General features: G+C 42.6%; 2 protein-coding genes, 1 long non-coding RNA gene and 1 pseudogene across 3 annotated transcripts; 1 reads left to right on the top strand and 3 right to left on the bottom strand.

Annotated features, from left to right (window-relative positions):
* Positions 1 to 15,758: 15,758 nt before the first annotated feature.
* On the bottom strand, positions 15,759 to 41,777 carry LOC139043191 (dehydrogenase/reductase SDR family member 6-like; annotated as a pseudogene).
* A 6,783-nt stretch (positions 41,778 to 48,560) lies between these two features.
* Positions 48,561 to 84,608, bottom strand: LOC139039779 (centromere-associated protein E-like). Its single transcript, XM_070503449.1, has 15 exons — positions 84,570 to 84,608; positions 82,773 to 83,238; positions 78,324 to 78,400; positions 73,792 to 73,899; positions 70,434 to 70,652; positions 68,317 to 68,514; positions 67,210 to 67,413; positions 66,861 to 66,896; positions 65,123 to 65,341; positions 62,013 to 62,198; positions 55,439 to 55,551; positions 53,735 to 53,832; positions 51,936 to 52,119; positions 49,961 to 50,247; positions 48,561 to 48,916 (listed from the first exon to the last, which is right to left on the bottom strand). The coding sequence occupies exons 1-15, from the start codon at positions 84,606 to 84,608 to the stop codon at positions 48,822 to 48,824; spliced, it is 2,529 nt and encodes an 842-aa protein (XP_070359550.1). The 3' UTR covers positions 48,561 to 48,821.
* A 3,246-nt stretch (positions 84,609 to 87,854) lies between these two features.
* Positions 87,855 to 143,883, bottom strand: LOC139039769 (serine/threonine-protein phosphatase 2A regulatory subunit B'' subunit beta-like). Its single transcript, XM_070503478.1, has 3 exons — positions 143,378 to 143,883; positions 129,794 to 129,976; positions 87,855 to 88,701 (listed from the first exon to the last, which is right to left on the bottom strand). The coding sequence occupies exons 1-3, from the start codon at positions 143,723 to 143,725 to the stop codon at positions 88,645 to 88,647; spliced, it is 588 nt and encodes a 195-aa protein (XP_070359579.1). The 5' UTR covers positions 143,726 to 143,883; the 3' UTR covers positions 87,855 to 88,644.
* Positions 100,773 to 106,162, top strand: LOC139043196 (uncharacterized). Its single transcript, XR_011500262.1, has 3 exons — positions 100,773 to 100,911; positions 102,710 to 102,945; positions 105,990 to 106,162. It is a non-coding gene; the product is annotated as an uncharacterized lncRNA (long non-coding RNA).
* Positions 143,884 to 144,179: the final 296 nt, after the last annotated feature.

The raw sequence follows: 144,179 nt of genomic DNA, 5'->3' as shown, positions 1-144,179 counted from the left end.
TGTCTTAAGGGCATAGAAGCATGAAAGCCAGTGGGGTGTGAGGGAAACTTTGCTGCTCCCACTTTGCATGTAGGAAGAGGCTGAGAGTAACGGGGGAGGAGGGTAGAGATTTGGAATATCACGTCCAAAACCATGGGGCTTGGCCTTTACCCTCTGTAGAGAATGACCCTTCATCTCAGAGTAAGTGACCAGGTCTGCTGGCTCTGGAGTTGGACAAACCTGGGTCTGAAGTTCAGCTCCATCATATACCAAATCGCTTAGCCTCTTTCTAACTAATTCCTTATCTACAAAATGGAGACGAGTAGTTCCAACCATGCACACGATAAGCATCCAACAGTGTTGGTTATAAGCCACTCATATTCCTTCTCTCTAATTATCATAAATCTCTAAGAATCCTTCTGCTTTTCCTATTAACCTTGAAGAATTTATTACTTAAGCCCATTGATTTTCTTTGACCATATTTTTTACTTCTTTCTGTCAAGGCCAGCTTCTTGATTAGGTGGATGTAACACTCACCACTGTCATTTCTTCACCTTTTTCTTTAGTAGAATTACATAGAAACTCTTGGGCAGCGCCACTAGAACTACCTCCACCAAATTCTCAAAATCAGCCAATTATGCTACTTACGAAGAGTATTTTTAAACAGCCAACAAGTACAACTGATTATTTCTAGTAGAGATAAACTATTGACTAAAATGAAGCCTTTGAGAATTTATTTTATTAATGTTATTCTGGTCCTTTTTAACATAAATGATCAAAACTTGGTGTGTTGCACAGTATATGATATTTGTGGAAATACATAGTTTTGTGTTTCAAAAAAATTTCCCTATTCTCCCCTAAACTCCACCATGAATGCTAAACTACTTATCTGCAATCAGAGCAGTATTACAAAGAGGAAAGGTAAAATAAAATGCCAGTCTTTTAGTAAGTCCAGTAAAGCAACTTACAGCTGCTCAGCTTTGTTTATTCTCTGCTGTTTTCATTTCCAAAAGAACACGTAAGCTATCGTCAGAAACCCACTTAAATTTAGAAAAATCACAAAAATGTAACTTTTACTTAAAGCAACCGTGTTCATGGCATTTACTGTTCATAGTCATTGGATCTTAAAATTACAATAGTATATCACCTATTAAGAAAGCAGTTTTGGCAAAGAAATCAGAAAATATGCAGAAATGACTTTTTTTTAAAGACTGGCACCTGAGCTACCAACTGTTGCCAATCTTTTTTTTTTTTTCTGCTTTTTAACTCCCCAGATTCCCCCCAGTATACAGTTGTATATTTTAGTTGTGGGTCCTTCTAGTTGCAGCATGTGGGACGCTGCCTCAGCGTGGCCTGATGAGCGGTGCCATGTCTGCACCCAGGATCTGAACCAGCGAAACCCTGGGCCGCCGAAGCAGAGCGTGTGAACTTAACCACTCGGCCACAGGGCTGGCCCCCAGAAATGACTTTTGAAGGGCCAAAAGAAATGTGATGAAATCCATTAAAAAGTAGAAAGTTTATACCCCTTACTCAGAGAGAGGCTCTCCAGTCCTCATTCAGAGCCCATTAACTCTTATTTTGAAAACAACTCTAATGACTCTGCTCATCTGGTTTCCAAACCCTCAGAAGATAAGACGTTATAAATTAAAACAAACGAATGAAGAGATTGTAAAGAAGCAAACTGACAACAGCACGAGTGACAGCTGACAGTGAAAGAGATGGAAAAGAGCAATCTAGGTGTACAAAACGTGGGGATAAATGTCTTTTCCACAGGAGTATTTACAGTTTTGTCCTGCCAAGTGTCTCTTCCCCTCCTTTTTTGGCAACAGCACACTAATTTTCTCTTGTGGAATCCACAGCTCCCCTAGTCTCCATCCATGGTTCATGTGAGGCTCACGTCATCCTCACCTCCCCAACCCCCTACTGCACCAATGTTCCAGAGAGGGGGACAGGCCTAGACAATGAGGAGCTCCTTCCCTGGTCACACTGACTGTTCTAGGCATGAGCAAGTGACTCATACCTGGCTAATGAGAGTCAGCTTTATGGTGTTTCCTGGAATCACTGGGAAAGAGCTTGCTTTCTTTTAGAGTTGCTAAGCCCAGACTTGCTGTTGACAATCTTTGTGACATATAAGAAAAGCCTTCCAAAGAATGATCATAGAGCAAAGCAGATTCTGAATATGCAAAGAGAGAGAGAGAGAGAGAGCTCCAGATTAATACTCATATTGTTGGTACACCTAGAAGCAGCTCCTTTCAGTTAGGTGAGCCAATTAATTCCTCACCAGTTCGAGCTGGGTTCCTGTCACTTGCCACCAAATGCATCCTTCATAAGAACCTTCATACCTGAACTGCCCTGAAAGATCCCCAGTATTATAAGAGATGTTTAGAAAGGTGATTCTACATCTCCAAGAAAAAGAAAAGAAAAGAAAAGAAAATGATGTGGAGATATTTTCTGTTATTAAAGGCATTAAAATATATAATACAATTTAGAGATTTTCTTTAAAGAGAATGTTAAAATAAGCAAAAATCTGGTATTCAATAAAATAGGTGTCAGTTATCCAAAAAATAAATTTAAGTGAAATGCTCTTTCTTTAAACAATGTTGGTTAAATAAAATACTCTAGTTAATGGACCTTAATTATTTTTTCATTGTGTTCACGGAAGACTTTTGAAGTCCTCAGTCCCAGGGAAGTTTTAAGAGCTGTTAAGCATCTGAGATGCTGAGTATCTGGGATGGAAAAATGAAAAAGTGGGGAAATTCAGAGAAACTAGGTGGTTTCCAAGAAATTAAGAATCACAGGGTAATGGTATAAAAAAAGTTGGAAAGGTCTTTAGAAATATCCTAGTCTAATCTCTTTAACATTCAAATGAGAAAACTACTGCCTAGAGAAGCTAAGTAACTTTTTCAACTAATAGCCAATGTCAGCCAAGCCTCACAGTAAAACCGTGTAAAAACTTGTGAAATGAGTTGGTTCTTTAATCTGTATCATTGACTTCATGCATCTCTACCAAATCACTATATTATATTTTTACATTTTTGCTATAATATTTTATTTAAAATCCCACTCATATATACTCATAGTTAATTCTAAGTTTGAAAACACATTCCACAAGAAGTTTGAAAACATCTTCTACAAGCAAATACAAATATTTTTATTTTCTACCTTGTATTATGTTCAGCTTTACTCTTTCCCATTGTTAGAAATGTTAATAGAGTTTATTATGAATAAAAAATTGTACTAACCTAAATGGTTGTACAACATTGGTGACAAAATGAATGGAACAAGAACTTTTGTCCTATTCTCATGACAAATATTATTTACATATTCTCAATTAATAGTTAACTGGCTGACACCTTGCCACTTAACCATGTCTTAAGATTCTAAGAATTAAGGAGGTTTTCTTTTAAAAAAATCCAGTTAAGCTGAGAGGCTTTGAGAGATTTTTATCAGAAAATTACACTGAGAACTCGGAAGATATTTTAGATAAAAGCGCCTATACACAGAAACAAGTTTTTTTCTGCTTCTCCATCAAGGTAGTGCCTTATTCAGACTGATATCACAACCTGTACACTATATTAGGAAAAAAAACCTATCCTGCGTCAAATGGTGAAATTTTATAGATTTCATAAATTCAGTAAATAACATGAATTTAATCAAATTCTGTGACTCAAATACAGATTTCAATAGAAGAAGGAGGTTTGACCTGAGCCCAGGGACGTGGCTGCTAAGACCATCTGCCTGTCCACTTGCATGTAGGTCAGTAGGTCAGGTGTCACCTGCATACACACGCCAACGGCTGCTGACTCTCTAGCATTCTTAATATACAGAATTTCCTACAGGACTGACCCAAACACTTAGAAACAATCTTGGCTCAATTTGAGCTTTGCTTTCCAGTATTATGGATATATGCCACCAAAATCATAGAGCTGTGGACCTGAACAGTTTCCTTAGTCTTTCCTCAAAACCTGAGAGAAAACTGCACATCAAGAAGATGAGCAGTTCTGTATATGAGTATGGATGTAAATAGAGAAAAAAGGTCTGTTAATAGTAGTTGCCTTTGGGGTGGAAAATGGAATTGAAGAGGTTGAAATTTCATTTTCATTCTCTATATTTCTGTACTGTTAGGATTTTTACAAGAAGACTTTCTTACGCAATTTAAAATACATTGAAAAAATTTATGCAATTCTTAAAGCTTTAGAGAAAAGGAATACAGCTTTCCTTGGTAACACTATTTTTCAGAGATAGAATCTCGTCATTTGACTTTAGGTAACTTAATCCCACCCGCTACAATTTAAGGTCATTTTTGTTTTTGTGGTTAAGAAAATGGAGAACTGCCTAGAATCTTCTACAGCCGTTTTCAAATATTTCTTAAGCCAAAAATCTTTCACCAAATGAAACCTTTTCCTGAAACCCAACAAATGGGACAGAGAAAAGGTGGAGCTGAAGGAGCCTATCACTTGCCCTGCTCCTTCTGCCAAGTGAAGCACAATTAAAACCCTTTTGTAAACACGCTTTCACATAGAGGAGATGTTTGTTAAATCAGCCTTCTCTTTTTCAGGTTATCTTATTAATCTAAATGTTTAAAGGTGCTTTCTGCGGGCTGGCCTGGTGGCACAGTGGTTAAGTTCACACGTTCCACTTCGGTGGCCTAAAGTTCCCCAGTTCGGATCCCAGGTGCGGACCGACATGCCACTTGTCAAGCCATGCTGTGGCAGGCGTCCCACATATAAAGTAGAGGAAGATGGGCATGGATGTTAGCTCAGGGCCAGCCTTCCTCAGCAAAAAGAGGAGGACTGGAGGCAGATGTTAGCTCAGGGCTGATCTTCCTTAAAAAAAAAAAAAGTGCTTTCAGTAATATTTCAGAGGAAATAAAAGAACTATGATTTGCAAATGTCCAAAGGCTTACTGCTATCGACTGAATTACTGCTAAAAGATCATTACATGGATAAAGGCTGATTATTCCTGTTGTTTGTTGTCTGTGATATGGACTGTCCAACATTTACTGGGATGTTCTTATTGAGAATTTACATATATTGCTGGAGTACAATATGTGCTGTATTCGTACATTTGAAGGAGCATCTCCAGGACTGTTCATGAAGCCTTCTATAATGATTACAATGATAAACATCACCTACCTTCGGGGTTTATCCATTCACGTGTTGAAAGGGGGGGTTCTCAGTCTCACGCAGTACTTCTATATAGAACATACAGAAACCTTCCAGTTCCTGGGTCCTGCTAACCAACTCTGATCTAAGGCTCATTTTCCAAAAGGAGCACTGCCCAGCCGTGACGAATTCAGATCAAGTGAAGAGTAGGGCTTAAAATGTCCTTGATAAATAAGTACTGAAACGACTGAGAATGTTTCCCTGAACAAGAACGACCTCATCTGAAAGTGTTAGCGTGCCAACCACATGGGACCAAGTTATCAGAGAAAAACAACTGCTCTGCTGTTTGGTTAACTGATACAGACACGTAAAGTAAAACACTGTATAATGAGATATGAATGAAAGGAAATTATCCCTAGGTAAGAAAGGACCCAGTACTTGCTTTTCTCCTTTGTAATCTCTCTCCTCACCTAGGAAAAAAGCATTTAATTGAAAGTTTAAAATATTATTTCTAGGCCTACTACAATCAGAATCTCCAGAGACTGAACCCCCCAAGTGTGGCAGACAGGACTTACTAACTACCTAAAACCACTGCTCAGGCATGCCGGTGGGGCCCTCCTCCACCCCAAGGGGTAAATCACGACTGGGCTAAATCAATCTCTCTAACACCATTCCTCTCTGCCGGCTGGTGGTTCAGAGCTGAGTGTAATTCACTCTGTCCAATGAAGTTTGTGAGCAAGGCTATTGGAGGCCACTGGGTAAGACTCCTAATAAAAAGACAGGGAAGCAAGAGAACCCTCTCCTCTTTGTGCCTTTAAATTGTGTGTGTGTGTGTGTGTGTGTGTGTGTGTGTGTGTGGAAATGGAGCTGTGGAGGGGCACTATGTTTCTTGGAACTCTAGCAGCCATCATTCACCCATGAAGAAAAAGGCAAGATTGGCTCATAGAAAGTGACCTAGAGCCTGATATCACTGGGGACCGAACAAACCCTGGACGCGCTTACCTTCAGACATCTTGTTGTGTGGGAAAAATTAAACCTGTATTTTTGAAAGTAATTTTGGCCAAATATCCTGTTACTTGCAGCCAAAAGCACCCTAACCAATCCAACAGGTGATTCTGACGCAGAGCCAGCTCTGAGAAGTTCTGATGAGGAGCAGTGATGAGGGACCTTTGGCTCACACATATCTATCTCCCTAGCTTCTTGACATGGTGCAAAATCTTCAGAGGACACACAAACAGAACACTGCCTTTGTATTGATATATCTCAACAAATAAACCAAAAATAACAATTTTAGTAGCTAAAGACCAATACCAAGGTTTTTAGGACCACCCTTTTAGTCAATAGAGATCATATACATTGTAAAGTTGTATATTTTCCCTCCCCATCCCTGAAGTTCATTTGTAATATTTGAATATCGAATTAAAAAAAATTGGGCTTATAAACATGTGATTGTTTTCTAAATTTCTACCCATGAAACAAACAAAACAGTAACACAACACCACTACCATCCCTGCCTGCACTTCCTTTTTGCTCTCTCTACTTGGTAAAATTCTATCAGTCATTCAACATTTAACTTACAAGTCACCTTCTCAATTAGTATTTCCTAACTCCACATAGACTAGCTCTGTCCCTCTTTCTTCTCTCTGAGGACTCACTCACTTATTTGACAAACATCTATTAAGCTCTTGCTATGTTCTAGTCCTTGTGCTGGGGATTCAAAAGTAAACAGTCTGACATAGTTCCTCTACTCAGAGGTTAAAACCTAATCAGAGAATGACAGATCATTCCTTAAGCAACCATAATAGAATGTAGTAAGTTTCAATTTGGGGCACATAAGACAGCAACCCCATCACTTCAAAATCAGTGACGTTCATCAGACTTTCACTGGATAAGATACCAAGATGACAGAGATGCAGTCTCTATTCTTTAAGGGAGGCACAGAGACTGATATGTGTTCATCAAACCAGTTTCCCCTGCTGCCTGCGCACACAGGTATTTGACATTTCCTAGCCTCTCTTGCAAGTCAGTGTGGCATGTTACTGAGCTCTGGCCACAGGACGTGGGCATGAACAATGTCTGCTACTTCTACTCTTCACTTGTAAGAAACCTCTCATGCAGTCTTCCACATACCCTCTCTTTTCCTGTCCATTGCCTGGAAACTAAGGACTCGACGGTCTTAGGGGATGGCACAGCCATAATATAAAAAGAGTGTGGGTTCCTGAATCACTGAGTAGAAGGCCACTAGCTGAACACCTGATTGAACTTTCCATGAGGGAGAAATAAGCTGCCTCTGTGTTGTTACTGAGATTTTGAGTTTATCTGTTATAGCAGCTAGTGTTACCTCAAGGTAATTTAATTGTGATGTGAGAAGTACAGTCACATAGTTAAACGGAGAAAGGAGGTATTGCCTACTTGGCTGGGGTCAAGCCTTGAAAGAGGACCCACTCTTGTGAAGAAAATAAAGACCAGTACAGGCAGAGAAACCACAGGATTAAAGGATGAGAGGTGAAAGAGAATGTGTCTGTAGGGAACTCTGTGTATATCTGCATCAACTACACCATAAACGGCAAGATGCGGAGTGGTTAGAGGACAATGGGATTAATCCTTACTGTAAATCCTGTGTCACTGCCTCCTAGTTGGGCCATTTGGGGCAAGTTACTTAACCAGTACAGATAAGTTTCTTCATCAGTAAAATGGTGAAAATGCCTATGTCACAGAAAATCTTAAAAAAGTACTAAGTACATCATGCAGTCCCAAAATAGTCCCCTCAATGCTTTCTCCTCCTTTTATAGGATTTTCCCTGAGAAGAAAGCATACATGTGCTGAAGGGACACTGGTAAATTCAAACCTTTCAGTCCTTCATGTAAACCACAGAAAAATAAAGGAATGGATTTCGAAAAAGGCAAAGAGCTTTTATGATATCAACAAGATATCTTTAATAACTTTATAAAGCTGTTAAAAACTCTTTAGAACTTATCATAATTGTGCTTTCTTTAACATGCAGGATACATGACTCTAAAAACACTGAGAACACCACCGCCTCACACAAGTGCATATACAGGCAGCTCCATTCCCCACATACTGTGTTCCTAGGCTTTGTGTGCAAAAGATGTAAACCCTTTCCCCTAGAGGAAACATCTGTTCTATCATTGGGGTCTGTGAGCAGCCTATCAATTATCAATAGGACTAGGAAACAGTTGGGCATGAACCAGATACTCAACAATTTCTTGTTACAGAATACATTCTGTAAATGTTTTAAATGAAGAAGGCATTTACATTATATTTGTACAGCAAGAGATGTCAGAGATAATCTAGTCTATGCGTAACAAACTCAAATACCTTCAGGGATAAACTCAATGTGGGGTCTGCAGCACCCGGTGAGGGCACAGCCCAGCTGAAGGCATCAGATCACTGCAGGCCCCTGGGCCTCATCTCATGTCTTCACTTCCCATCAAAAGAAACTGAAGAGATTAGGTTTAGATGACTCTTGGAGGCTACAGAGCAAACATATTAATGAGTCAGCGCAGAAAATAGAAACCACTCCAGGTATTTTAAGCAGAAAGAGATTCTACAGGGAATTGAGTGAACTGTTCAAAGGGCTAGAGAGCAGGGTCTACGCTGGGCCTCCAGGAAGGACTTCTAGAACACTAGTAACTGAACCACTGGGGAATGTACTATTTTTGCCTCAATCAGGAGACCCCACAGGGACTACAGCGTTCAAGAACAACACTGTAGCTGAGACCCAGAGAGGCTGGGATCTGGAAGCTGCCTGGACAGAGAACACAGAAGATGTTTCCCACCTCCCTCAACCACCTCCGGACAGCCAGAGAGCTGGTGCTTCAACACGACAACGCTGACCTGGCTGTCCCTGCTGCTGTAAGGCCCTCCCAACACCCACAGTTCTGGAGACTGGACACTCGCATCTCCTGCACCGTCCTTGTCAACAGAAATTCGCCAAAAATAGCAGGGAGATGCCTCTGCCTCATCCCTGCCTTCGAAATCTCAGGCAAGTCATCTACTTGCCAGATGCTAATTTTACATCCAGAACTCTACCTGCGAGGGAGTCTAGGAAATACTTTAGCTTTCCAGTTTCGCCTGTACAAAGAGGCATACAAGAAGCAAGCAGGAATGGATGTGAGGGCCAAACTTCCACATCCAGGATAGCAACTTTTGGTGTAGGCCCCAGGGCTCAGACCTACATCATCGACCTTTTCCCACTTATTCTACAATGCCTTCTAGGGAAATCCTAAAAAAAGGAAAAAATTAAAAAATAAAAATACAGGCAAAATATGCTGGAAAATATATTATGCGATTCAGTCACTTTGCTCACATCATTAGCATACCATGAATCCACTACCTAATTTTTTGTTAGGTATATTCTGATCCATTGGATTTTGAGTTACTGAATGGCAGAAACTTTATTTAATTCATATTTGTATCTCCTGTCCCCATGCCTGCGTGGCCCAGAGAAGACACACGGGTACTTGCTGAATTGAAACGTTACATTCTTGACTTGGAGAGAAACAGTAAACTAGAATTTCACGAGAGCACTTTGTAGCAGCAATAACTTCAGGCGGAGGCCCCATTAGAGAGATGGAGTGGGGTTGAAAAGGGCTTTTAGTCTTTCAGTGGAAACAGAGGTTGACTTGTCTCAGTAGGGTATCTGCCTCTCTCTATCCACTCATGTTATCCATTTCTTGACCGGAGGCTAAAGGAAATGCGGCTTCCTGCTGTTAATCTTCTAGGGCAACAAGTACACCAGCTTCTAGGGTGAGATAACAGGCTGCTGCCTGGGAAGTACAGTCACTTGACATGTTGATAGTTCTGAGAAATGCGTTCTCGGGCAATTTTGTTGTGCAAGCATCAGAGTGTACTGAAGCGGAACAAAATGTGTGACCCCAAAATGTGTTCTTTCAACATGAACATTATTTTAGGATTATTTGTAAGAAAAAAAAGACTCAGAGGTTTTTCTTGTTACCTTCACTTTAAGCGCCTAAAAGTGATACAAAAACCTGTCTCAGGAAGCGAGCTATGTCACCTTGGTGTGACAAGAACGAGGCAGTAGAGCGGGAGGAGCCTAGAAAAGCCTGTTTGCTGGGCTCCCCTCTGTCTTCTGTTTCTGCGTGGCCAAACACTTGTTTTCCAAATGTTTGCTCCTTTTCTCCTACCTGTGAACTGCCTTCCTACCCTCTGAAGCCCCTGGCTCTCCCCACCCCCAACATCTTTTGTCTTCAGCTGAGGATGGCATTTAAGGCGAGGGCCTCGGCCATTTTGGCAAGTTACTTGTTTTCCTGGGTTTCTCTCGTGTACACACGCTATTAGGCTTTCCTTCTCCCGTTAGAGTCTCTCGTGGCGATCTGATCATAGAGCGGCCAGAAGAGCCGGAAGGCAGAGGAGCATCTCTCCGCGCCCCGCAGCGCGCACGCAGCCCCGGCGGCAGAGCCCGCACCGCCACCTGCAGGGCCGCTGACGCCCCCGCGGGAGGCCCGGGCAGCACGGCCGCCCCCAACTCGACAGTGGTGCCGGCTCCAGCGGCGGCGTCTGGGCGCAGCGGCACCTCGGCCCACAGGAGCCACACCCTCCGGTTGTTTTAAGAACTAAAATAAACGAGAGAAACCCACGGCAGCAACAACTAACAAGTGAGCGCGCACACAGCCACGCACCCCAGGGCCGCGCCCGCCTCCGCGCCCCCGGCCCGCAAGCCCTGAGGCCCCGCCGGTTCCGCTTACCCTGGTGTCTCGGGGGCCCAGCTCGCGGCCCGCGGGGGGCCCGGCTGCGCCGCGGCTCAGGGACGGGCGGGCCCGCGGGGGACCCGGCTGCGCCGCGGCCCAGGGACGGCCGGGCGGGCGCCCGCACGCATCGCCCCAGGCGGCGCCCCGCCCTCTCGGCGCGGGAGACCCGGGCGGGCCCGCGGCCTCCACGGGTCCGGGGCTCGGCGGCGCGGCGCTGGCGGCCTTAGGCGCTGTGCGGGCGGGGAGCCGGCGGGAAGGGTCGGGCGAGGCCGCGCGGGGAGGGCGGGCCGGCAGCCCGCGGCGGGGAGCCCGGTTCCCGGGCCGTGCCGTCGCGCGCTCCGGGCGCACCGCGGCGCGTCTTCTCCGAGGCGCCGCGAGAACAGGACCCTTGCAGCGAGCGGCGTGGCGGGCGGCTCGTCCCCTCGGCCGCGTGTTGGCTCGAGCCTCCCGCTGGCCCGCGTGGATGCTGCGGTGCCGGCGGCAGCCCGCGTCCCTCCCCTCCCCTCCCCTCCCTTCCGCTTCGGGTCTGCCTTCCCTGATTGACCCCGCCACCCGAGTGTGAGCCTGGGCGCGCGCCCCTTCCGGGGCATTTCCATGTCCTTCAGAAATAAAGAATTTCTTACCTGTTTTTTACTCCTTTAAGCAACTGCCAGTTTTAATCACCGCTGTTCAGGCGAGACAGACAGTGTCCAGGACCATCCCCAGCAGACAGGAGCCGCTCCTCCTCGTCTCTCAGGTGCTCCTTTGTGGACAGGATGGAGGAACCCAAGTCCCGTCCCATGACCTGGCTCAGGCCGTCTACAATGGTTATTTTCCTACACTGACTCTTCCTCCCTAAAGCTTGAAAGGCTTCTGGTGACATCCAGCTTCCTCTTACCACAGGAGTGAAATGTATTTTTCCTTTTCTTTCAGTCATATGCTCCTCATTGATCCATCAACCTGATTAATTAACCTTACTTTAGAGAACATGAACTTTTGGGCTCCAGTTTACTTTTATTGTTGACACTGTTTTATAGTTCACAGTTAGCTCTGAGAGAACTGACCCTGAGGGTCATGAGTTAATGTTAGAATCCACTGCAATTATTATAACAAAATGTTATCCTTTCATTGTCCATTAAAAATTTCCTTGTTAATATTAATTAACATTCTAAGAGAAAAGACTGCTCATTTATTATCTATATGTGCATCATACCATTTGGTCTTTTGAGGTAGCTACAAATAAAAAACAAACACAAAACGCTAAAACTAAAAGAACAAGAAAAAACTTCCTAGTACTCTCTCATACATGAATTTACTTGAACTTTTTCTTGGAACTTTTATTTTCTTTAGTTTTGTTTCCTGTTATATGATTCATTTATATTTATTTATCCAGAGACTATTTCTAAGTTTTATATCCTCCTGTCTGTTATCCTGGAATTTGGTGAAGAAATCTATACTTAATCTAAAAAATATCCCTCAAACTGATGATACTGCTGATGCAGATCAAGGCTGCCCGCTGGAGAGAAGCCCAAGGCGTCCTGGCCTACATACCGATCTACATCATCCTCCGGGAAGCACAGGACATCCTGACCTCATTGATCTGATTCTTACCCAAAGTTCTAGGACCACCCAATAACCAGACGCCACCTGCAAAGACACCATTTTAACATTTTTTTCATGATCTTTCCTTTGTCTTGTAAAGAAATAACTCACATACCTATGCCTTATAAATTTAGCCCTACCCTCAACCCATTGCAGCCCTTCACCGCCCCTGGGTCCTGTCCCCATGCTGCAGCTCTTCACCGCCCCTGGGTCCTGTCCCCATGCCTGCAGCTCTTCACTGTCCATGGGTCCTGTCCCCATGCTACTCCATGCTATTCTCTTAATAAAAGAGCACTTCTGCCAGACCTCGAGAGTCCAAGAAATCTTTCTTTTGACTCCTCGGCTCGCCAAGCCTGCATCACTGCGTTAGTTAACTATTATGTTTCTTAGGCTCATGTCAAATGTCATTGTTTATTTTAATAAAGATCTTTTAGTTAGACTAAGAAAATAGTACTTAATTACAAGTGATAACATCCATTAAGTATAAACACCTGATGATTATTTTTATTTTATATAACAGACCAACATATAGTTCTGAATAGTCTATAGTTCTTTTAACATAAGTTAGTGAAGCCAAACTCCTTCCTACCTTTGCTGTTCATTTATAACGGTGTAAAAATTTTAAATTAGTATCCACATACAGACCAATGCAGACCTGAACAAAAACATCTGAATATTGGGAAATAGAAATGAATACACTTTTCTTTTAAAAAACTTACTTTTTTCCTTCATATTTTAATTTTATATGCTTACAAATTGAGGCTTATTTTAAAAACTATTCTTTTGCAGTGATGTTATTAAGCTACAATGATTTCAAAAGAGATTAATATATTTAAAGAATCTAATTCTTGTGAACAATGACATCCTTAAAAAGGGCTTGTTTTCATTAATATTCCATTAATAGGAAAGAGATGATGAGTGAGTTTTCTTCATAGCCGGGTTTACAGTGTATAGGAAGGGCCTGCCTTCCCAGCAAGGAGATCCTGAATCACAAGCTCCAGCCTCCATCAATGATGACAGGATTACCTGTGATGTAGGCAGACTGTAGTGATAAACACAAGGAGACCCAACAATTAGCCAGGTTTAACACAGGTTGTGTTTCTTCAATTTTTGTATGACTGAGATAACTAAACAATTTACTCTCCTGGTAACAGGAAACTTCACTTAACAAACAGAATTTAGGAAAATTAGAATTAAGTTTCGGGTGATTTAAAACTTCTGAGTGTTCTTGTGATCCAGAGCTAAGTGGCCTCTAGCTGGTGTTTGAGCATGTATCACATTCTACGCAGGGGCTATTAGGTATTTGGTCTCAGAATCAGAAAATTAAGCAGTTTGGTGATATATACCCATTCTCCAAATTAGGATAAAGTCGAGGCTAAAATAGTACACTTTAATTTTGAGACTCAGAACTATTCTAAACTAGCTGAGTTTTATGCCACTAATAAACTTTTGAACATAATCAAGTGTGTCAGTCATAAAGTGGTGGTGTCAATTTACAAATAGAATTGTTTTAAAAGATGGTGTATATTTAGTTGGTCAACATACACAGGTAATTCCACGAACTGGAGCATGCTAAATGTGTTTTTAAAATTTATGTGAATACTAATAATTATCTATTGAACTACAAAAAAATATTCTATACTAACTTCAGACATCTAAATCTGTGTAAAACTAAAGGAGTTAAAAATATTACTGTTTTTTCCCCACAGAATTTTTCATTTTCTAAAGAATTCAAGGTGAAGTGATCCTTGTGGTAGAGGTTTAACAGTCTTTTAACTTAAACATGGATAATAAAGACTCAAATTTGTGTTCTTAGTTTTAAACTCATCTAAAGCCTGAGACAATGGAAGAGGCAAGAAGGAAAGACATCATAATAGAAGAACAGAAATTTTTTTTTTTTAGGAAGAGTAGCCCTATGCTAAGATCTACTGCCAATCGTCCTCTTTTTTTTTTTTTTTTTTTGCTGAGGAAGACTGGCCCTGAGCTAACATCCATGCCCATCTTCTTCTACTTTATATGTGGGATGCCTGCCATAGCATGGCTTGACAAGCGGTGCATAGGTCCACACCTGGGATCCAAACCAGTGAACCCCTAGCCACCAAAGTGCAGACTGCAAACTTAACTGCTGCGCCACCAGGCTGGCCCCAAGTTCAATATATGAAAACGGATCATATAAAGCAGATAAATCAGTTTATCAAGAAACAACCCCAATTCCCTCAAGTTTTTTTAAAAAGGCAAGTTCTCTGTTTTATATATGGACTCCTCTGGTCTCCTCTAAAAGGCCAATGGTCCTTTTGTTGCACATTTCAAGCCAGAACATTTCTAAATATTTGGTAACTTAAGTTCTGGCTAAACAAGGACAATTTAGCTTATCAGCAGTACCTCAAAATCAAGTGAGCTCTTCTGAAGATATAGATTCAGAGAAATCACAAAAGCCAATGTATGCTCCATTAATCAAATGCCTAGCAATTTCCCCAGCTATTAATTAACAGCTGTTGTAATAGTTCTGACAAGTAGTAACTGCTCTGTCACTAAAACATTTCAACCCTTCTATCTGCCACATTCATCAACCACCTCATGTGCACCAAATCACTGTAAAGAGGAGCTAAGTGGCCAGTGACACACCTCTCTCCTGCCTGCTCCCTTTTCCTTCTTTCTGCTCACACGTTAGTTTCCAGGGCATGTAACATTTCAAGACATAACATAGGGGGATATTCTTGTGCTCTATTCCTTATAAATGTAGTTTCTGCCTTCACAGTTGTAAGCCATTTAAAAATATACAATAGCCATTAAGGAAGAAACTGGGGGGCTGGCCCGGTGGCGCAGTGGTTAAGTTCGCACATTCCGCTTCTCAGTGGCCCGGGATTCGCTGGTTTGAATCCTGGGTGTGGACATGGTACCGCTTGGCATGCCATGCTGTGGCAGGTGTCCCACATATATAAAGTAGAGGAAGATGGGCACGGATGTTAGCTCAGGGCCAGGCTTCCTCAGCAAAAAACAGAAGGACTGGCAGTAGTTAGCTCAGGGCTAATCTTCCTCAAAAAAAAAAAAAAAAAGGAAGAAACTGGTTACTAAATAGATGCAAAGTGGAAAGAGACAGAATTAGGAATTTCCATATATGATGACAAACAGTAAAAATTCATAGGAAAAGAGTCAGTGGGATTCTTCTAAATAAGTTTCCAGTAAAACTAAGAACACCAGATGCCAATTCTGTGTCTCCTGGACACAATTATATCTGGTTAACTCTCTCCCCATTTCACCTGAAGCTCTCATGATTTTGGAGGTTCGTTTGATTTACACTTAATCAAGGCTTCCCCAACTGTAATTTTTGAAAGTAACTGTTTCTCATAAAATTGAGTGATTTAATTTTTTTCCATCCTCCATTTTATTTGCTACAAGATTTGGTGACATATAAACTTGAATGAGGAAGAGTTAGTGGCTCAGATCAAAGTGGTCTTTCTTTGAGCAAATTAAATCAGAACTTATCCCTACCTCGTAAATGCAGCAACTTAACGATCATATGCTGTAACTCTGTAAAATGACATTACTTGATGAGCAAAAATAGCGGGCCAATGTGATTGAGAATAATGACCTCCCTGGGAAGAATAGCGCTTACTTCATCAGAAGCCAGGTACACGCAGAGCAGGGCTATTTCTTCTGCGGTTGCAAATCTTCCCGTCCTCTGTCTCTTCAGGAAGTCGCTCCGTGCCTGTGACCAGACACCACACCAGACATCAGTGGTGTGAGCTAAAGTATGAACTCACTGGCAGCTCCTTCAGGAGGCAAAGCAAGAGAGATCTACAGAGGCCACTGGCCTGCTGCCTCGATTATTCACGCATGATACATGAGAGTATCATTAATATTATTAACTGTGGGCCACGCAGGACTATGGTGACTCCTACGCTGCTCAAACTATTTGTGTTATACTAAAACCTACAGACACTGTGACAGATCAGGAAGTTAATCTTAAAGTAGAGGGTTTTTAAATTTTTCTGAAAATGTGGTGAAATATACATAATATAAAATTTATCATCTTAACCATTTTTAAGTGTACAGTTCAGTAGCATGAAGTGCATTCACACTGTTGTGCAACCAATCTCCAGAAGTCTCTTCATCTTGCAAAGCTGAAACTCTATGCCTACTAAACACTAACTCCCCAGGCCCCTCCCCCAGGCCCGGCTACTACCCTTCTACTTTCTGTCTCTATGCATTTGTCTACTCTGCGTAAGGAAGAGGGCATTTTTTTTAACTAAAAGATTTAAACACATTTAAAATAGGAGACATACCTCTTCAGGGTTTGGTCTGGCTTGTATTCTTTCTTGCAGAGATGGGGTATCAACGGTTCCTAAATCAAAGGGTGACATTCAGCTTGGTTACTTACTTAGACTGAAAAAGAAATTGGCAACTCAACTTTAAACTTCCTTTCCGTAGGATACAGGTACCAGAGAAATCCTGTCCATAACTTGGAACAGCAATTTCACCTCTTCTGCCTGCCCTTTTATTTCATAGGCTTATAACTTCTTTAACAGCATTTCCATGATTTTTAAAAGCACAGACTACAATTCACTATGACACTAGGCAGGGACTCTGAGTGAAACACCAGCATTTTAGTCGCATTACACTGACATGATACTTTATGGACTGTATGCAGTTTTACAGGTATTATCTCAGTAATCCTCACAACAACCCTGAGGGCTAGGTAATATCACACAATTCTTTACCAGTACAAGGACCCACATTGTCTCAATGATCTCAAAACCATTCTTTGCTGTCACGTTCACTCTGAATCCTCAGGGACAGCTCCATGCTTGTCACAGTCCTTGGTTCTAAATTTTCCTCATTATCTTGCCAGTTTTCATTGGCTTCAAATTCCTATTTTAACATTGTTTCATGTTTTTCATTGAAAAATATAATTTACAATATTTTACTTAAAAAAAGAAAAATAAGAATGACACTAAAATTTTTACAACCCCACTTAGTTCACCTTCCTACAGAGCAAGTTCCCCAGACTTTTTTTGTTAACGTATGTAACCTGTAAATTCTCAGGAAGCCTCTTTCTGACTGACAGTACTCCAGGAGGCCACACGGTCTTCCTACAGTCACGGAAAATGATCTGCAGTCATCCTTCAGGTCCATCTTTAGAGCGGGCTCCTCACAGCACTGCAGATTTGAGGTCTGCTCAGAAATAATTCCTTAATTTTATGACCATTTGCCATTTCTCTGGAGAGGCTGGGAAGCTTCAAAATTTGCACTTTCTGACACTTTTCTGTCTAAGAACCCTTTCTTTAGCTTCTTTCTCCTCTCACATTTTACTCGGAGGGGCGGCACTCTCCCCACTCTGGGAGGAAATTGCCTTCGCTACATTGCCTGGTTCATTAGAAACATTTTATACCTTCCATGTCACTGCAGCCAATAGTGCTGATAAAATTTCTGAAACCACATAACAAAGACCCCCTTGTATCCAGTTTCAGACAACATTTTTTTTTTTTAAAGATTTTATTTTTTTCCTTTTTCTCCCCAAAGCCCCCCGGTACATAGTTGTATATTCTTCGTTGTGGGTCCTTCTAGTTGTGGTATGTGGGACGCTGCCTCAGCGTGGTCTGATGAGCAGTGCCATGTCCGTGCCCAGGATTCGAACCAACGAAACACTGGGCCGCCTGCAGCGGAGCTCGCGAACTTAACCACTCGGCCACGGGGCCAGCCCCTCAGACAACATTTTGCTTACTTCTCTCATCAACAGCCTCCTTAAAGTCCAAAATTTCACCAGCAGTGTGCTCAAGATGCCTTGAGCTTCTCTAACACTCTCCTCAAAATCCTTACAGCTTCTACAGCTTCCTCCCACTGAGGAAAATGAGCGTCACATCTTACATGTGGCCAGTATGAACGGCCATTAAATGAGAGCTGTGGATCAAGCCTATGCCTTCTGCTTCATTCCACTGTCACCTGACTCTGCTGTGTCCATGGTACAGGCTGACACACCATGCTACTGTCTACCCAAGTCGTGCTGACCAGCTGTGACTCTACAGCCATCAGCACCATCCCACACACACTCATTCCCCATCATGTTTCCTTCTGGGACTGGCTCAGTGAGTCACAGCTAGTTCCTTGTCCCAGAGAATTTGATAACATATTTTCCAATCTTCTGAAAAGGCTAGCTGCTAAAACAATCACATTTTCCAAATCATTTTGCCATTTATTCCACCGGGTAAATGGTACCAAGAACAGCTAGGCTCAGGTATCACCAGTTTGTATGTTAAAACCAAGTGAAACTGTCTCTTCTGTATCCTCCTGTTTCTTAGTGTTACCGATGTTTACCTTTTTAGTCCAAGAAAAATTATACACAACACCTCCATAAGGGGAATGCTGTAGCTTGAAAGTGACAAGAAATTTTCACATATTGAGGTATATGGGGTAGCTATTTTGGTTTAAAACTGATTTGGCTTGAACTAAAGACACCTGACTTATAGCCTATCAAACATCTGCCTTAACCATTAAAGAGGGCATTATGCATTATCTCAAAGTAAAAGAAGGCACTCTTTGAAGATAAGGATGCACACTTCCCCTCCTGTGCCCACCAGTATCAGAACTCTTTAAAGATAAGTTCCCCTTCCTGACATCAGGGTCATGTTGACCTGCTTGCTAATTTGCAACTGAGTATCTCTCTGAAACTTTGATGAATATGTATCCTGGGTGTGTTTTATGGATGTTCTGTGTTCTAAAAAGGTATAAAACTGTACTGAAAACCATGCCTCTCTGGAACGCTTTCTTCCTTTGTAGAGACTGCCTGATTCAAGTAAAACGCACCTTATCTTTCTTATCTATAAAATGGTTATTGGTTATTCTGTGTCAACAAAAGGTATATAGTCATCTTCCCTCTTTAATAAATCAGTGGTTTTCAACCTGAGGGGAGACCAGGCTGGATTACATCAGAATCTCCTGTGGGGCTGTCCAGCCTATTCCCCGTCAACTCCCCCCCAGATCCTAGCATACCCTCCAGGTCGTGAAAGGTCCCACAGGGAACTGCAATGCTTCCCCTCCTCAATCCCCACACCAGCTGTGAACTACTGAGAAAAACCTGGATCCTGGATGTTCATTTCATTTCTTTCCAGAGAGGAAGTTAGTAATTCTTCTTAGGTAGCCTATATTCATTTTGGTCAGTGGAACCAGGTGAAAGGGCATATCTAATTAATAGACACACCTACAGATATTAAGAAAATGAGAAGTCATTCCTAAGAAATAGGTTATTGAATGCTTTAGTTTGGACACATTGAATGTCCTTGCTACTAATAAGTTCTGCTTTTCTCCTTTCTTTTATGAGCGGTCAGCACATTTGGGTGAAGAGCCAAACAGTAAATATTCTTGGTGTTAAGAACCATTTGTTTTCAACTCTGCTGTTGTAGGATGAAAGCAGTCATTGCCAATACAAGAAGCAAACTGGGTGTGGATGTGTTCCAATAAAACTATATTTACAAAATAGGCGGTGGGCTGGATTTGGCCTGCAGGCCATAGTTTGCTGACTCACTTTGTATAGCATCAAGGAAGGTATTAATCCCTCCTTTTTATCCCTGGGCCAACCCAGGTGATTTCCACGGCAGAGCCCCTGTGTTCTGGGAGGCTCCTCTTACTTTCTTCCGCTGTCCTGTGAGCATGGGCTACTTTTCATCTTCCCCCCGACACAGTCATCCCTGGTCTGCTTCCAAAACAGTAAGCCCTGGTGACTCATGTCTCTTAACCCAGTGGTTTAGAATTGCCGCCACGTGCATGAGCAGCATGTAAACTGTTTGCCTCAGTGGCTTATTCCTGATGACTTAGGATCTCTCTCCCAACTGACTGTTAGACTGTTACCTTAACAGGATGGGACTCTTTCCCTTTTGAACTTGTCCCAATGACAGGCCACAGTAACAGGTAGTAAACAAGCTTATGGAGATCTCTCTCACAGTGGCAAGTGGGATGTCACAAAGGACAATTTCATAGCCCTGTGGAGCCTAACTCACCTGGACACACACAGTTGCACCTGATCCCCTGCTGGATGAAGTCTGCAGCCACGGACTTTGTGAGGCCAATCACGGCTGCCTTGGTTGTGCTGTAGACACATCTGTTCACAACTCCTGAGGATGAAGAGAAGGTTCGACAAGTGAAGGAATGAAAAACACAGTCTCCTCTAGAAAGGGAACACAAATTAGTGTCCCCAGTAACCAGTGTCATGCTTCCTCTCACCCCACTGTTTTTTAAAAATTGATATCAGGTTTTCTCCCTTAATAGGGTGAGTTTCTGAATTTAGGAAAATAGTATCATTATCGGCACAACTCAACTGAGACTCAGGTGTTGAGATGCTGCACTTAAATGACAAGTGGTTTTAGTTTTTCATCATCAGCTGGGAGAAACCTTAGGCAGATTCCAAAAGAAAATTAGGAGTGACATCGGCATCATGGTGGAGTGAGCTGTTCCCTTTGTCTCTCCCTCTTCGAACTACAACTAAATGGTCATTCATTGATCAGCAGAAGATACCCACACAGCACCTCAGGATGCCTGAGAGACCTGCGCAGCTATACATTTGAAGGGGGATGGACTACCCCTGGAGAGGTGGTGGAGATAGGTGAGTACTCTTCTGGTCCCCCAGCAGACCTGTACACGCATGCAGCTGCTCTCCCAGCTGGAGGCCCATAGTACTGCTGCAGCCCCAAGGGTGGGAGCGTGCCTCGGCGTGACCACAGGAACAGGTGATGGCAGCCCTGAGCCCCCGCACGATCGCTTTCTCGTCTGGTGGGAGAGCCCAGAGCCACTGCAGTCCCAGGGAATGGCTAGGCTCAGACCCAGTGGGGAGGCCCTGCCCACAAAGCACTAATGGCTGGTGTGACCTAGGAGCAGATGGCAGTGGAGCTGTGCACCCAGGCAAACAAATTCCCAGCTGCCTTGAATGCCCATAGTACCACTGCAGCCCCAAGGGGTGGACTGCAACTCAGTGGGACTGTGGGAGCAGGCAGCAGCCCTGAGCTCCTGCATAATCGCTTTCTTGTCTGGTGGGAGAGCCCACAGGGCCTCTGCAGTCCCAACAAGTGGCCCAGGCTCGGACAAGCAGGGCTGACAGGGATCACGGTGGGCTCAGATTACACAGGTGCTGCCCCCTCTCCAGTGGTGGCAGGTGGAATGTATGACCAGATACTATCAGTATGCAAATGCACAAATCCACCCCATTGAATGGTATGAAGTATATTAATACTCCTGACCAGAAGGAAAAAGACAAATACTCAGAAAGCAATCCTGAAGGCACAGAAGTCTACAATCTAAATGACAGAGAATTCAAAATGGCCATCATAAAAAACTCAATAAGTTATGAGAACTCAGAAAGACCGTTCAATGAAATCAGGAACAAAATTAATGAACGGAGAGAATTCTTCACAAAAGAGATTGAAACTATAAAGAAAAAAACGATCAGAAATGTTGGAGATGAAAACACAATAAATGAGATAAAGAAAAATTTGGAGACCTTGAATGACAGAGCTGATATTACGGAGGATAAAATTAGCAATTTAGTGAACAGAAATACAGGTATTCCAGAGGGAGAAGAGAAGGAGAATGGAGCACAAAACTTGTTCAAAGAAATAATAGCTGAAAACTTCCCAACCCTGGGGAAAGAGCTGGAATTAGAAGTAAAAGAAGCTAAGAGAACTCCTAATTGCATCAATGTAAAAAGACTTTCTCCAAGGCATGGATTAGTAAAACTGGCAAAACTTAATGGCACGGAAAAAATACTAAGGACAGTAAAGCAGAAGAAAATCACCTACAAAGGAAACCCCACCAGGCTTTAATTGGATTTCTCAGCAGAAACCTTACAGGCTAGGAGAGACTGGAATGATATATTAAAAATTCTGAAAGACAAAAACTCTAAGCCAAGAATACTCTATCCAGCAAACATATCCTTCAGATATCATGGAGAAATAAAATCTTTCCCAGATAAACAAAAGCTCAGGGAGTTCATTGCCACAAGGCCCCCTACAAGATTTGATCAAGAAGGCCTTCATACCTGAAAAGAAGAAGAAAGGGTTTACACAGCCTTCAGCAAGGAGATAAACAGGCAGACAAAATCAGAAAACTGCAACTCTTTATCAGAACAGATTAGCATAACATTAAAGATGAAGGGAAGGAAAATATCAAGAATAAATATAGTCTCATCATTTTAACCACAAACTCACAATACAAAATGGAACAAGTTGTGACAACAATAATGCAGAAGGCGAAGGGGAAAGGGATGGAAACTGCTTAGTCAAAAGAGATAAGAGTCTATCAGAAATGGACTATCTCATCTATGAGATCTTGTACACAAAGTGCAGGTTAACCACTAAAAAAATCACAACTGAGACACAAATGATAAATAAGCAGAAAACGGAGAAAACCATCATAGAGAGCCAACAAACTGAATCATCCGTCTGAAATACACGGGATAAGAAAAAGGGAAATACAGAACAACTGGGAAACAAGTGATAAAATGGCAGCATTAAGCCCTCATATATCAGTAATCACTCTAAATGCAAATGGATTAAATTCCCCAATCAAAAGACATAGAATAGCTGGATGAATTAGAAAACAAGACCCAACAATATGCTGCCTCCAGGAAACACGTCTCAGTTCTAAAGACAAACAAGCTTAGAGTAAAAGGATGGAAGACAATACTCCAAACCAATGGCAAACAAAAGAAAGCAGGTGTTGCCATATTTACAGCAGACAAAGTAGACTTCAAGATAAAAAAGACAATGAGATGGGGCCAGCCTGGTAATGTAGTGGTTAAGTTCACGTGCTCTGATTTGGAGGCCTAGGGTTCATGGGTTCAGATCTTGGGCGTGGACCTACACATTGCCCATCAAGCCATGATGTGGTGGCATCCCATATACAAAAGAGGAAGACTGGCATGGACATTAGCTCAGGGCCAATCTTCCTCACCCAAAAAAAAAAAAAAAGGCAATGGGAGACAAAGAAGGGCAGTATATAACAACAAAAGGGACACTCCACCAAAAGGATTTAACACATATGTGTATGTAACCCAGGAGCACCAAAGTACATAAAGCACCTATTAACTGACCTAAAAGGAGACATTAACAGCAACACAGTAATAGCAGGTGATGTTAACACCCCACTTTCATCAATGGATAGACCATCCAGAGAGAAGCTCAACAAGGAAATAGTGGAACTAAATGAATTACAGACCAGACAGACTTAATAGATATATATAGAACACTCCACCCAAAAGCCAGCAGAATACACATTCTTCTCAGGTGCACGTGGAACATTCTCAAAGAAGGACCACATGTTGGGAAATAAGGCAAGCCTCAATAAATTTAAGAAGATCGAAATCATATCAAGCATCTTTTCCAACCATAATACTATAAAACTAGAAATCAACTACAAGAAAAAAGCTGGGAAAGAGATAAACATGCAGAGACTAAACAACAACCTACTGAGCAACCAATGGATCACTGAAGAAATTAAAGGAGAAATCAAAAAACAACTGGAGACAAATAAAAATGAAAATACACGATACCAACTCACATGGAATGCAGCAAAAGTGGTCCTGAGAGGGAAATTCATGGCAATATAGGCCCACCTTAACCAATAAGAAAAATCTCAAATAAGCAATCAAATTACGCCTAACAGAATTAGAAAAAGAAGAACAAAAAAGGCCCAAAGTCAGCAAAAGGAGGGAAATAATAAAAATTAGAGCAGAAATAAATGAATTGAAACCAAAAAAACAGTAGACAGGATCAATGAAACTAAGACCTAGTTCTTTGAGAAGAAAAACAAAATTGACAAACCCTTGGCCAGACTCACTAATTTAAAAAAAAAGAGAGAAGGCTCAAATAAAATTAGAAGTGAAAGAGGAGAAATTACAATGGATACCACAGAAATACAAAGAATTATAAGAGAATACTATGAAAAACCATATGCCAACAAATTGGACAATCTGGAAGAAATGGATAAATTCTTAGACTCATACAACCTCCCAAACTGAACCAAGAAGAAACAGAGAATCTGAATATACCAATCACAAGTAAAGAGATTGAAACAGTAATCAAAAGTCTTCCAAAAAATAAAAGTCCAGGACCAGATGGCTTCTCTGGAGAATTCTACCAAACACTCAAAGAAGATTTAATACCTATCCTTCTCAAACTATTCCAAAAAATTGAAGATGATGAAATACTTCCTAACACATTTTATGAGGCCAATATCACCCTGATCCCAAAGCCAGACAAAGACAACACAAAGAAGGAAAATTACAGGCCAATATTGCTGATGAACATAGACGAAGAATCCTCAACAAAACATTGGTAAACCAAATACAGCATCACATTAAAAGGATAATACAACATGATCAAGTGGGATTTATTCCAGGGATGCAGGGATGGTTCAACACCTGCAAATCAATCAATATGATACACATTAACAAAATGAGGAATAAAAACCACATGATCATCTCAAGAGATGCAGAGAAAGCATTTAACTAGAGCCAACATCCATTTATGATAAAAACTCTCAATAAAATGGGTAGTGAAGGAAAGTACCTCAACATAATAAAGGCCATATATGACAAACCCACAGCCAACATCATACTCAATGGGGAAAAACTGAAAGACATTCCTCTGAGAACAGGAACGAGACAATGGTGCCCACTCTCACCACTCTTATTCCACGTAGTCCTGGAGGTTTTGGCCAGAGCAATTAGGCAAGAGAAAGAAAGAAAAGGAATCCAAATTGGCAAGGAAGAAGTCAAACTCTTGCTGTTTTCAGATGATATGATTTTATATATATAAAACCCTAAAGAATCCATAGGAAAACTATTAGAAACAAGCAACAACTACAGCAAAGTTGCAGGGTACAAAGTCAGCTTACAAAAGTCAGTTGCATTTCTATACTCTAATAACAAACTAACAGAAAGAGAACTTAAGAATACAATCCCATATACAATCCCAACAAAAAGAATAAAATATCTAGGAATAAATTTAACCAAGGAGGTGAAAGACTTACACAATGAAAACTTTAAGACGTTAAATGAAAGAAATTGATGATGACATAAAGAAATGGAAAGATATTCCAGGCTCATGGACTGGAAGAATAAACATAGTTAAAACTTGCATACTACGTAAAGCAACCTACAGATTCAATGCAATCCCAATCAGAATCCCAATGATGTGGAAATAGAACAAAGAATCCTAAAATTTACATGGGGCAACAAAAGGCCCCAAATAGCCAAAACAATCTTGAGAAAAAAGAATGAAGCTGGACACATCACAATCCCTGACTTCAAAATATACTACAAAGCTGTAGTAATCAAAACAACATGGTACTGGTACAAGAACAAGCACACAGATCAATGGAACAGCACTGAAAGCCCAGAAATAAACCCACACATCTACGGACAGTTAATCTTCGACAAAGGAGGCAAGAACATACAATGGAGAACGGAAAGTCTCTTCAATAAATGGTGCTGGGAAAACTGGACAGAAATATGCAAAAGAATGAAGTTAGACCATTATCTTTTGCCACACACAAAAATTAACTCAAAACAGATTAAAGACTTGAAGCTAAGATGTGAAACCATAAAACTCCCAGAAGAAAATATAAGCAGTACACTCTTGGATATCAGTCTTAGCAGTATCTTTTCGAATACCATTTTTACTTGGACAAGGGAAACAAAAGAAAAAAATAAACAAATGGGACTTCATTGGACTAAAGAGCTTCTGCAAGGCAAAGGAAACCAGGAACAAAACAAAAAGACAACCCACCAACTGAGAGAAAATATTTGCAAATCATAAATCCAACAAGGTGTTAATTTCCAAAATAGACAAAGAACTCATACATCTCAACAACAAACAAGCTGATCCAAAAATGGGCAGAGGACACGAACAGACATTTTTCCAAAGAAGATATATAGATGGCCAACAGGCACATGAAAAGATGTTCAACATCACTAATTATTAGGGAAATGCAAATCAAAAATACAATGAGATATCACCTTTTACCTGTTAAAATGGCTATAATTACCAAGAGAAAAACCAAAAAATGTTGCAGAGGATGTGGAGAAAAGGGAAGCCTCATCCACTGCTGGTGGGAATGCAAACTGGTGTAGCCACCATGGAAAACAGTATGGAGATTCCTCAGAAAGTTAAAAATAGAAATAACCATACCACCCACCTATTCCACTACTGAGTATTTATCCAAAGATCATGAAAACATGAATGTGTAAAGATATATGCACCCCTATGTTCACTGCAGCATTATTCACAATAGCCAAGATGTGGAAGCAACCCAAGAGTCCACCGACTGATGAATGGATAAAGATGTGGTATATATACAACGGAATACTACTCAGCCATAAAAAAGACAAAATTGTCCCATTCACCACAACATGGATGGACCTGGAGGGTAATATGCTAAGCAAAATAGGCCAGATAGAGAAAGACAAACACCATATGATTTCACTCATATGTGGAAGAAAAACTAACACATGGACAAAGAAAACAGTTTAGTGGTTACCAGGGGGAAGGGGGTTAGGGTGTGGGCACAAGGGGTGAAGAGGCACCATTTATAAGGTGCACAGAGTTCATTGATCTCCCCACCTTCCAAGGATACTGGGCCTGGGCCCTACACAAAGGAATGTGTCTGGGCTCAGGGCCACTTCGGCCCTGACTCTAAGGCACAAGTTACAAAGAATGAGTCCTGTGTCATGTTCCTTGTCTGGGCTGGCCACCCTGACGGGCACCTGACAGGACTTTAGAAACATCCTATCCATGGGAACGAAAAAGATAGAAGCACCCCATCTGTGGGAACAAGAAGAAATAACTCAAAATATCCAAATGTCTAAAACCCTGAGTCAGAACCCAGAGAAACCTTAGGGTAAAAGGGAGTCACAGGCATAGAACAATTGGGAGTCTCACTGAGGAAAGGACACCTTGCCTCAGACCCGGACAATCGGCACTCCCACCCGCCGTACAAACTATTGGGACTTCCCCAGCTGATTGTGGTGTGGATGTTGTAAGTACCGATTTGTTGTTCTCCCTTATGCCCACTCCTTGTTCTGTTTCCCTTTATCCAAAACCTTTGATTGCTGAAACAACCAAATAGCCTTGGCGGTGCCTGTCATTCCTTGCCCTTTGCGGCTGCGGGCAACATATGGTGACTGAAAAATAATAATGCACAACTGAAACTTCACAGTGTTATAAACTATTATGACCTCAATAAAATAAAAAAGATAAAAAAAGAAAACTGGCGCAGTGGTTAAGTTTGCACGTTCTGCTTTGGCAGCCTGGGGTTCGCCGGTTTGGATCCCGGGTGCGGACACAGCACCGCTTATCAAGCCATGCTGTGGCAGGTGTCCCACATATAAAATAGAGGAAGATGGACATGGATGTTAGCTCAGGGCCAGCTTTCCTCAGCAAAAAGAGGAGGATTGGCGGCAGATGTTAGCTGAGGGCTAATCTTCCTCAAAAAAAAAGAAAAGAAAAGAAAAGAAAATTAGGGTAAAGCAAAGCAAAACAAAAGACCAAGAAGCTTAGGCATTTCTTTGCATTTCTCTCTCATGCAGGCTTAATGTGTGTATCCTCGCAAAGAGAAGGAATGTTCTCTCAGCAGTGGCTATTTCTTTTTTTGTTTTTTTTTTGTAACAGAGCTTTGTATGAAGTGCTGTGACAATACGGGAAGTAACTCTGCCTGTGGGCTTGGGGGGGTGCTTCACAAAGACAGTTGATCTGGGCCCTAAACGAGAAGTCAAGTTGAAGGGCCAGGATTGCAGTGCAAGATGGAGATAAGGGCACAGTCTGGCACACATGGATTTTCAAGTTTAAAATGAAATAGCTGGGGCCAGCCTGGTGGCTCAGTGGTTAAGTGCGCGTGTTCCGCTTTAGTGGAACTATCACATGGTGGAAGACGTGTGTTTGCCTGAGCCTCTCCCCTCTCCCCGTTTTGGACTGTGAACTCTCTGGGGGCAGGGGCACACAGTAGGTGTTCAATACATTTTTGATTAATCAAATGAATAAATGTTTCCTTCTCCCACTTTGATCTCCACTGCCATATCCATTAGAAGAACTAAACGGGAGAGCACAAAAAACAAACTTTCATTTAATGTCACTGGATCACATGTAAGGTGAAAGGACTGGTAGACAAGGAACTTAATACTAATTTTAAAAGAGCAGTTTTGAAGTTATGGGTAAGTTTTATCATATCTGCTATGCTTGTTTCCAAAACCCTTAGCTTGTGAAGATTATGAGTATGTTCATCACAACCCCCAGAGGAAAACAGACTTACCTTTGATGCTGGAAGCCACAGAGGACATGTTGATAATATTGCCAGATTTGTGAGCATCTGCCAAAATAAAACAAATAATAAAAAAAAAATGCCACTCTGCAGGCTAAAAATACTACCTCTTTAAAAGATCTGCATTTACTCTGGGTTTGCAGAACCATCTTATTAGCTGTTAACATGAAGTACTATTAAGCAGTCTTAACAACCTCCTCATCACTGCTGGGAACTGATGGCAGAGTACACTCTCACTGGCAAGAACATCTCCCAGGGGGACTACCACCTTCCCTGTCACAAGAGTATCAGCAAGACCGAGGATGAACTCTAAGCCAGTGCAAATGAATGTTCATATTTACTGTGTTCCTGATGTTAGAAAACTCTTACTCCAGTGAACACATTATTTGATGAATACCTACAGTGGCTGGGTATTGTGTAGGTCCAGGAGATTCAAAGATAAGTGACACAGTCCCTGCCTATGGAGAGCTGCCAGTCTGACTGGGTGGCTGACATAATCAGCATCCAGAGACAGCATGGGCCTTCACAGAGAACAGGTGGTGGGTGGTAGGAAGGGGCCAATCCACTGTTGGACACTCAGAGGAGGGCTCCTAGGAGGAAATATGTGGGTCGATTTTTGAAAACTAGAGTATTAGTGTAACCGTGGGCCCTCCAGGACCAGTTCAACTGACCCCGTCTTACCAACAGAGTAATAAGAGTGGGTTTTCAGGAACTGAGAGTCCCCCCTTGTCCAGTTCAGGCCAGGTAAGACCACCATTCCATCAAGTGGGCCTGCGCAAATGCCTGTTAAGTAATCTTTTTGACATCAAAGGGCTGAAAACTCCACCCTCAGATCATGCCAACATCACCATTCTGTGAATATGCGTCCTATGAAGAGCCATGGAGCTGACTGCACTTGCACAGATCATCACTCACCTCATTTCTCACCTCCAAGTATCCGTCTCCACCCTTCAGACCACCCTGCCCTTCATCCCATAAATTTTGCCCCAAGTCCTTGATCAGGGAGACAGATCTGAGAGAATACGCCTCCTGTCTCTTTGCAGATCAAGCTAGCAATAAAGCTTTTTTCTTTCCCCAAATCTGATGCTGTAATTAATTGTTTTTTTTCTACGTGCATTGGGTAGGAGAACCCCATTTTTGTGGAGTAACAGTCAGAAAAACAAAAGAGAAGTGTGTTTTAAGGAATGAGAACCATAGGTATAAAGGTTCTATTATGGAACTGGGGGGAAGGGATGGGTCTGGCTGGAAGGCAGGCCCTGGGAGGAAAGAGGCCTTAGAGGCCAACAGGGACTAAATTTAGGAATTTGGGATTTCCCCTGAAGATAAGGCAGGCCTTAGTGCAGAGGAGGAGCGGTATGTCTAGATCCGGGGATTACAGGTTCCTCTGGCAGCCTATGCTGGAGACGACTGGAAGCTGCAGTAGTGGTTCGGGAAAGGAGTGGTAAAAGCAGACACAGCAGGCAGAGCTCAGTCCATGGCCACATGCACTGATGGCAGCCTCCTGTCAAGGGCAGTGTTTCCTAAAAATACGTCCTGCAGGATTTCCCCACTCAATTGTGAACTTTGAGAGAGGAGGGTCTGGGGCTGTGTTGTCCTCCTAGACAAGGGGCACAGTAGGCGGTCAATACGTTTTGATGAATTAAGATCTCCTGAGGTGCTAGTTTAAAGTGCAGATTACTGGGCCCTGCCCCAGACCTAAAAGAATATATAATGAAACAGGCTGCTATGACTTAAAAAATGTTTTGTTTTCAATGAACTTACACTTTATTAATTATAACATATACGTATGTTTTCAAGATAATATTATGTACATGCAAGGGCATGGGTACTCATAAACGTTTTGGAGGAAGAAGCAAGAGGTTGAGAGAATGGGCCTAATGGGCACTAACTTTTCATGGAAGTCAGAGGCTGGGAGGATGACTATAGAGAACAAGGGGAGATGGTGGCCACGAGAAAGTGGGGAAGAGTTCAAATAACTGCCAGGAGGAAAAGGGAGAATATCAACTAGAGAACAGAGGAAGGAAAACCAGGATATACTCTATCATGAAAATCAAGTGAAGTTTCTAAAAGAGCAGAGTCTTGAGAGGCAGTGTAAAGGGTCTAGAGAAAAAAGTCACTTCCGTTGGGGTGAGTTTCTCCAGTAGCTTTCAGACAGAGGCAGGAATGGAGACGGTGAATGATCGAATGGATCAGGGATGAGGCTGCCAAGATTATACATCTCTTTATGGTCATCTTCCTACTTTCCGTTTTGATACTTAGCTACCAATCATACTAAAAGCAGAGAGTCTGAAACCAGCCTATGGCATGGTGCTGGAGACAGCGAAGGACACCGGGAGAGGCTGAGGTGACCCACCAAGTCAAGGAAGATGGAGGGGAGAATATATTTAACTCAACTTGTGTGTCTATAAAATAAAGAGAATCATAATGAAATGGGGTCCTCATAAAAAACACTAGGAAAATTAGTAGAGTAGAATGGTGTTGAAAACTAAGCCTTAAAATTATTCTTTCTTATCCATTTTAGCAAATAACCCATTTTACTTTATTGTTCCAGTTTTATTGAAATATAATTAACATACATAATCCATTTTTAATACATACAGCCCAACTTAATATATAAAAATGGGCTATTAAGTGAGTTCAGTCTCCAATCTTCTGAAATGCAATAATCTCTCAGGCAAACTAGAATTTCACGCCTAGAGATGCTACTGCTGCCCCAACACTGGTACCATACATTCGGCTGGGCCTGTCTGCTGATTCTCCAGCCCAAAGTCCTTGCCTCCCTCCATGCTGCCTTCCTACCCCCAGCTCAGAACCTGCTGTAGCGTGTGATGCTCCCTCTGCCTGCCAAGCAGCAGCCCTCTGTGGCCCATAAAGTGGAGTGTCTGTACATAGTAAGGCCACATAGGACTGATCTTCCAGAAGCTCAGGCAGGGCTACAAAGGTCTCTAAAGATCTCCTCTAGCTGTATCTAGTCAGTCCCACTCTGACTCAGCTCTTCTGTCCCCATCAACCAGAACTCAGCTCCTAAACTTGGCAGACCTTGGCTCCTTGGGTCTTCAGTGATTCCATGCCTGACCCCAACCTGGACTGATAACCTAGATTCACTTACTCATTCAACCAACATTTGCTAAGCACTTCCGTGTGCTAGGGACTCTTCTACAATACAGCAAAGGAGGAAAAATCCCCAAACATCCAAGCCCTCCCCAGATCCTTGTCGTAATGGATCTTCTTTTCTAGTGGACCTTGGATTCTGCACTGACCTCTTACAGAATCTTCAATTTGTCCTCTGCCTTTTGACCGATCTTTCAGTCTTGGAATGTCTATCCATGAACAGAAATTTCCTACAAGTGTTCCTATATTTTGACCACCTGACCTTGCAGATCTGCTTGGACTCCAAATCCTGGCTTCCTCTGGAAAGTTCTAACTGGGTATATGTGTGTCATGGTTAACGAACACAAGAGGATCCTAGACAATTACTGCTGGAAGGGATTGTGTAATCTATCACCCTCATTTTAAACAGAAGAAACATGGGGCTGGCCCTGCGGTTGAGTGGTTAAGTTTGCGTACTCCGCTTCGGTGGCCCAGGCTTTTGCTGGTTTGAATCCTGGGTGTGGACATGGCACTGCTCATCAAGTCACACTGAGGTGGCATCCCACATGCCACAACTAGAAGGACCCACAACTAAAAGTACACAACTATGTACCAGGGGGCTTTGAGGAGAAAAAGTAAAAATAAAATCTTAGAAAAAAAAAAGTAAATAAATAAATAGAAGAAACAGATGCTGAGAGAGCCTAAGTACCATCTCCTAGGGCACCTGGCGAATTAGGGGCAGAGCTCAGGCTGTGCCGAAGGTTTTTTGACACCAGAGTCTGACCTTGGGGTCATGTTGGTTAGGGTCACCTTAACAAGTGGCACTGACTCCTTTTGATTCCCCATCCCACTGGTTAATATTTTGGGGGATTTTTTTCTTTTCGTTTTTTACAAACGAGTGTCATTGTTTCATATGGATTATTGTTAAGGTGCTTTAAATCACAGGCAAACTCACTAATTTGCAAGTTATTGTTCGATATTTTAAAAGTTAACACTTACAAGTGTAAATTTCAGCTCCACTGTGCCTCACACCTACGTTCCTCACTGATACTCGTGAAGCACTGCAGACACGAACAAGCTCATTTTACAAATGAGTCTCACACGTCTCACCAGCTGTGACGGACGCTCTCCCCTTTTACCACAGCCTCTGCTTCTCCCCAAATCCTGTGTTAAGGACCAGCCTTCAAAAAATGCATCCAAGTTCCAAATAACAGATTTTCATCACCTCCAGATAGGTAAAAAAGGCAATTTATATTTTTAAAAAATTTGCTAGTTCAACAATCTGTGGGCCCACCCAAAGATCCCTTCTAGGCACTAAACAAATAGATTAAAAACAAATTCCTTTGTTACTAAGTCAATTTCTCTAACTTTCCTTTTAGCATTCATCTGCATCCTTCTTGACGTTAGGTTGAATGTTCAGAGCAAAGTATCAGTCCTGCTGCGCCATTAAAAAGCTCTTCTCCTGTCCCGCACAGGGCAGCATTCAGTACTCCAGTCATCTCATCCAGCAGGGATGGATGGAAAGAATGGCTCTTCTGCATTTCACTAGGATTTAATTTACAACCTTGAACTGAGCTGGTTCTGTACACAGTCAACCCGTCCATTGTCTGAGCCCGTGCTGTCTGCTACTGCTGGCTTACAAGCTCATTTGAAGTCAACATTTTTCATATTTACACCTGTCTCCCCTAGAGCACCTGGTGTGGTGCTTTGTATCAAAAGGTACTTAAAGCTTATTTGTATAACAAAATGAAAAACATTGATGAGCTGTGTGAAGGCTGGAGAATTCAAGGGTGGCAGACTCAGGAGGAATACTCTCTCTTCAGCACATGCTGTCTCTCACCTCTCTGGAACTTCAGTGGCTCAGCTAAAGACAGGAGAGTAAGGAGGGTACTCAAGGTACAGAAAAGCAGTGGGGTACATCCATCCTGAGAGCGTGTGCCTAATCTTAGCTCTAACCACTTGCTAGTTATGTGATTTGGGCAAGTTACTTAACCTCCTAGTTTCTTTCTCTGTACAGTGAATGGGACAAAGTAGTACCTACCTCATCGGATTGTTCTGGTCCCACAGGCCTCCTGCTGTCCCTCTCCCTGGAAGCTTCTCCCCAAACACCTGAATGGTTAGCTCCGTTGCTCCATTCAGCCTCTATGAAAATCTCACCTTATCAGTGAGGCCCTCTGGGACCTCTCTAATAACTGAGCTTTTTTTCTCTTCATAGTACTTATAACTACCTCACATGTTATATGTTTATTTGATTACATATTATCCTGTCTCACCTCTCCAAAATGGAAGTTCCCTGACAGAAGGGACTTTGTTTAGTTCTCTGATTTGTCTTCTGCACCTAGAATGGAGCCTGGCATGTAGAAAGTGCTTAATAAATATTCTTTGAATGGATGAACTGGAAGGTCAGACGAATTAATTTATACTAAATGCCTTGGTATTTATGTTCACTACATGTTAGTCATTACGTTAACTACCATTACTCTTCAGCACATGTGAGGATTCTTTCTGGATGCCCAGGATGGAGACCTGGAGACTAACGTGGTGGTCATCCTGGTGGTGGTCACCTTACTTTAGGAAGAAAGGCCTTGATCATCAGGTACATGCTGCGGACGTTAAGATTCATTGAGAAGTCCCAGTCTTTCTCCTCACAGTCCAGGATGGTTCCATGATGAACAAAACTGGAAGAGTAATTAAACAATGGGGAAAAGTTATCATTAAAAACGATTTCTATTCCACTTCCTTTTCATTTTTATTTTCATTTATTGACTTAGACCATTGTCCCTTCCCTAACCAAGACTTTTAACAATTCAAACATAGTATCACTTGGTACATTAGGTAAGTAAGTGTCTCAACAACTTAAGGTAAAAAATTTGTTATTTGAAAACAAGATCCTTCTTTTAAAAGAAGGCGGCAAGTGTCTGGAGCCCCCAAACATAAGAAGCTCTATACCAAATGCACAGGAAATATCAACGCCATTACAAACAACTGAGGACACTTGCCCCAGTGGACTCTGATTTCAAGAGCAGCAGTGCCCTCAGGTGGCAAGAACTTATCATTCTCAAGGGAAATCAAAGTTGCAGGGAAAACAAGTATCTCACCATCTCAGGGCAGCAAAGTAATATCGCTACTGTACAGTTCTGACATACTGAGTAAACAAAGCAGAACAAAATAAAACCCTCAAAATAGCCTTTGCTATTTTCCAAGTCACATTTCCTCAAGGAAGCTTTATAACAATGGGGTCCTAATTGATTTCACTGTCCCCTGGACCAAAATTATGTAATTACTTATAAAATATTGTCAGTTGTGATTCCCATGTACCACTGTACTTCCAGTTCAATCAAATGACAGCAAGAACCACATGCTATATTTCTATATCCCTTACTTTGCTGAAAATTTAATAGATGCTCAAAAAATAATTTTGCTAGTTGATTTTTTCATGGTTCTGAATATATTCTTCTATGAAAGATGAGCAGATTATTTATAAAATAGATAATCATAAATTGTTGCTTTAATTTCCATACATTGTAACACATGATAAACTATGAATAGACAGACTTTTTTCATACTGAAACATGATTAGGAAGAATCATAAAAATACATAAGAAGGCTCTAGGATTTTTCTATCAATGCCACAGTATAAACGTTAACACCACACAAGAAAAGTGGAACATCAGACTCTATCTACTTAGTCCTGCGTAAGCCTCAACTGTCCTCATCTCTACTGTCATGCCTGAAAAGGGAGAGTGAGCACAAGCACTAGCTGCTCCACATGGGGCTGCTCCAGCTCCAGTCTCTCATCCTTCAAGCATGGTTCAGCAAGTTTGGTACTACTCTATCAAGTTCAATTAAGCCATTCTCTTTGTGCTGTATATAAAGCAACAGAGTGAAACTTCTTTTGCTGGGATTAATTGTCCTAATAAGAAATGCTGCGCTTGGGAGGTAGAAAGAACTTGCCAGAATGTTGTGCCAACAAATGGGGAACATTCGCATTTCAATAAACTGAGTACTCAGTTTTTGGCAGATATACTTTGCCTTAAAGACACTCCTGGAAAACAGTTTTTGATTTTATTTTATAAGTCTTAGTGGAACATCAGTGACAAGTCCACTGGTGTGAGCCTGTCCCCAGCCTTAGGTAGATCAACAGCGTTGGATTGGTAGCAGTTGTCTTGAGTATCCTTAAGTGCCTTTAGGCCCCAAGCACATGTCAACTTCTATGGCTGTTTTACTTGCTGAATCTTACTTGTAACAAAAATTCTGTCCAAAATCCAGCTTTATTTCCTAAGGAATATATTAGGGTTCACAAAGAATAATTTGGCCATATTATCAAATTTCTTTTAATAAAAGACATAGAAAACTTTCTGTGAGGAGAATGAAATTAAAAAGTTATGAATTACCCAGCAACATTAAAGAGAATGTCAACTCTCTCAATTTCATTGGCAAACTCATCAATTTGGTTTTTTTTTTGTGACATCCAGGACTCGAGTCTGAATACCTGAAACATAAAACAAGGGAAATTATTTACTTATACCCATAAAAAATGTTTAGTCTTGTAGATGTAGCTGCTTTGAAGTACAAAGATTACAGTATCTGTCCATTTTGCCTTCATAGGATTGTTGACCATTGGTAGGGTCTTAAGAATCTTAAGAATCTCATTAATAAAAATCTTAAAATCCTCCCCATCCTGAACTCCCAATAACACACCTCTCTTTCCCTCCCTTTCTCTTCACTCTCTAAATTGAATACTAAAGGCCTTTTCTGAGAAAAGACTTTACAGTGAAGTATGATCTATATTAGATGCTTCTCAGTGAGCCAGCAGTAATAACAGAGCGCAGGCTTGCTCTTTCCCCAGAGGTGAGTCACTGCCCCAGGAACACTGAATCCTATCTGAGTGAGGGGTAGGGAAGGGCAGGGCAGTGAGACAGGAGACTGCTTCCATTTGTGCACTTTACCTTCATGTCAATTCCATTATTTATTGGAAACAACTTTGTCAGTCAAGGGTATAATCACTTATTTCTGCACTAAATTGCAAGGAGAAGAAATGAGGGGCCAGGAGAAGGGATGAAACACTTGAAAGCTAGACATGAGAGATCCAGCATTGGATCTCAGAGACACACTGTAATAGTTACTAAAAAACCCCAAACATTCTCTAATAAAAGAAAGTCACTATTTTAATGTTTTTTAAAAAAATATGGTTTATTATTCTTTTATAGATATAGAAAGAAAAGATTATAAACATAGAAAAGGAGAGAAAGGGGAGAAAGTTTTGGGAGGACTTTCTTCCCTTAGTACTTTTTCAGTACAACAGCGTTTTTCTGACTTGGAGTTAAAATTCCCTATTATTAAAATTAAATAATTTTCCAATAATAAATAAACAATCCAATAATTAAAATAGCATAGTCTAATTCCGTTCATGAATTCAATGTGCTAATTTGCATTTGATTATATAACCTGTTCTATTTTGCTGGAAGAATTAACTTTCAAATGAGCTGTCTGTTCTGATTTCTTTCAGAGGAACTCTAGTTGAAGTCCTTTGATGCTGGAGTTGAGTTCAGTGTGGTGCAGTAAGGGGTGATACACAGCGAAATAATTTGCATAATCTCTTAGGGTTTCTGATCATATGTGACTTTAGGGCTGAGCTGTCTCCAATATGGTAGCCACCAGGCACATGTGGCTACTAAGCACTTGAAATGCAGCTAGTCAGAACTGAAATGCGCTGTAAGTGTACAACACACGTGAATTTAAAAGATTTAGTATGAAAAAAGAATGTAAAATATTCCATAAATTTTTTTTATATTGAGTATGTTAAAATGGTATTTTAGATATATTTAGTTAAATAAAATACATTACTAAAATTAATTTTCATCTGTTTCTTTTTACTTTTTAAATGTAGCCACAGGAAATTTAAATCACACACGTGGTTCACATCATTTTCCTACTGGACAGCACTGTGCTGAGTAGGGCACAGAAGTGAAAGTTGTCATTAAAAGTTAACGCAACAACTGTTAAATTTCACATACAACTTTGTAATTAGGTACTGAATCCTTCAACATGCTGGATAAAAAAAATTTTAAGTATACAACTTTTATATATTTAAGTATACAGATTTTTGTCTGTAGGTTCACAGAATATAGATTTGATATCAAAGAATCAGGCTCTAAGAAGAAGGCCGGTGGAGCTGACCAGCCAAGTAATTTTCTTTCAGCAGACGAGTACTGTTTTTTATAATACCTTATGGACTCTGAATCCCAAGTTCAAGCTGCTGAGTTGCTTACCCGGGTACTTTTCCAGTTCTTGAAGTTTGGACTCATTGATATCTGTGGCTATGACTTGGGCACCTTCTCTTGCAAAAGCCTGGAAGACAACACACAAATGAATCCTTTGTTTACTTGGTTAAGCTGCTCTCATGAATAGAAAATCCTTTAGCCTTTTCTCCCTTTATCTTATTTTCATTGTTTTCCTTATACATGGGTGGAATTTCAAACTATCTAGTCTCACTTAGCCCTTCCCATTGTTATTTTTATCATTAATTAGTACAACATGACATACATTGTGCTTGTCATCTGACTTTGTCCCTTTTAGTAACATCAAATACAATAGTGTTTTTAAAAAACTAGGATTCTGTTATTAACACCTCTCAAAATACTACTATTCTGTGATTTGACAGCCTTTATTCCATTTCTGAGCAGGTGACTAAACCCAAAATAATGAGAAAAATGGGTTATTTCAACACTTTTCCTCCTAAGAGTATACTAGTGTATTTACAAATATCAAACTAATCCTACCGTTACAGTTAAGCTGCATTATTAGCTCAAGTGAGGACTATAATGTGCAAGAAGCTGCTATAAATTACAAGGTAAAGGTAACCTGATAGTCTTAGAACTCTGGAGTCCTATGTCTGAACTGAGGTGATTTCAGAGGGCTATGTACTCCTTTAGGCCCGCTGTAACAAATTTATTACAGTGCAGAGAAACTGAGGCAAAGAAATAAGTTCTCAGCGTCAAAAGTTATGAGACGTCACATAATAAATATGTGAGGTAAGCCTTGCTTCATCTGCCTGGGATCAAGAGTAGCAACTTTTATTTTTGTAACTTAAGACAACAGAAGCACAAAAGCCAATAAAAAAAAGAAGTAGAGCAGAATTAAACAGCCATGGGATCTGTCCACGTGATTCAACACCTCCAAAGGCAGGAAGCAAACAGAGATAGTAACTTACTATGGCAGTGGCCCGGCCGATCCCCTGAGCAGCAGCTGTCAGGACGATGACCTTCCCATCAAGTCGACCCATAACGGAACCTGCGGTTTAATCTACAGACACGTGTATTTAATGGCATGCACTGTAGACATGGTCCTATGCAGTAACATCTAGAATGAATGGTTCAATGTACTCCTTTAAGAACCTGAAGATGGCACCTCAGCACAAATATTCCCACCATGAGAATTCTCCAAGAGCGCCCACTCTAGATACCTAGCTTTGTACATCAAAACCATTTGGCACAGCCCACTCAACTGATACTCAGTAAGAGACAGACATTGGACTTGACCCACCTTTCGGTTTTTTGAGAACCCAATGCTGATCCAGAAGGGGTGGAGTCCTCCCGTCCCCATCCTCCCCGCTGTGCCCGCACGCACTGCTATGCCACTGGGCATGTCCTTCCTGCTTTCTGTCCTGTAAACTTCCGTTGGGTTTGCACCATCAATCATTTCTAGTTTGTTTATTTATATTCTTATTTTTGCAGGGGAAGATTCGCCCTAAGCTAACATTGAACCAGGAGGCTGAAGTGGAGTGCACCAAACTTTAACCACTAAGCCATCAGGGCTGGCTCTCATCTGTGGTTTTTCCTTGTCCCTTGGAAAGATTTCACCATCGGCCTCAGAAAGTCACTGAACAAAAGAACCGGAAAATCAAATCATGTCCAATACCCCCATTTTACAGATGAGGAAACTGATGTGGCCTGGTCCAGGTGAGAGAGACAGACGAAACGCAGGCCTCCCCATAACGCTGCCGATTCTCTTCTCAAGCTTAAGCCGGCGGGAGTTAACGCTTTAACAGCCACAGTCAGTCACTTCTGACAGGCAGGACTGAGACACTGTGACCGGGGGAAAGGTGGCGTGCATCAGGTCTGATCAGTGCCGACTGCAGGGCGCGCGGAACGGCTAGTGCTGAGGTCGGGGTGGCGAGGAGTCAAACGATGATCAAATGAGGTGGTCTTCAAGGAGCCAGGCTCTCTCCCCCATCCTGCTGTTCTCAACGTGTGCCTCTGACCTCGCGCCAAGTCACAACATGGCTGCTATGTCCCAAGGCACCATATCCGCATCCGCGTCAAAAAACACCAAGGGAAGGAGCAAAAGCCAAAGGTCTTTCTACCCAAGAAGGAAGGCCTGCTCAGAACCCCGGCCCACGTTTCACCCGCCAGCCCTAGCAGCCGCGGGGGCCGGCGTGTGGGGGCGCCGTCTTCCCCCCTCAGGATGGGAAAGGCAGGGAAGCGAGCTGGGAGGGCGTTGAGCGAACGCACTCAAGCAGCACGCGCGCACACACACCGCGCCCGAGAAGGCGCAGGCGGCTTCTCCGGCCTGGGCCCCGAAGCCCTTTCCTCCCGAGCCCCACTCCGTCCTCCTCAGCCACGCGCGGCTCCGCCCGCCGGGGGCGCTCACGCGGGCAGGCGTCAGGCAAGCGGGGGCGGGAGGGCCGGGGGCGGGGGGGGGGCGTCAGGAAGGCGTCGGCGGACGCGCCGGGGGGGGGGGTGTCAGGCAGGCGGGGGCGGGCGCGCCAGTGGGGCGGGGCGGGGGGCGTCAGGCAGGCGGGGGCGGGCGCGCCGGGGGAGGCGGGGCGCGGGGCGAAGGCCCGAGGTGCGGCCAGGTCCCGCGCGCTCCTTCCCGCGTCCCAGCCGGCGTCGCACCCGGGCCTCCCACCAGCCGGCCCAGCTGGCCTCGTGTCGCCTGGACGCCTGCCGTCCAGCCCTCGGCCGCCCGGGGCCCGCGGCGTCCACGCGCGGACAGGCGGCGGGCGTTCCAGGGGGTGCCCCGCCGTCCCCGCCCCTGCCCGGGCGCTCGCTCCCTCTGCTCCCAGCGCTGCCCCGAGCTGCCGGCGCCCGACTCCGGGACCAGCTCGCCGCTGCCAGAGGCGCTCCGACCGCGGCCGCCCTCGCCAGCCACCAAGAAGCCCAGCCACTCTGAGGCAACGAAATTTTCACTGGTTTTCCCCCTTCTTACACGAGAGGTTCATACTCACTTTAAACTTGGGGAGAGTTGAGATATTTTCAGTATGTACTTTAGGAATGAGAGACTCCAGGAACCTTTACCCACCCCCAGTCCTGAGCGTGCGGATCAAACGCTGTGACTTGAGACCGTGCGCCCCGCGGCTCTGGGCGCCGGGCTCCGGGCGGCCTCCCCGCCTTTCTGGGCCCGGAGTTTGGAGCCGAAGGTTTACTGTTAGGTCAACTGCACTGCCACGCTAAAACAGAGTTTTTGGGAAAATGAGTTGCAAACATAGACTGAAATGGTAAAATCCAATATGAAAAGCAAACTTGATGGCTTTCTTACTGTAAACACTGGAATCAAAGTGTTAATTTTTCATTATCAGAGACAGAGCATTTTCAGGAATTCTGTCTTCGTGAGCCCGGAAGAAAAATGTTCACTTAAAACACTGAAAAATCCTCTCTTCTTTGGTTATTTTGAAAAACTTAAGATACCAGACTTCCAAATGCATCCTTATCCTGATCTAACTGCTAAGATTTCCTGAAATAAGTAACGTGCAGAGCAAAGCAACATCTAAAAATTAAACATCTCCTTTTCCCAGTCCATTTAAAGTTTCATTGAAAAAATACCAGGAAATCTTACTTTAGAGTAGCAGCAGGTGGATGGCGTCCTCCAGGTCACTGCGCGAGCGGCAAACGGAGACCGACCTTCGTGCAGACAAGTCAGGCGCTTAATGATGAATGCTGGGATGTGTAGTTCAGGTTTCTTCCGAGTTTGCTGGTTCTGTTTCCTTGAGTTTTTAAGGATTCGCACATCGGTATACTCAATGTGTGTACGTGCTGCCGTCTAGTGGAGCTCAGGTCGAACTGCTAACTCCGAGTAAACGGTGAAAAGCGGAAAAAGCCCCCGCAGCATGCTCAGGACTGGAAACCACTCCCTTGGCTTTGACCCCTCTCAGTCCCTGTCGTTTGTGTCTACTACGTGCTGTTCTGCGGTATTCAAGATGGAATGAGGCAGAAGTCGCACGTGGAAGACGGCAGAGCCGCGAAACAGAAGGAGCCCAGGTCACTGAAGATACTAGAGCCTTCTCTCCTGGCCCTTGACATGATTGCTGAGAGGGCAGCACACGTTCTCTCGCGTTGAAGGTATGGTTGTGGTTCTCTTGTGACGCGCCGTCTCTTCTAACACTAATACACGCTTAGTGGCGGAATGCAGGCGTCCTGACTGCACTGGCGGTGGCGTCAGGGAGCAGGTTGAGCCTCAGTGGGAGTGTGGAGGCTTCAAGGAAAGAACATGCTGGGTAAGAGCAAAAAGCCAAGTCTGGCTGAAGAGAACAGAGACACAAGAAGGAAAAGAAAGGACTGGGTCACGTGAGCCCTCTACACTAGGCTTCGTAACTCCAACTTTCTCAGGCAGGTAACTGAGCAGAGTGAGTGTGTAGGTTGTTTGTGCACGTGCTGTTTAAGTGGCTTCACTCAGCACCCACCCAACTCACTTTCACCTGCCTCCTACACTGTAAGGGTGATAAATAAATGACAAGCAGTAGGCTATATTGGAGGATATGAGGAAGCCATTTGGTTTGAAACTAATTTGACCTGACCTTGTTTTTCCAGAAAGGTCTGTTGAGCATGCATTGTACATCTGCTTTAAACGCTTACAATGTCCCAAAGATAAGAACAATGCCCTTAAAGATAAGGAGGTAGCTTCCCCCCACATCGGCATTTCCTTTAATATGCATCTGTCCCTAAACTAAGGATTAATTATGGACCTGCTGTGCTCACCGTGTGACCACCCACCTTGTGACCACTGACCTCTGACCTGCTGGGCCAGCAAAGCATCTCGCGATAATTGTAAAAGGGATATTCCTGCCATATATGATGGATGCTATTTGTTCCAAGACTGTGTATAACCACTCGGTACACCCCACTTCTTTGGTGCCCTTCCTTCCTTGGGGGAGGAAGGCCCCAGGCTAGTCCTCAGACCTGACTCATAATAAATTCACCCCAATTTTGATTTGTAGATTGATGTGGATTATTTGTGTCAAGGGGCTGAAAACAAAACTCTGAAATTGCCAGCTTCCTTTGCTGCTAGGGTTGGCCAATGAAATGTGGGCTGGAGTTTCTGAGGAGGCCTTTCTTCTTGGATAGAAAGGCCTTTGGCTTTTGCTCCTTCCTTTTTTGGGGGGGGCGGCGGTCCTGGAACGTGGATATGATGCCTTGGGACCTAGCAGCCATTTTGTGACTTGGTCTGAGGTCAGAGGCACACACTAAGGACAATAGGGAAGAAAAGGAACCTAGTTCCTTGAAGACAGGCTTAAGACAAAATCCCTAAACTAACTCCTCTGGACTTCTTATGTGAGAAAAATAAACTTTAGTCACTTTTCAGGTTTTTCGTTCTTGGAGCTAAGTGTATCCGTAACAGTCACAGTGGTTAAGAACAGACTGTGGAGTCAGAAAGATGCAGGTAAGTCCCACATCTTTCCCTCACCAGCTAAGTGAATAAGTTACACAGCTGACCAAACCTGTTTCACGTCTGTAAAATGAAGGTAGGCATAGCACCTACCTCAGGGATGTTGTGAGGAGGAAGGACTTGGCATGTACAATATTTGTTACATTTGTACTTAAAAATGTGAATGATTATTAGAAATTCAATTATAATGGATGGTAAAAATTACCCTTAAAGATTTTTTAAAACCCTGCCCTAGTTTCTGCTTGTGTTCACATAAGGTCTTTGGTAAAACTGTCTCTCATTGCCCCACTGTAGCTTCTAACACTGGGTCTAATGACTGTAATCACACGCAGCTGTGCTCCTTGTGTTCCTAACAACATCTTTCCTTTCTTTTTTTTTATGCTTTTTTTTTGGTGAGGAAGACTGGCCCTGAGTTAACATGTTACCAATCTTCCTCTTTTTTTTTTTCTCCCCAAAGCTCCAGTACATAGGTGTATAGCTTAGTTGTAGGTCATTCTAGCTCTTCTATGTGAGACACTGCTACAGCATGGCTTGATGAGCGGTGGTAGGTCCACGCTCAGGATCTGAACCAGTGAACCCCACGCCACCAAAGCAGAACATGCGAACTTAACCACTTGGCCATGGGGCCAGCGCCAATACCTTTCCTTTGACTTTTGAGGATTTTGGAATAGACTTTTTATGAATATGAGAGTTCCCTAATCAAGGCCAACTCAGGTACCTCTTTCTCGATGCAGCTGTCTTCAGCCTCCCTTTATTCACAGATCTTCAACAATTATGCTTACTCTACGACCGCCTAAGTCACATGGTATTGCAGATATTTGCTTACCCCTCTGTATAGTCAGTGGACTAAATTTGTTTAAGGTTAGGGACCATATCTTTTTCACCCTTACATTGTGATCAGCTCATATTAAAAGTATGAGTTATTTGTTTTCCAGCTACAACATGAGTCCCACAAAGGCAGTGCCTTTCGGTGCCTAGACCAGTGATCAGCACACAGTAGAAGGTAGTTAAATATTTGAGTATGAATGGCAGGCTCTCAATAAGTTTCCTGAACATGATTCTGCTAGGCTCTCAAGAAAATGTTTCCTATGAACAATACTGTATTTTGTCTTCTCTGGTCCTGACTTGACTTTTCAGATTTTAGTGTTGTCTGACCATCTTATTGCTTTTTAACATTCTCGCAAGTTTCCATTGCTAACTTTCATCATTGTTCCTTCACAATCTTTCATCATGACACTGAAACTCAGGTCATAAGAGTTAAGCAACATTCTGAGGGAGACATCAGCAAGATGGAGGAATACAAAGTCCCGGCTCTTTTTCCCTGACAGAGACACTGTCGTAACAGCAATACATGGACCAAAGTATCTTTGTGAGAACTTCAGAAGCCAGGTAAGAAGTTGCAGTCCCCTGGGTAAGGGCAAAGCTAACAACTTCCACCCTGAAACTAGGCAGAAGAGCCCTTTCATTTTCCCTGCGACCACCTCTCCCCCAAGCCAGCACAGCTCACCCCTGCTTACAGCTCCTCCATCGTGAGGAGCAGGGGAAAGAAAAGAGAGGAAAATTCAGTCACAGTTCCGTCTTTTTGGAGAGCTGCCTGAAGGACTGGTTTCTGTCTCACTTGACCCGAACTGCTGATGGAACTGGCATGGTCTGGCACCAGACAGAGCCTAGCGTGGCTCAGCACCATCAGGAGTAGGTGCCCAACTCGAAGCTTCATCCTCGGGAGGGAGGGAGGGAGGAGAGCAGAGCGTGTGTCTTATGTGCCAGCGTTTTGGAGGGCTGCCATTGGGACTGGTTTCTATCTCACCTGATTTGGGGTGCTGATGGGAGCTGACGTAATTTGGATGCCTGGGGGCCAATGAGAACAAAGGAGAGTGGGGTGGCTTCCTGCTGCAGCACCAAAGAAGCTGCAGTACTACAGACAGATATTAGAGGGAGCAAGAGATTATGAGCTCCTGAAAAAGAAACTGGCAAACCTCTCTAATTGGCAAATCACATACACAAGCCTAGAGAGTCACATCTGCCCAAAAGCTTTCAGAGGGCCCACAGTCTATAACTGGGCTGACTGATGAAGGTCTTCCCCTGTATGAAGCAGCCCACAAAGACTGGAAGAGGTGGCTATTTTTCAAATGCATAAAAGTCAGCAAAAAAATCAAAAGGCACACAAAGAAACAGAGAAACACGATGCAATCAAAGAAACAAACTAAATCTCCAGAAACCAACTCCAAAGAAATGGTGACCTATGAACAAATACCTGACAAACACTTGAAAATAATAGTTTTAAGGAAGCTCAATGATCTACAAGAGAACACCAATAGACAGCTAAATGAAATCAGGAAAATGATGCACAAACAAAATGAGAATATTAAAGAGATGGAAACTATAAAAAAGGACCAAACAGAAATTCTGGAGCTGAAGAATACAAATAACTAAAATGAAAAATTCACAGAGGGGTTCAATAGCAGACTTGATCAAGCAGAAGAATCAATAAGTTGAAACCAGGTCATATGAAATTACTCAGTTAGAGAAGAAAAAAGAAAAAAGAATAAAGAAAAGTGAAGAGAGCCTAAGGTACTTATGGGACATCAGCAAGTGGACCAATATATGCATCATGGAACTTCCAGAAGGAAAGAGAAAGGGACAAAAGATTTATTTGAGGAAATAATGGCCAAAAACTTCCCAAATCTGAGGAATGAAAGATATCCAAATTCAAGAGTTAAGCAACATTCTACTAGACTGGATATCTGAAGACTGATCTTATATATATATATAATTTCTATTGAGTTCATAAGAGTTGACATCATTGTGAAATTTCAGTTGTACATTGTTTCTTGTCTGTCACCACGTAAGTGTTCTCCTTCACCCCCTATGCCCACCCCTCACCCCCCTTCCCCTGGTAACCACTGAACTGTTTTCTTTGTCCATGTGTTTGTTTATATTCCACATGTGAGTGAAATCATCTGGTGTTTGTCTTTTTCAGTCTTACTTCCCTTAGCATAATTCCCTCCAGGTCCTTCCATGTTGTTGCAAATGGGATGGATCCGTCTTCTTTTAATGGCTGAGTAGTATTCCATTGTATATATACCGCATCATCTTTATCCAATCATTGGTCAATGGGCACTTGGGTTGCTTCCAGGTCTTGGCTATTGTGGATAGTGCTGCTATCAACACAGGGGTGCATATGTTCTTTGGATTATTGATTGCAAGTTGTTTAGGTAGATACCCAGTAATGGAATAACTGGATATGGTATTTCTATTTTTAGTTTTCTGAGGAACCTCCATCTTGTTTTCCATAGTGGCTATACCAGTTTGCAGTCCCACCAGCAGTGTATGAGGGTTCCCTTTTCTCCACACCCTCTCCAACTTTTGTTATTTTTAGTCTTAGTGATTATAGCCATTTAAACAGGTGTAAGGTGGTATCTTAGTGTAGTTTTGATTTGCATTTCCCTGATGATTAGTGATGTTGAACATCTTTTCATGTGTTTCTTGGCCATCTGTATATCTTCTTTGGAAAAATGTTCATATCCCCTGCTCATTTTTTGATTGTGCTGTCTTTTTGTTGTTCAGTTGTGTGAATTCCTTATATATTATGGAGATTAACTCCTTGTCAGATATATGATTTGCAAATATTTTCTCCCACTTGGTGGGCTGTCTTTTTGTTTTGATCCTAGTTTCTTTTGCCTTGCAGAAGCTCTTTAGTCTGATGAAGTCCCACTTATTTTTTTCTTCTGTTTCCCTTGTCTGAGAAGACCTGGTATTCAAAAAGATCCTTTTAAGTTTGATGTCAGTGAGTCTACTACCTATATTTTCTTCTAGGAGTTTTATGGTTTCAGGACTTATCTTCAAGTCTTTGATCCATTTTATTTTTGTGTATGGCATGAGATAATGGTCTACTTTCATTCTTTTGCATGTGGCTGTCCAGTTTTCCCAACACCATTTGTTGAAAATACTTTCCTTTCTCCATTGTATGTTCCCAGCTCCTTTGTCAAAGATTAGCTGTCCATAGATGTGTGGTTTTCCTTCTGGGCTTTCAGTTCTGTTCCACTGATCTGTGTGTCTGTTTTTGTACCAGTACCATGTCATTTTGATCACTATGGCTTTGTAGTACACTTTGAAGTCAGGGATGGTGGTACCTCCAGCTTTGTTCTTTTTTCTCAGGATTGCTTTAGCAATTTGGCGTCTTTGGTTGCCCCATATGAATTTTAGGATTCTCTGTTCTGTTTCCATGAAGAATGTCATTGGGATTCTGATTGGGATTGCATTACATCTGTAGATTGCTTTGGGTAGTATGGACATTTTAACCGTGTTTATTCTTCCAATCCATGTGCGTGGAATCTCTTTCCATCTCTTTATGTCATCATCTATTTTTAAGACTGATTATATTTTTAATGGCCTTAAAGTCGTTTTATTACCCAGGTGAACATACCTACTACTTTGCAATACTCTTATTCAGTGGAGGAGTGAACATCGTAGAGAATCAACCTGCAGCTCTGTAATCATGTCTGGTTTGGGTGCAGAGGAGAAACCAAACTCCCAAGGGACAGGCCTGAGGGACAGCGTTATAGGAAGGCACAGTTTCACTTCACCCTAGTGAACCTGTGACAGTGTGTTAAGGTAAGGGAAATAACCAATTCATAGACTTTAACAGTGATGGCTATGATACAATTAATAATCTCTCCCTTTGAATAAGTCTTCTTACCAAAGAGCCAAGAATGCCTTGAAATCACTAACTCTGTTCTAAACCTTATGCAACTTGCTGTTTTATATGGTTTTTCAAAGTCATATGATATAAAAGTACTATCAGATACTCTCTAAAACCACAGTTCTTAACCTCTTATAGAGTAACAGACCTCTCAGAGAGTATGTTATAAGAAAGTAGGGACCCTAGTATCCTAGAAAACTGAATCCACACACAAAAGATAAAATTTCAGAGGTTTTACAGATTGTGTGAAGCCCATCCATAGATGCTTTATGTGTTGCGGGGAGCCCAGGTTTAGGAATTTTGTTAATTAAATGATGCTTTAATTTATGTATTATCTAAGTCACATGTGGATAACGAGATTAATGAAAATGTATACATTTTATGTATACACGGAAAGACTGGAAATTTCCTTCAATAACTTTATTCTTCACAAAATATATAAATAAATAAAACAATTCAACTTCTAAAGTATTACCACATTCAGGAAGAAGGCAGTCTATCACCATTCTAAATGACTGGAATGCCTCAATTTCTAATGGCAAAGTGCAAACTGAATTGAAATTAAGTTGGACTGTGACATCATTGCCAGGGATAGAAAAATAAAGTAACAAATACAGTCATTTCTAAATAAGGAACACTAGGCCCCTAGAAAAGTGACAGCAGAGTTTACTGAGTCTTGCACTCGGGCACAGCTTGTCCTGAGGAGGCGTGCCAAGGGCCTGGCTGAGGATCCACACTCTCTGCTCCAGCAGTTTGTTCTTCTGAGAAAAAAATAGAAAGCAAAAGTCATCTTATTAAAAAACACGTTTGGTTGCAACACAACATACAGCTTATATACAGTTTACCTTACAGCTGAGGTAATGTTTTCAAATTGATAACCCATTATGTTCTCCTGCTGTTCTTTAACATCTTTCAACGGCTTCCTCTAGCATGCTCCCAGGATGAAGTAAAAATTCCTCTCCACAACCCACAAAGTCCTGCGCATCTGGCTCTTCTCTCTCTGGCTTCACCGACTTCACCCAGAGGAACCTGTGTGCACTGCGCTCTGGCCACACGTGGTTTTCCAACCCTTCCCCTGGTTACGGTCTCTCCCAGCTGGGCCGACCCTGTTCCCTCTGCCTGAATCGCCTTCCCCTCCCCTCTTTGTTAAGCTAACTCACCTTAACCTGTTAGATCTCAGTCCCCTTCTTCAAGGAAGACTTCCTTATGTTCCTAAAACAACCTATTAAAAACTCATAGGCTTTTGAACTCTAGAACTGTACCTTTTTTGACTACTTGATCACCGTCTATACCCACTAGACTGTGAACTCCAGGAAGGCAGGGGCCATATCTGGTTTGGTTATCAATGTACCATCAGGGTGCAATATGTGACACATAGGTGGAGACCAAAAATTTCTGTTCATTGAATGAATATGTAAATGATATAAGTCTATGATCTGGCTTGTGTAAAATGAATATAATGCTACTGGAAATACTGGCCCATTGAATTGATAAGAAGGTCTTTTGCAGTAAAAGTAGTTATGTTTGTAGGATGGTGTCTCTCTGTGTCCTCGAGAGCTGCTTGTCTATCTGAGGGAAAAGTTGAAGGTTCAGGAGGCAGAATAAGACTTCCCTCGGGGTAAAAAGTGATTTCACTTCAGTGCTGTGCTTTGGAGAAACTTCTCACAGAGACAGCAAATGACATCTCTGCAGTGCAGCTTCTCCATGACATCTTCTCTTGTCTAAACTTGCCCTTTGGGGCCACAGGTGACAAATGAGTTCCAACCGTTATCCCCGATCCCCAAGTAACCAGTATATTTACCCACCTGGGCGGAGGCCTAGACTTGAGTTATCAAAATAGCGAACTGGGTGAGGTGCTGGGAAAGACTTTGATCGGCCATCAAAAAACCAAGATTTCGGTGAGTCCTTTGGCACAGGATCTTGTAAATTCCGTTCCTTGCATTGAGAAGGCGTATGCTGTCTCTTTTGAGAAGCTGGTCCGGTCGCTTTAGGAGACTTTGGAGAATTCTCACAAGTCACTTCTTTGTGAGCTTCTCTTTTAAGAGTTCTCTCCTTCCACATTTTGACCTCATTGGAAAGATGATGATTATTGCTTAAATGTGGGGAAAAATAAAAGAGACTGTAAGACTGCTCAATTCCAGAAATATATTCATATTTACATAAAATTTTTTTTCTTAATTGTGGTAAAATATATGTGACATATAATTTACCATTTTATCATATTTACATTTTAATTTCAACCTAATGCTTCCTAAGTTTGGATTATTTCCACAGTTCAGAAAATGAAATGAGGTCAATATAAATTGAAAAATTGTACTAAATCTCCGTGATCACAGAATCTTGAAAAGTATGATATTAGGTTTCAAATGAATCAGTGATGTCGTCCAGCATGGTTTATCTACTGATACTCTGTGGCAATAATTTGATAAGTTAGTCTTCTGGATGGATGAATCTTTAATGTACCTTTGTTATTTTAAAAGATATATTACACTGTGCTTTTCTGGATTACTTATAGTGTTGCTTCCCACAGGAAATGCTGCCTGCATTTATTCACTCCTTCAGAGAAGCCTGGGAAGCAATCCTAGGCCCTGCTCTCCTTTCTTTGATCAGTCAGCCAAGTGTGTTGATACAACCTCACACTTTTGGGTTCCCCCCCATTCTGCTCTAGCAGCTAGAGACGCCGTATGAGCTCATTAGGCCCCAGCTTAAAATCCTCCAGTGGTGGTAATCCTCCCGTTACATTTAGGAGACCACCCCAGCTGCCTCAGAATGACCTGCAATGTGTAATCTGGACCAGTGGCCTCTGGCATCGCATCTTGCACTTACTCTGCCTCATTCTGTATGCTCTGGCCACACTGCATGTCTTTCTGTTCCACTTTCCTCTTTGACTCAAAGCCTGTGCACATGCTGTTCCCTCAGCCTAGAAGGCTTAGCCATCTCTCCTGTCATCAAGCCTAACTGCTACTCATTTTCAGATCTACTCTTACATATTAGTTTCTTGATCACCGCCCCTCCCCACATCTAGATAAGGTCTGATCCCTCTGTTGGACCCTTTCATAATGTCCTGTTTGCTTTTTTTGTTGTTTAATAGCCTCACACAGAACAGTAGCTATTTGCATATTTATTTAATGCCTATTTTTCTTCTATTGCATCATTAGTAAAGATTAGCACAAGATTCTAATCTTTGGTAGAAGCCAATTAATCAAATTTTTTACAACTGTTTATAAAGGTTAATGGGCTACAATAATGGACCTCAGGGATTCTCCTTTGAGTAAAGCCTCACTGACTTGGGCATATTTGTGGCATATTTAAGCTCCCCTCAAAGATCTTGGTTTACTTTTTGGTTCTTGGCTTAGTTAAAAACAGGCTTAGCTAAAATCAGTTGATGGGCCAGCCCTGTGGCCTAGTGGTTAAGTTCCGGGCACTCCACTTTGGCAGCCTGGGTTTGGTTCTCGAGTGTGGACCCACATCACTCTGTTAGTGGCCATGCTGTGCTGGCAGCCCACATACTAAAAATAGAGGAAGATTGGCATGTTAGCTCAGGGCGAATCTTCCTCAGGAAAAAAAAAAGGTCAGTTGATGGATAGCAAACCTCTGGAATGGTGCTACCATATTCTCATTCCTTTTAAAAAAGACACATTACATGAGCTCTAAAAATTACTTCCCCTATATGTGTGAGGGGTTGCCCACTGCAAAAAATATATATGCATGTGTAGGCATCATCCTCTCCCACACGTACCACCATAAGCATAATTCCTGTATCAGGTAAGCAGATCTTACCTTAACATTTCATTCCTTTGCTTTGTTAACTGTTCATTTTGCTGCTTTAACTTAGAAATTTCCTTTTCTAGCCGTATATATTCACTTTTCAAAATAAGAGCTCTTGTGCTTTGTACAATGCCGCTGCCACCCCCACAGGTTAAGGGTTTCCTTGAAGGCTGAGAATCAGTATGTTCTGATATCACTGTGGGAGGCAAACACACAGACAGGTGATAATTTTAATTATCTCCAAAGTTCACAATAAAGGAAACATTAGTAAGTTCAATAAATCACTATAAAAAACAAAACATCTCAGCACCATCTCCCTGAACGTCACCCTTGACTTCCTCCTCTTCCCTCACCTCCTATGCCAATTCCATCATGGATTCTAAGTATCTGTGGAACCCCTGCTTCTCTCCACCCACTACCTCCACCACCACCACCTGCTAGGATCACTCACGGTGACGGCAGCAGTCGGAGCTGCCCTTCACTGTCTACTCTCGACGCCAGTGGGGTCCCCTGGAGGGCTGCTTCCACCACACAGCGTGTGTGGGGTCCACCCCAAGGCAGTCAATGTGCTCCCAATACTCAACACGTATTTGTTAACTAAATAAACCTTAGACTGCTATTAAAGAATATACTATTCAGTATTTTACACCATATGTGTACAAGTAATGTAAAGAACTGTTTTGTAAATTTTAGGTAAAATTGCATAAAAGTGTGAGGTGCTTAGAAAGTGGAATGATCCACTGGGTCACTGACTGTTTACAAGGGAGGGGCAAGATGAGTGTGGGGAAGACACTCAATGTCCATTTCCTTTTGAATTATTCTGAATTCAGGTATAACACGTACCTGAAAGTCACAAATTAGAAGGAATCATCCTGACCCTTCTCTAACAACAAAAGTTCTATTTTTACCCCTTGAAGTTTTCCAGGTAGGAGCTGCAATTATCCTGCAATGGACACTAGGGCAGTTCAAACTAAACAAGCACCAGACAATGCGTGGACAATAATACACACAAACATCATCTTGCATTTGCCTGACATTTAGAATTTTCAGTGTGCTTTCACACACAACTTTTAGCCTGATCCTTACAAGTCTATATCCAATCTAGAAGGTCAGGCGTTCTCCTCATGATTTCACAGGCTGTTAAGTGAGGGCAGTCAGCTTAGAGAACTGTTCGTGACGTTATTTCGATGCTGGACCCACTACACAAAGCTGCCCCAAGTACTGTTCAGCATTCTCTCTTTTCAAATGAAACATAAGAGACAGAAATATGGGAAAAGATACAGTTTGAGGAATGTATATGCAGAAATTTGATGATTAGATTTGAAAACTGTATCTAAGATAAGTTTCAAAGAGTTTGCCAGTAAGCATCAAGTCTGTATTTTCAGTACCAACAACAAGTAGGATAATATTTACTGTATACTGACTATGTTTTTACAGTGCACATGGTTAAAATCTATTAAGATATGCTTGTGTTTTATTGGGAAGGGTACGTCTACCTTGACAGGTAAGTCATTCTTGTATACTACTGAAGGTATCTTCACTGATATGTAAAGATCTGATAGCGCACAGGTTACATTCATAGTTTTTAAGAATCTATAATGGATAAATAGTTGAGATTACAGGAAACTTAAGGAGGTATCACAGGATAAATATGATCTCAATGAATTCATTTTAAAAATAGTTCTTTATAAATTAGTGATTAACAGGTTTATTCTTGACTGTCATATATATAGTAGCAGTCTTCAAAATGTGTAAGTATACTGAGAAGTAAGATGGAAAAAGATCTGGAAATATCAGCATTTTCTACTTACTTGAAGTATCTTGGGCCTGCTGATTTCGTCTAAGATTTTCTCTCAATAGCCTTATAACTTCTTTTTGATGTTCTACAGTGGCTTTTGTACAAGTAATTCTATTAAGAATAACAACAGAAATATGTAAAAGGCCAGCAACTAATTTTTAATGGAAGAATAAACAGAACTGCTGTCAAGAATTTTCTGATAAGATACATCACATTGATATGATATGCATAAGCAGCAGTAGGTAAGCCCTCACGATACCCCCTGGTATCATGCACTTTATAGCCATAAATAACACCATCAAATTGGAAGTGTTCTGTTTGGCTGCAGGGGCAATTTTTTTTTAACATTGAGAAACCAATTCTTTTAAAATTTCTGAAAGCCCAATAGGTATCATTAACTGGATATTGAGCAAAATTACATTCAGGGGCACCATAAAACAAATAATTGGGTTGTTATCATGAGGTCCTAGAAACCTCTTGAAGGTACAACAATTACCAAAGCGTAAAACCAAAAGCACCTTCTGTATACACTGTAAGGAAAGCACACTCGACTGCAGCTCTGATCTGAGGTGACACAGTCAGAGGTCACAGTCTGCTCATTGCACCCAGGAGAAAAAGACATTCTGTTAATTATTTGCTTGAGTGTTAATTGGCAATGCTAAATTATGAGACTTTCTGCCTTTCTTAGAGACTGAAAGTATCTGCTGATTCTATTCTATATAAAATTGCTTTGCATTTATTTAAAAAAATTTTTTTCTTTTGAGGAAGATTAGCTAGCCCTGAGCTAACATCTGCCACCAATCCTCTTTTTGCTGAGGAGGACTGGCCCTGAGCTAACATCGGTGCCCATCTTCCTCTACTTTATATGTGGGATGCCTACCACAGCATGGCTTGACAGGTGATGTGTAGGTCCACACCTAGGATGGTGAACCCTGGGCCACCGAAGCGGAATGTGCAAACTTAACCACCGTGCCACTGGGCTGGCCACTAAAATTGCCTTTTTAATGATGCTCCACTAAAACCAACAGTCCTATCAATAGAAGGCTGGTTAGAATGCATGAAGATTCAGAGTGCGACTTTTTGGGCAAAATTAGATATCATCATTAAACATTTATTAAACATTTACAGGAAGAATAAAAAGTGTGAGGAGTCAGAGGTGACATATTAATAAGTGGCAACATTATATTTCTAATTCAGTTTCCTTGACTCTCTGTTTAATGTTCTTTTCATTATGCTATACCACAAAGAACTTTAGGCATGCTATTGTATATGGTACTATACATAAATAAATCAATAAAAAGGGAATATGCTCTTGGGCACTAAGTACTACAATTTAAAAGGAAATAAAACCTTACACAAAAATACAATAGGAAGAACAAATGAAATTAAGAGAACCAACAGAAACCTTAGACAAACTGCTAAAAACACACACACGTTCTTAATATTCACTTTCAAACAAAAAAGGCCATTTTTAAGCTGTTCCTATATGATTGAACAAGAAGTATCCAAAGACATAGTATGTCAGTAATTGATCAGAATTGTGCTTGTTTTCAAAACCTTTGCATACATAATGAGAATTTAATAACTTTAAAAGCTGTAGATGTTTGTATTTATTTTATAAAAAGCAATAACAATATCTTAATATATTTTAAATTTATACAGTTTAGAAAGGAAATTTAAGCTACTAAAGTCATATTCAATTAAGACAAAGACATACTCCTTTTCAAACTCCTTGGCATTTCTCATCTTCTCTAGGTCTATTTTCACCAGCTTTGTTTTGAGCTCTTCAATTTCTTCTTTATAGGGCTTAGCTCCTAAAGCAACTTTGTCCTAAAGGTTTTAGAGAAAAGAGAAATAAAGTAATTTTAGAGCAGTTTCAAAGACTTGTTAACTACCTAATATAGTAGGAACATTTTAAAACAGCAAACTCCAAACATATGAAAAGGAGGAAAGGCACAAATTTTAACCCTAAAATGAGTAACAAATAGATATTTGATGTGAAGTACATGTGAAGCTATTGGAAGCTAATGTGTAATTAGAAAACCTATGACTTCTATTTCTTAAAACAAATATTTTTCCCAATTAAAAAACAATATACTTAAACAAAATGAAACAGAAAAGTTGAAACGAATGAAATGGGTAGATAAAGGTAAATCAGGAAAATAAGACAAGAGATGAACAGTAATATAAATATCAAAGTAGAACTGAATTCAAGGCACAAAATATTATATAACATTATTGGGGATATTCTGTACTCAAGGTTGGTTCAATCTAGCCATACATCTACTTCGACTCAGAAAAAAAATCAGTCATATATACATACAAACATATACAAAAATCTTTTTTAATAAATAGGTTTAACTTTTTAGAGCAATTTTAGGTTTATAGACAAATTGAGCAGAGTACATAGAGTCCCGGTAATACCCGTGTCCTCCCCTAGTTTCTCCTATTATTAACATCTTAGTGTGGTATGATTGTTACAAATGATGAGCCAATATCGATACATTATTAACTGACGTTCACAGTTTACATTAGAGTCTATTGTTTGCATTGTATAGTCCATGGGTTTTGACAAATGTATGACACGTGTTCATCATCACTGTATCATGCAGAATAGTTTCACTGCCCTAAAAATCTCCTGTGCTCCACTTATCCATCCCTCCACCCTCCCCCAGAACCCTTAGTAATCATTGATCTTTTCCTGTTCGCCTAGTTTTGCCTCTTCCAGAATGTCATACAGTATGCAGTGTTTTTAGATGGGCTTTTTAAAATTAGCAATGTGCATTTAAGGTTCCTCCATGTCTTTTGTGGCTTGATGGCTCATTTCTTATTATTGCTGAATAAATCATTCATTTCTTTTATTGCTGTTACCACAGCCATACTATGGATTACTATTATATATTGAATACAAAAATAAACCCATCTAAATAGGGACCCAGAGAGCTCTTCATTCCTCTAGGCGTTACCCCCAGTGCCTATAAAAACATTTGCACACACACGTAGTTAGCAAAGACTAAAAAGATGCAAGCTTCCAAAGCTGAGATGCTCAGCTTAAGAGGGTTGCTGACTAGGTCAGATAAGCCCATTCTGGGAGGAGCCCAGTATTTGCTCAGTCATGGCACCAGTAAAATACCCTGGCTTTCTGGACCAGATGCTGATATCAGGGACTCCTTGAGCATATGACTGGCTGGAGTGGTGTCAGTTTTGTAAGAAACTGCCAAACTCTCTTCTAAAGTGGCTACTGTACCACTTGCATTCCCACCAGCAGTGAGCAAGAGCTCCTGGCCCCACTCCTTGCCAGCATTTAGTGTAGTCAGTGTTCCGGATTTTGGCCATTATATTTTGAGATACAGTGGATGTACAGTGGTATCTCATTGTTTTTTAATTTGTAATTTTCTAATGACATATGATGTGGAGCATCTTTTCATATGCTTATTTGCCATGTGTGTATCTTCTCTGGTGAAGTGTCTGTTCAGATCCATTGCCTATTTTTAAATCAGGCTGTTTGCTTTCTAATTATTGAGTTTTAAGAGTTCTTTGTATATTTTGGATAACAGTTCTTGAAAGATATGTGTTTTGCAAAGATTTTCTTCCAGTCTGTGGCTTGTCTTTCATAGGGCAAACATTTTTAATTTAAATGAAGTCCAGTTTATCAATTTTTTTCCTTCATAGATTATGCTTTTGGTGTTGTATGTAAAAAAATGTCAATGCCAAACCCAAGGTCACCTCGATTTTCTCCTACGTTATCTTCTAGGCATTTTCTAGTTTTGTGTTTTAGATTTAGGTTACAATCAATTGAGTTAATTTTTGTGAAAGGTGCCCAGTTGTTCAGCACCGCTAGTTGATAAGACTACCGTTTTCCATTGAATTGCCTTTGCTCTTTTGTCAAAGATGAACTGACTATATTTGTATATATTTCTGGGCTATTTTGTTCCATTGATCTATTTGTATACATTTTGATTTAAAAGTTCAAAGAACTCTAAAAATATTTATTCATTTATGACACCTAAAAGAAAATTTCAATATATTCTAAAAATGGAGAAATTGCAGTAATTTTTTTGCCACAATGTAATGAAATAAATTAGTCATATATAACAGTTTTAAAGCAATTCTTGAGTAAAAGAAATTGAAATTGGAAATACTCTCTTAGAAATGAAAGACAGTGAGAATTCCTTATTTCAAACACATGACGTGTGCCCAAGCTGCACTCAGAAGCGCTGACAGCCTTAAACATCCTCTAGCCGCCTGAGGAGTCTGAGCGCCTGTGTTCTCAGTGAACAGCACCTGCTCATCCTATTTTAGATGGAGTCTGCTGAGAAACTTTCTTTGCTCTACCAGAAAAAGAATTCCTTTGAGATTCTGATTTGAATTACATTAACTTTAGAAATTAATTTGGGAAAAACTGATGGTTGTACAGTATTTAGGTTACAACCTAGGAAATGGCATATTTCTTATTTTAAACCACATGCTCTCCTATATTTCCTTTTAGAGTTTTGTTGTTCTTTTCATATATGTTGCCTCATTTTTTGTTAAGGTTAGTCACTTGAGCATTTTATATTTTGTGCCAGTTATAAATAAGATCTTTTTTTCCCACTGTGCAGGATGTCCCTAAAGTACTAGCACAGTTTGAATTTTTAACAAATTTACTGCTACTTGATATAAATAATTTGTAAAGATACAACAGAGGAAATGTATCAAGATTTAAACAAAACTGTTAATGAGTCATTTGTTCAAATTACTTTCTTCTATATTCACTTAATAAACCCTACATTATATTGGACAGCTATATCCAGGTGAATTAAAATAGTGGTGAATAGGTTAAAAGTTAATATCTTTGCATTTTACTATGCCAAATCTCAAGTTAAATATACTGTTGCATTTTATAGAATATTTATATAAAATACAGAAACAGATTCTTAAAAATTCAAACTGTATAAAGATTTTATGGATACCCTATACTTTGCTTTCTTTCCTCATGGATGCTGTACAATGGCATACTCTATTATATTATCTAAATGGTTACTTTTAGTATGCAGGAAAGATATTCCTCTCTCCATAGACACCTGTACCAATCTATACTGAGTGTGGAGAAATTTGTCGCTTACTCCCTCTTTCTTGAAACACTAGCTTCACTTATATGAAGAAACTGGAACCACTCTGTTGCCCAGACCCCCTTTTCTTTTTCACTCACTGGCTGCTCCATCTCAGTATCATTTGATTACTCCACATCTCCTCTCCATTATGCTTATGCCCTCGTCCAGTCTCATGATTTTTATATGCTGATGATTCCCCAAACTTAAACCTCTCGCCTATATCTTGCTCAGACTCAGATATTCAATTGCCTAAGTCATATCTCAACTTGGGTGTCCCCAGTGGGCATTTCCAATTCAGCATGTCCAAAACTGAACTTTCCTGGTTTCAAACTTCCTCTTCTGGCAGTCTTTCCCATTTCCGTATGTAGCAACTCTATCTTCTTGGCTGCTCAGGCCAAAAACTTTGGAATCATCTCTGACTCCAAGAAATACGAGAGGTACGTGTTTGGCTTTCTCTTTGATAAATTGAATCTAAATATTTTGCAAAAAAAAGGAAATATGAGAGGAAGAGACATGTGCCACTTCTGGGCCAGAGCCTTTATGAGTACAGATTTTAAGACAATTTTTAGCTTCTCCATCTTGTCCCTTTTCTGTGAGCCTGAGCACGGACAGCTTACAACTGGGCTTTAACCATGCAGATGAAAACAGCACCAAGGAAGTGCTGGAGAAACAAGATGGGAGAAACGGGGGCCTCTGAATGACCATGTGGAAAGGAGCCACTTGCCAAGCTGGAACCCACACTTTTACGTGTGAAATAAGCTTCTGTTTTGTTTGAGCCATTGCATTTTGTGGTTCCCTTTGTTGTAGGAGCTGGCACGTCACTAACAAACACGCCTTCCTGGATTCTATTTTCAAAGGGCAGCCTTTAAAAATTTAAGTCAGACTATATCATTTTGCCAAAATCCTCTGATGACTTCTCATCTCATCCAGAATAAAACCCAAAGTGCTTACAAATAGCTTTCAAGATGCTTTATGATTTGGCTCTCTGCTACTTCTCACCTATTTCCCCTTCTATCCTTGCCCACGCTGCTCAGGAGACGCTGGCTTTCTTGCTGTTTCCTTGAATACATCTCAACTACTTCTGTGTTGCGGCCTTCGCATTTGCTACTTCTTTTGCCTAGAAGGCCCTTCCCTACCAGACAGCTCACACCATCACTTCATCATCTTAATTGTGCGGCTCTCCTCAACTCCCCTTACAAAATCACACTCCTACTCACACCCACTCTCACCCTGCACCTATATACCTCTGTCAGGCTTAATATTTTTCCATTGCACTTCTCACCGTTTAACAAACATATATACTTGTTTATTTTCTGACTTCATGAAGCAGAATGTAAGCCTCTTCAAGGAGGCTTTATTTTTTTTCCATTGCAGTACACATGGCATCTAGAACAATGACCAACACATAGTAGGTATTCAACAAATACTTGTTGAATGAATAAAAATGTGATCATTTAGTTATTTGAAGTATTAAAAAATTACTCTCAAAGATTTTAAAGCTTTACAGTTGATTTTCTTGGTTTTTAGCTATACTAACAATTTCTAAAAACAAAATTAAGATTATTTTCTCTTGCCTCTCTGTTTCATGTCTCATTGAAAGAACCAGAATTTTTAGAACAATGTTAAATAATGAAAAGAGTAGGCATTCTTGGCTTGTTTCTAATTTTGGAATGAAGAGAAGAGACACTGGAGCAGGAACAGTGAACAAAATGCCTATTAGGATCCGACCCAAGTAGCAGAAGAGTGAGAAGTAGCTGTGGCTCAGACGAGGAAGGAAGGCTGTGATGAAGGAGGGTGCGACTTGTGTAACGGCATTCAAGCTCAAAAACATTTCAACTCTGCTCTTTCTAGAGAAAACAGGTTAGATTAAGCCCATAGGCTACCAGGTGGGACTCAATAACAGGGGATTAAGTAGAAAAAAATATAATTTTAAAATGTACTTATCTAACAGAGTATTAAATATTTAGATAAGAAGCATATTTTTTTGAAAAATAAAAAGAAAGTCTCAACAAGAAAAAAACCAACAACTCAATTAAAAAGTGGGCAAAAGATCTGAACAGAGATTTCTGCAAAGAAGATATATGGGTGGCCAACAGGCTCATGAAAAGATGTTCAACATCATTAGCTATCAGGGAAATGCAAATCAAAACTACAAGGAGATATCACCTCACTCTGGTCAGAATGGCTATAATTAACAAGACAGGAAACAACAAGTGTTGGAGAGGATGTGGAGAGAAAGGAACCCTCAAACATTGCTGGTGGGAGTGCAAAGTGGTGAAGCCACTATGGAAAACAGTATGGAGACGCCTCAGAAAATTAAGAATAGATCTACCATATGATCCAGCTATCCCATTGCTGGGTATTTATCCAAAGAACTTGAAAACACAAAGGCATAAAAGATATATGCACCCCTATGTTCATCACATCATTATTCACAATAGCCAAGGCTTGTAAACAACCTAGGTGCCCATCAAGGGACGAATGGAAGATGTGGTATATATACACAATGGAATACTACTCAGCCATAAGAAATGATGAAATCTGGCCATTTGTGACAACATAGATGGACCTTGAGGGTATTATGCTAAGTGAAATAAGTCAGAGGGAGAAAGTCAAATACCATATGATCTCACTCATAAGTAGAAGATAAAAATGACAAACAAACACAGAGCAAGAGAGACTGGATTGGTGGTTACCAGAAGGGAAGGGAGGAGGGGGAAGGGCAAAAGGGGTGATTAGACACACGTGTGGTGATGGATAATTGGTCTTTGTGGGGTGAACATGATGTAATCTACACAGAATTCGAAATATATTATGATGTACACCTGAAAGTTATATAATGTTATAATCCAATGTTACTGCAATAGTAAAAAATTTAAAAAAAAACATATTTATGAAAAAATGTTGCAATATACTACTAGAGATATACAAACATACATCCTCTACATTTTTGGCATTCAGAAATTAAAGTGAAAATAAAAAATTTCCTTACTTTGAAAAGTAAAAAAATTAAAAAAAATTAAAAAAATAAGATATATTTTAAACTGTCAAGAATATTTATGTTTTTTAAAAATAATTTTTACAGGAAGATGAAAACAATCATTATTTGGCATGAAAATAAACGTATGCATTTATTTATATTTATTATGCATAATTTATAAAATTATGCCTTTATTTATAAAATGAGTTTTAAGTTACCTGAAGTACTTGGATCATTTCTTTTGTTTTTTCAAGGCATTTATTTGATTCATTAACTTGTGATTGAAGTTTTGCTATTATATCATTAGTCATCTCAAGCTCTTTCTGCATCTTTATAATCTTGTCTTCCTTTTGCATGGCGGTTTCTTTAGCTTCACGTAGTGAAGTTTCCAGCTCTTGAATCTTCTATTAAAAAAAACACACATATATAAGGTGTGCCTTGAAGACAGAATCACAGTTTATATGAAACAAAGATCATATATAGGTATTAATCTTTCAGATTGCATCAACATAGGATAGATGGAGACTCCAAATGTCACTCAATTTATACATGTATTATTTTTTTCATTTAGAAGCTGATCATTTAGGACTAAAAGAGGCCCAGATTTTATATAAGGTTAGTACTTATTTTATTTACTAGTTAGCATGGTGCTAAGCATATTAAATAGGCACTTACATTTTAAATTAACACTACTTACAGAAAGTATATTTGTTAATTGACACTTTAGAGGAATACATGTAACATATCTTTCCCTTTATTTTTATTACCTAGTTTTTATGCTGAAAAATACAAGTATGTGGAAAAATCCAAAGGCATATAATTAAGATTAAGTTCCCCCATCTCAGAACCCCCACTGACTCTAAAGCGATGACTACTAAACTCTTTCAAGTGTATCCTTCTAGAAATTTTCTATATGTATCTACGCATGTGAATATACAGTTTACAAAAACAGTAAGTCACACACACAATAGTGTGTAAGAAGAAAGTTCACACAGAATAGCGTGAAAGAAGAAAGAGCCAAAGCAGGACTGCATTCGAACATGAAGAAGACAGATATGACTACAGAAGAACTATACAACTTTAATGTAGACCATGAAGACACTGAAATTGTTAAAGGTTTTGTTTCCCTTGGTTCAGTCATCAGTTTAAATGGAGACCGCAGCCAAGAAATCAAGAGAAGACTGTGACTCAGAAGGGCAGCGATGGAAGAATCAGGAAAGATCATCAACAGTAAGGGAGTATCATTAGAGACCAAGGCCAAGATTATCGACACCCTCGCATTCCCAATTACTATGTGTGGGTGCGAAAGCTGGACAGTGAAGAAGGCTGACAGGAAAAAATGGACTCATTTGAGATATGGTGTTGGAGGAGAGCTCTACAGATACCCTGGACTGCCAGAAAAATGAACAAGTGGGTCCAAGAGCAAATTAAGCCTGACCTATCTCTGGAGGCAAAAATTGTAAAACTGAGACTATCCTACCTTGGGGACATGATGAAAAGTAAAAGGCAGCAGGAAAAGAGGAAGACGAAATACGAGATGGCGTAATTCCAGAAAGGAAGCCATAGGCGTGAGTCTACAGGAGCTGAGTAGGGCTCTTGAGGACAGGATATTGGACATCACTCATTCATAGAGTTGCCAGGAATCAGAGCTGACTCTACAGCACATAACAACAATAAATATATACTTCTGGTTTTTTGTGGGTTTTTATTGCTGAGGAAGATGAGCCCTGAGCTAACTTCCTCTTTTTTTGCTTGAGGAAGATTAGCCCTGAGCTAATATCTATGTCAATCTTCCTCCATTTTATATGTGGATTGCTGCCACATCATGGCTGCCAATGAGTGGTGTAGGTCCGTGCCTGGGATCTGAACCATGAACTGGGCCGCCGAAGTAGAGCATGCAAACTTAACCACTATGCCATGGGGCTGGCCTCCTGCTTTTTAAAAAATTAAAAATTTTATTTTCACTTGATAATATATTTTCCAGATCTTTTCATTATCAACACATAGATCTCTCGCATTTTTGTTTTCATGGGTAAATATATCCTATTTCATGGAGGTACTATAAACTAGTTAACCTGTCACCTACTAATGAACATTTAGGTTATTTCCAGTTTTTTATAAGTACAAAAATATCTTAATTTGTTCATAATATAAGACTGTTCACATATACACACATGCAGGTTTTCCTGGAAAACGTTTCTTTTTGGTCCACCTGGAATTTACTTTTGTTTAATGAATGAGGTAGGAGTCCAGACTTATTCTTCTAAGATGGCTAGTTGGTTGTTCTGATTCAAACATTAAGCAGACTATCTTTCCCCCCTGAGTTGACTGCTCCTACTGTCATGCACTGAATTCTCCTACTTGTTTGGGTGGACTGCCCAACTCTCTGCCTGCCCCACTGCTCTACCTCCACATCACTGACCTGCTCTGTGCTACTCTGATTTGGCCTAATTATCAAACTAATAACATACGATTTATTATCTGATGGGGTATTTCCTGGGGTCATTGAAAATGGGATTTCCTTGTGCTTGTTTATCTTATTGCTTTGGAAGATGGGTTTCATATTTCCACTATTTTTACCTCTGCAGCTGACTGAGGTCTGTAGTGATCAGCAAATCAATAAACTCTATATTAGTGATCTTCTAGTTTCCACTAGTAATAATTATTAAACTGGCAGTTGATGTTTTATTATAAATATTTATTTTGGTAAAAATGCTAAGTTGTAATTCACTCGGGTTCCCCACTAAGACGTGTGTGCTAACAAAATAAAACAGCGTGTTTGCTGTACAGATTCCCAAGTAAGGGCAGTTAATACAGTTATTGGATTATTCAAATAATGTACTGATTCTTGGGCACAGGTTAATCTGTATAAGAAATTTATTATACTTTTAGCCTCTTCCATTTTTGTTTTGATCACATTAACCAATATTAAAGACACTGATGATAATTAGAGAAAAGCTAAATTGCTCTTTCTCTCTAAACTAGTTTGGTACTATAGACATAGATTATAATTTAATAGAAAGTCACATGATTTAGAAAACTTATAATGTATGGTAATAACACCTTAAGTGGTATACATACCTATTAATCAAATTAAGGCATGAGTTACTTCTATTTTATAATTCAAAGGTAAGATCTTATGTAACATGTAGCTTTATAATTAGTTGAGTGAGCGCCCCAATAGAACTATATTTAAAAAACAAGTCCATCATGCATGTTCCCTAATACCTTCAATACTGTGATTTTGCTCTGAAATGTTACATATGATACATCTTTAACTCTACAATGAAGCTGCAAATTGAAAAACATCTTATAAGAAATCTCATACCTCTGTGGTTAGTTGTGTAGCTCTTGATGTGACATGAAGATTCTTATCGCCTTGTGTAGTAGGATTAACAAGGGCACCAGATGTTTGAGAGATCTTCAAAGTTTGATAGTTTTTCAACAGTTTTTCATTTTTCTCTTTCACTGATTTCAGGTCATGTTCCCATTCTTTGGTGATGGTCACATTTCTTTCCTCAAACTCTGTTGATTCATTTATTATAGCCTATTGAGTAGTAAAGACAACACTATAGCTTCTAAAATGAATTACGTATTAAAAAAACCACTATGGAAAATACTAGAGTTCTAGGACAAGGCATATGTTGAAATTCATTATTCAGAACATTCTAGAATAGTACTTTAAAAGAATGTGAACATTCTTTGTGGCTTGCACCAGTTCCTGACATTTCAGAAGACGCTGGATATTGATTATGAGAATAAAAGAAGAATAAGGACTAGAGAGGATTCATGTTGATTTGCAAGATGATAATCTCATTCTATTAGATCAGCACTGACATATGAAGAGGAATCTGAAGAACTGGTCAGGTTAAAATCATTATGTATGTTATGACATATATAATGTCATATATAAACATTAACTGACATCTAATAGCAGAGCATACCCAGTAAACTTAATAACAATCTATTTTCCTCTTTCATTTCAAACCTCAGTGTTTATAAGGAAAAAAATTTACTGACTTTTCGTAATCTGAAAATCTTCTATTTCCGTGCAGGGAGTAACAGCCAATCCATACCCTCGTTACATCAAAGGCTGACTCACTCTGAAATTGCTTCTATCATCTTTTTACTTCCTATTCTTATGGGATGTACTTTTTGCTCTCATCATGAATGCCTTCTTGGCCTTACCTGTATCTTTCTTTGTGGCTTTATGGTAGTTCTGTGAGATGCGGATCCTAAATTAGTTGTGTTCTTGCTGGCACCCTGGACTCTCCTTGGTTCTGGACTACTGACCCCACACCACACCAAGTTATCAATTGCTATGCTCAGATGGTGGAAGAAGCCACATATCCATGCTGATCCACAGAGCAGAAATCTCTACTTTCTAACCACAAGTGAGCCCTCAATATTATGAGAAAAACACTGAATTATATGGAAATTATCTTATCCCAAACACTGGTTTTATGCTTTTCTTCATTGATTGTGGACCATTTTTTTTTATTTTAAAAGCTCATTTACTGTTTTGCTAGCTTGGGGTATTCGACAAATGGGATTCACTATCCACAGGAAAACCTTTTTTAAAAATGTTATCTACATTTCAATGTGATTTAAGTATAGTTTCCAGATGAAATTAAAGTGTCAGGAAAGAACTACCCAAACAAATGAAATATAAAACCAATCTTAGGAGCTATAATATTAATCTAGCTCCCTTTGCTCCAACTGCCTATATAACAAGCAACTTTCTGATTAATGACAATTTTACCAGGTGTATGAGGTAGAGATTACTTCAGAAAGCCGAATGAATCTTCTCATCAGTGGAAAGTAAAACAAATTAATAAAACTGATCTCAAGCAATCTTGGTTCATATGAATCTGTCCACAAGGGCTGGTCACCTTGGGAACAATGATACAAACCACATGTTTGAACCTCACAGTTGAAGGATCAGCACGTATGATAGCAACAGCACCGAGGTGAGAAGCACAAGGCCTCACTAATTAGTGGACTAGAGCTGTCTTTGGCTTGACCACAGGTGCTGCCCACAGCCCTGAAACAGGCTAGCATCTCACCTTGTTTGAGGATACTTGGGGGAAAAGGCTCAGGTCCTACGGAAGCGAGAAAGGACAGAGGAAAATGGCAAGATTTGAGGTTTCACCAGTGGAAATGGATTGTTATACTGCAACATTTTATTATCTTCTTTACAAGTTGATATATTTAATTACCTTAAGGAAGCAAAATGTGTTAGAGGAAGAACACATTTACAGTCACTCTTTTTCAAATAAAACAATAAAGAAGCATATACAAATAAATGAAAGAAAATATACTTAAAATTAAGTTGCTCTAAGTCTTTTTAAGAATGAGGCAGAAAAATTAAAGCAAACAAAAAAAAAGAATGAGCACCAAAAAAGTACTACTTACAATTATCTTTTTATTATAAAAGATATTCACTTCACAAATCCTATCATTTTCTTTCTGGATGCCATTTTTAAGCTTTCCTATATCAAAATGAGTATTCAACCACTCTTCCAAAAACTGGGTCATTTCTTTCCTATTACTCAGTACTTGTTGAAATTCCATCTTTACGCTGTGGAAGTCACATTCCGAAAAATCTTTGAGAATTTCCTGTGTGAAAAATAAGCATTGAATCTCCTGAATCTTAGGAAAGTTTTTATCTAAATATCAGACAAATATCATAAAAAGGGGAAAATAACCTTACTGAACTTTCACTTCTAATATTTTGAAGTAAACATAATTCTAATTTATCCTCATTATATTAGAAATATAATTCTAATTTAAATAATAAAATTTTGGCAGTATAGGCTATGTAACAGAGGCACATCTACAAATTCTGCCTTTTGGCATTTTTAAAACCTGTTCGAAACTATGAATCTGTGACAGTGTCTGAAGTGCTTCTGGATGCAGCTTTTCTGTGCATACAGCAGGCCTTGCATGCATACTGGGAACTGCAGGGGCCTCACACTGCTGGGTGAGAGCAGGACACTCCATGTGGGGTTGCTACAATACAAATGTCTGTGACTCCCAGTCACAGATCTAGGAAGTTTTAGAAGGCATTTGGAAACTTATTCTGGCCTTCCAAGAAATCCTACTTGCTGATATTAAGTCTACTTTTCTATATCTGTGTAGTTCTGAAAGGAGGCTAGTCTATGACTTGGCACTCTTTACATCTGGCCAGCTGTCATCCTGCAACCTATTTTTTTTCTCCCCAAAGCCCCAGTAGTACATAGTTGTATATCCTAGTTCTAGGTCCTTCTGGTTCTTCTCTGTGGGACACTGCCACAGCATGGCCTGACGAGCAGTGCCAGGTCCACGCCTAGGATCTGAATCAGCGAACCCCAGGCTGCCAAAGCAGAGCACAGGAACCCACTTGCTACGCCACCAGGCTGGCCCCTCTGCAAGCTGTTTTTAATTTCATAAATGAAAATGACTCTAAGCACATGAAGAGGTACCTTTCTATTTGATAAAAAGACTTAAAATCTAATTAAATCCATTTTAAATAAATCATACCTCAATATGTAGATCCATTTTCTGGCTCAACTGGAGGTCCCCTAATTCTCTGGATGGTACATCATCATCTTGTTGAAGATGCTGCATTTTACTTAGCAGTTCATTTTGCTTTTCCACTTCATCAATAAAAAGCATTTCAAGTTTACTGATGGATTCATGTTGTTCTTCCTTTATCTTTGTAACATGGCTTAACACATACTTGCAGGAAAACATGAAACAAATTGGGAAATGAAACTTTTATCACGTTTAGAGGAAGTTCTAAACTCTCAAGACTAAGAGGTGGGGCGGCTTGTCTTGTTTGTCTCTATCCTCTGAGGAGTGAGGAAGAAGGGAAGAACCTCTCTCTATTCCCAAGTTTCTACTCTCAGCGTCTTCGGAGAGTGACTTCCAGACCTCTAGTTTCTTATTTCTGACTTCCTTCTGGAGCTACCTCAGGGATGTCCTACAGTTACCTCAGATTCAATATGTTTACAATGTAACATGATGCCTTTCCCTATAAACCCACCTTTTTCTATTGCCTCCTTTTGGTTAATTATATCACGCAGTTTTCCCAGTGAGATTCATTTCAACATCCTCTCCTGCCTATGTCAGCTGGGTGGCCAACGTGAGTGTGCCCTGCCTCAGGAATTACCTGTCAAGTGTGGCTTAAAGGGGACAAGAATTTGAATGCCCTGGTTCTACGGACCTCATGAATAAGTTCTGGATATCTGATTGTTAGGCTTTTGAAGACTATTAGAGCCTGAGGGGCAATCTACCTAGGTAGGGAAGATACCGCTTCCTACTTCCTCAACTTCCACCATTCCTTAACAATTTACAATCTGGCCTCTTTCCTAACCACTCAACTAAAACTGCTCTGACAAAGGTCACCAGTAAGCTCTATTGTCAACAATTGAGGGGATCTCTTCATTCATGTTCTGGCTGTCTGAAGCATCTGCCACTCTTGACCACTTCATCTTTGACACACTCTCCTCCACTGACTTGACCAATGGCACTTTTGCTCAGTTCTCTCTTATCTCTCTGACTTTTCCAACCTCAAACTCATGTGTTGCTCTCTTTTCTGCTACTGCCTCTTGAGAACTGATCTTTTCCAGAGTTCTCTTTTATCTTCACTCTATTATGCTTCTGGGTGGCCTCATTCACACCTGTTGTACTATCTATCACCAAATGCTGATGGATCCCACATCTTTATCTGTGGTCCTGATTTTTCTCCTGACAAACCTCAGATTCACAACTAAAAGCCTACTTGGTTTCTCTTCCTGGATGTTCCATTATAGGTATTTCTATCTCAAAACATCTCAAATTAAACACCAGATCTCTCCTCCTGCCTCACCTGCCTTCTCCCTTTCGTTTTTTCTTTCTATCAGTTAATGGCACCACTATCCACAAACCCGGCTAAGCCCAAATCCTGGGGCTCAGTCTGAACTTCCCTCCCCTCCCTCCACTGTCAAGCACATGGACCTACTATTGTAAACTGCCAAATATTTCTTTAACTTCTTTCATCCTTTCCATCCCTATGAATCCTTCCCCCATAGTACTGTCACCCATCACATCTCATCAGGACAATTGTAACTGCCTCTTGTCTCTTCTCTCTGCCACCAGGCTTATCATCCCCTGCAGACTCATTTCTTCTTTGTCTGTAGTGAAGTCTCTACAATGGCAACCCGATCACATTACTGCCACCACTTAAAATAACTGTCCAGTGACCCCTCCTCATCTCTAAAATGAACTCTAAGCTTTACTGCTTGAGCCCAGCTTCCAGTCCAGTCTTGTCTTCAACTTGTTCTCCAGGACATTGTCCACTACTGCACTTCTCACCTGTTCAAATGTCTGCCTCACCCACTGGACTAGGAGAGATTTAGCGGTTGCTCATCTCTGTCTCCCCAGCACCCTGACACATTGTTAAGGCCAAAGGCAGAGCTCAGGTTTTGTTGAATGAGCAGGTCCTAGATGCACTGAGGATCCTGCACATGCTATTCTCAGACCCATGCCATCTTTAATTCAGTAGCAAATGTACTAATTAGCAAATACACCAACTCCCAAAGCAGGACTTAAATATACTGGTTTGTAACTGAAATTAATGGCAATATTTACAAAGATATTACTAAAACAGGTGGTACCTTGAGTTTCTTCATGACTCTGTGGAACTCCATGGAACATCTCTGGTTGGCAGTGAGAAGTTTCTGAATCTGTCTGGTTTGTGGATGTGGAAGTGAGAGGTTTGCTTTTACTCTAATTGAAAGCTCTCTTTGGGTTTCAATTTCCCTCTCCAAGTCAAGACAGAGTCCATTTAAGCACTCATAATGACTATCCATCTCTGTGTATCTCTTCAGAAGCTCCTAAAGGCAGTGAGAATTCATTCAATTTAATAATTCATTCTACTTTAACAATAAGTAGTCCTAGCTCTGGAATTGTAACAAAATCTATGCTTTAACACTTTCTATAGGGCAGAAATAAATTGAGACTTTTGTGTATAAAAAACAAAAAGAAAATGTTATTGTCGATTTTGGATTATAGAAATAATTATAATCATTGTGGAAATTTAAGAAGTTTAAACTGTAGGGGAGGAAGATATTTCCTCTACACGCTCTAAGTCCTTCTGGCTGGACAGCGAATTAAATTCACATGAGACAGAATAACAGGAGAAAATTAAACAAAGCTTTATAACATGTATACATGGGAGAGACCCAGGAAAACTGAGCAACTCACCAAAATGGCGGAAGCTCTCACCTTAAATATCATCTTCAGCTAAAGACAAAGGAGGATGTTGTGGGTAGGGGGAGTTAGTATGGGAGGTTACCAGACAAGTACAGTAAACAAGAGTAAGGTTATTATGCAGATTTAAGTCCTTGCCTTCCGCATTGATAAGAGTTTCTAGAGGTAAGGTCATCCCCCTTCTTCCTGGTACAGAGAGGGAGACATCTTTACAGATGGAGATTTCCCTTACAAATGGAAATGTCTCTTACAAAGGGTAACTTCTACTTTTCAGAGTTTCTCTCGTGTCTGCAGTTTTTGAAAGTAACCAGCCCAAAATAATCTTCATGCCAAAGAGATATATCTTGGGGTGGCCAATTCTAATCCTCTATAAAACAGCTATAACAAAGAAAACCAGAAACAACCATTGTTATCATTTTGATACATTTTCTTTTAGTCTTCTAAACATCCATGATTTGAATGAACATTTACAAAGTTGGAAGAGAAATTTGCATGAATTCAATCTAGTATGTATTGTAGCTCAAGGCTGAATGCTAGCTTCTGTTGACAATAGGTGGTGTGAGTGAGCAGATAAAACTGATGAGGATCAAGGATGCCTCAGGGAGAAAAGCCCAAGGCTTCCTGGCCTACATACCAATCTATATCAACCTCACAGAAGCATGGGACATCCTGACCTCATTCAATCTGATTCTTACCCAAAGTTATAAGACCACCTGATAACCAGACTCCACCTGCACTGATACTTTTTTTACCTAATTTTTCCTTTGTCTTGTAAAGAAGCAACTCACATACTTATGCCTTATAAATTTAGCCCTACCCTCAACCCATGTTTGCAGCTCTTCACTGCCCATAGGTCCTGTCCCCATGCTACTCCATGCTACTTCCTGAATAAAAGAGCACTACTGCCATACCTTGAGAGTCCAAGAAATGTTTCTTTCGACTCCTCAGCTCACTGAGCCAGCATCAAAATGAGTGACAACAAATCACATGACCTACGTTCTATTATCTGCCTAGAATCTGAGATTTCTCACCTTTTATCAGAGTTAGAGTTCAGGTTCTAGCCCTGTCACTTCCTGACTGGGGAAATCCTTGAGCCATTCTCCCAACTACAAAATGAAGACTACAATAATTTCCACAAAGTTTTCTAGGGAATTAAGTAAAATGTTAGATAATATCTATATATAACCTATAAAATACATATAGACACTATAAATTAAGGAAATAAAATTATATTTGTAGAAATGCTTCTATACCCAAGTTTTAAACTTAGACTTGGTTTCAAATCCTAATTTTACCAATTTACCAGCTGTGTGACCTTGGGCAATGACTAAACTTCCTCCTGGGCCTCAATTTCTTTGTTTATAAATGGAACAATAAACTCTGTCTCATGAGGTAAAGCACCCAGTCTAGTGCCTTGTGTATGGCAGACACCCATTAGGCCCAGGCCCAGCAGCTCAACTTTCTAGAGACCAGACAGGTGACAAGCTGGTCAGGGCACAGGTGGAAGAACACTTTACATTCAATCGGGTATTAACATATTTAGTTCAGGGTGCTAAACAATAGAGTAAGGGGCTTCTGACAATAATGAGCTCTCCTTTTAATAATTTAAGGAAAACCTAGATAGATGTTCATTAATCTGGGATGTTGGAGAGGGGATTCTTGCCTTTGGTCTTAGGAGGAATCACCTTATGGTTGGAGCAGCACTGTCTAGTCATTCATTTGTACTTTTAATAAATACATATTGAAGGCTGACTTCTGTCAGGACTGTGCTAAGTGATGCAGCCATAAACAACACACAGAAGTCTTTAGGGATCTTGTGTTCTAATAGGGGTGACAGTAAATCCTGTTGGCTTTACCCTCACTACATGTTCAGAATCCACACACTTCTCACTGCTTCCACTACTACCTCTCTGGGCCAAGCCATCACCATCTTCGCATGATTACTGAAATTAGTCTTTCAAATAGTCTTCCTGCTATCACTTAATTTTCAACACAACAATCAGAGCTATCCCTTTAAAATGTAAGTCAGACCATGTCTCTCTCGTGGTCAAAACTCTCCAGTGGATCCACATCTCGTTCAGAGTAAAACCCAAAGTCTTTTAAAAGCCCCACAGCCTGCTTCCTCCTGTTAACTCTGACCTTGTTTCTCATTAGCTTTCCCCCTTGTTGATGTTGCTGGAGCCCACTAGGCAGCTTCTGCTTCAGGAGCTCTGTCCTTGCTGTTCTCCCTGCCTGTTCTGCTCTCCACCAGATACCTGTATGTCTCAACCATTGACTCCTTTCAGGTATCTGCTGAAATACCACCTTTCCAGTGAAGCCTCAAAGTCATAAACCCTACTGTTTTTTTTCAAAGATTGGCACCTGAGCTAACATCTGTTGCCAATCTTTTTTCTTCTTCTCCCCAAAGCCTCCCCAGTACATAATTGTATATTCTAGTTGTGAGTGCCTCTGGTTGTGCTATGTGGGATGCTGCCTCAGCGTGGCCTGACAAGCGGTGCCATGTCTGTGCCCAGGATCTGAACTGGGGAAACCCTGGGCTGCCGAAGCGGGAGCACAAACTTAACCACTTGGCCCCAGGGCCGGCCCCAAACCCCACTGTTTTGTTTGTGTATGTATGCATGTATGCACACACATATCTGTACTAGATTATGAAGTTTAGAAGAATACTGAGCATTATCTATTCATTCCATAGAGGTGCCTGTGACTCCTCAGGCCTTTGGAAGGGCCCCAATATTTATTTGTAATTTGAACAGGGGCACTTACTTTTATCCTAAAGCACTTTTCTCTTAGGCTTTCTGTAAGGTGCTGTTTTCCATCACATAGCAACATTTTTTCATATTTTAATACCTCTTTGATGTTCTGTTGGTCCTGCTTGGATGGAAAGAAATAAACAAGGCTTCAGCTATAACTCCATTCATATATAATGTCTAATCATTTACTTTTTCAATTACACATTGTACATTATTTCAATAATGGAATCAAATATTATACTTGTAACACAAAAAATGTAAAAAATGGTCAGAAAATGAATAATAGTATCATGAAGTCTTTTAGTGAGTAACCTCAACTCATTGGGGAAAAAAGTGGGAGAACCACATATTTTTTGGAGACAGAATCTGTTCCTGTAACCTTCATAGCTGCAAATTAGGTTTTAGATTTATCTCTGGTTCCTACTCTTCCAGATCTCTGCATCAGAATAATTATTGCCAACTAAACATGCTAGCACGACTGTCTGTACTGTCCATGGTGCTCCAAGCTCCATTCATATATTCTTCCCAGCACCTTGGACCAGAAAATTCATACCCTGCCTACATTTTGTATTTCTGACTACAAGTACAAAACAAAACATTTTCTCCCATTTGTTTATCTTATTTACTGCAGTACCCAGAAGACTAATGGTTCAATGAATATTTGTTGAATGAATTAAATCTCTTTATAAATTTAGTTAGGGTCCACATAAATATGATTCCCAAGTGTCTGATGTTTCTATTGAGATTGCAAATGATACTGTTTTCCACTTTATTCTTTCTTCACTATTGAAATATGAGAATGAAAAAGATTTTTATAGATTTCATAAACTTTCTTATTGATCTGAAGTTTACATTACTTTTTAGAGGATTCAGTTCAATTTCTTTTCCAATATCCATTTATGATAAAAACTCTCAATAAAATGGGTATAGAGGGAAAGTACCTCAACATTACAAAGGCCATATATGACCAACCCACCGCCAACATCACACACAATGGTCAAAAAGTGAAAGCCATTCCTCTGAGAACAGGAACAAGACAAGGGTGCCCACTCTTGCCACTCTTCTTCAACATAGTACTGGGAATTTTAGCCAAACAAGTAAGGCAAGAAAAAGAAATAATAGTTATCCAAAAAGGAAAGGAAGAATTAAAACTGTCACTATTTGTGGTTGACATGATTCTATATACAGAAAACTGTAAAGAATCCAACAAAAAACTATTAGAAATAATCAATGAATACAGTAAAGCTGCAGAGTACAAAATCAACATTCAAAAATCATTTGCGTTTCACTCCATAACGGGGGCCTGCAGTTTGCCAGTTGGGATCCTGGGCGTGGACCTACACACCGCTCATCAGGCCATGCTGTGGTGGCATCCCAAATAGAAGAACTAGAACTATTTACAACTAGGATATACAACTATGTACTGGGGCTTTGGGGAGAAAATAAAAGAGGAAGATTGGCAAAATACGTTATCTCAAGGCCAGTCTTCCTCACACACACAAAATCAGTTGCATTCCTATACACTAGTAATGGACCACCAGAAAGAGAAGTCAAGACTATAATCCCATTTACAACTGCAACAAAAAAGAATAAAATACTTGGAATAAATTTAACCAAGGAGGTGAATGCCATATACTCCAAAAACTATGACATTAATGAAATAACTCAAAGAAGACAAAGAAATGGAAAGATATTCCATTCCCACGCATTGGAAGAATAAACACAGTTAAAATGTCCATATTACCTAAATCAATCTACAGATTGATCTACAGATCAACCTACAGACTTAATGCAAACCCGAATGGAATACCAATGACATTCTTCATGAAAAGAGAAAAAAGAATCTTAAAATTTATATGGAAAAACAAATGACACTGAATAGCCAAAGCAATTCTGAGGGGGGAAAAAAGAAACAATATTTGGATGTATCATGCTCCCTGAACTCAAAATATACTACAAAGCTGTAGTAGTCAAAACAGCATGGTACTGGCATAAAAAACCCGGATATACAGATCAATGGAACAGAATTGAAAGCCCAGAAGTAAAACCACACATCAAGGGACAGCTAATCTTCAACAAAGAAGGCAAGAACACACAATGAAGAAAGGAAAATCTCTTCAATTAATAGTGTTGGGAAAATTGGACAGCCACATGCAAAAGAATGAATGTAGACCATTGTCTCACATGATACACAAAAATTAACTCTAAATTGATTAAAGACTTGAACGTAAGACCTGAAACCATAAAACTCTTAGAAGAACATATAGGCAGTACAGATTTGACGTAGGTCTTAGTAGTATCTTTCTGAATACCATGTCTCTACAGGCAAGGGAATCAAAAGACAAAATAAAGAAATGGGATTACATCAGACTAAAGAGCTTCTGCAATGCAAAGGAAACCATCAGCAAAACGAAAAGACAACCTACCAATGGGAAGAAAACATTTGCAAATCATACATCTGACAAGGCGTTACTTTCCAAAATATATAAAGAGCTCATACAACTCATTAACAAGAAAAAAGAATAATCCAATAAAAAAATGGGCAGAGGATACGAACAGACATTTTTCAAAGACGATATCCAGATGGCCAACAGGCACACGAAAAGATGTTCGACATCACTAATCATCAGGGAAATGCAAATCAAAACGACAATGAGATATCACCTCAGACCAGTCAAATGGCTATAATTACCAAGACAAAAAATAACAAACGTTGGAGAGGATGTGGAGTAAAGGGAATGCTCATAAACTGGTGGTGGGAATGCAAACCGGTGTGACCACTATGGAAAACAGTATGCAAATTTCTCAAAAACTTAAAAACGGAAATACTGTATGATCCAGCCATTCTGCTACTGGGTATTTATCAAAAGAACATGAAATCACTAATTCAAAAAGATATATGCACCCGTATGCTCACCACAGCATTATTCACAATAGGCAAGATGTGGAAGCAACCTAGGTGCCCATCAAGAGACAAATGGATAAGAAGGTGTTGTATATATATATATACAATGGAATACTAATCACCCATAAAAACAGACAAACTCCTCCCATGTGAGACAACATGGATGGATCTTGAGCAAAATAAGTCAGACAGAGAAAGAAATACTGTATGATTTCACTCCTATGTGGAATATAAGCAAACACATAAATGAGAATAGATTAGTGGTTACCAGAGGAAAAAGGGATGAGGGAGGATGAAATGGTAAAGCCACATATGTATGGTGATGGATAAAAACTGAATTATTGGTGATGAACACAATGCAGTCTAAAGAGAAACCGAAATATAATGATAGACACTTGAAATGTATACAAGGTTGAAAGCCAATATGACCCAATAAAATAATTATATATATATAAATACATATATATACATATATATATATTTAAATACAGACACTGACCACTAAAAATAGGCACATATAGAAAAAGCAAGTTAAAATGGAATTTTAAATAAATATTATTAACCCCAAAGAAGAAAAAAAGAGAAAGGGGAACAAAAGCCAAACGGAAAAAAAGAAAACATATAGTAAAACGGATGACCTAAATCTAACTGTCAATAATTACATTAAATGTAAAAGGATAAAATTCTCCAATTGAAACTTAGAGTTTGTCATAACAGATAGAAAAACAGCATTTAAAAAGAAACAAAAGAATATCTTAAATACTCAAATTCTTTGTTAAATTCTATCATATGTAGTTTCATTATTTTGACAAATATTTTGAATGGCTGCATAGCACTCTAACTTATGGTATAATAGAATTAATCATGTTTAGATGATTATGATTTTATACATTAAGTTGGACAACATATCTAAGGTCTTTTCTGCTCTTGCTCTCTGTTAATTTAAGACATGATTTTACTCTCTCTTATGGCCACTAGCAATCCGACTTAGTACTTCTGTGGTTCATGAGTTAGAGGATACTAATGTAGGATGATCCAGAATTATATCAAAGTCATTAAAATTCATCGCATCCTAGTCAGCAATAAAATAGTCATATTTATCATTCAGGAATCCCTTACCAAGGACCATGATCCATATATTTTCAAGTCTTAAATCATATTGCTATTCAATTCCAAAAACCTCACAGAGCATTGGATCTCAGCCTCCAGAGATCGTTCATTGCTGGGCTTTATCACGTGTATCTAGAAAACTCACGTCTGTGAGAATGTCAGAGTCTTTCCCTGCTTGGCCAAATGGGATCTCCATCTCTCATGCAACTACAGTCCTGACACGGGAAGCTCAAATCATTTCTTGACAGGACTTAATTTCTTCATTCCTCCATTATAGCTCTTAATATTACTAAGTTGAACATATAGGAGAGAATAATCTGGTCAGTGAATACATAAACACTGGCTAGAAGAGACTCGGCCACATAAGGAGGACTAGGTTATTTGGAACCATTGTTCAGTTCACTGGAATGGGAGGAACTGGGAAGCACATAATAACATGGGGTTCTTTTGGGTAGGAAGCTTCAGAACAATTAATGAAAACATTTACGTCCCACTATTTCAATGAGAAGGAAACACTAACTTACACATACCATGGTTGTGCACCTGCCAAAACGGATCAGTCCTCCTTGGGATTCCTCTACTGGGAAAGAACAAAGAGAATCCAGAGCTGGGAAAGGAAAAAGAGACCATGAGAGCAAGCATAATTTAGGGTTACCATGAGAGGAAGTAACATTTGGCTCCACCATTCCATTTTGCATAATACCTCTAACTGTACAAACATAACAATATGAAAAAATTAGAAGGACTGTAGATAAACCCAAACTCTTCCCCTAATGCCCAGGAAACCCAAACACTTCAGCAGACAGTTTTCTGGCCAGACCTCCACTTTGGGGAAGCTGCTCTGCACCTGAGACTAGGCTGCTCAGCCCAGCCCTGAACAGGTCCTCCTCCCTCCATTCACACCTTCCAGGACTGAAAAGGAGCCACGCCATCCAGGCACACCTAACCTCATGGCCTTGGGGTCAGGTGAGGTTGAAGAGGTTAGAAAAGACATAGAACTGGTCAGGAAATATTCAGTATTCCAATTCCAGAAAAACTGACTGTGATTAAACACATTACAACATATCCACGTAATAAACGTGAAGTCAGGAAAAATATCGTGAACATGGAAAGCATTCCGGAAACACTGTCAGTAGAAAAATCAGGTTATAAAACTATAGGTACAATATGATACCATTTGAAGAACATATGTGTATCTCAATATCAAACGACTGAAAAATCATCAGACTTCAATAGACAGAAAAAATCTAGAAAGTTTTACATTTACATGTTGACAGTGCTTATCTTTTGCCCCTGATGGGGGATTTTGTTTGTTGAGTATATCTTAACTTGCTGATTGAATGTTCATTTGTTAAAATATCTATGCATGTGAAGATTTGTTGTGTGTTAAGTGGAAGCTGTTTTCCAAAATGTGGACAGTTCATTCTTCTAAACAGAGTTTAGTTGGTCTTGGGGAAATGTACTAAATTTGGGTTGTTTTATTAAATGGTTTTTGTTTCCTTCAGTTACCAGTGACACAATCTCCTCTCAGGTTTCTAGGCATGCTCATTGCTGGATTACTGTCTAGACAGATGGCTGAAGTCCCTGAGTATAGCTAATATGTATTGTTGCTGGTCTCGGGGCTACATCCTTTTGCAAGTTCTCTTCATGGAACCCGTTCCCATCCTGTTAGCCACGTCCTCCAGAAAGCTGCTCAATTATCTTATCCCATCAGTCTCACTCAGCAACCATCATCATCAGAATAAAAAATGTAAAGTAGGAGTTACCATGTGACCCAGCACTTCTGCCCTTAGGTATATACTGAAGAGAATGGAAATATGCATTCACACAAAAACTAGTACACAAATGTTCACATTTGTCACAGCCAAAAAGTGGAAGCAATACAAATGTCCATCAACAGATGGATGAAGAAAATGCCATTTATGGATATAAGGGAATATTACGCAGCCAGAAAAATAAGGCTATTTTGATACCGGCTCCTCATGGATGACCTTGAGGACACTGCACTAAGTAAAATGAGCTAGTCACGAAAGTATAAATTTTGCACGATTGCTCTACTATGAGGGTCCTAGAGAAGTCAAATTCATAGACACAGAAAGGAGAACAGTGGTTGCCAGGACTGGGAGGAGAGGGGAATGGGGAGTTAGTGTTTAATGGGACAGAGTTTCAGTCGAAGATGAAAAAGTCCTGGAAGTGGGTGGTGCTGATGGTTGTACAACAGTGTGAATGTACTTACTGTCACAGAACTGTACACTGAAAAGTGGTTAAAATAGCAAATGTAATGCCGTGTATACTTTCCAAAATAAAGTAAAAGAATGATGTGCTTATCTACCACATGGACGAACTTTGAAAACCTCAGGCTAAGTGAAAGGAGCTAGACATAAAAGGACACATACTGCATGATTCCATGTAGACTGAATTTCAAGACTCAGCAAATCCATGGAGACAGACGACGTGTTAGTGGTTTCCAGAGTATGGGAGGACGAGGGATAGGAAGTGACAGCTGACAAGGACAGGGTTTCTTACTAAGGTGATCAAATATTTTGGAATTAGATAGTGGTACTGATTTGTACAACCTTGTGAATATAGTAAAAAGTTTTCTTTTGAGTACACTTTTACAAGGTGAATTTGGGGCTGGCCCAGTGGCGTAGTGGTCAAGTTCAGCACATTTTGCTTTGGTGGCCCGGGTTCACAGGTTTGGGTCCCAGGCATGGACCTACACCACTCATCATGCCATGCTGTGGTGGCACCCCACATACACAACAGAGGAAGACGGGCACAGATGTTAGCTCGGGGCCACTCTTCCTCAAGCAAAAAGAGGAAGATTAGCCACAGGTGTTAGCACAGGGCCAAACTACCTCACCAAAAAAAAAAAAAGGGGGGGGAATTTTATGATCATGTATATATCTCAACTGAAAAAGTAAGGTAAAAATTTACAACATAAATTCCTTACCATCATGGTGCTCTCATAGGTCATCATAGTTTGATCGCAACCCGACAGTGGTGGCTGCAGTCAGAATGACATCACTGCCTTATCAAACACCAAGTCACATTATCTGAATCTCCCTAGTGGCCTTCAATGCATCTATTCCTATTCAGGGTTTACTTTACCTACCAGAAGGAACATAAGAGTATCAACAGTGTCATTTGAGTCTTTTTATCACCCCAAATACTAAGATGGCATGGTCTGGCATATGATAAGCATTTACTAAAAATCTGATTATTTTACCCCAAATTCTAGTTCTAGACATTTCTTAAGAAAATATTGAGATAAAGAAATGCATGTACGAGTATCTTCAATACAGAGTTTTTGACAGCCAAAAACTAGAAACACAAAAATCTAACAGGGAACAGGTTAATTAATTTGGTTCTGCTGTGTGATGGCATGTACAGGATTATTAATCAGGATGATACTGGTCCCAGTGTAAAGTACACACTCATAACCGGGGAATGGTATCCAGTTGAAACTTAACCATAGATTCTGTTCTCAGATTTTCTAAATGTAACTGCTCTTAGAGTTCATGACATTTTAGTGTCTTGGGTTTTTCATCAGTAAAGGCAAGAGTACGAAGATCACTTACTTAGCATGAATATGTTGGAGAAATATGATCTACATTAAAACTTAGTAATATGTTGTAATCCCATATAAATATAAATGTTAGCTATTTTTATTGAAGAACATTGCATGTCCCCTAATTGGGTATTATAAAAGAAACGATTCTCCTTCCTAGAGTAAAATTGTGCTTATCAGCCCTGCTCTGATAATGCTCACAAAAATAATGGGCAAAATTAGATCTTTTGCTTGAGAATGCATTTTTAATTCATACATCAAGAGTTTCTAGAAAAGAGGAGGAGGAAATTTCCCTCCCGCCGAAATGCAGCAGAAACAAAGAGACATTTGTGAATCACAACCTGCGCAAAGAAGCTGATGTGATCAAGCGTCTCATAAAGTGAGAACATCAGTAAGACTCTCAGTGCCCTGAAGCAGCAACAAAAGGCATGTGGGTAAATAAAACGATTCCTTATTTTCTTGTATTTCAATCAGTATTTGGAAATCTTTTTGGGAAGACAACTAAAAATCAGATATTATTGCAAAGTTTTGTTAAATTTTTCTTATATCAATAATTTAAAATCAGTGAATTTATGAAAGAAAGAAACAACTATCCTCAATGTTGATTTTTGCATGAAAACAATTCTTTCCCCTCCCCAAGGTTCTTCTTTGGGGGATGGCAGGACTGAGGAGGAAGTCACCAGGCACCAGGCTGCTCTTGGGGCACAGAATGACTCTCTTACACGACACTCTCCAGGTCCACACCCGCCCTGCTCATACACATAAACAGATGGAAAAGACGACAGAGCCTGGACTACGGGTATAGGTTTACAGCACGTTCCTGGGGTCCGAGCTCTGGGAACCCCGAGGCTCTGAGACAGTAGCTGCCCCTCAGAGCTCCCAAGTAGAGAACTCCCCAGGCTTTCCCAAACTAACCTCGGTGCCCCCTGGCTGGAAATCTTCCTTTAGGGCTCAATATCCTACTTTCCTCTTGCAGCCAAGTGGCTGTGAGGAGAGAAGAGGAGGAAGCGCCAGGCAGCCCAGAGCCACCAGACAGTGACGCCACAGAGCCACAGCCATCACACCTGCACAGGTAAAGGACATGCAACCAAATCCCCGTCACCCCAGCACAGCCACGCACCTGTCACAGCCTCGCAGCCACACCCACGGCACGGAGGCGCATCCCACCACTCACTCGCGTCTCTCACACACACCCCGCCACACGCTGCCCGTCTGTCCCCACAGACACACACCGTCCTCTGCCGTTCATGCCCGAGAGTCCCCTGAGGACTGGCGTCCTTACTACGGGCCTCCACCCTGTGAGCGCTTCTGCCGCCACCCCACCTGGTTCACGTCGGGCTCCGAATTGACTCGCTTCACAGGATTCCCGCATCCTGTGCTAACACATCCACAAACGAGCTCCACTCACCTTGCAAAGAGGGAGAAGCGCGCGAAAACGGAATGGAAGCCGAAGATCTGGCGTGACCGCTGCCCTCTGGCAAGTGTCGCTCCAACCTGAACCTCTCTGGGCGCGGCGGCTCGTCAGACAGGCCGCCGAAGCGCGGAAGTCCCGGTGGAACTGCAGCGGCGAGAACCGCCCGGAGCCCGGCCCCGGAGCGCGCGATGCGAGGGCACGTGCACGGGCAAACGCCGCTGCGCCCAGGAGGCCGAGCAGGGCAGCCCGGCGCTGGTTCTGAGCCTCTGGCCTGTGCACGCAGAGTCGCACTGGAGTGTCGGGGGGCGGCCCCTGGGGCGCGAGCGCACGGCGGGTGTGAGCTCTGAGGGCGGGGCCCCGGGCGAGTCCCCTCAGGCGGCTGCAGCCTGGCGACAGCATATGCGGAACCTAACTCCTGATACCGCCGGGGGCGGGCTGGTTTATTCAGAAAGCCTGTTAGCTGCGTTTAAACGGTGTGTAGGAGTGAAGTAACACATGTTTACTTAATTCTCTAGGCTAAGCTATAATAATAAAAATGGAATGAATATTTAATTGTAAAGGTGCTGTGGTGAATATTTTGTATATACTTTGCAATATTGATTTAGGGACAGATTTTCCAAGCATACCCAAAGAGAGGAATCTTAGTAAAATTCTAAGAGTTCACTGGATAATTATTGTAATCATCCTAATCACTTGAATGCAAATCAATTAATAAAAGTAAATCCTAGACAAAGATTTGATAGATTTATTTTAACAAATATAATGAGACTGCATTACAGCCCGCTGAATTAGAATCTCTGGAAAGCTTTTGTTTATGTCTGTGGAGGATTTTGACACAGCCAATGCATGGACTAAGATTTGAGAGTCAGTGCCTAATAACAAGTATAATAATGCAAATAATAACTAATGTATACTTAATCCATGCCATGAGCCATGCACCAGGCCAAGCACTTCAGATTATCTCCTTTAACATTCATAACAACCCAATGGTGTAGGTACTGTTACTATTCCTGTTTTATATGTGAGGGAATGGACGTTTAGAGGGGTCAAGTTACCTGCTTAAGGTCACATGGTAGGACTTGAGCTCATGAAACAGACAAACAGCTTTTCAGCCTCTAGCTGTAACCATCAATTATATACAGAGGGCCAAGGAACATGTTAAATGGCACCATGGGGATTCAATCAGAAAACTCCAGAATGTGGGAAATTCCATGACATAAATGACTTGGGTTTTTTTTGACAATCAAAATGGATGAAACAGAGAGGGAAGAGAGACTTGTAGATCAGCACTGTCCTATAACACTTTGTGCAATCGTGGAAATGTTCCGTATCTGCACTATCCATGCGACTATTTGGCACTTGAAATGTGGCTGTTGCAATGGAGGAACTGAATTCTTAATTTTATTTAATTTGAATTAATTTGTGTTTAAATTTAAATGGATACATGTGGCTAGTAGCTGCCATGTTGAACAGTGCAGTTATAGATCAGACTAAAGAGACAGGTCAGTCAAATGCTATGTGTAGACCTTATTTAAATCCTGAGTCAAACAAAATAATTCTAAAAAGATTTTATGAGACAACTGGGAAATGGCCACTGACTAGGTATGTGTTAAAATTTTTAAGTAGCATAATGGCTTTATAGTTAGGCTTTTAAAAAAGAGACTTTACCTTTTAGAGATACACACTAAAATATGTAAGCATGGGGATGATATGACATCTGGAACTTGCTGTATAAGATTCCTTTGGGGGCAAGAGAGAGTACTGGTTGGAGTATAGATGAACATCACTGACCGTGAATGGATGATTGTTGAAGCTGGGTGATGGGCACATGAGGGTACAACTGTCTTCTCTCAACCTTAGAATAGGTTTGAAATTTTCAACAATTAAAAATGTAAAAAGATATTTGCGTAGTGCTTTTCCATGTATTATCTCATTTAATCATCAGAACTTAGGAAGCAACTGGAACGACTGTTTACAGATGGAGAATCCGAGGCTCAGAGAGATTAGGTAACGTGCCTGAGGTCACACAGCTAGTTGAAGGCCTAGACTCAAATCCAAGCAATCTACCTCCAAATGTTGTGATTCCATCTCCTCATACTCTGTGTGACAACCTGTGTCATTGTCACGGGTTGCTTAACGGTGAATGAAGCAGGAAGGGTGAGGGAAACAGAGTAAACACCATTGCTCTCATTCAGAATGATGGCTCTGCAGCACGTGCTCCTCTAATTAGGAAGAGATGAACGTCAGCCACCAGCTGCATGAGCTGATTAGTGAGCACAGAGAGAGAATGCTGCTGAACAGGATTAATTTGTAAGTTCCAGCCGTGAAAGAGGCTTTATTAACCTTTTTCTATATACCACCAATGATGATAATAAAAGCCATTTAAGACATTAAGTCCATTGATTGCAATTGCTCTTCTCAGGACTCAAAGGTTATATTATGCTCCTTTTCCTTCAAAATATAGTCAATATGTGCCGAGGAAAATTTTCTCAGGGTAGTATCTGAAACAAAAGACAAGTAACTTGTATTTGATCTTGTTAATGCATCTATTCTCAAATTAAATGATTTTGGTCTTTAATTTCTTATGCCTTCCTCAAAGGCCTTGGTTCCTATCGGCATATGATGACACGTTAACGTTTCCTACATAAAAGATTTCACAGCAGAGGCACAGCTCGGCCAATGCTTTTAGGCAATATTTTCACTCCTTGACAATTATGATACAGTGAAGTATCTTTCTTAAGCTAATAAATTAACCACTTAGTATCTGTGGGAACTACAAACAAGAGAGATGAATATACTAATTATTACCCTTCGTATCCGGACCTTTGTCTAGGCTTCACTGCTTACTGGTTGTAGCCTATGATAGTAGTCACTCAGCACTTGAGTGAAGAGTCACATGTAGCTTCATCTCTAAAAATATTTGCAAATATTTGCCTGGATCTGTTGGAATGTAATAAAAGGGACAAAAAAATAATGGCCTAATAATGACAGGATGCAGGAAAAAGGGTTATGAATTGAATCTTGAAGCAATTAAACTGTGTCCCGTAGAATTTTATTCCTGGGCTGAGAGTAACGGCCTTGAAGCACTGAGCCTTCTTGCTCAGAACTGCCTGCTTCCCAAGCAGCTGCTCTGAATCCAACATCTCCATCATCTCAAGCAGCCGTCACTCCCTCCTCAGGTCTGAGCTGACCCATCTCACCTGAGAGCTGGAGTTGCAGGAAGGCACGAGGCAGGAATTGGAGTCAGAAGGCAAATGGCAAGCGCAGATTTATGGAATGGTGAGTTCCAATAATTAAGTAACCAAAATGTCATACAGAAATGAGATGTGCCACACAAATTGTAACCATGAGTGCCTTAGAGTTTGCTGAGGAGAGAATAGGATTACGAAGACTTTACCCTAATGGTCTAAGAAGGCTTTGAAAACTACGGATGTCTTTCCACGTGCTTTGAGTCAAGACTTGTTTTCTTCACGTTATTAAAAAATCCACCTCTAGCCAAAAGGGTTTAAAGACATTACCGCCTTCTAAAGATCATGAAAATTGAAAATCAAAATGACTTTGCTTATGTAGGATCCAAACTTTTCTGAAGTATTTGAGTTCTCTTCAAAGGAAATTTCACACATAATTTGGAGGAATGCACGTGTTGAGGTAAAGATTCTTTTAGGGACATTTAGATGGTGAAAGAAAGTAAGCCCTACCCTCACCCCCACAGATAGTGCAATAAACCATTATTAGATCTTATACTGTTATTAAATAATATGTTTTACAAAAAAGATTGAACACATAAAATAAGAACATACCTCTGATTGTTCCAGAAGTAAAAATATCATCATTTTGTGTCAAAAAGCTCTTCCTGATTGACCACACCTGCTATGTTCCTTGTTCACTGTGTAGTTTATTGCTTATTTCTACAGGCCGGCTCTGCAGATGTCACGTCTGGTTATGCGACAGGTTTGGAGTTTTAGTTTATTTTTGGCTGGGATGGCGTGACAAAGTTTAATGTCTTGCATAAGCTTAACATTTCAAAAATTTTTAGCCTGAACTTTGTTACATCTAGGACTTTCCTGAAACTTTGACCTGATAATGAGGAGAAAGTGAACATTATTCAAAAGATGTAGGACAAGGAAGATAGGGAGAAAGGAGCATCAGGACTGAACCCTCCAGATCAATCTTCGCCCTCGACCTGATACAGTTATCAATGCTGCATTAGACAACCCGGCTCTGGGCAGTGAGCAGAAGCCTTTCAACGAAGACGTCTGGCTACTACATACAGTGTTTAGCATGGTTTCCCAATTGAAGGTTTCTGAATTTAATTTAACCTCACCGTTAGCCTCCCTTAATATCTGGCAGGCAAAGTGTTGCACAGTCTGGATAGAATCCTGCTGCAGGATTACCAGATTTCTGGACTATTAGTACTATTCTCTTTTAATGTCATCGTTGTGAAACAAAATGAACAACCTGAAAACTATATTTGCAAGTTAAGCTGCAGTAACCATTTACTGCCAAAACTAAACGTGACCAAAAACCTCTAAACATGACAAAACACACGCACACCACCCTACACCACACACACACACACACACACACACACACACACACACGGGCCAGGAGCCATAAGGCAATAGTTTGATAAATTATACTACTATCAAAATCATACAACTCCCAAACACAGAGGATACACACAAGAGACAGAAAGGATGTGGGTAAGAGGAATCCTCACTTACTACTAGGGAAAAGTATGAACTCTAGGAGACAACCACGCTGAAGAACACTTTACAATAGCCAGTAAGGAGGGTGCAGGACTCACAAACCAACAGCCTCCCTTGTAGACAGACACACTAGGGAAATCCTTGGACACGTGCACAAGGAGATATGTCAATGCAGCATTGTTTTTACTAAAGGAAAAAGGAATAATCTAAATGTTTATTAATTTTAAAATAGAAAAATATATTCATAAAAGGGACTACTATTCGGTAGTTAAAAGGAATAATCTCAATCTATATGCATCCACATGGATAAATTTTGAAGTCATAGTGAATAACCATGCTGAATTGCAGAATGATATGCACAGTCTGGTGCAATTTATAGAAACTTTATAATTTTAAAAAATTATATATATACATTTTTTAAAGAAACAGATCTGTGAAAAAGTATAAAACCATGGGAGTGTATTGTTTAAGGTGTTGTCAAAATCACAGGTGACTCCCTTGTTTAGGCCAAGCCCAATTTGGGTTCTTTTAAAAATAAGCAATGAGGTAGAAGTTTCAGAATATCCAAAGACTAGAGAGTATTCAGAAGTTTTTTTTACTGTCCTTTAATTCTTTCTGCAAAAACGTTCAGACATGAGCACATTGGTTCCATCAGCCTCCTCAGGAAATGTCTTCATTTTTCATGTGCCCGAGCAGATAGGAACGCCCCAGGCCCCCTGCCTGCAACCTTTCATAGAGGCAGACGTTAGAGCTTTGACCCCAGCTAAAATCTGCTCCAAAGTGGGCAGAAAGAGGTATTATGGCCTTTTTCAAATGAACCTCTCCTAGGGTCAAAATAAATTATTGTATAATATATAATATATCCAATCACAACTCAACGACCTCCTTTGAGGCAAGTTTGACGGGCAGATTCTTCTCTGTTCTTTATTAGCAACATCAGTCAGAAGGTGGCACAGTTTGTGAACAGCTTCTCACGGGAACTTTGCGAGCCTCACTGTTGCAACGATGTGAACCTGGTCTCTCTTGGAAAGATGCTTGCAGATCCCGGGAAGGCTTACTTGAGAACAACTGTCCACAGACAATTCATTATTGCTGTCTTTTTTTCTTCTAAAAGACACAGGAAAATATTTAAACCTTTGGTGCATGTGAGGGGGTTTTCAGGTGTACAAAGGGTCTCCACAAATGATGCACGTCACCTTCGAGGTGGTGGTCACCTGTGGGGAGACGTGGAGAAGAATGGCATCAGTGAGAGTGGAAGAGAAGCTTCAGCTGTACCTGTAACATTTTATTCTTTAAAAAACAAAGGTGAAGCAAATATTGCAAAATCACGATAACATTTTAAAACTGGATGGTGGACATATAGGTGCTATTATATAATTCTCTCCTGCTTTCTGTACACTTGAAATGTTATACTTAAAAAAATGATAAAGAAACAAAGCAATGCTGAAGGGTGAACAACAAACTTGGAAAAATATATTCAGAACATGTATGGGTGTGGGCCCTGTGGCCGAGAGGTTAAGTTCATGTGCTCATCTTTGGCAGCCTGGGGTTTGCTGGTTCGGATCCTGGGTGTGGACCTACACACTGCTCACCAGGCCATGCTGCGGTAGCATCCCACATAGAAGAACTAGAATGACTTGGAACTAGGATATACAATTACGAACTGGGGCTTTGGGGAGAAAAAAAATACAGGAAAATTGGTAACAGGTGTTAGCTTAGGGCCACTCTTGCTCACCAAAAAAAAAGGAAAAGCATACTTAAAAAAAAAGGAACATGTATGAGAAAAGGGTCTATTTTCCTGATATGTAAAGACAAATCAATAAGGACAAGATAAATGACCCAAGAGAAAAATCTGTGGAGGATATGAATGGGGAATTTATAGAAAAATAGCTAATGAATTTATAAAATATATAGCCTAAATATATATGAATCTCTCTCCATGTGTGTCTATGTGTGTGTATACACTCATCAAACAAATGCAAATTGAGAAAACAATACTGCTTTTCACTATCATATTGGCAAAATTTCTTATATTTGGCAAAACACAGTGTTACTAATGGTGGAGAAGAAACATTCTCATGTGTTTTTGAGAAGACTGTATTGGTATAATCATTCTGGAAGGCAACATTTTTTACATTCCCTTTGAAAGACCAATTCCATTTCTAGGGTTTTTTCCCTTTGGATATAATTGCATGAATGCACACAGATATATGTATAAAGGTATTGTTTATCATAGTAAAAAATTGAAGAGAAAATAAATTTTCACCAGTGGAAGACAGATCAAATTGATGATGATACATCCAATTGCCGAATAGTCTGTATCAACAAATGAAGATCTCCACAATACAACATAAGTTTAGAATGAGCAAGTGGTGGAACCATGTATACAATACAATTCGATTTGCATGAAAGGCATGCGTTATACATACGTGTGCACCCAAATGTCTGAACGCAGCATCACAGTGATTACCTCCGGGGCATGAAACTGGAGGTTGGGAACAGGCAAGAAACCTTTTCTTTCCTCTTAGACTTTTATTGCATCAGTTAGGACTCTATGCTGCAAATGACGGAAAACGGAAACTCAACCTGCTCTAAGAAGTGGGTGGATTTGTTGGCTTAATGTAACTGAAAAATCTGTGGGGAGTTTCAGTTCATCTTGAATCACGGCTCTGCAATGTCACCAGGATGCTTTTCCTGGGTCATGACTTCATCTTTTGCGTATGTGAATGGTGTCCTCTAGGGGTGTGTACCTGATGGCCCTGATCATCTGGATAGCTCCCCTATCCATTACCAAAGGCAAGGGGGAATGCTTCCCTTTTCCAGAAGCCTCTACTTACTGGCTCTCAAGGGTTCATCAGTTCTAATTGGATTGTATACCAATCTTTGAATCAAACATCATCAATCGTGGCAATGGGCTTGTGGATCAATTCCAGGCAAACAAATTAACATAAAATGGAGTCTGGATGGTTTCCCAAAAGAAAGAGGGATGCTGGGCAGCAAAGAGCAAATATCCACTATTGCTAGATAATGTTTTCCCAAGGGCATGTAATTATCTGTCTGTCTATCTATCTATCTATCTATCTTTCTATCTATCTATCTATTTTATAGTCCACTAGGGCCTAGACTCTGAGCTCCACAGGAAGGGACTATGTTTGTGTCACTCATTATCTGTCCTTTGGGTCTAAGACGGGTTCCTGGAACATGATAGGTGGTCAGATAATATTTGTAGAATAAAAACAAGATGAAACAACCTACATTGCAACCTGACTCCTAATCACTGTCTACAGATTAAGAAAACTTAGTCACAGAATGAGCATCCTCAAGGCTATCTTTCACAATATTTTCATCCCAAGTGATCAGAAGAGAGGCTGATGTAGTGAGAGAGACACAATTTTTAGGAGAAACACTGATGGCTCTTTTAAACATTTGCTGATACTGCTTTTTGTTGATAGAAATTATTTGATACATTGTGTGAATTCATTACTCCTGAACTATTGCAATAGTGGATGAACTCAGCTAATTCACTTACTCTATTGTTCAAATAGCTTAGGGTCAGGCTAATTTAAGACTTTTCTTCTTCTTTCTCTTCCCTTTCCTTGGCCCTCCTTTGGGTACTCCCCTCACCGGGCCACCGAGAACTGCTTCTGCCTGTGCAGCTTGCCACATATTTACGGTTGCCAGATAAAATACAGGATGCTCAGTAATGTGTGAATTTCAGATAAACAGCGCATTATTTTTCAGTACGTGTATGTCCCAGATATTGCATGGGACCAGATATTACATGGGGTATGCTTATCTAAAAGATTATTCATTGTTTATCAGAGTTCACATGTAACTGAGCATCCAGTGTTTTTATTTGCAGTAATTTCTTATTTTTATTTGCTAAATCTGGCAACTCTACACATAATGCCGGCTACCTGCAACTACTTTCAGTTTCCCAAAGGGTAAACCCCTGGGCTTTCTGGACCATGAAATAGCTGATTATTGGATTTTTACTTGTTAGTATGGCTCTTTTATACTTAAAGAGCAATCCTAAAGTAAACCCGTGTGTAACCACCCCCCAGGTGAAGAAACATAGCAGAACGATGCCAGTACCTTAGCGCCATCTGTGGTTCTTTCCTATATCAGCATCCTCCTCCCTCCCTTGAGGGGTAACGACTGGCTTTTTTCATCATTCTCTGGCATCTCTTTAGGTTTGCCACCTGTGTAAGCATGCATAACGATATAGCTCCTTTTGACTACCTTTGATAGCTTCTTTGTGACTTGTTTCTTTCACCCAACCTTGCACTTGTGAGGTTTATCCATGTTTATGAGTGCCGCTGTGCTTCCTTACTTGTCATTGCTGCACAGTGTTCCAAAATGTGATCATACCCATGATTATCCATCCATTGTACTGTTGTGCGGTTGATGGTACAGTTTTAACTTAAGTTGAAAATTTTAGAATGTTTTAAATTTATTGCAGGAAACTAAAATAACTACCATAAAATAGTTTCATACCGTTTAGGGAAATTTCTAATACTTAGTACTCCTCTGAAAATTTCTGTTGCTATATTCAATAATTGGGCAAAGTTTAGAGGCTTATATAAATTGGTTCTCATTTATATTCACAAATTGTTTTTTATTGTGGAATAACAGACATATAGTAAAATGCACAAATCTTAAATATATATCTTGATGAATTTTTACATATGTATATACCTGTGTAACCATCACCCAGATCAAGATCTAGAACGTTTCCAGCATCCTTTTACTATGACTGTCTTGCAGCTCTTTTATTTCCTGTTGCTACCTACAAGATAGCTGTCTGTCTAAATTTTTGGACATGCCCAATACAAGTCTGTATGATGATGGGTTTTGGGCTTTCAGGTGCACCACATGGTGAGTCTGCACAATGCTAAGTGGTTCCTTTAGAGAAGGGCTCAAGCCATTCGATTTCCAAAAGGAAAAGTGATAATACAGATGCTGATGGGGCTAACAAAGTAGATGAACTAATGTTTCTATTAAATAAAAAAATATTTATCTTCCAAAAGGAGGATTTAAGATCAGGCAGATAGTAACATCACATGTCTTTATAGTTAAATTGAACATATAACTCTCTGCTTGTGTATTTATCATATAAAGAAAAAACTGACTTATTGCAAATATTATCACCCACTAGCTGTAAAATGCCTTGAACCTGGTGATGTGTAGAAAGTATAAGAATAAAGTTACATGCAAGCAATTTATTCAAAACTTTGAACTTATTGATATATTTTTTATTACTATAATGTATTCTGTATACTGCTCTGTATTCTGACCACAAATTGCTGTGATTCCCCTCAGAATTATGCCACTCTCTAATGGCTACATAACAGCAATGTCTCTTAAAATATACCCAGTGGCACAGTGGTTAAGTTTGCACCCTCCACTTCAGCGGCCCAGGGTTCACCTGTTCGGATCCCGGGTCCAGACAAGGCACCACTTGGCAAGCCATGCTGCGGGAGGCATCCCACATATAAAGTAGAGGAAGATGGGCATGAATGTTAGCTTAGGGCCAGTCTTCCTCAGCAAAAAGAGGGGGATTGGCTCAGGGCTAATCTGCCTAAAAAAAAATATATATATATATATATATACACTCTGAAATTTATTTATTTATTTATATTTTAATTGCAGTAACATTGGATTATAACATTATATAGCTTTTGGATGTACATCATAATATATTTCGAATTCTGTGTAGATTACATCCTGTTCACCACCCCAAAATTAATTATAGTCCATCCCCTCACATGTCAGCCTAATCACCCCTTTTGCCCTCCCCTCCTTTCCCTATGGCAACCACCAATCCAATCTCCATTGCTATGTGTTTGTTTGTCATTGCTTTTGTCTTCTACTTATGAGTGAGGTCATACGGTATTTGACTTTCTCGCTCTGACTAATTTCACTCAGCAGAATACCCTCAAGGACCATCCATGTTGTCAGAAATGGCCATGTTTCATCATTTCTTATGGCTGAGTAGTATTCCATTGTGTATAAATACCACATCTTGTTTATCCATTCATCCCTTGATGGGCACCTAGTTTGCTCCCAAGTCTTGGCTATTGTGTATAATGCTGCAATGAACATAGGGGTGCATGCATCTTTATGCTTTTGTATTTTCAAGTTCTTTGGATAAATACCCTGCAGCAGAATAGCTGGATCATATGGTAGATCTATTCTTAATTTTCTGAGGATACTCCATACTGCTTTCCATAGTGGCTGCACCAGTTTGCACTCCCACCAGCAGTGTACAAGGGTTCCCTTCTCTCCACATACTCTCCAACATTTGTTGTTTCCTGTCTTGTTAATTATAGCCATTCTGACCAGAGGGAGGTGATACCTCATTGTAATTTTGATTTGCATGTCCCTGATAACTAATGATGTTGAGAACATTTTCATATGCCTGTTTGCCATCTGTGTATCTTCTTTAGAGAAATCTCTGTTCAGATCTTTTGCCCATTTTTTAATTGGATTGTTGGTTTTCTTGTTGAGCTGTATGAGTTCTTTGTATATTTTGGATACCAGCCCCTTATCTGGTATATGGTTTGCAAATATCTTCTCAATAAAGGAATACAGTCAAGTCGCAGGAAACAAAATCAATGTACAAAAATTAGTTGCGTTTGTACATACTAACAATGAAGCAGAAGAAAGAGAAATTAAGAATGCAATCCCACTTACAATTGCAATCAAAAGAATAAAATACCTAGGAATAAACTTAACCAAAGAGGTGAAAGATCTGTACACCGAAAACTATAAAACATTGATGAAAGAACCCAAAGAAGACACATAGAAATGGAAAGATATTCCATGCTCTTGGATTTGAAGAATCAACATCATTAAAATGTCCATACTCCTTAAAGCAATCTGTAGATTCAATGCAATCCCTATCAAAGTTCCAACAAAATTTTTCAAAGAAATAGAACAAAGAATCCTAAAATTTACATGGAACAACAAAAGACCCTGAATAGCCAAAGAACACCTGAGAAAAAAGAACAAAGCTGGAGGTATCACACTTCCTGATTTCAAAATATACTACAAAGCTACAGTAACCAAAACAGCATGGTACTGGCACAAAAACAGACACACACATCAAGGGAACAGAATCGAGAGCCCAGAAATAAGCCCACACATTTATGGACAGCTAATATTCGACAAGGGAGCCAAGAGCATACCATGGAGAAAAGAGAGTCTCTTCAATAAATGGTGTTGGGAAAACTGGACAGCCACATGCAAAAGAATGAAAGATCATTCCCTTACACCATGCGCAAAAATCAACTCAAAATGGATTAAAGGCTTGAATGTAAGACCTGAAACCATGAAACTCCTGGAAGAAAACATAGGCAGTACGATCTTTGACGTCGGTCCTAGCAGCATATTTTCAAGTCACACGTCTGTCCGGGCAAGGGAAACTAAAGAAAAAATGAACAAGTGGGACTACATCAGACTAAAAAGCTTCTGCACAGCAAAGGAAACCATGTGAAATTTCTGAATGCTCACTAGAGATACGTTGTTCAGACAGATCTCTCCAGTATTTTACATTTTCAGCATGGGAAGGAAAGAGAACTCAAGCACTGAGAGTTTTAGTGAATCTTAAGGAAAAGTATTCACGTGTTAAATGAAATGATTTTGTGTGCACATGCAATACATGTTGAAGAGGAAGAGAGGGAAGAAGAAAGTGGATGGGCACTGAACAATGTTTTATTTCTATAAATGTGGAGCTTACAATTGAGAATCTCTTGCAGGAAAGATTCCAGGTCAAGATGTACGCTGTGACACATGATTAATCCCCACTCTCTCATCTCCCACTGAAATTCCAACACAGATACTTTTCAAAATCACAGAACTATATCTGTAGAAAACGATTACAGTCTCGTCAGTGTGCCAGAAATTTTGAGGACTACCTGGAAAATAGAAAGCAAATGGGTTGAAATTTCCTGTAAAAATCAAAAGAGAAGAAATTGCATCTCAGGACACCAAAGCCAAGCCAGGTTCTTTCTAGGAAGCCTCAGATAAGCTCTAGGCTCAGCATCAGCGGATTCAAAGGGAGGAGCTGGCTGTGGAGCAACCATCAGTGGAGTTCCCTCAAGATGCTTCCTCGTGAGAGTATTTGGGCCTGAGAGAAAAACCAAAGCCAGACTTGTAGTAATGTCAGAATTTAGACCCAAAAAAGCATTAAAACAAGATACTTTATAATATTAAAGGGGGAATTTGCAATGAAGGTATAAAATCTCTGCACCAAATAACATAGCATCAATATCGATCAAGCAACAACTGTAGGAGATGCAAGGAGAAATAGAAACCCACTAGAGATGGAGCCTTCAGTTCACCTCTCTCGATCTATTTTAGAGCAAGTAGACAAAAGTAAGAAAATAGAAGAAAGTGCAGTAATGTCTTCAAAGGTCTAGGGAAAGACTTTTTGAATTTAGCCTTATTGTTAATTAAGCATCAGGATAAAATGAAGACATCTGGAAATTAAAAAGTCACCATTCAGTGTCCCCACGAGAAAACAATTACTTGAAGTTCTTCAGGCCAAAAATGGGAAACCAAGACATCAGATTGTACATAATGGTGGCAACTAAGTACAACCAGAAAAAATAAAAGAAAAATTTAAGCAGCAAACTTTTAATGTCGTAGCCTTCAGTTTCCTTCTAAATTAGTTCAATCGCAATGTTTGGTTTGCGGTGAATAATACTTATGTAATCTTAATATTGTACATGCCGTGTATTGGTTTTCACTTTTGGGTGTCAAACAATGTCAAAAGCACAGAAGATTTAATAATTATATTACAGAACAGCAAGTAAATCTCATAAATCTTGGCAATTTAAAGATTACGTGGCAGGGTATCTCAGCCAACAAATTCAAGTGTATAAGAAATATCACTTTATTTTCTACATTTCAGTTTAATTTCCACCTCTGGGAAATATTCTCTTTCTCCCTCTACCTCTCTCATAAGACCTGCTTGATGGGAAATGTAACCACAGACATTCCTGGGCTTTCTCTGCCCTCCTGGGGTCCCACCAAGGTATGCAGTTGCCAAATATTCAGAGAGAAGGGCGCCCCCCAGGCTTCAGTGATCTGCACACCCGGGTAACCGGGAGCCTCCATGAATGACTCTTTGCAGCGCAGCAGATCTCTGCTCCTTTGGGGCTCCACGCGCGGCATGGGAGTCTCAGCTGAGGTTGGAACCCTGTGCTAGGGTCCTGCTTTCCCCAAATAGCTGACACCACTACCTTTTCTGAGGTTTGCCCCTCCTAGGGCTCCACCATGGAGCAGTGTTTGTTTCCCACGTAGCTTCTCAGCACCGCTCCGGCCCTCGCGGACCTCCGACGGGGGAGCCTCTCCTGCCCCTGCTCCTCCAGGGCCCCTGCGTCCTCCTGAACGTCGTGTGCTCCTCGCTGAGCTCAGGTGTGTGGACAAGTAAAACAGGCAAACATTTGACTGGCTAACTCTGCCCTCCTCCCTGCCCTGTGCCTCTCCTGAGGCAATAAAATTCACAGCATGTTACTGCTTGAATGGAAAAATGGAAAAGGGGAAACATGAATTAAGATCACACAGTATTTTTCAGACAATATTAACATAACTGAGAACAATAGGGAGGTAACTAGAGAGAAGAGGAGTAGAAGGGTAGTGTTCTTGCCTTTCATTGTGGATACTGAATCCATAGTAAATTTGATAAATCAAGAATTAAACATTTATATATGCTATTTAGAGTAAATAAGGCAATGACTAGAAAATAAAAATATAAACAATATAATCCAGAGGTGGAAGGGGAGTTAAATCATGATAAATTCTTAGTCCCTCAGAGTGGAATATCAATAGATTCTGTATAAACTTGATAAAACTTGAAGAAATATGATATAAAACTAAACTAAAAACTATTAACAGAGGTGATTTCTGGGAAATGAGTTAGGGCCTAGGGAGAAGAGGAGAAAACTGGGAAGAGGAGGGAGACTTTGTTATTTTCATTTTAAGCTTTTTTATTTTAATTTTTTTAATGATGCAATCCTTTTCTAACAAAAATTAGGTTAGTTAAAAATAAATGACTATTTTAACACACTGCCTCATCAACATTTATAAGACATACTTAATAAAGAATTCACACATTAAAATGTGCCTATGGGCACTAGGCCTTTACTTTAAAAATTCACTATTAAATTCCTTCCCATATTAGGAAGAGCTGCTAAAAAATCCACACCGAAAAACAAACCCCCTTAGCTTTATATAGATAAACAAATAATTTAGCCAAAAAGAAATACTTGAGAAACGACTAGAAGGAAACACTAACAAAAATTAGCAAGAGTGACAAGGCAATGGTAATGAGCACGCCGTCTTTCAAAAGAAGAAATCATTCAAAATATTTCTTTATCAGAGTCGCAAAAAAAATCATGTCCTCTGGTACAGTAAAACCACTTTAAAGATATATTCCAGCACCCTGCTAAATTCCATCAAAGTTCCTGTATGTAATCTCTATCAGTGCACACTACACTATATATTTACTCCTGAGATCTAAACTTCATGTAAAACTACACATCATCCTGAATAAGAGAGAGTGCAAGATGGCACAGGCAAGCACACAGACTCAGTGCCCTCTTCACAGTCTACTTTCCTTCAGAAGGTGGGCAAGTTCCTTTACCTCCAGCTCTTGTTTTTCTCCTCTGCCAATATGGAACTTCCAAATCGAGGTCTTATGAGGCTTTCCACATATGCCAAGAAGGAACCCAGCTACCAGGCAAAGAAGTCCAAGAGAGACCAAATGGAGAATCTGCTGGGGAAGGAAAGCCTAACCAAAGGGAGAGAATGGCCCCACTTGATAGTCAGCAACTGGGTCCACAAAGATGAGCGAGACGGCCGTGGATTCTCTCACTCTAGTGGGAGAATGAGAAGAGAGAATTAGAAAGGGGATCAATACCCATCCCAGCCAGTGCCTGGCCCTTTGAGCCAACCCAGCTGAGAACACAGACATGAAACACAGATGACTTGTTCCACTGAGGTCTGCCCAAATTCCTGACCCACTGAATCAAGAGCAAATAAAATGGTGGTTGTTTTATGCTGCACATTTTGGGGTAATCTGCTACAAAGGAATAAGTAACGCATATAGTCCCCTTTGTGTATTCTCATTCATGATACTGTTTGTGTCTTCTTTTTTTGATCAATCTTGCTAGAGTTTTATCTATTTTAATTTTTTCAAAGAATGAAGTTTTAACTTTGTCGATTTTCTTATTGTATCTTTACTTTCTATTTCACTGGTTTGTGTACTTTCTTTTACTATCTTTCTATTTTCTTTGACTTTACTCAGTTATTATTTTTCTAATTTCTTAAGAGGGACACATATTAATTTTAAGATTTTCTTCTTTTCTAATATAAGCATTTAAAATTTCTTTCAAAATTCCTTTCAAAGCACCTAATCCCACTAGTCTTGATTTGCTTCTTCATTATCTTTTGGTTTTAGACATTTACATTTTCCATCATAAGTTTCATCTTAAACCCAGAAGTTACTACACAGGGATTTTAAATTTATTTTTCGCTTTTAATTTCTAACTTTCTTGAGTCTATGCAGTTTGTTGAAGTTTTCTTCATGGCCTAGTGTGTGATCATTTGTAACTCCTCCATACGTGCTCAAGGAAAATATGTGTTCTCTGATTATTGAATGTCCATTCGGTCAAGTTGGTTAATTCTTTTGTTGAGATCTTCTTTATATCGTTGCTGAATTGTGTCTGTTTGGTCAATCAGTGCTGAGAGAGGTGTGTTGAATCACTCACGATAACGGCGGATTCATCATTTTTTCTCTGTAGTTCTGTAGATTTTTGCTTCATCAATAGTGAGCCTATTTTATTAGCTCCATACATGTTTAAAATTGCTCTAGCTTGGCGAATAGAATGTTTTATCATTGCACCATGACCCTCTCTGTTCCTAACAATGTGCCAGCTTTCTTTTGGAAAACTGCTTGGCAATTTCTTATAAAGTTAAGCATACCCAGAATGACCCAGAAATACCACATCTATATTTCCCCAAGAGAAATAAAACATGCCCACAAAAAAGACTTGTACAAGAATGTTTATAGCAACTGTTGACCTTAAACAGACAGTCAGTTATTTCTCCAGCAAAAATGGGTTTATGGGGGACCAGGAAAGAATTGCAGTTCAAAGTCTGAAACCATCTCGAGCCAGGTGCAAGTCGCTAGCAGCATGGAGGAGAAACTCTATTCTGGGAGGAAGAGCAAGTTGGGACGGCCATTGTAAACATGGAGTCCAGAGGTATAGCAGCGTTTCACTAGCTGAGTTGTGATAGTCTCTCATTGGCTGAGCTTCTTGGTCAAGAAGAAGTCTGTCTTCTTCCTGTTGGGCTCTGCTAGAAGGTAGGGTGTGAGAGCTCCGCCTTTGGGCCCCAAGACTCCAATTTAATGAAGTTTCTATTTATTAATTTCCACACAACTTTATTCATAATCGCTAAAAACGGAAACAATCCAGATGTCCAGCAATGGGTGAATGGGTAGACAAAGTATTCGATGGAATACTTTTCAGCAATAAAATCCAACTCCTGATCACGCAACAGTAGGGATGGATCTGGAAAGCATGGTTAGAGAAAGAAGGCCCACCTGGGAGAGGACCTACCCCCTTTATGTGTGTGGTGATGGAAATCAGAGCAGAGGTTGGCTGCCTAACAGTGGGCGCCTGGAAAGGGGATGAGGGAACTCTCAGTGATGGAAATACTCTGTATCCCGATTGGGTGGTGCTTACACAGCTGTTTACGTTTACCAAAACTCATCAAATCACACACTAAAAGATCAATCCTTTCCACGGTATTTAAATTTTACCTCAATAAAAAGCGGATGGGAAAAAAAAAGCCTGGCGATGTTGGAAAGTAACGCTAAGCGATGTAAGGAGAAATCTGCGGTAGTAAACCCTTTTTAAAAAATATTAAGTGAAGAAAACGTTCCAATAAGCTGTGCTGTATTTGTGTGACTAAATAAGGACGTTAAAAAGCCCTGCAAACAGTGAATCCCTTCTGCTCCGAGGAGCGCTTTCATTTTTCCTCGGATGCTGGGGCCCTGGAGCTCCGGTCGGATTAGGGACCCTAACGCCTCACCTGCGCCCCGGCCCCGCCCCTCAGGCATAATCCCGTCGTACCCGCCCATCCTTTGAACCGTGCGTTCACCTTTCAATCAGTTCGAATAGCACAGGGAGAGAACCAATCGCAAGCCTCGTGGGAGAGAAGGGGCGGGCCCCTTTCCCGCAGGGGTTGCTCAAAGGCCCTCCAATCAGAGGCTGGGTGTGGGAAGTTCGGATTCTGGGCGGCTGAGGTGTAGGCGGCACTGCTCCGAGGCGGCGGCGGCGGCTCTCCAGACAGGGAGCGTTCCTTTCCTTTTGGTTTGACTGAGGTTTCACGCGACAGGCTGCCTGAGGAAGGTGAGTGCTGGGAGCTGGAGGAAGGGCGCTGGCTCGCCTCCTCCTAGAAGGTCTGGAAGGGTCTGAGGTGGGCAGTGGCGAGCTGGACGCCGCTTGGGGGAGGCTCCTCTAGGACCACTTACCTGTCCTTCCCGCAGCCGATGGCTCCGTCCTCCAGAAGAGTAAGTATTTGTTGCCATAATCTATGCAGCAGTCAGCGTTTCACCACTGGGCCGTGATTGGCCTCTGGGGCGGGACGATGCTTAGCATCCTTGGCCCCGACCTTCAATTCCAGTAGCTGCTCCCAGAGCCAGCGACAACTAAACCCGCCCTGGTTGGGAACCTCTAGGCAAGCAAGACGAAGGCATTCTAGACTTTCAAGCTGGAAGAAACTCCACTCAGCCAAGAGGGGAACTTAGATGTCCTGTATGTGAAGAGCCAGGCTGCGGGGCTTGAGATCCCAGCTCCAGCGCCTGTTGGCAGTTCTCTCCCTCACCTGTGTAACAGCAATGACACTAACCACCTGTGCTGGTTTAGGTGACAATTAAACACGCCTTTACTATTAACTCGAGCTTTTGCACACACCCTGTCTCTCTTTGTGGAGCATAGTCCTATGCAGTATTTTAAAATAACTAATGGTTTATTGTTTAACATTTAGCACATTAATACTTGCAGGAGGTGGCAAGTCAAATAGTAGAGGAGCATGCTTACTGAAAAGTAGAGTCCTTTGTCACTTCCCCTGGGCTCTTACAGGAGAATGTTATTAGCATCCAGGTCAGAAGAATTCTCATTTTTTATATACTCTGTTGATTGCTTAAAATCATGTAACATTTTAATGGGTTGCATTTCTTGTGCAGATTTTTCTTTTATCTGGAGTTTTCTAGTGGACTGTCTCAGTTATTCTTGTTGTTGAAGAGTATAGTGTGCTTAGAACTTTTCTATCTTCCTATTGCAGACCTTCCCCTTTTTCTTTCTTTTTTTTTCTTTTGAGCCAGCAACACTTGTGGAGAATCAGTCATCTTTCTCCCATTGGGCTTGGTTCTTTTCTATACCAGCTGCATAGGTGACTCCCTTAGACTTTCCACTTTCCTTTATTCTTTTCCTCATTTGAATGAAGGATTTCCTGGAACACATGGCATCCTGTTTCTTGTCCTTCTCCCTTGTTTTGCTTGAACACGTTCTCAAGAATCTTTCTAAGAAAAGAGTATGGGCCAGGTAAACAATATGATTTTTCACATGGCCGAAAATAATTTCATTATGCCCTCAAATGGCAAACTATGGTTATCCTTCTGTATCACCATGGTAGTTCTTCTAAAATCCCATCTTTTGCTCAATCTTGTATATCCAACTGCCTGCTTATCATCCCTGTCTGTCTAATAGGCATCTCGTGTGTTTGTTTTGTTTTGTTTTTTGGCTTGAGAAAAAATGCCAGGCTGCCTGCCTTCATCACAGGGAAAGGTTAGGAAACGATTCTGTATACTGTCCTTCACTTACTTTCCCTATTCTCTCCTTTCCTTCACTCTTGTCACTTTGTAATGCTGTGCGGTGAGCCTAGAGCCTCTTGTTTGTGTTATGGCCCACAGCTTCCTGGGCTTCACTTCATCTGTCAAGCAAGGCCCTATGTAGAAGCCCAAAATAGATCGTACTATCTTTTGATAACTTTCTTCCCACTCTGCAGTGTCGTATATTTATTCCATTTTGTACTGAAAATTTTTTATTTCAGAATGCTCTGAGGTGGGGCAGGAGGTGAACTGGAATCTTAATTTTTTAAATAATATGAAAATCTATATAAGTTGTCTACCTTTCTTTTCCCTGGCAGGATGGCTGCATCACATTTTGCCAGTCAACTGAGAAAGGATTTAAGTATTGAGATGATTAGAACTAAAATTGCTGAGGAGAGTTTTCTCTCTCAGAAAGCAGACAGATATGATAAATATGAACGAAAAAGACACTCTGGTTTGACGGATGTCAACCTTCCAACCTTGGAAGGTAGAAATCTTGAATTAGAGGAGACATCTCAAGAGCCTATTCCAGAAGAGATGAGTGTGAGGCAAAGTAAGTAAAGAGCTATTGTAATTTTAACTGCTTTGAAGAGGGGAAAAAAGTTGGTTTAATACCTGAGGTTAAAAAATCCTTGACCAGGGGCCAGCTGGGTGGTGTGGTGGTTAGGTTCACATACTCTGCTTCTGCGGCCCGAGGTTTGTGGGTTCGGATCCTGGGTGTGGACCTACATACTGCTCCTCAAGCCTGTGGCAGCATCCAGCAAACAAAATAGAGGAAGCTTTGGCAACAGATGTTACCTCAGGGACAATCTTCCACATCAAAAAAAAAAAAAAACTTACCAGAAGAATGGAGTTTTGAAATACCATTCTAAATAACTTGATATTTTCTATGACTAAATACTTCCTATTTAAGGTAAAGGCTGTGAAAGTTCCATTCGCTTGTGGAGTGTTGTAAGTTCTGACTTCTGGAGTTTGAATAAGATAAGTGTTGACAAGATTAATTGATAAGGGACATTAAAATAGAAGTTTTGTAGCTAAATCAGGTCTCAAGTTGTTTAAATGTTCACTGCTTCAATTTTGTCATTTTCCAGGACCAGTGAAATATGCAGCCCAAGGGCCTTCTTTACAGGGAGACCAGCTTTACTCTGAGTGACATGAGAAGCCATTATTGGATTAGTGTGTTTATAATCTGCTTTATGTTTTAAAGCATCACTTACGGATGGTAGGGTGACCAGCATGGCCTCCAGAAGACCAGCTGGGAGATAACTGCAATAATTTAGCTCATGGTTGACCACAGTGGGAACGGCAACCCTGGGTGGTTTCATTCTGGTTACATTTTGAAGTTTGAACCAATAGGATTTCCTAATAGAGTGGATGTAGGTTGATAAAGAAAAGTCAGGATGGTTCTAAGGGTTTTGGCCTGAGCAACTAAAAAAATGGAGTGGCCATTTACTAAGTTGTAAAATACTGAGAGAAGAACTTGCCATCTATAGATGGCAAGTCAGGGTGCTGTCTAGTATGGTCTGATGATGTGAAATATAAAGCTGGGCTGTTTTAGTGAAGAGGAAGAAATAATTGAGAAACAGCAATGAGGGACCACCCCCCACCCCGGCCCGCTTCAGGCCCAGTGATATGACCTTTGTGGGAGAAGAAAACAGTCAACCACTTGAGAGGACAACTAGGGGAGCGTTGTCTTCAGGGGAGAGCCAGGTTACGGTTAGATCAAGAGATGAAGGGAAGAGGAACTTCAGGGAAGTTGAGGATATAGGGGTTTCATCGATGATTAACCACTTCATCATCTGAGCTTTCGCATCTTCTGTTCTCTGCCTGGATTATTTCTTTTAAACAACTTTATTGAGGTAGAATTTGCATACCATAAAATTCACCCATTTAAGTAAATGCCTTTTGTTTAGTAAATTTACTGAGTTGTGCAGTCATCTCCCTGGATTATTTTAAACCCTCACCCAGTGGGCAAACGCACTCTCATTCTTCAGAAACCTTCTCGGGTATTCTCTCTTCTGACAAGCCTTTCCTGACCTCCCCAGACAGGTTTATACTGATTCTCGATTGTGCATTCTCGTAGTCTTCATTCCATGCTAAACCAAATTGAAACTGTGCTCATCTCCCCCACGATACTGTGAGCCCTTCAGGGGCAGAAATTCTCTTATTCTTACTTCCTAAAAATGTCTGGTACATAGTAGCCACTGACATTTTTCAAACAAGTTTAAATAAACATGAAAATACATAGTAGAAACCTGAGTTGAGAATCACAGGTGGGAGATAAGGAATCTGACAGGTCAAGGTGTCATCCAGGGATGCCTCTGAAGCTTGACTGAGGCTGGAGGAGCTGTTTCCAAGATGACTCACTCACATGACTGGCAAGTCGATGCTGGCTTTTGGCAGGAGGCCTTAGTTCTTCGTCATGTGGTGTCTCCATAGGGCTGACGCGGGGTCGGTGAGCCGAGGAGTCGAAAGAAAGATTTCTTAGACTCTCAAGATCTGGCAGTAGTGCTCTTTTATTTAGAGAATAGTGTGGAATAGCATGGGGACAGGACCCATGGGCAGTCGGAGCTTCTGCTGCTGCCGCTGCCCCGAACTGAGGGTTGGGGCCAATATTTAAGGCATAGGTGTGTGAGTTATCTCTTTATTAGTGCCCGTTTGGTCTGGCCATTTGGCGGTCCCACAACTTTTAGATAAGAATCAAACCGGATTGAGTAAATGGCAGAAGTCACCGCTCAAATATTATCCTCGGCTAAAGACAAAGGAGGATTTTGGGGTGGGGGGTCAGTTACATGAGGTTGCCAGACAGTTTCCAAAGATAAGGCCATCCCCCCTTCCTCCTGGCTCAGAGAGGGAGGCATCTTCACAGATAGAGGTTTCCCTTAGAAATGTAAATGTTTTCCCAACAAGGGGCAAACAAATTCCAGAAAGGGAGGCATGAAGATTTCCTTTACAAATGCAATTGCCTCTGATCAAAGGGCAAACAAATTCCACTCCTTGGAGCCTGCTTCTTATCTGTAGTTTTAAAAGTAACCAGCCTAAAAATCCTCATCATAAACTGTTTTAAAATTAAGCAGCCTAAAAATCCCCATCAGGGCTGCCTGAATCTCCTTAAGGCTCCACATGGCCACTGACTTCCCCAGCGCAAGTGATCTGAGAGAGAGCAAGGCCAAGCTGCACTGTCTTTAATGATACAGTCTTGGAAGCCACACTCCATCATTCCCACACTTTTCTTGGTGACACAGCTCAGCCCTATTCTGTGTGGAGGGGACAACACAAGGGCATGACTACCAGGAGGTGAGAATTGTTGGAGGTCAGCTTGGAGGTGGGTGATCATAGAAGTTAATTAATTTAAAAGTGAAGTAATGGATGCCTAGGGGATGGCAAGCAGTTAATTTGTGAACAAGAGAAGGCAAAAGGGAGAGAAATTTTGAAAGAACAGGGGTTGAAATGACTTGTGTGGTTAGCGTGCTAAGGAATCAATACGAAGTTACTGAAAGTATTGCTTAGCAGCTGTTGAAGTTAGATAATGGTATTTTAGACATTTGGATAACTTTTTATTTGAATGTTTTATATGCTATTTTCCCCCCTGCTTAGGATCAGCAAAGTCTCTTCTAAGTGATCAACGAAGACAAATGTTCCAGAAATACCTAGAGGAAAAGCGACTGAAAAAATTGAGAAACCTTCAGCGATGACCATTTATAGTGGGTGTTTATAGACATGATAAGACTATTTTTCTTTCATGAATACCAGCACACCAACCAAAAAAGGTAAATTTAGTATCATAACTTGATATTCAGGAATAGTTCTTAACCAGACTTTTCTTTAAGAGATTATACTTGATCTTAGCCAAGAGGCCAAGAAGCGATTATTTGAGAGTTTAAATGACTAAAACAACCCTTTCCCTGTAGTCCCTTTATTCACTTAGCTAGTTGGCAGGAGCTGGGAGTGACATCCTAATAGTTCAGAAGATGGAGATGAGGTCTCTCGGTGCAGCCATAGGTAGGTTGACACGGGATAAAACTAGCAAAGCAGTCAGAGCCAGGCTGGACGGGCAAGGCCGGGCGAAGGATCTGGCGTCCACCCTGTCGGATGCGGAGAGTCAAGAGAGGCTTATACATGAGCTTGTACCATGATCAGATTAATAATTCAGGAAGATTACCCTAGGCTGGAAGATCGTAGTCTGGAAGGGGAAGAACTTATAGGTAGGAAGACTGTAGTGAGACTGTCGTGATGGAATAGATGAGACAGGATAAGGGGACTGGGGCAGTGGGCTTAAAGGAAGAAACAGGTGTGAGACATCTCAGGAGATAAATTTGACGGGGACCAAGCAGATGGTGAGGGGTGAAGGAAATTGAAGAGTCGGAGATAAGATGATTCTGAAGATAAATTAGTTTGAGCAACCATATAAATTGTGCTGCAGCTAAAAGAGGGGTGGAAGCCAGGAAAAGGAACATGCCTAAGTGGGTGCATATTGATAATGCTTTTCCTGCTTTTTCTGCAGCTCATTTGGGCCATCTGGATAACAGGCAGTTGGGAATAAAAATTTGAAAATCAGGACGGAGATCCATGCTGAGTGGTGGATTTAGGATATGATATTGGGAGTATGGATGGGGGTTTAAGCTGTAGGGCTAAATGAGACCACTCCAGTAAAGATATACACATTGTGAAAGAGTGAGGTCTAGAGAGCACCTTCAAGTGGGCAGAAGTCAGGTACCAGTGATAGGTCAGATTGGCAGGAGAGCTAAAACAGGACAGAAGCTGGAGGAGGGGTGATCTAAAGAAGAGAATGATCCATGAGTTAAGGGGGATGAAGTTTGAACACAGGCAGCTGGATTTGTAAATTAGGTAGTCACTGGTGATTTGCTCTTTTCAAGGTCGTCTCTTGTTGGCTGTGTATTCATTCCTGATTTAAATAAGAATTGAATAATATAAAAGCTCAAGATATCGCCTGTTTTTGTTTGCTTCAGGAATGTCATTGATTTGAGAGACCTTTGATTACTCTGCATGTGACCTTAGGATAAGGTGGAAGTGACCAAAATTAGTAGAATGTAGCTCAAGGTGGAAAGATACAGAAAAATATGGTGTGTATGTGTTCGAGGAGGGCGAGATTGTTTCTGTTTGGAGGAACATCAGAGAAGACCTCTTGGAAGGGGCTGAATTTAATCTGGCTTCTCAAGAGTATGTAAGGCACCAGTCATTGGTCTAAACTGTAAACAGCTATTTACAAAGTGTTATATGTAGGGGGAAAAAGACACACATTGTTGTGTTAAATAATACGATTCACCAGTAGTTTTTTATTCTACTTAGACAATAGCCATCGCTGAATATTGTTTACTTTGTGCCTCGTTTCTTCAGCACTAGATCTTCCCTGAGATTTGGAGAAGCAAGTGGCTTCTAATCTACAGAAGAAGTCTGATTGTGCTTCTTCAGGAATTTTAGAGTTGATAAATAACTTATCACTTTTAATCAATCCTTCTCTTGCTGGATTTCTTCCTTGCTTTGTGATCAGGTCTCCATTTTCTTATGGACAGAGGACAAGTGCACAATCATTGGATTTGAAGGCAAACTGTCAAAGCTAAGAAAGTAAGCTGTGCAGTATCTTTTCATAAACAGGAGAGAAGAGATCTTAATACTCTAGTTTCTTCATTGACCCCTTCCAAATATTTCCAGTTCATCATATTAACAAGGATTCTAATACCTGGAAAATATAGTATGAAATTTCTCCTTTGTGCTCACTGAGAAATATGAGTAAGTTTTGAGGCTTTTAAGCATAATTTAAATCAAACCAGAACCAGAAAAGAGAGTAATTTAAGTTAGCAAGTATCTTTTTGCCATAAATGATTAAGGGTTGGATGACTAAGGGTAAAATTTAACTTTAAAATGGAGACTTTATTTTGTAATGAGACATGGAAGTAAATTATGGCAGTTCATTTTTTTAACTTTGTCTGCTTTTGATTGTTTTAATGCTGTTCCATCTTGTATGGATTGCCAGGTCAAAGGCCAAAGCCCAAATGGAGCTGACTAGGGTGAAGTTGATAGTAGATAATTGTTACTAAAATGATGAATCGTGCTCCTTTTCTCAGAGTAAGTAAATTCATTTTAAATCTATTATCAGCTTCAATCAGAGTGATTATTTTACTAGAGTTAACAGTACCAAACTCCCTGTTATTGGCATGGTGACATAGAGCAGTTTTGGCTAGATGCTAAGGAAGTACTCACTTGAAATATTCATTGCCAAACATCCCTTATGAGATCTATACCAACTCTGTGTGTCACTCTGTTTGTTTACTGGGCTCTATTATGCATCCATGTCACTATAAAATGCAGATAGGGATATAAAGCACGTAGGGTGGGGGATAAACTTACGGGTCTTCAGAACACCATTATGGACAAAGTTAATAGGACGATTACTAAAATAAAGTGAAGTGGGCAAGGAGGTAAATAGCATGTCTCTTTATCAGGTGAGAAGGCTCCGTTTCACGTATTCAATAAATTGAGTCACTGCCATGTTCCTCTAGGCTCTAGGATATAGTAATGAATAAAGCAACATTCCCTGTTTTCATGGAGCTTACATGTGAGATAGGCAATGAAAAGAAAAATATATAGTATGTGATGGTCCTAAGTATTATGCGGGAAATAAAAAAAAAAAAAAGAAGGCAGATGGGGAGTATTGAAGCTGGTACAGGGTGAGCTTCCGATGGGGCCTCACTGAGACGGTGGCGCTTTGAATGCAGTCTCCAAGGAAGTTGCAGAGTGCACTGTGGGAAGAGTTTTCTATCCAGGAGAAGATTTTTCCAGACAAAATTCAAAAGTTTTGAAGCGAAAACATGCTGGTATGTTTAAGGACTCTCAGAAGATTATAGTCAGCTATTTAGAATAGCTTAGGCTATTAGCATTTTCAAAATTCTAGGATTCTACAAAAAGTTTGTAAGGAAATCTATATAATGGAAAACTTTTTTCATCTCATCTTATTTGGGGTGGTGGATTTTTTGCTGGGTCATTTACAATAGATTTCAGATGAGGGGTCAAAATACCGATTGAAAATGTGGTAATTTGATTCATCAAGCAATTAAATCACATACCACCTAATCTTTTCAATAGATCATTAATAGGAGTGATGTTCGAGCAACACGATCTGGTCAAAGACAAACTTCTGAAAAGAAAGCGTCCAACGAGAAAAAGGTAGCTTATTATTATAAGCTCTGACGTTGCCGCAACAATGCTTTACTAATTACCGAAAGCATTTAATTTCATGGTTCCCGCAGCAGGGCAGCCTGCAATGCCCACGTGCGTGAGAACCACTCGGTCGATGACTCAAAGAGCGAAGCAGACCTGGGGGGCAGGCACCGCCAGTGCAGCCTCTGCGGGAGCAGCCTTGGCTGTGCCGGCCACGCGAGCGGCACGTGGTGAGAACTGTTCCTTCATCAGTGGCTGAAGTAGAATGCTCTGGTCCCTGAGGTTTTTCGTGTTCAGTTTTTAAAGTCATCGTGTACTTCTTTGAGTAGGCGAGGAGGAAACGGGAGATTCCAGGTCCCGAAGACAGGTTCAGTGCCCCACCATCCAGTTAGCACACAGTGGGCGCTCAATCGGTGAAGCATGTGCATCGGTGGGCAGCGCCACAAAGTGAAGATTAATGGCCCCAGTAAATTACAGCCCATTTGTTTGGTGGAATACAGTGTAGCGTTTAAGAACGATCCTGTGAAAGACACTTCATGACATGGTCCAGGATGTATTAAGTGGGCAAAGAAAACAGGTCAAATTCTGAACAGTGTGATCACAATTCTAAAATATGTATGTGAATATGTGAACATAGGAAAAAAACTGGAAAAGCATACCCTGAATTGTCAGCAGTGATGATTTCTGAGTAAGGTCATCTTGAGTGATTTTTATTTATTTATTTTTTGAGGAAGATTAGCCCTGAGCTAACATCTGCCGCTAATCCTCCTCTTTCTTGCTGAGGAAGAGTGGCTCGGAGCTAACATCCGTGCCTATCTTCCTCTGCTTTATATGTGGGACACCCACCACAGCATGTTTTCGACAGGCAGTGGGTGGGTCCGCACCCGGGATCTGAGCACCTGGGCTGCCAAAGCAGAAGCGTGAACTTACCTGCTGCGCAGCGGGGCCAGCCCCTCTGGGGTGATGTTTTTTGCGCTTTGCTTTTCCTGATTTTCTATAATAAATATGCATTTGATAGTCAGAGGCAAAAGGTAAAATACTTTAGCACCTTTGGTTTTGTAAACAGATATCCTATACTTGGCAGGAAGTTTTATCTGTATTTATCGTATTTAAATAGGGTATTTTAAATAGGATATTTTAAAATGACTTTTAATCATAAAATCCATTAAGGCATAGATTCATATTGTTGCCTTTTTTTCTTTCCCAAATTACCTAGTACTTTTTAATTTTTTTCGAGGAAGATTGGCCTTGAGCTAACATCTGTGCCCATCTTCCTCTAGTTTATATGTGGGACAGCTGCCACAGCATGGCTTGATAAGCAGTGCATAGGTCCATGCCCAGGATCTGAACCAGCAAACCCCGGGCCACCAAAGTGGAGTGTATGAACTCAGCTGCTATGCCACTGGACCGGCTCCTTACCTAGCATTTTTAATGCAGAATTTTCTATCTAGTCAAAATGGATCTGTTATGTCATTTTTATTTTAGATAATATAACAGAAAGAAAAGTACCAGATCAAGGAAGGCCTGCCAAAAAGATCGAAGAAGAACCAGGCAAGGTAGAGTATAAGTATCTGTTTATTTCTAGACATTTGGAAAATCTCATTTTTATTTTCATGAAGCTGAAATTAAGCTTACAAAACTGCTTCAAGAGGTTAACCTCCACGTGTGTGAAAACCTCTTGAAGCACAAGGAAGCGTCAAGAGGGTTTACTGTTATGGTTTGTGAGGTGTCTCATCTTTAAAACCTTATAGGTAGAGAATGTGTAGTTTGGTTAACAGAAGAGAGAAAATAAAAACACAGCTGACGGAAACCTTCATGTGAGCATCGGCTAGGAGATGGGTGCAGTGGGTGAAATGCGTTGACTCTGGATTCAGCTAGGCCTGAGTTTGCCTATTGTCTCGCTTCCAATTGGCTATATAATCTTGGGGAAGCTATGAGTTTGTTCTCCCAGCTGTAACATGTAATATCTACACAGAGTAGTTTCAAGAATGAAATCACCTGACGTTTCTGACAGCATCTAGCATAGTGCCTGGTAGAGTCTTCAAAAAGAGCCACCATTTCGAGGACCCAATCCCTTAATTTATAATCCATGCTATAATTCCTTAGCCTTAAAAAAAAAAAACAAAGTTATGCCAAAGTGTAAGAAACCTGGCTAGGTTCTTACCAAAAATCAGACATAGATCCTCCAAGGAAGGCAGTACAGGGTGATCTTCACAGGCGAGCAGCTGGACCTCACAGCTCCTCCCTCAAGGTTGGTTTTCTCCTTAAGGATTATCGCTAGTGTCTACCTTTGCAGCCACACAGGCCTCAAGCACAGTGTTACCCTTAAACTCTAGTCCGGGTAGAAATACGTATCTCATTAAAACTCAGAAACGTAGAAACCTCTAAAAATTATGTTGAAATGAGTGGATTAAATTGGCAAAGGTGGTTGAAAGGTACAAACTTCCAGTTATAAAATAGGTAAGTAGAGAATGTAATGTACTGCATGGTGACTACAGTTAATAATATTGTATATTTGAAAGTTGCTAAGAGTAGATCTTAAAAGTTCTCATCACAAGAAAACAAAATTTGTAACTGTGCATGGTGATGGATGTTAACTAGACTAACTGGGGTGATCATTGCACAATATACAAATATTGAATCATGTTGTATACCTGAAACTAATGTAATGTTGTATGCCAATTATATTACAGTAAAAAAAAAAACTACCAAATAACAAATTGACTTGAAAAAGAAAATACGCTTCACATTTTATATGGTTAATCTTACTGTGCCACATTGAAAAATAGTTTTGCTCATATGATAAACTTATTTATAATAATCCAAAGTTATTAAAAAAGATTTTGTCCTTGACAATACTGGTAATCCAATAAACATTGGATTTCTGATTCTCAAACCTTTGTAATTATCAACATAATTTAAGTAAAAAGATACGTATTTGTTAGGTGAGTGAATTTTTCCACCTTAGTTTTCATATATTTTAATTTTTGGTAATACCTAAAACCTATTATATAGTTTTTTTAATATGGATTGGTTCTCCCTCTTTCTGGACCATAGCAATGTTTTATGTAGCTGGTCTTCTGACTCCATGTAAACATTTAATTGTATTTGTTTTTGTTTCTTAAATTATGTACGTGGGACATATCTCTTAACTTTCACATTTTCGGGCCTAAAAAATTGGTGGAATATATCCCAAGAAGAGAGACTCTCACTCTATTCTGTTTATTCACATCCAGGTCATGTCTTTTAAAGTTGATAGCGAAGTAAATACTTTGGAATCACAAACCAGTGTGACAAACGGAAGGGATCCAGATGGAGTCTTATCCAAAGTGGAAAAGTTACCTGAGACAAATCCTGCAGAAGTGAAAGGGAGGCCATCCTTCGCACCAGTAGATTTTCTGTTTCGGCCACCAGATGGTCTGAAGAGCTATGACGTAACACCTAGACTCCAACAAGCACCGCTACTTTGACAGCCAGTGACAGAATGAGATGTTATGAATGAATTCCTTGCTGACATGGAGAACGAATGCCTTTCTTAAATTTGGCCTGTGCTTTTTAAGTTATTTAGTTAGTAAACTATGTTCATTATAAATCATGAAAATTTGACCTTTCCAAAAAATTTTTCAGAAGGATACAATAATGTATTTGACAGATTTGATATTTTCTGTGCATTATTATTTTCACGATTCAATTTGCTTTTTTTTTGCTTTTAAGAAGTGACTTAATTGCAACACTTAGAAATAAATTTTTAGAAAGAAGAAATTGCTATACTGCAGCTCAGACATGGTTTGGATTTTTTTGTTTGTGTTTTTTTTACTGAGTACTACTTTATAAAAGCTATCTCAAAAGACAAAATGATTAACTTGTAAAGTGGGGAGAAAAAATCAGTTTGAATCTTTACAAGAAATGGCAAGGTTGCTTTCCAAAGGCTGGCTGGCGGCAGATTGACCGAGAACTGCTCTGCGGCATCTGAGACTCCTAAGTGTGTATGTCCGGTTGAGAGGGCTTTGCATCTGTGGATCTCATCACAGGGGGCAGAGACGGGCCTTCCCGCTGGAGGTGTTTACGGTTTTTCCCTCTAGATTAGACATGTTTTAAAAAACAGAAACATATTTCTATTTTATCCCATGTTTTTAAAAAACAACATAATTTTGAAATCCTTCAGTGAGATGTATGGGTTCATGTTTTACGAAGTGTATTTTTGCTCTTGCTTAGTGATGAGGCTCCAGAAGTAACAAAAGAAATGTTGGCACACAAAAGTGAAACTTCAGTACATCAAGATTCCGACGAATTACGCCGTCCTTTGAGTTCTCTGACAGTTGGGAGCACAGGTATGGTATTTTCATGAATTTTTTACTTGTTTCTCTGGGTTATGGTTTATCAGAGATCGTTTAGAGTCTTTTCCACCATGTGTCTCACCATGTAGCTCAGGGTGTGATCTCAGGGTCAGAAGAGACGGAAAAGCATGGGGAGGGCTATCTGGAAACAGAGCTGGAATGAGGACTGCAGACTGAGAGGGGGACCGAAATGTAAATTTCAAGAGATGAAGAACATTGAGAGACACTGTAAAAGGAGATCTGATGAATGAAATCTTTGAGGCAGAAATAAAATTTTATTTAAATTTTAAATTTATTTACAATTTTAAATTTCAATGTTGAAAAAATTGAAGGATTTAAGAAATTTGTCTTGTGGGGGATGTCGTTATAGGAGTTGCTGCTTTGAAATGTATATGTAATGTTTTCTTTAATCTATAGATCGTGTCTTAAATAAAAATGAAACTACTACTGAAAATTTACATGGCTTTCCAATAAAAGAAGTCCCATCACTTGAAATAAAGGAGGATCAGACATCTCAGCAGCGACATGTGCTGCATTTCAGGTCTGTGCGTTTGTTCCCAGTGTAAGCATTTTGTATTAATGTCTAGACATTTAAAACCAAAATTAAACTATTTTAACCTTAATATAATACGTAGATGAATTAGGAGGAAACTGACCTTGAGTGATTTTTATTTATCTTTTAAATTAAAAATCTTTTTCAATGGCTAGTATATTCATGTGGTTGCTAACTTAAAAGATAGAAAGAGGTACAAGTGAGAAGCCTTTTTTCCAACTCTGCTCCCAACCCTACAGTTCGAACCTTCCACAGAGGCAAGTGTTATTCATTTCTTGTGAATTCTTCCAGAGATACATAATGCATATGTAGATAAACTTTTTTTAAATGTAAACAGTAGCATACTATTCTGTTTTCATTTAATGTTAAATGTAGGAGATATTCCATTTGAGTCCTTTAAGAACTTTCTCATGCTGTTTTTGTGTGTGTTTTAATGGCCGCATGGTATCCAATTGTATGGCTACACCACGATTTACTTAGTAGGTCCCTGTTGCTGGTTGTTTCCATTGAGTTCAGTCTGGTAGTATTACTGTCAAGCCTGCAAAAAACAAGCCTGGATGCTTTTCAATCCTCTCCTGTGCAAATAAATAAAGACCTCAATTTACATTCCCTCAGCAAAATATGGGAGTTCCTATTTTATCATACCTTTTTTTTCAAACAAAGAAACTAAGTTAATGTTTATTTTACAAAAGAAGGATAGAGGGAGATGATGGTAGGCTCCTTGGCCCACTAAATCATAAGATAGGATTATGTTTCTCCAACTATGAAGACTGAAAATTAGAGTTCCTGTTTGGGAACCTAAAAGCCATGTCACCTAAATGCCTTGGACACAGATCAGAGGACTGCATCTGGAGAAAGGCCCCAACGCTCCACATCACACAGGAAATGATGACATACTATGTTCTTGAGTGAATGTAGCAAGGAGATTCTCACATCTTTTCCAATACAGTACTAACCACTTTTTTGGGCTTTGACAATCAAATAGAGGAGAAATATTATCTTCCTATACTTTTAATACTCATTTGTTCTATTATGAATGAGTATATTTCAGAGCCACTTCAGCTGTTTGTAGAACGTAAGGTTTTATGATTGTAAGGGATTTTAGAGATGAGCTAGTCCACCGTGTTGTTGGACTGAGACATTGAGATAATAAGCAATTTACCCAACTAAATAATGTCGGATCTAAGACAAGTCTCCTTTCTCATTAATTAAGTTTTCATTAGATATAAACAGCTAATTTTTTCTTCTAAGAAAAAAAAACTATCCTCAGTTTCTCCTGCTAAGATGCTTTTTATAAAGAGACAGATTCAATTTATCTTGGGCCGGGGTTTCTCAACTTGCACTACTGACATTTCAGATTGGATAATTCTTGTTGTGGGGCCGTCCTCTGCATCGCAGGATGTTGTGTAACGTCCCAGACCAGTAGCACTCCTCTGGTTTGTGACAAAGGTGCTCTAGACACTGCCAGATGTCCCCTGGGGGGCAAAATTGACCAGTGTTGAGAACTACCGCCCTTGGACAAGCAAAGCCTACTAATTAGAATCTGTGAGGCCCTGACACTGTAATTCCAGTCTTACAGGGTTTAGCTTCAACTTACTCTGGGCAGTTGGGTTGGTCTCAGTTCCATGGGCAATACCAGAAGTAAAGACAGAACTCAGGCATGTCTGGTTCTTTCTGTTTCATCTCTGATAAATGAGAACGGAAAGAACTAGAAATATTAGCTTGGAAAGTTGCTCTTGGCATTAACCATCCACGTAAGTTTTAGGTGTAGAAAGATGGACATGTATAGGATATCAACTTGTATTTATGGATTTTAATATATCACAGTTCATAAAATAAGCATCAGCTCTGGAAAATCGCTATTGTATAAGTGTCATATTGCTAATACTTAGATATTAGTATGAGAAACATTTGTAAAGCTGAAACATGTCATAATTTTAGAAAGATTCTCTGATATGAAAGAGAGGAATTAATATTGACCGACTGCCTTGAGTGGGAAAGGAAGCTTGAAGTATAGATTCCAAACAAAGGGGAGGGAACATTTATGTTTTTTGTCTTAGCTTTGTTTATTTTATTTTATTTATGTATTTATTCTTTTTAGGAAGATCGGCCCTGAGCTAACATCTGTTGCCAGTCTTCCTCCTTTTTTTCCCTCTCCCCAAAGCCCTGACATATAGCTGTATATCCTAGTTGTAGGTCATTCTAGTTCTTCTGCGTGGGATGCCAGCACAGCATGGCCTGATGAGCGGTGTGTAGGTCTGGGCCCAGGATCTGAACCAGTGAACCCTGGGCTGCTGAAGGTGAGTGCATGGACCCAACCACTTGGCCACCAGGGTGGCTCTGCATTGTTTATTTTAATATGTCTACATTTATCTGAAACAAAAATCTAGTGTTGCCGAACTTTATAGTTTTGTTAATCAAAATAGCAAGACTTTTCATTTCTCAACATACGTTCACTAGTATCTCTGTGCTAAAATGGTAGATGACTTATAAGGTGTAAGTAATTAGAATGTTAGCAATCATTCCTGGGAGTTAAACGTTTGCCTATTTATTGTTAGATTTTTTATGACTTTTTGAGTGACATCTATATCTAGTATTGTTTAATTATGCAAAATATTTTCTGAATGAAAATGACCTAAATAAATATGGAACAAATTTTCTGATATTTCCTTAATCTTATTTGGAGAAGCTTTTTAGAAAAAATCATTTGTGTGCTGTGTGAAGTCCTTAGATGCTGATGTACAGTGAGTTGTTTGAGGTTGAATTCTTGTAAAATACAAAGTGAGCAGAATGCTGTTTACTATGTAGCAACATATATGAGAATGAATATTGCTACGTTTTAGTGGGAACAGAAGCAGACAGTTAATGCTCAGTATTTGTATGACAAAGTTTTGTAGTCGATGTTTTTTTGTTTTGCTTTAAGGTAAGAGTTTGATTCTGGAAGCCCCAGGATATTTGGGGTGAGGTCGTCTTATCAGCTGGCTGACTTGCAATCAAGGTCCTGTTTTGTTCTCTAGCTTTTAAAAATCTCATCTTTTCCTTAGCAGAAGATCTTATTCCCCTCGCAGTTGGTCAAAAAAGACTCCTTAAGGCAGAAATATTCAAACGGCTTGAAGAACTGGTGGACAATTTGGAATACAAATGAGGCAAAAAGGATACCACCTGTGCAGACCTGGATGGGTTCTGGAACATGGCCAGCCTTCAGGTATGTGGCCAGGATTTGGAATGGCTTAACTTTCGAGTCGCATGTTTTTGGAAGTGAGGTAACAGTAGTAAAATGGGAGTAGTAGAGGCTGCTTAGGTATCTGTAATATTAAAGGAGATATTAGCCCCTTTACAAACTGTAAAGCACTGTCTAAATTTTATGGCTGCTGTCCCCTCCTCCTGCATACTGTCAGGGTAATTTCTATATGGGTTGGAAATTGAGATTCTATTCAGCTGTTGCCTAGTCTGTGATGATTCCATGTGTGCGAAAATGAGGACGAGTCTTCAGTAGCTGGGTCCATCGAGCAGTTATTGTCCCTGCTGTGTGTCAGGCGTTGTATGAGGAGCTGACAAATAGGCACATTCTCTACCCCAGAGGAGTTTATAGTTTTATCAGAGTCAGACATAGCCCTCATACCAATCTGGTGTAGAAAGCGCTGATAGAGGCCGTTACTAGGAAAATCAGTGAAGGTAGGGAGATGACAATTTCTAGCTTTTTGAGCTTATTTTAGAAATAAGCATATAAAATACTAATTCAAGAACCAGTGGCCAAGAACCATGAGACATTTGCAGACAGCCCGAAACCTGGAAGAAGGGGCCGCAGCAGCACAGGAAGGAAGCTGTCTGGATGAGGCCGTGGGCTGATCCAGGAGAAAGAACTTTAAAAGCAAGTGTTAATATGCTCAAAGAGACCAGGCATTTTTTCTGCCAAATGAGAACAGCTATGCAAAAAAGAACATTCAGAGAACGACAACAAGAGCTCTTTGAAGTTAAAAACTATATGAGCAGAAATGTAAGATTCACTAGAAAGATGGAATATGAAGCTGAGATCTCCCATAAATTAGAGCAAAAAGAGAGAGATAAAAGAGGAGAGACTAGATAAGAATATTAAGGGGACCAGTCTAGGAAGTATAATATCCAAATAACAGGGATTCCAGAAAAAGAGAACAGAAAAAATAGTGGAGAGGAAATGATCAATGAAATAGTTTGACATTTTCCTGGAACTGGAGGACCTGAATTCCAGATTGAAGGAGCCCATTGAGTGCCTAGCACTGTATGTCAGTGTAGACACACACCAATGCACAATGAAATATAATTGTACAACTCTTGGGATGAGGAGAAACATCTAGAAACTTCCAGAGAGCAAAAACAAGTTTCATACAAAAGGTCAAAAATCAGAATATCCCTAGATTTCTCAACAGCGACATCGAAAGCTGGGAGAACAAGGCCCTCGAACTTCTCGGGGAAAATAACACTCAGCCTGGTGTTGTATACCCAGCCAGTCACGCTTGAGGGTGGAAAGGCATGTTTCAGACACACACAGTCTGAAATTTTACCTCCCAGGCACCCTTTCTCAGGAAACTGAGAACGGCCCTCACAAAAATGAGGGAGTAAGCCAAGAAAGGGGAAGGAGCTGGGACAGATCCCCAAAAAGTCTAAGGGAATTGTGGCTGAGGTGAGTAAAGAGGGTGAGCAGCAGGCTTAGGAAGCAGCTGTTCAGACTGGAGCAGGAGGCTGGGGCTCGGCGAGATACTGTCTCTGAGGCTGAACGGAACAGAATACCCGAGTGGTTTGCTTTTCTAGTTGTATTAAGAGGGAATTTATACATACTGTGCAGACTTTAGAGGCAAATTGATGATAGATACATTAAAAAACTAAGCAAACAAAAAGCAAAGCAATGATGAAGTCTAGAGAAAAATGTGAAGAAACACAATATTCTGGTAATTATATGGCGCAGAAGTGAATAGTGTTTATGGAGTCACTTTATGACCAGTTGACATAATAATGAGTTGGTTCACTAGCATCCTTCAATGGTGACCAATTAATTTTGTCTTTCTTAGTATCATAATTATTTTATGGATTTAAAAGTATTTGTGTTGGCATCTTTTACAGTCATTATCTTTAGTGATGCTCATTTCCCAGTTTTGGCCAGTGGGAGCCTCTTCAAGTTGGCTCCTGGGGCTTTTATTTATTTTAAAGAGCTATACTGAGGATAAACAATCTACATATGATAAAATCTGCCCATTCTAAGTGTAAAAGTCAATGATGTTTAGTAAATTTACAGAGTTGTGCAACCGTCGCTGCAATCCAAACTTAGAACGTTTTCCTCACCACAGAAAGATGCCTCTTGCCTGTTTTCAGTCAGTTCCCATTGCCACTCCCAGTCCCAAGCAACCACGAGTCTCCTTACTGTCTCTGTAGATTTGCTTTTTCTGAACGTTTCATTCTAAGAATCACCCAATATGTGGTCTTTTGTATGTGGCTTCTTTCCCTCGGCGTGGTGTCTCTGGGGTTCCTCCATGTTGCAGCACATGCCTGTACTTTGTTCCTTTCATGGCTGAGTAGCGGTTCATGGAGACATCAGTCTGTATTGTCCAGTTGATGGACATTTCCACTATTTGACGATTACGAATAATCTATGAATATTCACTTACAAATCTTCATGTGGGCATGTTTTCTTTCACTTGGGTAGATATGGCTGGATCATGTGGTAAATTTCTGTTTAACTATTTAAGAAACTGCCAAACTGCTTTCCAAATTGATTACACCCTTTCACGTGCCCGCCAGCAGTGTGTGAGAGCTCCTGTTGCTCCGCATCCTCACCAGTGCTTGCTCCTGTCTCTCTTAGTATCGGCCATCCTGTGGGGTGTGAACTGTCATATTGTAGATTTGATTTGCATTTCCCTAATGAGTAATGATGATCAGCATCTTTTCATGTGCTTATTATTAGACATTTGTATGTCGTCTTTGGTGAAATATCTATTCAAATCTTTTTGCCCATTTTTAATTGGGTCTGTCTTTTTATTATTGAGTTGTAAGTGTTCTTTGTATATTCTGGATACAAGTCCTTTATCAGAAATATTTGCAAATATTTCCTCCCAGTTTGTGGCTTGTTCTTTAATTTTCTTAATGGTATCTTTTGGAACACAGCTGTTTTTAATTTTGATGAAGTTCAGTTTATCAATTTTTTTAATGTTGTGATTTTGGCATTATTTCCAAGAACTCTTTTTGCCTAACCATAGGTCACAAAGATTTTATCTTATGTTTACTTCTAAAAGCTTTATCTCTTTCACTTAGGTCTGTGAACAATTGGAGTTCATTTTTTAAAAAAATTAAGTTGTGATTAATTATTTTTTGCTAGGAAAGATTTGCCCTGAGCAAATCTGTTGCCAGTCTTCCTCTCTTTTTTTTCCTCCCCAAAGCCCTGGTACATAATTGTGTATTCTAGTTGTAAGTCCTACTAGTTCTTCTGTGTGAGCTGCCACCACAGCATGGCTACTGCTAGACAAGTCACGTGGTTCCACACCCAGGAACTGAACTTGGGCTGTCGAAGCACAGCATACTGAACTTTGACCACTAGGTTATCAGGGCTGGCTCTGGAGTTCATTTTTGTGTATGGTGTAGGAAAGAGCCCAAATTCATATTTTTTCTTGCAGATATCCACTTTTCTCAGTCCTGTTTGTTGGAAAAAACTATCTTTTCCTCACTGAATTGCATTGGCACTTTTGTTGAAAATCAATTGGTCATAAGTGTAATCCTGAGTCTTTTTGACATTTAAATTTTTTTGAGAAAGGGAGATTGAGAGTACCTATTTGTATAAATGCAAATAGAGTACCTATTTGTATAAATGCAAATAGAGTACCTATTTGTATAAACGGAGACTCAAAGCATATTTACCCAACTGTTGACAGTGGTTACCACTTTGAGGAGATTGGAAATACCAGAAGGATGGGATCATACATTCCCATCCTGCTAGTATGTATATTATTTGAATCCTTTAAAATGAGATTGTGCCAGGGTCAGCCCAGTGGTATAGTGGTTAAATTTGGCACACTCCACTTCATTGCCCCAGGGTTTGCGGGTTCTGATCCCAGGCATGGACCTACACCACTCATCAAGCCATGTTGTGGTGGTGACCCACGTACAAAATAGAGGAAGACTGGCACAGATGTTAGCTCAGGGCCAGTCTTCCTCAAGCGAAAAAAGAAGAGGATTGGTAACAGATGTTAGGGCCGATCTTCCTCACCAAAACAATAAAAATGAAAATAAAATGAGATTATGTCAAGAGAAAGAGAAGGCAAGCTACAGACTAGGGGAAACTTTTGCAAAAGACCTATCTGATAAAGGACTGTTTTCTAAAATATACAAAGAACTCTTAAAACTCAACAATGATAAAACAAGCAACCTGATTTAAAAATGGACAAAAGAACTGAACAGACAGACACTTGATCAAAGAAGACAGATGGATGGCAAGTAAGTGTATGAAAAGATAAGATGCTCAACATCATATGCCCTTAGAGAATTGCCAGTTAAAAGTAAAATGAGACACTAGTACACACTTATTAGAATGGCAAAGATCCAAACCGCTGACAGCACCGGATGTTGGTGAGGATGTGGAGCAACAGGAGCACTCATTCATAGCTGGTGGGGGTGCAAAATGGTGCAGCCACTTTGGAAGACAGTTTGGCAGTTTCTTACAAAACTAAACAGAGTCTTACCATACGATGCTGCAGTCACGCTCCTTGGTGTTTGCCCAAATGAGCTGAAAACCTGTGTCCAGACAAACATGTGCACAGATGTTTATAGCAGCATTGTTCATAATTGCCAAGACTTGGAAGCAATGGATATGCTCCTCAGTAGGAGAAGGGATAAATAAACTGTAAAAAAAAAACAAAAAAACAAAAAAAAAACGGAGAGATTGTGTTCACACTGTATAATTTAGGATATCTCTCCTACCATTTTAGTCATCAAAATAGTTTGGGAGTTATTCACATATGACATCCTTTATGTAGATTTTTAACATAAAATAACAATGAACAATTTTACCATAAGAATTCATTTGAATACAAAATTGACAATGACAGTCTAATTTTATGTCACCAGTCCAAGTCGTTGTCAATTTGTTTGAAGCTTTTATGCATTAATTTGTAAATTTAATATGGTTAGCATTAATCTGATAAACTTGTGCTTCATTTATTAACAGATACAGGATCTACGCCAGAAATTCAACAATCTGACCATACTTGAGGAGTGTGGATGGGAGAAAGCCAGCAATACGAGCAAAGATGTGTTTCAGGTAAATTTGTGGATTTCTAATATAGACTTTTACTTTAATGAATTTAAGCTTTAGAAACATTTAGCTTCAGGTTTTTCATTTCACAAAACGTGTCATCTATTACAATGTCCTGATTGTCTTGAAAGAGTGAGGAAAGGTCAACACAAAATTCAGGATGGTTATTTCTGGCGGGGGAGGTGGGGCTGAGATTGGATTTGGTCCTCCTGAGAGCTTCTGAGTTGCTAAGTAACGGTATGTACCAGTGTGTTTTATTCTTTAAACTGTACCTATACATTGTTTTGCAGTAATAATAGCAGTAGTACATAATTTATATAATGTGCCAACTATGCTTCCCAGGCCCTCACACACATTGACTCAGTTAATCCTCACAACAGTCCTGTGAGGTGGGTGCCGTTATCCCCGGGTGGGGAATCTGAGGCCAGGAAGACTCGAGCACGTGCCCAGGGTGGAGCTGGGTTTCTCATTCCAGAACCCATGTTCTTAACCCACAGGTTATGCCATCTCTGCTTTCTATACTCTTGTGCGTGATATATTTCAAAATGAAAGAACTTTTTAAGTAGAAAAGAGGAACAATGACTCTTAGACTCTCTCTCTTCTTCCCAAATTTTATCATGTAAAATTTCCTATTTTCTCTGTAAAATTGGCTTTGTTGACATGATAGATTCCATTCTTATCTATTTGTACTAATTTTTTTCCCAAAATATTTTAACTCCAAGCTTTTGGTTCAGAATTGCTACTTCTCAAGCCAGCTTGGAGCCCTGCCACTTTTTCTTTTAGATTTTAGAAAAATGCCTCTGGTTGTAAAATCAGGTTTCTAAACTGGTACTTTATTATGCTGTGTAATCCAAATAAAAACTCTGTTTTGAATTCTGTCTTAGGAGTTTAAGATGTTAGAGTATTAAAGGATTATTGTAGGATTGTTTTACTAATGAAGTCTCCTTATTTTACTAATGAAGTAATGTCTTAGTAAGACGTTAGTAATGTCTTACTAATGACAAAGGCCCTGAGGACAGTGACGAGATTGATTGAATGAATTTCAAGTCTGTTAAACAGGAAGGATGCTGGGACATTTGGACCTGCCGTGCGCATTTCTTATCGGGTGCTTAGTCCTGGGGACATAACACCATCAGTGACGCAGATAACGGCTGTGTCAAGACAGCATTATGTCGGAGCCTTGTAATTCTGCCCCTTACCACCAGTGTTTCTCTCCTACATTATTTTATAGGCCACCGTTAAGACTACTGAACAGTTAAAATCAAACTAATCTTTTATCTGTACTTTGGAACCATTCCCCCAGATCTCTTAGTCATTGACCTCTCATCCCATCAGTTAGCCTTGTTCTCTCTTTTCCATCAGTTTTTAGACATGTTGAAGGGTCCTATCTTTGTTTACATTAAACGACAACCACAACTAACTCCTTGAGGGCAGGAACTTTGTCCTTTACCTTTGACCCCCAGCATGTTTAGCACATACTAGGAACTTGATAAGCATAAGATGGATGTGTGAAATATTTTAGGCATGCTTTATTCATTTTTCTTATAAGATGGTAATGAGTTGCTTTAGTAAATGTCATAATTTCTCTTTGTAGGAAAAAGTTGTCTCGGGTATAGCGAGTGAACCAAAACATGATGATGCTGGGATCGCAGATGGGGGTCGCCTCGCTGCTGTGAAGAAGGCAATGAGAGAGAGGATGCAGCCGGGAGAGCGTGCTGAGGCCGTGGGCTCTGCGGTGCCAAAGGAAGTTGATCATAAAGCGTTTGACACTGGATCTTTTAGAATTGAAAGTCCCGTTAAATCATTCTCAGGTTAGTTTTTCTGTTGAGACTACTTAAGAAACGTACTTGGGTTGGATGGGAGCTTGTACAGGAGGTGAAAAAGTTTTCACAGGAAGCAATATAAGCTGTCTGTGATTTCTGGAAAATAGACCACATCCTCACCACCAAACACTTGCAGATTTTGTTTGATGGATGGGATTAGATTACCTGAAGTGACATATCTCCTAAAGTTGCTTTTCTGTGTTTTCTAAGTGACTTCACTTCCATTATTAGCCCCTAACCCCAAGGTCCTGGGAGGAAGGTCCCAGGTCCCAAGAGGGAAGGGCGATGAGCATGAGGAGTGAGGTGATTTCCTTCAGGTTGGTGCCAGGCTGGATGAGAATTTCAGCAGGAAAGGAAGCTTAGGCACCAAACCATCACACTTCTCTGGCTGTTCTTAAAAAATGACGCTTAGGGAAGGTGGGTTTGGTTTTATTTTCATTTGTATCAAAACTTTTGCCCAGATCTTTTTGAAACACAACAGGCCAATCCACAGACAGAAAGGGGACTCATGGTTGCCAGGGGCTGGGCGTGGGGAATGGGGAGTGACTGCTACAGAACCCGGGATTCCCTTGTAGGGGGATGTGAATGTTCGGGAACCAGACAGTGGTAATGGTTGTGCAACACTGTCTATGAAATAAAGGCCCCTGAATTGTACATCTTAAAATGGTTAAAATGCTGGTGGAACTTTATGTGAATTTTACCACCATAAAAAGAATGAAAGTATCTGCAGTATGATTTAGTTTATGTACAATTCTAGAAATCCCTAATCAATAGTGACCACAGGGAGCCTGGGGCTGGGGGCGGGAGGGATGAGAATGAAGCAGAGTTTAGGGGCCAGTGGAGACGCTCATCATGCTGACTGTGCTGACGGCTTGACAGACCCACTGGAACTCACCAAACTGTCCACAGCAGACACCCACTGCTTCTCGCCCAGCAACCGTGCCCGGAGAAAGCCGCCAAAGAAGTAGAAAAGCTACACAGGTTTCAGCTCGTGGGGTCACTTTCATGCTCCCACACGAACATGCAAAGCGAGGGCCACCTCGCCAATGGGGAGTGATCGCCACCCATAATGTTCAGAGAGAACACACCCAAGCATAGAACAGCGTGCTACTTCTCATCCAAGAAAGGGAAGAAATTAAATATGTGTGTACATACACAGATGTATATTTGTAGGTATTTGCTCATATTAAAAAATAAAGGATAAGCCAAATTTATGAAAACTGTTACTTATGGGGGAGGAAGAGAGCAGAGTTGAACAGACAGGGGTAGACTCTGGACTTATGGGAATATATCTGGTTTGTGAGTTTTGACCTTGGAACCATGTACGTTTTTACATACTTATAAAACAAAATTTAAAAACATACTTTAAAAAGGCGATCTCTAACAGAAGAGAAGGGGACACTTCCGATCTTCCTCTTGGACCAGTGTTACCCTAATACCAAAACCAGACACAGGAATCACAGGAAAACTGCCAGCCAGTATCTCTTCTGGATACGGACACAAAAACCATCCACAGAATACCAGCCAGTGAAATCCAGCCACGCAGAAAAAGGACCACACACGATGGCCAAGTGGGATTTGCTCCAGAACGCAAGGTTGGTTTAACATTGGAAAAACCAACTCACGTAATGCACCTCATCCATAGAATAAAGAACCAAACCACACGGGCCTCTCAACAGACACAGGAAAAGCATCCGACCAAGCTAACATCTTTTCTTGATAAAAACGCTGACCAAACCAGGAATGGAAAGGAAGGTCCCCAACCCGATAAAGGGTATCTGTGAAAACCCACGCTCACAGCATGCTTAGCGGTGAAGGACTGGATGCTTTTCCCAAGGGCAGGATCAAGAACCTCCACTCTCGGACATCAACACCACACCACGCTACAGGTTCTTCCCAGAGCAGTCGGGCGCGACGAGGAAATAACAGATCCACACCGGGAAGGAAGAAGCGAAACTATTTCTAGCCGCAGGTAACATGATCATGTACACACAAAATCCTAAGGAATACGCTAAAACACTATTAGAACGAATAAATGAGTTCAGAGGACTGCAGGATACAAGATCAGTACACAGGAATTAATTGCATTTTTATACACTTGCAATGAACAAGCTGAAAATAAAATTCAGAGAAGCATTCCAGTTATAATAGCATCAAAAAGAATAAAATGCTTCAGAACAAATTTAACAGAAGATGTGCAAAACTTATACTTGAAAACTACAAAACATCTTCGAAAGAAACTAAGACCTAAATGAGTGGAAGACGTCCTATGCACACGGATGAGAAGACAGTAGTAAGACGGCCATACTCCCCACACCGATCTACAGAGTCAACGCGAGCCCAGCAGAACCCCAGCTGGCGTCTCTGCAGAAACTGACAAGCTGACCCTAAAATCCATAAGGAGTTGCAAGGGTCCACGGAGAGCCAAAACAAGCTTGAGAAGGGACTCACACGTCCCATTTCAAAACCGACTACAAAGCAGCAGTAATCAAGACAGGGTGGAACTGGCATAAAGACACAAGGACAGGTCAAGGGCTAGAATCAGAATCCAGTACTAAACCCTCATATTTATGGGGAACTGATTTTCAACAAGGGGGCCAGGGCCGCTGGACGGGGAAAGAATGGTCTCTTCAGCCTTGGTGCTGAGACAACTGGATTTCCAGACGTAAAAAATGGAGTTTGACCGCTGCATCACTATATTCAAAAATTAACTCAAAATGGATCAAAGACCTAGACGTAAAGGCCGAAACTAGAAACTCTCAGGAAAAAACAAAAGCAAATCTTCATGACCTTGCATCTGGCAATGATTTCTTGGATATGACGGCAAAAGTACGGGCAACAAATGAAAAAACAGATAAAGTGAACTTTATCAAACAAACAAAAACTTTTTGGCATCATGGAAGACTATCAAAAACTGAAAAAAGGGGTCAGCCTGGTGGTACAGTAGTTAAGTTTGCACACTCTGCTTCAGTGGCCCAGTGTTGGTGGGTTCAGATCCTGGGCACAGACTTACACACCGCTCAACAAGCCATGCTGTTGCAGCAGCCCACATCCAAAATAGAGGAAGACTGGCACAGATGTTAGCTCAGGTCCAGTCTTCCTCAGCAAAAAAGAAAAGGTTAAAAAAGACTCAGGTCAATTCTCAGTTTTTCAGGTGCTGAGTACATATAATTAAAAAAAAAAAACAACTCAGAGAATGGGAAAAAATGCACACCAAGTATTGGATAAGGGACTTGAATCTAGAATATATAAAGAACTCTTACAATTGGACAATAAAGTGACAATCCAGTTAAAGAACGGGCACAGGATCTAAACAAACATTTCTACAAAGAAGATGCACAAATAGCCAATAAGCAGATGAAAAGCTGCTCAACATGACAGTCTTCAGGGAAATGCGAGTCAAAACCACCAGGAGACACTTCGTGCCCCCTAGGACACGCTGTCTACAATCAGCAAGACACAAGTGCTGGCGAGGGTGTGAGAGATCGGAACCCTCCTACGCTGCCGGTGGGAATGCAAAATGGGGCAGCTGCTTTGGGAAATGGTCTTGTGGCTCCTCAAAGCGTTAAACATGGTGTCGCCATGTGTCCCAGCAATTCCACTCCTAGGTGTGTATATCTGAGAGAACCCTACACCTGCACACCAAGACTCGCACACGCGTGTTCCAGCAGCCCTGTGCACCACAGCCCAAAGGTGGGCCAACCCAGACGTCCACCAGTTGATGAATGGATAAATGCACAACGGGACGCTGAAAGGACGTGCCACTGACACACGCCCCAATACAGACGAACCTTGAAAACACAGGCTCACTTGTATTTTTGCTTTATTTTGCAATAAAGCACTTCCTTTATTGCTCCTCGCTTTACCGCGCTTTGCTTTATTGCGTTTTTCACCAGATGCTCCACCAGCAAAGAGAAGATGACTTGCTGAAGGCTCAGGTGCTGGTTAGCATTTTTTAGCAATATGGTATTTTTTAATTAGGGTATGCACTTTTCTTTAGTCATAATGCTATCACCCACTTAGACTACAGCATAGCATAAACCTAACTTTTATCTGCACTCGGAAACCAAACAATTCGTGTGACTTGCTTTATGGTGACATTCACTTTGTTGTGGGGGCCTGGAGCCGAGCCCCCAGTGTCGCCCGGGTCTGGCTGTGTGCTGAGGGAAAGAAGGCAGACACAAAAAGCCACACATGGTATGGATCTGTTTACATAAGATGTCCAGGATACTCGAACCTACAGAGACAGGAAGTGGATTAGTTGGGGGTGGGGGAGGGGGGATGACAGCTAAAGGGTACAGGGTTTCTTTTAGGGGGTGACAAAAATGTCCTCCAGTTGACTACGATGATGGCTGCACAACTCCGGGCATACACTGCATTGTGCTGAGTTGTACGTTTTAAATGGGTGAACTGTGGTCCGAGACTTATATCTCAATAAAGCAGTTCCAACAAGAAAAGAGGACAAGCCCTAAAAACTGCAAGCAAAAGGAAGCACGTGAACCATTCAGCAGGTGGAACAGAACCTGCTCACAACACACATGGACGGAAGGTCAGCATCCAGAATAGGAAGAGACATTCCAGAGGGGAGGGTGGGGATGAAGAAAGAGAGAGAAAGCACCCCGGAAGCACAGGGGCAAAGGGGAAGCACAAGCACCCCAATGCGGCCTGAAGGCGGAGCTCAGGAGCACAGCCCAAGGCAGCCCGATCCATGGGGGAGCGGGACGCGTCAACGCCAGCACCCAGGAGGGGCCGTGCCAGCCGCCGGCTACACGGGAGCCTTCCCACGCGGCTGAGGCGATGTGGGAAACCACGATTGTGCTCGTCTACATGTGTCTACACATGTCAACATGGATGGCCTGGAGACATGCCACCGAATTTCAAAACCAAATGGTGAGACAATGCACGGGGGATCATGTGTTAGGCTAAGTTCAAAATCGACATGTTGCTGCGCATGGACTGTGGGTCCACTAGCACCCACCCTACACAGGGAGAGACAGGGGGCAGGAGGGCGCAGAGGAAGGGCCAGGCTGGACCTCAGGGGATCAGTTGCTTAAAAAATGCAAAGGTGAACGCTGCTCCATCTGGGAGGGCAACAACGCACAGGCATGTCTGTCTTCAATATTTGGCACAACCGTTAATACAGAGTCTCCACTGTGTTTCAGATCCTGAAAACAGAACACAAGCACCAACCCGTGAACGCGGTGCTGCCCAGAGGCAGCACGCAGGGCACCCACCTTGGCCACCTTGCCCATGTCCTCCATGGTGGCTCTCTCGTGCGGAAACTGGGCGAAGGTCCGCTCAATCTTGGCGATGACGGCATCGACGTTCACTGTCCCCTGCGGACGGCCTCGGGGGAAGTAGAAGGTGGGGATGCTCTGGCTGCTGGCTGGTGGCAGGGGCTCCTCCTTTGTCTGGACCTGAGAAATGAGACAGGTGGTGAGGACTTGGGAACAGGAAACATCGTCCTCACATGAACCCGTAACAGACAGGGGCGGCACCGTTCTCAAAGTGAGCGCACGGGGCCACGGAACCCCAATGTGCACAGAACGCCAGACAATCCTGGGGGCCAACTCCAGCCATGAGGCCACCCGCATCCGAAAGGTCACACACCACAAGAGAGCGTCACATACCACTGATCCACACTGCTGAGCCTCCCCCAGCCCTGCCTCAGTGTGACCCCGCAACAGTGACAGCTGACGGCCCAGGCTGCCAGGGAGGCTGGCACAGGTCCTTGTGGGGAGCCTGCCCCGCAGTCCTCCTGGGGTCAGGGTCCTCCAGGCGGGCCGTCAATGGCGCTCGCTCACAGCCAGGACAGGTGTGGCCTCTCTTTGGGGCCCACACCTGCAGTCGCTGGTTCCCACGTGTGCCTCCCGGAGAATGGGACGTACGTCTGTCACCTGACCTGGGATGGCCCTCCGGGAAAGGATCTGGCCCTGCAGCCTCTTTCTCGCCAGAAGGCAGAACGGCAGCTGAGCCACCCCAAGTGAAGCCAGCACCTTCAGCAGCAACTACTTCGGAGAAGTTTGACCTCCTGACATGCTTTCCAAGACACAGTGGTGTCGGGACGTGCCCTCGGGGATTCAGGGAGCTGACCTGCTGTGGGGCTGTCGTTACAGGCGGAAGGGGGGACTCTGTATATAAAACACGGTTGTTTAAAATGCCCCCAAGCAGAAAGAGCTGTTCAGTGGACCCGGTTAAGGAATGACTGCCGAAAGTTGGCCCCAGGCCGGGTCTGCAGCACCGAGGGGGGAGAGGCTCTGAATCTCCTCTGAGGCCGAGCCCATGAGGCTCGCTGTTCCCACTACGGTGGGCACGGTCGCCCAGCAGGACTCAGCAGCATCTCCCTGCTGACTCAGGAGAGGCCTTCTGGGGCCAGAAACAGCTCCTGGGAGCCGGGTCGTAGACGGCCGCCGAGGACCAGGCACCCGGTCGGCCTCGACGGGCAGTGACGGGGAGGCACAGTCTGGCCCATGGACGCATCTCCGGTCTACACCCTACATTCTCTAGGGCTGGGGACACGAGGCCACAGTCTCAGGAGGCAGGAACAGCCCAGCGTCCTACTGGGGAAGGACTGGACTGAGCAGCAAAAACCCAATGCCTGAGGCCACGGGGGCTGATGGGGCCGGGAGTGGGCAGATGGTCAGGAGAGTGCACTGTGAGGGTCCCCAACTCAACAAGGTCTGGGGAACCCAATGCACACGGGACACCACGGGACCACATAGGACCTGCAGACCCTGAGCGTGCAGGAGACACACACACAACACAGCAGGCCGAGGAAACACCACAGAGGGTTCAGGGCCGGCCCAGTGACCGGGCACAGCGTGGTTCTTACCCAGAGGAATGGCACCGCCAGCAGGCCCGAACGCCCAGGTGGGGGGTCCCCTCCATGCGCCACGGGGCACTCACATGTCAGCCACCCTCCCCAAGGCCGAGTGACAGAGCACAGCTCATGCAGCCACCGCCTCATGCCACAGGGACCAGGGGCTGGAACACCAGACACCAACAGCACTACCAATTTGCCACCAGGATACACAGTCAACACGGCTCCCCACTGAAACCTGCGGGTGTCCTACACATCTCGTCCTGCAACGGGGGCCTCTTCATCACCCAGCTGCAGCCTCTGGGACCGGCTAGTGTCCTCCTCAGTCCATCAGTCCATCTCAGGGACGGCCCATGTTCTCTCAGTCACGTCTCGGGATGGCCCCACGTCCCCCTCACTCATGTCTTGGGATGGCCCCCCACGTCCCCTCAGTCACGTCTCAGGATGGCCCCACGTCCCCCTCAGTCACGTCTCGGGACGGCCCTGCATCCCCTCAGTCACGTCTCAGAACGGCCCTGCATCCCCTCACTCACGTCCCGGGACGGTCCCTCGTCCCCCTCACTCACGTCTCGGGAGGGGCCCATGTCCCCCTCAGTCATGTCTCAGGGTGGCCCCGCATCCCCTCAGTCACGTCTCAGCATGGCCCCATGTCCCCTTCAGTCACATCTCGGGACGGCCTCGCGTCCCCTCAGTCATGTCCCGGGACGCCCTGTGTCACCTGTCTGTTTTCCCTCCAGCACTAGGAGGAGGAGTCACTTGTAAACGCTTTCTGTCCTGCCCCACTGACGTGACCCACAGACGACAGCAACACGTCCAGAGGTGTTGCTGTCCTGAGTCTGCTGTACTGGGGGGCTATGGGGAGAGCCTGCAGACGCACGACAATGAGCCCTGTGATCACAACAGGGCAAATAAAACAGTCAGGGGTTTGACGCAGGGTCACCTCAGTGCTGAGAGCCGAGAGGCAGATGTGGACGGCACGGTGATCAGAAAGGAGAGGCTGCAAAGGGCGGCCCTGAGGTTCCGGCACCTATTGCAGGCCGGCTGTGCTGAGCGAGGTGGATCTGCCATGGACGGTGGGAAGCACGAGGACCACACTGTGGACTAAGCCTCAGAGCAGAGCAAAGGCTGGACGATGACCTCGGGCCCACCCTTCACGAGACTCGGCCCGAGTCAGCACCCAGGGACACAGGCTGATCCCCCTCCTCCCAGCCCGGGATGTCCTGTTCCACGGGGATTGGGTTACAGTGTCAGAATCACTGAGTCCTGATGTGACAGCCCTGCACAGCAGCACTGAGCCAAAACCACACCCACCGTGGCCCAGGGACAGGCGGGAGGGGAAGCCACACCCAGAGCTGCCTCCTTGGAAGGAGAGGGTTCGGTTCAACAGATCTGCTGGGGGTGCCCACGATTCGCTTTGAGGAAGATAACTTTTCCCCTCGATTTCTGGAACAAAGACTGAGGGCCATTTTTCATTTTTTTAATTTTTTGTGAGGAAGACTGTTACTGAGCTAACATCTGTCCCAATCGTCTACTACTTCATATGAAGGAGGCCGCCTCAGCGTGACTTGACGAGCGGTGCTAGGTCTGCGCCTGGGATCCGAACCCGCGAACCCCAGGCCACCGAAGCGGAGCCTGTAAACTTAACTGCTGTGCCCCCGGGGCAGGCCCCTGAGTTCCTGTTTCCTTGCCTTGTGGCGGTGGTTCCGTTTTCCCGTCTTTCTCTTTTCTTCTCTCCCGCGAGGCGGAATGAATTGCGAGCCCAATGCCCTGAGCTGTCGGCCACAGTCGCTGCCCTTGTACCTTTGTGCAATACGGTGTTGGTGTTTCCTGAGCACCGACCACATCTTCCCATGAGCCATCTCACTCAACTGCCGCGTTCAGGACAATCTGTGACTGACGTGCCACCAGCATCCTGTATTCACGGTGGGAAAACTGAGGCACAAGGAGTCTGGCGCTCCAGGCAGAGGGCAGGGCACCTACACTGTGGGGTGGCTGCCCCTGGGCTGGTTCTGGAGCCGTTGTCAACCATGTGCCTTCTCCCCAGTCCATGGCTGGGCTGACACAGACCCCTGGGCTGCTAAGTCACAGGGACGTCGTTCGCTGCTGGTCAGCGCTAGGAGGCCGCGCACCTGGTCACCTGGGAAAGGACAAGGAAGAGGGATGACAGCGCTGCTACGCCTCCATGCAGACACACTGCTCGGCCTCTCGCCTACGACCAGGTGTGATTCCTGAAAACGAGGTTGCTGTCACCGTGTCAGCCGGCTTCTGCCAGACCCGTTACACAGTTAATACTCAGGCCGGTCCTGAGAAATGGACTTTGACAAAATGGACAGAACGTGACAAAGAACTTAAATCAAATCTTCCTGCGGCTGTCAGTGCACAGCAATCCACCACGAGGCTCACCCTCGCCCCCCTGGCTGGCCCGAGCGTCCCCATGGGTGCCCTCCTCCCCCTGGATGGCCACAGGCACACTCCAGCTGGCGACGGCGTGATGCTGACTCCACCACACGAAGCCCTGAAAGCAGCGGGGTGGGCTCACTGGGGCGTCCTGGACATGTGGTGTCAGGCCCTGTGTCGCTCATGCCCACTATCTGTGCCCCCCTCCTGTGGAGACATAGGGACATTTCCTGCCCAAGGGCTGCCAAGCGACAGCTCTGGAACCTCGCTGGACACTCACGAGGAAGTCTGTCTTCATCTGCACAAGTCACGCATGGCGACCAGACCTCCTCATGAATCCTCAGTCTACGCAGATGCGAATCCAGGCTGGGATCCGCGAGCAAGGCTTTGCCCTGGGGTCCTGGCGGCTCTGCCTGGGGAAGTAACGTGGCCTTTGTGCCCTGGTGACCTCGCGGTGACCCGGCCGCCACCACACGTGAGGGGAGGGCGGGAGGCCAGCATGCCCCTTTGTGGAGCAGCAGCAGCAGCAGCGAGTGCTCGTGGCTCCTGTCCTAGGCGTGAGGATACATGCAAGCACCTCCTGAGGGGGCTTTGGGGGCCTGGTGTCCCTGGTGCTGGTGTCTGCACACACCACAGTCCTAAAGGTGGGCGGTCCCCACCACGGGCTAGGCGCCTGTCCTGCGTTGTTTAAAGGTGAGCGAGTGCAAGAAGCTTACAAAGGCCCCAATCTGAATGGGAGCACAGGGAGGCAGCCGGCACGGCCTCAGCACCGCAAGAGTGTGGCTCGTCCACGTGCTCCTGTGGGAGGAGCTCCGGGGGCCACCACCATCTCCGACACCGCATTCCCTCCTGCCCCGTCAGCAGAGGGCGCTGTCAAACTGAGGTTCCGCCGTCTGGGGGAACTAAGACACCACACAGGCATCATGCTCCACCCCCACCATACTCTGAACCAGGTGGAGCATCTCCTCATTTGTCTAAAAGGCAAGGACACCATCTTCCCTGCCCCTTCTCTACTCCACGCTGTGCCGTCATTTCTGTTCCTCCTCTGACCATTCCCAGGGCGGCACGTGTCTTCGGCTTTGTGAGTTTTGTCCTCCGTCCCCAGGCCCCACGTCTTTTTATTTACTTTGTGACGTCTGTCACCACACGGGAGTTTTTAGATCACGTTTGTAGTCGGCTTCATTCTCTCGTTGGTCTAACAGATGGTCCAAGGCAGCACTGGGAGCTACTTTATGACATCTGAGCACGTGCCCTGTGCTCACGAACTCAGAACGACCGGCACCACGGGGACAACGTCTGAGGTCTGTACAGTGGCCCATCGACCCTCCCATGGCCCTGCTGGGCGGGGAGGCCTCGGACAACAGGAGAGGCCAGAGGTATAGAGAAGGACATGGGGGGCCAGTTCCAAGGAGGATGGACACCGGGCCCCCGTGATGCAGGCTCGGCCGCAGTCCGAGAGGGGGAAGCTGATGGGCCACCCGGGCAGAGGGGCCAGCCTGGGCCAAGGGCACGGGGAGCCCCAGGTCCTGTGTGGGCCTCGCAAGGGGCAGAAACCACGCGTCAGGAGCAAGTTCACCAAACCTCTGTGGGTGGAGACGCGCCAACGTGTCTTCCGAAGCTGCAGACTGAGCACTCTAGGAGGCAGTATTCACACTGCACGGGATGAACCACATCTGACGGTTTCTACCCGCTTCCTGAGCACATGGCGCAGAGATTCCCACGACAGCGATGGCACCGGCTCAGTCACCTGTTCCTCCTTCTCCATCCCCCACCGTCTGCTGGTCCGCTTGTCTCCAGGGGCAGGAACAGGAAGGGGATGGGGCCCAACAGCCAAATGGGCCTCCCAGTCAGGACTGGCGGGGAAGGGCCTGCTGGTCGCGATGGAGACACACACACAGACGCACACACACGCATGAGGCCTCCACGCCCAGGGCTGCCACGTGAGGGCCTGTCTCTGCCTCAGCTCGTGTGTCTGTTCCTGGGGGTGGACACACAGCTCGCTGATCTCCAGGAACCCCTCGCCTCGTGCGGCAGCCCGGGTCCTTCTGACCCTGGAACACAGCAGAGCTCCTGTCTTCCTCTGCTCCGGGCCCTGAGGCCTGGCCCCAAGGACACACGCATAGCTCCATGAGACATGACCTTCTGGACAGCGGCACAGGACGAGCAGAGTGGGACACGAGCGAGCTTACTGCCTGGGGAGCTTGACCATGGTGGAGGGAGGACGCCCACATGGGCTGCGCAGTGAGAGACGGCCCCTGTGGTCAGAGCCATGCGGACGGGGGGAATTTGGGGGGAATTTGGCAGATGGAGGGAGGGAGGAAGGGAGACAGCTACAAACTTAGGGGCAAAGACACAACCACAGGTCTTTGGTGCTCTTGACAGCGCCCTGCAGACACGCCGCATGGCCACACTGGCTGCTGCCAGCAGGAGGGCTTCCCTTGAGGGTGCCACACGTCCCTTCCACCAACACGCTGGTACAGGAGGACGGTCCCCTGGGTCAGGAGTTTGAGAACCACTGCACCACAGCTCCCTGGGGCACAGCGGGTGTGTGGAGGCGCTAATGACTGCCCCTGTCACTGCCCACCTCAGGGCCTTTGTGCCTACTGTTCCCAGGCGCCCCACAAACACTGCCTTACCTCATCTAAGACCATGATCAGATCCCACCTGCCACTAGCATGTCATCAATAGACAACACAACACCCCCCGCCTGAGCCCACTCCCACCTGCCGTCCCCTCACACCAACCATCACCCCAGGTCACAAGGTCATCCCTGACACACCACACATCCCACCCCACCTGCCGCCCCCTCATAGTAACCGTTACCCCAGGTCACAAGGTCATCCCTGACAGGACAAACATCCCACCCTACCTGCTGCCCCTTCACAGGAGCCATCACCCCAGGTCACAAGGTCATCCTACACACCACACATCCCACCTCACCTGCAGCCCCCTCATAGGAACCATCACCCCAGGTCACGAGGTCATCCCTGACAGAACACACATCCCACCCCACCTGCCGCCCCTTCACAGGAACCTCACCCCAGGTCACAAGGTCATCCCTGACAGAACACACATCCCACCCCACCTGCCGCCCCCTCATAGTAACCGTTACCCCAGGTCACGAGGTCATCCCTGACAGAACACTCATCCCACCCCACCTGCTGCCCCCTCACAGGAACCATCATCCCAGGTTACAAGGTCATCCCTGACAGAACACACATCCCACCCCATCTGCTGCCCCCTCACAGGAACCATCACCCCGGGTCACAAGGTCACCCCTGACAGAACACACATCCCACCCCATCTGCTGCCCCCTCACAGAATACATCACCGCAGGTCACAAGGTCATCCCTGACAGAACACACATCCCACCCCACCTGCCGCCCCTTCACAGGTACTGTCATCCCAGTCAGGCTCTGTAGGCTTTTCTGTCATCCCAACTAGAAGGTGCAGCTACCCTCCAGTGCCTGGCACAGAGCAGGCCCCCAGCAATATGCAGTGATGGAACGCACATCCCAAAGAGCTCCCCTGAAAGGAAAACACCTTTCGCTGTGTTCAGAAAGCTGCTACCTCAGAGAACTTGGCCACATGACTCTGTTTCCCTCTGTCCACAGTGAGTCTCTCCCAGCCTGGAACCTTCCATGTCTCTCACACTCATGGGGAAGCAAGCGTCTCCCACCAACTCACTCCCTGAGGGACAGCGCAACACTGGATGACCCAGTTCTGGTGCTGGACTTGCAGGATCGACTCAGGGAGAAGTAAATGCTAACATGTGTGCTCTTTCTGCGGCCCTGTCAAGACCCAGGTACCCGGACCAGCCCTTCTGAGGAAGGCAGCTGGAAATGCTGGGGAGAGCACTTGACAAACATCTTCCTGAGTGCCTCACAGACTGGCAAGAGAGGAAGGACTCTCAGGGCATGGACGCTGGGAAGGGGCACCCAGCGAGGCCAGGAGAGGCTGGACAGGCGCTGCCTTCAGGGAGTGCACTCAAGGGGGTGAAGTGACCGTCACCTCACAGTGTTGCAGAGCTCGGGGACAGGAGGCAACATCCAGCATCCTCGACGGAGGCTGCCCCCTGAGCGGGATCCTGGGGGCTGCCCCTGCAGCGAGAAGAATGAAGTGGAAATAAATCCCCACCAACCTCTGACCCCAGGAAGGAAAGGACAATCATAGGCCTGGAAGCTGGTGCTGCATCAAGGGGCTGCGGGCAGGGGTGGTGGCGAAGCTCCCGAGAGCTCACAGCAGACTCCCAGTCAAGTGTGCAAACCAAATGTACATCCTGTGCCTGGTCCCCAAACCCTCCAGCCGACGACGTCAGGCTGCCACAGATCAGCAGTGCCCCGAAGCAGCAAGATGTGCTGAGGTGAACCATCCTCAACTCGGGACTCAGAAAACGCCCCAAGTTCCAAGGAAAGTGAGGCGTTCATGATCAAAATGCACAAACACACATGAAAGGAAGGCACCATGGGGGAGAGCCGGCAAGCAGGGAGCAGCTGGGCTGGCGAAGACTCCGGACTCTGACGTTGTTGAGAATGAGAGCCGACACGCTTCATATATCAAGACAGGGAGAGGCTTGAAGATGCAAGAGTGAGGAGACTTAAGACAGCCCCAAATAAAACGTCCAGAAGAACAGGAAACACACTTGCTTTCTGGGTTGGAGAGCAGAGCAGCACAGCTGGGAGGGACTCGTGCCCCGGGAGGGAGGAGACGCAGGTGCTGAGCCTGCAGCTGCAGAGCTGGAGACACATCCTGAGACCCGAGGCCCAAGGAACCCCAAGCAGGAGTCCTTGGAGCGACCCACACTGCACACCGGACGACGAGACTGGACAACACCCAAGACAGCGGCAGATCCTCAGAACCTGCCACAAAGAGATGGAACGGAACAGAAAAGGGCATCGTCTCCAAAGGAGCGACCCAGGAGCCCTGCAGCCAGCTTCTCGACAGAAATGCAGGGGCCAGAGCTGGAGGAGAGCGGCTGCCCTTTCGCCCAAACGCCACCTCCCGGGAGGTGTCTGCCACACAAAACCAACATGGAGACAGTTTGAGACCAAAACGGAAGAAAAGCAAAAGCGAGCCGGCCACTGTCAGCAGACGCTGGTGCAGGATGTGCGGGGGACCGTGCGTCAGGCAGAAGCCAAGTGCTCCTGACGCAGGTCGGAGATGCAGGAAAGGGGCGTATGGGGGGCAAATCTCAACACGCTGACTGTGTGAATCATCATAAGGCGGCGATTTTATTTCTTTTTAAAAACCCTCCAAAGGCAACAATAGCAGTATAAAATGAATGGGGTCATGGAATGGAAGTGTCTGAGAGTTTTGTTTTTTTTTGTTGAAGAAGATTAGCCCTGAGCATCTGCCAATCCTCCTCTTTTTGCTGAGGAAGACTGGGCCTGAGCTAACATCCGTGCCCATCTTCCTCTACTTTATATGTGGGACGCCTACCACAGCATGGCTTGCCAAGTGGTGCCATGTCTGCACCTGGGATCCGAACTGGTGAACCCCGGGCCGCTGAAGCAGAACATGCTCACTTAACTGCTGCGCCACTGGGCCAGCCCCCATCTGAGTGTTTTGAGCTGGAAGGCAAAGGTATTAATTTTTCAACTGGAAAAATCCAGTAGTGGCCATTTCTAGGATGAGCAGTCAGCTAGGAGCAAGGGAATACTCCAAAGTAGGAGAGGAAAAGAGAAAGAGGAGGCAAGAAAGGACAGGACGAAAATAAACCAAGATGGACGAACAGTCATAACACGTGGAAACAGACAAACGGCACAAAGATGAAGATCAAAAGGAAAAAGAGAATCGTGTCTATTCACAAGAGACACACATAAGACGGAAGGGTGCAGAGGGTGAGCATCTTCTCAAAAGACGGAAAAGGGTAGAGGGGCCGTGGGGTGGCTGGACTGACGTGCACACAAGAGGTGGAGGTGTGGACAGTACTAGAGAGAGACAGGGACCGCGTCAGGGCAGGCGACCAGGGGAAACGACATGCCTCAGAGCTGGCCGATGCCGGCCCCAGGAGCCCCACACGGACACGGCAGACGCTGCAGGGAAAAGCAGAGGTCCAGCCCCCAGGGAGGCCGGGCCCAGCTCCCCGGAGCGATGACGGAGCTGACCGGACAACGAGAAACAAACAGCCTGCTGCAGACACGGGAGATTTACAAGTTTAATCTCCGGGACAGAAATAGATGCGGCCCCAGCACAGCTGCAGCTCTCACATTCTTTTCCAACACACAGGACGCCGTTGGGGGCTGGCCACCTCCTGGGCCGCAAAACAGGTCTCAGCAGGTCCTGCAGGGACCGTGGGGCGCATTCCCCGACCTCCAGGGGACGCGGCCAGATGACTGGAATGAACAAAAGTGGCAAAAACACACACGTGTGTGTGTGAAAGGAGAGTCCTAAAGTACGGCTCAGGCCTCTTAAAAAATGACAACCAGCCGACCAAGGGGCATTCGGGTCCCCAAGCCTCTTGCCTGGGCTCCCACCCGCCCCGCCCCACGCAGGCCCCCTGCAGCCCCGATCAAGGGGCACGGCCTCACGGAGAGCTACTTCTGTAGAGGGCCCCAGCCGCCTGCTCCCTGACTCGACCCCACTCCTGGGACCTCAGACTCGCCCATGGGCCTCCCAGAACACACAGTGGGGCGGAGCGGTGCCCCCACGACCAAAATCCAAGCCCTGGGATAAAGCAAAGGCATCTCTTCTCCCGCAGAAGGGTGTGGGGGAGCCCAGCAGAAATCCGTCCAGCTGTGTCTCTGGGGTCACACCTCCCAACACCAGCCTCGGACGGTCAGGTCCCAGAGGGGTCAGACGGCACGTGCTGGGACATCAGATGGGTCCCTCCGACTCCAACGGGCCAGGACAGGGCACAGGTGGCAGAATGAGAGCAGGCCAGGCAGGGACGCTGGGCCGGAGCGGCCAAGCCCAGCAGCGTCCTGGGCGGCCCCGTCTGAGACCGGATGCAGCAGCAAGGCCGGGACGGGGCCCTGGACGGGGCCAGGGAGCTCAGGGGGACAGCCTGTGGATTCCAGGTGAGCCCAGGCCCCAAAGATGCTGCACCCAACAGGAGGCCCCTGTGGGCCGCGAGCTTTCTCCTCGGCTCCCGTGGACCCTCCACACCAGCTGGCAGGAGGTGCGCCAACTAAACGCGTGAACGACACTCCACGCTGACAGATGGGAGCCAGAGGTCAAAGTTTAACACAGGGGAGCCAAAGACAACAACGGGGGAGCCAGGCCCTGCACACGGGTTCGTGCGAAGGATCTCCCTCCAGCACAGGAGGGGCCGGGCTCACTGTGGAGGCTGCTGGGCCAGCCGCGTTCACAGGAGGGAGCAGAGCTGTGTTCCCAACACTGACACAGACGGGGGAGCCCGGCTGAGCGGGGTCCCCGGCCTGGACACTGTCAGCCTGGCTCTGCACCTGCCCCACAGGACGGGCTCCCAAGGGGGCGTGTGTGCGGCTCTGGAGTGGCCTGTGAGGGGAACCTGCATCCACAGCCGAGTGGACAGAGGGGCCGCTTCCAGCTGCCAGGGTCCTGGGAATGTGGATCAAAGGGGGTATTCATGACCCTTCCTGCAGGGTACTGTGACCCCACCCAGACTAGGACCCCAGACTGTGGCCCACTTGCCATCTGGGACAGGCAGAGCTGGGAGGCCACGCTGTCACCCCAGGGAGGGGAGGTCAGCTCAGAGTCCAGGACTGTCCCCAGGGGGTGGCCACACTGGGGTCTGGAATGACGCTCAGCGGGGTCTGTGTGCCCTGAAGGACCCTGCAGGGAGGCTGGACAGCGTGTCCGGGCCCACAGCAAGGTGACAGAGTGGAGGAGCAGAGGCGCCCGTCAACTGTGCCTGAGCCTGTTTGTGGAGAGTGGGTGATGGGACCCCCGGGGTACAGGACGCTCAGGACCCCTTCCAGCGGGGTGAGCCGAGCATGTCCTGGGCCTGAGAGAGCCTGCAGTGACCACCGGGAGTTGGCGCTGCTTGGCGCCCAGAAGGCCCGAGAATCCCTGGGCAGGGTGGGCGGGTGGACATGGGAGGCGGGAGCAGGGATGGCTCCACTGTGGACGGCACAGCCGTGCCCCAGGGTCCTCTGCTCCGGGCCAGGGGGGCCCACTGAGCGGGTGGCGTGGCCGTCAGGCTGAAGCACCACCTCCCTCCCTCCACCCCCAGCCTCTCCCTCTACCCCCAGCCTCTCCCAAAGATGTTGGCTGACCCCCCCAAGGCTGTGTCCCGAATCCGCCCTCCAACATCTTGGGATGAAAGGAGCCAGGAGAACTCTCCTTCTGCTCCTCCCACAACCCCCATGAGAAAGACCCACTGGTCCACCGCCTGCAGCCCAGGGAGCACTCACGTTACGCAATGCACATCGTCACGGCTGAGAAGCAAGGTTGAGACATGTTTTCTGTGACAAGAAACAGCTTCCCATGAAATGAATTCATAAAGTTTGATTCCCAAAAAGTGATTTTCATTTGATAAGCAGCAGCCCTAAAGCAATGCAGACTTTCCTGCATGGGCTCTGTGGGGAGCCGGGCCCCCAGGCACGACCATCCTGGGCGAGGCTGGAGGGATTTCCGGGTCTCCCACACAGCCCAGTGGACCATCAGGAGAAACCCTAACTGCCCCACATCTGTTTTCCTATCGTCAAAGCAGGACCCGCGTGGGGCAGATTCCACTCCTGGGTCTCCAAATGCAGGCACTTTCCTTAAAATCTAGGGACAGACTCACACCTTCCCCAGCTGCAGACAAAACTTCAGAAGTTGGAAGACACAAGACAGGAAAAATTCCCAAGCTGTGTAAAAGCTGAGATATGATCCCAGAAAAACTCCCATTAAAATATTAGCAGAAGGCAGGTCTTTTTTTCCCCCAGATGGCCCGGTCTGATTGGATGTCATTTTTTTTGGCCACAACAGGACGTTAAGTCCTGGCCTACAGAAAAAGTGCGGGTGTCTAACTGCAAGAGGTGAGGCATTCAGGAGCAGGAGCCCCGGCCCCAAGCCCTGTGGCCCTGCCCCCAGCACCGGCCCAGAGCTGAGGCGAGGACAAGATATGCCACGGAGACCCCTCGAGTCACAGACAGACTCTGGGGATCACGGGCTGTCTGATGCTTCCAAACGACTGGGTCCCTCAAACTAACTCGTAACACGTCCAAGGTGTAGACACAGCAGGTCTTACTCCTCCGAGCACACACAACCATGGAGAGGGTGTCTACACGCCAACTACTCACTATCAGCACCGAGCCATCCACTTGCCCGGCCCATGTGTGCAGATCCCCACAGCCCAGTAAACACCATGTGGCCGAGAAGGCCAGGCGTCCCACAGGGCCGTGTCATCACGGAGATGGCCGTGACCATGGGCCAGGCTTCCCACCGGGACCACAGGGTCAGGTCCCCACCCGAGCCAGAACCTGTCCACGCGCTGGGGGCTTGCATCCTGGCCACACCGCGGCACCTGCCGCCAAAACTCCAGCAACGGGCGAGCTCTTAGGAGCTCTCCCAGCGACTTCACGCGGGACCCACGCTCCCTGCACGGGTGGGTGCGAGCAGCCCCCGCCCCCCCCACACCAGGGAGGGACTCGGGAGGGACCCGGGTGGGCCGGGGGGGTGACATGCGGCAGACCTGGACCTGCTGGAAGGCCTTGAGCCTCTTCTTGAAGCGGGAGGGCAGCACGAAGTCGCAGCCGCGGGCCAGTGAGGCCAGCTCCTGCCTCAGGCTGGGGTCCTGGCACAGCGACGGCTCGTGGAGCCGCATGTCGGCTCGCGTGGGCCGCCAGGGCCCGGGCCAGGCACCTCGCTCTGGCTCTTGCTCTCGGGGCTGGGCCTGGCTGGGGCCGCTGGGCTCGGGGCGGCAGCTGCGCCCGGCAGGACGGTTGGGGTGGCTGGGCTCAGCGCACTCCGTGCGTCGCTGGCCAGGCGCTGTGGGGGCCGGCCCAGGCGGCGCGCGTTCCACAGGCTGAGGAGGGCACATGGCTGGAGGAGGGGTGGCAGGCCACCCCTCCCGCGGGCGGGCGGGCCGGCGGCTGTGCAGGCGGGAGGGGACAGCTGGCGCGCCCTGACTGAGCAGCTCTCTGCGCGACTGCTGAGGGTGCGGGAGGCCTTGCAGGGGGCGGTGTCTGCAGGGACCCCGGCTGTGGCTCAGTGTGGACGCACAGGGCACAAACAGGTCAGCAAGGACAGCCGATCTGGGGCAGATCTGGGGCCGCCTGCCAGCGCTCGCACAGCGGGGAGGTGGCGCTCTCCCCAGAAGCAAAGCCTGCCCGCCCGCCCACGACTAAAGGGGACCTGCCACAGGCTCCTCGCGGAGGAGCGGGTTCTACGCTGAGGCCCCAGCCTGGGACCCAGATGCAGCCAAGCAGCTGTTCCCTCCCTGAAAACGCACTGGGAACAAAGGGGTCTGCCCGCCCCAGCTTCCCCTGCTCGTT

The sequence above is a fragment of the Equus asinus genome, unplaced genomic scaffold (genome assembly GCF_041296235.1).
Source record: "Equus asinus isolate D_3611 breed Donkey unplaced genomic scaffold, EquAss-T2T_v2 contig_193, whole genome shotgun sequence".
NCBI classification, from domain to species: Eukaryota; Metazoa; Chordata; class Mammalia; order Perissodactyla; family Equidae; genus Equus; species Equus asinus.
Note: the sequence above shows the minus strand (reverse complement) of the source record. Positions and strands in the feature narration are given on the sequence as shown.

Bases quoted from the DNA above. Each gene is read 5' to 3' on its own strand.
- LOC139039779 (XM_070503449.1), bottom strand. From the start codon at position 84,608: ATGTGCCCATCACCCAGCTTCAACAATCATCCATTCACG. The intron at 83,239-84,569 runs GTCAGTGATGTT...GTTTAAACGCAG, and splicing joins TCAACAATCATCCATTCACG to CTAACAGGCTTTCTGAATAA. The intron at 65,342-66,860 runs GTGAGATGCTAG...ACTACTCAATAG, and splicing joins CCCAAGTATCCTCAAACAAG to GCTATAATAAATGAATCAAC.
- LOC139039769 (XM_070503478.1), bottom strand. From the start codon at position 143,725: ATGTGCCCTCCTCAGCCTGTGGAACGCGCGCCGCCTGGGCCGGCCCCC. The intron at 129,977-143,377 runs GTCTGCCGCATG...CTCATTTCTCAG, and splicing joins AGGCCTTCCAGCAGGTCCAG to GTCCAGACAAAGGAGGAGCC. The intron at 88,702-129,793 runs GTGGGTGCCCTG...GTCTCCCCACAG, and splicing joins ACATGGGCAAGGTGGCCAAG to GTGACCACCACCTCGAAGGT.